Below are 144,179 nucleotides of genomic sequence, written 5' to 3' on the forward strand. Positions count from 1 at the left end.
TGCTGCCTGGGCTGTGAGTACTTTGCAAAGGAGAAATGTACAGAATGTGAGATTTAATGCAGATGCTATGTGTAAATCTGATGTAATTTATGTAAATATAAATAATATGTAAAAAGGTATAATGCACTTAGAGATATACATGCAATCATACTCTGCAGTGTGCCAGGTGAAGCTGCAGAGCAACAGCATGTGGTGGTGTTGATGGAGTCCAGGGAGCACTGGGCAGGGAGTCAGACGGCTCCATCTTTACGTCTTTTTTTGTCACTGTCAACACAGATATTATCTCTTTTATCCTCAAACATGTGATATAGAAATTATCGTCTCCATTCACTAGAGGAGAAATTTGATGTTTGAACAGATTCAACTGATGTTGCAGATTACATGGGTTAGGATTACTGAAGATATTTCAGATGCCCTTAGTATCAAATACCATGATTTATTTTAAACCAAACTTGTACTTTTAATAAAACCTTACCTATTCCTTTATCTTACATTTGCACAATTATTATTCTGACATAAATATTGAGCCCAGTTTTTATTACCGTTAAAAATCATCTTGCTAGGTGTGAGGTGCACATGCTTGACTAAGGCAGGAGGATTGCAAATTTGAAGCCAGTCTCAACAACTTATTGAAACCCTATGAAAAGCAAAAATGATCAGTGATCTAGCTCAGTGGTAAAGTACCCCTGAGTTCAATTTCCAAATCCCTTGTCCCCCCAAAATCATCTCATCAGGGTCAGCTACTTTTTTCATCCATTTAAGGAATTGTTGTTTTTTGTTTTTTCCTTTTATTGATGCACTGAAATTATACATAAGAGTGGGATTTGTTGTTACATATTTGTATTCACACACATTACTACTGTATATTTATTTTTTTTTTTACTGGGGACTGAGCCCAAGACACTTTACCACTGAACTGCATTCACGGTCCTTTTTTATGTTGAGACAGGAACTAGCTAAGCTGCTGAGGGTCTTGCTAACATGCTGAGACTGGCTTTGAACTTGACCATATTCCTCCCTCTGCCTCTCAAGTTGCAGGGATTACAGGTGTGCCCTACTGCACCCAGCTAAGGGGATTCTTAATTATTTTTGCATTATGTTTTTTCATTGCTGCAACTCAATAAAATCTTCAGATTGTGTAATTGTCCTGTATTTCTACACCCAAATCAGTGGGCAAGGCCTTGGGGTGAGCACCTTCCTTCTCATTAGACAGGTCACTGTTTTATCCAGGTTCTAATTCAATGAATTCTCAAATGCATGCAGAATTTTCCCAAAATCTTTTTTTCCCAATTCAGCAGCATTAAAGAGGCAACATCAGTTTTGGAGACCAGTAGACTTGGGTTCAAATATCAGCTTCATCAATTAGTAAGTTATTTGATGATGGGAATAATATGTATCCTTATAAGTAATATTCACAACATGTGAATATTATCATCTATTATTACCTTGCAAGGATCAGGTAGTCCAATCATTAAAGAAAGAAATGATATTTTCTCCTGACTGACCAGTCCTTCTTAACCATCCCCACTATGCCTCTCTCATGAATGCATGCTTCCTGATGCCAACAAATCTCCTCCTCCCTCCTCACCCTTCTCCTCCTCCTTCTTCATTGTCTTAAATTTTATTGTGGTAAGAACATTTAACATCATATCTACCCTGTTAACATGTTTTTAAGTGTGTAATACACCTCGTTGTTACCATCCATATGATGTTACACAGCAGATCTATAGAATTTATTCATCTTGTTTGATTGAAATTTTATGCCTATTGATTCTCCTAATCATTTCCCCCTTCGCTCAGCCTCTAGCAACCATTATTTCATTCTTTAATTCTATGAATTTGACTATTTTGTATTCCTCATATAAGTGGAAATATGGATTTTTTTCTTCTGTGTCTAGCTTATTTCACTGAATTTATTATTAAATTTTCATGTACCTAAAAAAACTTTTCTTCTGGATGAGTAACCTTACCTTATCTCTGTCCCTTCTCCTTAAAAAACGAGTCTCTGTTGACCAGAAAGGCAGGTGTGGGGTAGTTCTGTTTGTCTGTTCCCACTCTCCACCGTAACTATGTGGTGGAGACCCCCATGTTTTCTTTCACAGGTCAGCAGACTCAGTCATGCCCATCTCTATTCTCTGCCAAGTAGTCTTACATAGTATTTTTGGCTCTCATAGTTATCTGGTTATATCCTCTTTTGCTCCATCTTCAAGAGCACTTAAATTCTGGTCACTTTAAATTTGGGTTTGAGATATTTTGTGAAAGCACATTAGTTTATTTAGGGAACTCACTCATTTCTTCCTGTCAGAATAATTTTTAATTTTCCAATTTTTCATATTTTTTTGAAAGATTTCTGACTCTTGAATTATCTCTGCTTCCAGCATCATTTTCTTTTTTTTTTCTGAGAAACAATGACATTTTCCCTTCCCTTAGATGTTTTTGCATCTGTTCTTCTATATTCAAGAATCCATATGCAATCATAACCAAATTGTTTTCATGAACAGGCCATCATCTTTGCACTGACGTTCATGCAAGAACAGTTTAAGGTCTTTGACTGTTTAGTAATATTGCTGAGAATTCAATCATCTTTTAGAGATGGAGTTAGTAATATTACCCTGAGTCCAAGATTCTTTCCTCTGGATCTTTTCATCTAAAGCTTCTGCATTTTTCTTTGGAAAGCATTTAATAAATATCTCTCATAGACTTACTGTTGGCTAAACTCTCTAGTCTTCAAGGATCTTGCCAAGAAAATGTTTGTCTTAACTTCATACATAGAGTGGCCTGCATTTCCTAGCTATATGTAGGAAATCTGTGTTGAAAGGGCCACCCCCTCAGGAGCATTTCCAAATAAAACCATGTGAGAACAGAAATAAGGATAAACTGTTGTCCATTTTTGTGAAATCCTATCTTATTTCTCTTCTTTTTATTTGTTTGTTCTGTGTGCCAAATGGATGAGAATCAAAAGGCAGAATGTTATGTAGCATCTTTTCACTTTGTGTGTGTGTATGGGGGTGGGGGGGGAAAGACTGGGAATGGATTGATTAATTAAATGTTCATAGCTTGTCCCCTCGTTCAATGGCCCCTTCATTCAAGTCCTTGCCCAAGACCTGTGGCATCTCCAGTCCAGGGCACAACTGTGGAAGAGATAAGCAATTTCAGTGGTAAATAACTATTTGAAAAACCTTGTGATTTATCCATAGTGGATGCATATTTTGTATCTGGTAGTATATTTTTCACATTAGCTGTTTCTTAGGATTAGCAAACCAGTGCAAATCTTGTTTCATCCCTCCCTGGGTATTTAGTGTCGCGCCAAGCAAAGCACAGATTAACATATGCTTACTTAGGATTAAGGATGATTTTTTTCAAAAAAATATCTTCTGATAGACAGTAAAATAGAATACACACAGTTCAAGGGATTCCACGGATGGGCTGTTTATGTTAGTGCCAATAGCTAACCCTAAACCTCCAGTCCCAACTTTCCAAAGGCTTTGGGTAAAGCCAAATTCCTAATACCAGCAAATGCTCTTTTACCATGTTCTTAATTTGCCCCACTCACTACAGTGTTGCATATGATTGCTCCATGGCGAAGAAGAGAAGGGCTGAAGAGCAGGCTTTGGGTGTCCCAGTCAACAAAAGGAAATCCCTGCTAATGAAGCCCCGACACTACAGCCCAAACATGGACTGCAAAGGGGACCGAGACGACAGGACCGAGGATGATGGCCTCTCTGAAACAAACGATCGCGCTGCTGCAGGTAGCGAGGGACAGTGGCCCTGATTTTATCTACTCCTTGGCGTCAAAGATTCAGTCTTAATTTATGTAGAAATTATGGTTGGTATGATGTAAAAAAATATACTTGGCATTTGGAAGAAAAACCAAACATTGATTTCATTCACTACTCACCTCTTGAGGATCCATTTTTTAATTAGTATCTATAGGGAGGGTCTGTAGATAAACAGCATAGTCCTTGCCCTGAGTTCCTTCAAAGGCACTGGATTGGGCTATGACACTTTTTGAAGAAAATAAAAGCCTTAAAGGTGAAGAGTATTTTATGTATGTAATATTGTAAGTATCTAATTGCTGAAAGACTCCTTCAAATTACAGAGCTTATTTAAGCCTTAAAATACCTTTCAATGCTCAAATTCTCTATAATGTTCATTGTTGATTATCATTAATGATTATTGTGTGTGTATGTATATACACACATATATATAGCTGAACATTTATTTTTATTTATTTATCAACATATATAGTCACGTATAGTATTATTTAGAGCCCAAAATATAATTGGTAGTTGGCAACAACAACATAGACCAAGGCAGATGGTTTGTGACCTTAATATTTTTCATATTTTTGAATAAATATTTATAGCAATGGACTGTAGAAATAACCTGAAGTTATCTCCTAGAGGCTCCTTCAATAGTAAAATTATATAGAAAATGTATCACCATGTCCATTATTTCCAAAATAAATCATTTAAATTTACCTTTAGGTACACATTATAATTCATGAATTTGATTCTTAACTCTCCTTAAACACCCTTTGCATGCTAAGTGAAATGAGGTTATTTTGAAGCTTTAGAATTTCTTTCTCCCCAGTTCATAGCTATTCTCACTGGTCTCGTGAGCTCACATGCCTATAGGAGTTGGAAAATCACTGATGGCTTTGTGCATGAGACTGAAACTGAGGACATGCAGAAGTCCCAAAAAATTATGAAAAAGCAAATTCAGAGCTAAGGCTTCACTTAGTAAGAGATGAAATGAGGTATATGCATGTTCTAATAATTCTGAACATGACTTTTATGGAATCAAAATATACTAAATAATTTGTTATTTGAAAAGAAATTATTATACAAACAAAAGGGCTTACTATTCTTAGATCATAATTATTTATTATAAATAGAGTTATAGGTATTAATTTAAAAGATATAAAAGTATATTGACTGAACACAAATCTCAGGTCAGATTTATCCTATCTTGACTATCTTAGCTTAGAAGCAGTTGAAGATGCTGTGTTTAAAACAAAGTTGATTCTGGTGCAATAAATCGTCTAGCTTTTCTGTATTTGGTAGATGGTATATATGTATGTATGTATGTATTTATTGGATACTGAGGACTGAACACAGGATCACTGTAACACTGAGTTACATCCCTAGCCCTTTCTACATTTTAAGACCGGACCTCACTAAATTTCCAAGGTTAGCCTTAAAAAGGTTGATCCTCCTGCCTCAACCTCCCAAGTTTCTGGGATTGCAGATGTCCAATATAGTTTAAATACTCAGGGCTCATCTACAAATTATAATCATTCTCCACATTTTTTTAAATTTTCTTGAGATGGTCAGTTTTACTTGTTGATTCATGAAAATTACAGGTTGGGTCTAGTTTTAGGGAAAGTCATTGAATCACTGCAAATAGAGTTGAGGTTCAACTCACCTAGCTGGCATTAATTAGCCAAATATTTAAGAAAATGAGTCTGATTTTGCATCAAATACCCTTATAAGTCAATGAGCCAAAGACTGTGTCTAGCTTGCTGTCTTCTCACCTTCTACTATAGCTGTTGATAATCATAGATACTTAATGTTAGCCAAGTGAATATATTGCTCAAATGTATTTAGTTAAGCATTCAGTTATATGCATTGCAGAACATCTTTCTGCAGGTTTACAAATGCTAAGTATTTTTATACTTAATATTAAAACTACTTCTGATGATAATGAATATACTGAAATTGCAGCATTAGTGACCATTATTTTTTAGTTTTTCATATATTCCAGGCATACAAATTATATCACTTAATCCATACTACAGTGCCACAAAGATACATAATTATGGTCACAGTTTTACAGTTGAGATCATTGGGAATCAAAGAGATTCAATGCTGAAGGTAACACAGCTTATAGGTATTATAAATAAAATAATTAGGAAACAATTGGAAGGACAAGCAAAATAATTATTTTCCAGTTAACCATGCTCTGTAATCCAATTCTCCCTTTCCTCTCATACCTTCAGAATGCTGACCAGGCAAAGTTTTACCATGTCAAATCATTAAGTCTCAATTTCTAGAAATGGCAGGTCATAGTTGTTCCTATCCCTGGTAAACAGAGCAAAGATTCTAAGTTGCTTCAACCCTCTTCAACCCTCTGCACAAGTTACCCCTACCCCCCAGAAGAAACCAGAAGGAACCAGAGCTAAGCTAGTGCCCAATCCAGCAGAAATGCTTTCCATCTAGCTTCTCATTTACTCTGGGTACTCCAGTGCCTTTACCTGGCCAGATGTGTGCCAAATTTTATCTTCAGCTGGGACATTCAGATAATAAGGGTATACAGTGCTCATGAAGGCTAAGGTCATTTATAAACATCTGCTTCCATTTTATGGCACAAACTACATTCCATATTCTCAACTAGCTGTCTCAAAGAGATGCAGGTGGGCATTTAAAGGGACTGAAAAGAGTGTGGACAAAACCATACAAATATCCCTTCTTCACTGGGAATTTGAGCTTGCAAGCACTATCCAGAAGCAGGACAAGAACAGACTTTCCCAATGCAGACAGGGAGAATGAGAATCAGCTCAAAATGGAATTAACCAAGAAAGTGCATAGAGTTCCCAGTAATGTGACCACATGCTCATGATTTGAGGAAATCTATCCCACTCATAGAAGTATTAGGGGTTGGAATGATATTTTTAACAGATCACCTCTCAATGAATAGCAAATAAGGAATAAATCACTGCAATCTCAGAATTTTGAATGATGAATTAATTTTTCTGGAGCTTTTTTATTCCTGGTAAAATCTGCAACTTCAAGAGGCCTTGAAAACTAAGTTGCCTATAAAAGTAAACTTGATAGTTAAAGAAACAGAACTAAAATACAGTGATAATAATATCCCATGACACAGAAGAAGTCTATTCAAAACATGTTGTGATTTTCAGAGGATTTTTTAAGTTGTTTTCAAAGTAGAATAGCCAATGTGTATGTAAGAATTCATCAGTGTATTGCTATAGGATTACCAAAGTATAGACCTTGGTTTAATGTAAACAAACAGGTGTGAACTTCTATATATGAGGAAAAAGCATTTTTAAAAATCTGTATACAAGGAAAGCCTCCCAGTCCCACTTCCTTCCACCCCCATACTTTGAGATGCACACAGAACAGATAAAGGCCTGCACTGTTCACAGTGACCCAACTACTTGGCTGTGTCCCCAAGGACACAGGAATTTTCCCACCTATCATGTTTATAGTACTAGCAAAGTCAAGGTTGGTTTGCTTGTTAGTTTTTGTGTTGTTGTGTTATTTGTTTTGTGTGTTTTTTATCTGTAGGATACGGATTATCTTTTTCCATATTGCATATTAACAATGGTATTCCTAGTTCCTTTGTGTAAATTCACTCTTTTTTAAAATTTTTTTCCACATTTTTATTGGTACATTATAGTTGTATATAATGATGGGATGTTGCTACATATTTATACATGCACACAATATAATAATATAATTTGGCTAAATTAACTCTTGAAAATACTCAAACTTAGGAAAAGAATTGGCTGTGAGTAATGTTAGCAGTTTTTCCTGGGAGTGGCTATGTTTGGTAAACATCATGGCACTGGTATTCTTAGGCTTTAGGTTGTAGAGTAGCATGTCATAGAGGGAGGACATAGAATTGAAGCCAGGTGGCCATGAGTCTAGGGCCCAACCCTCTGCTAAGTAGCTATGTGGTTTTGAGCAAGCCCTTAGCTCCCTAGAACTGTGGCTTCCTGTCTATAAAATGGACTAGAAAGGACCTTTCTCATAGTTATTGTGAAGATTAATTGAAATAACAAATGGAATACCTTGCCAGGGACGTATCAATTTATTGTCCTAAAAAGGGTCGTTGAGTCATCCAGTCATTAGGTGATTGAATCATCCTTATTTTGAAGACGAGGAGTCTATACTGGGGAGACCAGGGACCTGGTCAGTGTCTTACAGGCGAGCAGCACTGTATGACACTGCTTGAACCCGGGCTCTGGACTTCACACCCCATGGATTTGTGCATCGTGCACTGGCTGCCAGTTTTCAAAGACAACTGCTGAACCATTCCAGAGTCTGCATATGTGGTGAATCCACTAAACCTTCTCATCCTGTGGACCTTGCTTTCCTTAGGCATTAGTTTTCCTGGTCATTCTAAAAGAAGAACAGTCCCACCCTTCCACATGCCCACTGCCATTACTACTGTTTTCGAAAATAATATCCAGGAAGGGGAAGAAGAGCCATCATTTACAGAATGCCTATTAGGTGTTCCCATGTGACTTCACAGAATGCACACAGGGTGACACTGCTGTCCTCGGGGTTTGAATAGAGACACCAGGCTTAGATGAGCTGAGCTACCTGTCCAGTGGTCACAGAGAGGAACACCAGCATTAGAGCTTGACCCTTGCTCTGTGGGCTCTATAGACATGGCTACTTTAGTTATTTCAGTGGCAAAAGCTCAAAATACATCACGGTCCCACCCAGGAAAATAAAAAATAGCCTTTAAAAAAAAAAGGCAAGTGGCCCATCACAAAATGAGAGAAACCCGCATGTGCTCACTGATCTGTCAAATTCAAAAGCAAACTCAGATTTTTCCTTATGACCATAGTGAAAGCCAGGTAGGTGTTTGGGAACAGGGAAAGTTGGTTTGCAGCTTGAAGAACATCCCCAGAAACCAGCGCATGAAATGCACGTAGGCACCTCTGTCGGCGGGCTCCTCTTTTTCTGAAGAATAATTAATAAATATTTTCTTTTAGCATATAACAAACAGTTGAACCAAACAATTATGTAAACTGGAAATGACCCAAAATGCTAGCAGTTGGCAGCCGCACAGTGAAGTGCATTGTCGTGCACATGTGCATGTTTGTCACACCCGCCTCTCTGGTGATCTGCACTTAATAGGAATATTTTAAACTATGTAGCTAAGCAACAGAGGTAATTGTTGCTTTCTAGAGCTTTTGTTAGCACTCTAACACAGCCCAAATATGCATAATTAGGTATAATGTCTATAAATCATTATTGTACACATGTGGGTAGTTAAGTGGAGTGAGAGAATAGTTCAATGAATTGAGCATATTCACTGAAAATGCTTTTTATTTGTTTTCTGTAGTTCATAATACTTTAAAATTATCATAACCCTTTACACTTTCTCTTAATAGCCAACCGTGATATTGAGAAAAACTTCATTTGCATTTTAGACTATGTTTAATATATTATTTAAACCTGGAGTTCCTCTGATATGAATTCAGGAGAGGATAGGCCCATCCTATCAAATATTGTGTGCCTGTTTATCCAGCCTCTTTTCTAGGAACTAAAATGTTAAATTTTTCAGTTTACGTTGAATAGATCCCAACAAAAGACTGCACCCTATAATCAGCATTATTTACAGGGGCCAGTGTTGTGACTGAATTCTTCCCTTCATCCAAAAATGCTTTTAGTTACTATGGCAATATTTACTTGATCCTGGCAGTCCAGTGTTGATTTAGGAAGATAATTACCAGAAAGGAAGATGATGGAGATGTATTTTTGAGTGTCCTTGTCAGAGACAATGTTTATAAAAAATTAAATGAGACAGAAAAGGCACATTGTCTTCCACACAGACACCCTCTTCCACAGCCCTCGCACCAATAGCTGTTCTTTTCTTCCTCCAAAGATGTTTATTAATACAGAATACACTTCACTTGGTGTCTTTAACAGTCTTAAAAGGGGCTTATTATTTTGTATTTCCCATCCCCCTGTCCTGCCTTTCAGATACAGAAACAGTTCATCTTTTTCCTCTTTGTGTGTGTGTGTGTTGTTTTATTTGTCCTAGTGGGTGTCAGAGAACCATCCTTGAGGTATTTGGTGCATTCCATAACCTGTTGTTTGCTGGGCACCACTCCACATGCTTTGGGTTGGGATTGGTGTCCCTAGACAGTCCATACCATCAGTTGGTGCATATGCACTGGGGTAGGATTGAGTAAGCTCACCACTCTATATCTAAACTGTCACCCTCAATCAGTGAAGGGATGACTCTGACAGCTATCTTAGGATGGCAGCCATTTCTCTGACTGTGTTGGGCAGACTGGCTTTTGGGGCCTGCTCCAGGTCACAGGATACCTTGACTTTCAGAACCTAAGATGGTTCTGTACAGAGGACAACTAGCTTGTCTCCAGCCTCTCCAATCAACCCCTCCCCTCATCTCATTTTCTTTTTACACACATGCACGCAAGTATCAAACCAGGAAATGTGTTACTATTTAAGCTACTATCTGATAATCCTTATTATTCCTGTTTGTGTTTTCCTCAATATGGAATTTTAGTGTGACAGTTGCAAAGTAAACAAGAAACCTGAAAGCTTCAGAGTTCCTTCAATTATCATCTCTATGTAGATGTATTTTGTATCTTAATTAATATTCCATAAAATCTGAGAGTACATCTGAGAAAAATGGAGAACATCAACCAAATAAGCTTTGAAAATATAATCCCATGCTAACACAGTGATCTGATGAATATTTTATTTACAATATATAGTATTATGTATATTCAATTTTTCTCATGGGCTAAGATGTGGGAATTCATATAATAGGTACAATGGCAATCATTTTACATCTACAACTCTACTGTTGTTAAATATCATCTTTTTGTCTTGGTCAGTACCCCAGAAGCACTTAGCTCTTAATGTATGAAAATTATATTAGTTAATTGATTTAAAGACAATTTCCGAATATTAAGCTTTAAGTTTTATTTTAAGAGCATATATATTTTTCTAATGTTTATAAAATTAATAGCGACCACATGTTACACATATTAATTATGTATTTGTGTGTATACATATGCATGTGCATGCACATACATATGCATGGGGCTATATATTTGTGTATGTGTGTGTGTGTGTGTGTGTAATATTTTTTATTCTTGATTTCCAAATATTGATGTTCTTTTTCTACAGAAGAAATCATGATAAAACCTGCGGATGAGAATCTTCATTCAACTGCACAAGAAAACTCCCCTCGGAAAGAAGACCAGTATACTTGTTATCAAGAGCTGGTAGTCAAATCTCTAATGCACTTGGGGAAATTTGAAAAAAATATGTCTGTCCAGACTATAAGTGAAAACCTCAATGACAGTGGCATCCAATCTTTAAAAGCAGAGAGTGATGAAACAGACGAGTGTTTTATGATTCATTCTGATGATGGAAGAGACAAAGTGGATGATTCCCAGCCTCCATTCTGCTCTTCTGATGACAGTGAAAGTAACTCTGAAAGTGCAGAGAATGGGTGGGACAGTGGCTCCAACTTGTCAGAAGACACCAAACCTCAGAGAGGCCCAAAGTACATGTTAGCAGATAAGAAAAAAGATCTACTGGAAATTCCTGAAATAAAAACAGAAGGTGACAAATTTATCCCTTGTGAGAACAGGTGTGATCCTGATGCAGACCTGAGAGAACCGCAGAATGTTCATGTGGAGCCCTTGGATGGCAAAGCCCAATCTGCCTTCCCTGAGACTGAGGAAGAAGACAGGGAGAGCCTGGCCACAATGACAGAAGAATCCAGTGATCTGGAGAAAGCCAAGGGGAACCTGAGTTTGCTGGAGCAGGCCATTGCTCTGCAGGCTGAGCGAGGCTGCGTTTTCCACAGTACTTACAAAGAGCTGGACAGATTTCTGCTAGAACACCTGACGGGGGAAAGGCGGCAAACCAAAGTTATTGACATGGGTGGAAGACAAATTTTTAACAACAAACGTAAGAAAACATTTTTTTTCATTCATTTTAGGATAAAATTACCTTAGGATTAAGAGATTAAATTTTGTTATTTCTTCCAGAAAGTTTTTGACTGCTGAATGCTCTTTTAAAGTCCCAGTTCATAACTGGGAAATAAATAATTTCTTATTTTTACCTCTACTCTATAGATTATTACTGAATCAAACTTGATTCGTTTTGCAGGAACTTCACACCAAAAAATATTCATTGCATGTATTTTTAAAATGTAATTGCTTTTTTTTAAATTTTATTTTTTATTCTAGCAAACTAGACACAACAGCATTTACCATGTAATTGCTTTTTAAAACAAATCATACCTTTAAAAACTACTTTATTGGATATTGTTAGTAGTAGCACTTGTTGCATTTCAAATCATTTTAATTATCAAATCAATTCCAGAAATTTAATTTTTCTTTCCTACTCTCCTTCAAAATCATCTGGCCGCTTTTGAGCTTCAAAATGATATTAAGTTACTTGTAAGCCAGGCAGGGTGCTCTGATCCTTCTTGGGATAAAACTGGGTTTAAAATGTGTTTGTAGTCTTACCAGCTTTCTGATGCAGGGCCATAAATATCTGGGTCAAACTCGAATTGACAGAGTGAACATACTTTGAGGATACTTTAAAATTGCTCCTCAATCTTTAACAAAATTATGTCTCCTTTTCCCCATGGAGTATTCTGCCCATTTTTCCACCAGTTCTCGCACCAGATAGGTCCAGTGGATTCCAACAGTTATGTGGAATTTTCTAGTTGTCTCGCAGGGCCTGGAAGTCCCATTTAAGATGGTTATTTCCAGGAGCCAGATTCAGAGCTCCATAGTTTTCATTTTTTTTCAATAGTTCTTAGGTGATTCTCAGACTTAGGGGAAGAATATCTTAGAGAAAATCAAGATCATAGATCTAAAGGGCTTATAGGAATGTTATGTTGATATGGTTTAGAAGTTCTGATTATCTAGAAATGAATTGTAAATTTTGTCATTTAATTCCATTTGCGTACTCACCTGCAATCTTGACAAATAATGTCTTTCATCTCAGAGCTGAGAAAACAGAAAAGACTAAAATAATGTCATGTAGTAAGGAGCATGATCATAATGCGATGCAAACATCCTACAAGGGTTGGAATAGGGACAGAATACTAATGACTAATGTGTGGTTCAGGACAGGGCATTGTATTTAGCTCTGTGCATTCCCACTAATATACAGTTTTTTTTTAAATTTGCCTGTTTTCTTTTAATGAACTACAAATCTGACAAAAAGATGAAATTTATTCCAAATTTTGCAAATCTGTAACTTCGTGTGTGTGTGTGTGTGTGTGTGTGTGTGTGTGTGTTGCCGGGGATTGAACCCGGGACCTTGTAAATGTGAGGCAAGTACGCTACCAACTATATCCCCAGTCCAAATCTGTAATTTTTAATATACCATGTTTCATTGATTCTAAGATATATAATTTCCCGTTCTAATGACTCTGAAATCAGAAAGGTACACACTAGTTTCTTAACTGCATACAAAGTGATCTTTCGTCTTATGATTGATATCTTACAACCAATGAAATCCAGTGTTTGTAGAAACTTTTTGAGCCATAGCTTAAAATACTTGATGATCTTCTGGCTTTTTTTTTTGTAATAAAGCTTTTTAAACTTTTTTTGTTTTCGAAAACTAACACAGCAGTAGAATCTGTATTTGTAAATGGTGGGTCACTTGGAGACATGACTCTAGGAGTCAATAAGATGTCCTGTGGCATAGGGTCTGCTCCTGCTTTAGGGTGTGTAAGCCTCTGCAAGATCAGGGCCAGGCTCCTATGAAACAGGTAAAAAAAAAAAAAAGTGAAACCCATATTGCAGGGGAACTATAGGTTTACATAAGGATGCTTGTGAATTTAAATTAAGTATTCACATTTCTGTTCCTTATTCCTGGTGAAGTACAAGAGGGATTTTTCTTCTCTAACATGCACTCCATATTAAGTGAGCATCCATCCCGACTGATAGCCATCTTCTTCAAACAATTCTGACTTTGTGTACACCTTGGACATACAACTCCACTGTTAAGAACACTAGAATTTTAAAATATCATTTTACCCAAGCCTTCAGATGAGTCATTGATTCTACAACAGATTTCAGCATACTATAGCTACTAAGCATTTAGAGACCAGAGGTCTCAGTGTAAGTAGAGTCATCATGTAGTTTATTGCCCAACTGTGATACTTTTTAAGTAAAGGGGGACAATAGGAACAATTATGCAAGTCTACCAGTTACGAAGACAGTCCCAGGAAAACTAGGATCTAACATCACTAGAGTATAAGGTCACCCTCATTGTGCAACACTGTGCAAAGAAAATAAAAGAAGAATCAGCTTGAGAGTTGCCCCGAGCTCATGCTCTGGCTTCTTATCATGCGAACAGGTTCTGCCCTCCAGAGCATTTCAAATCTGCATCTTTGTTTTGCCCAGCCAAGAAAAGGCTTGAAGACAAAGGTGCATGGTGGACTGTCAGTGGCCCCACCTGGGCAGGTGCCAGCCTGTGTTATCTCCAACACCCTCTCTGGCTTCATGCAGACAAACAGCGTGGCAAGGACGGGAAATGCTCAGCGCCAAACCTTTCAATGCGGTTTAGAAATGTGGCCTCGCCTGGAGGAGATCCAAGAGAGGAAGGGCATCAAAATACACATTGTTGCTCTTCTGCGTCCTGTGAGCAGCTCTCTGTTATGGTGTCAGCCCCTCTCCGTTCACTTTAATCAAACTTCAAGGTTTTTGACTAGTGGTCTACAGATTTTACATACCTAAATCAACTTGAAATTTGGCACCAAATTTAGAGTAAATGGAAACAGACATGCACAAAGTCACAGAACATCACAAACTCTTAATATGCTTTTTTTGGTCCTTTATAAAATAAAAAGACGGTAGTCTCAACATCAGTCATTGCTTTTGAATCCTATCTGTGGTTACTATAAATACCTGCTACTGAATGCGTCCCTATCTTTGGCTGCTCACTGCTCATTTACAACTCAAGCTTTCTGTGTCCTGACCCTTCCTCTATGGGTAGTGCAGGCGGCAACTTGAAGGATCCTTGCTCCTCCCTCTTTCACTGAAACCATGCCCCCATGTAATTGCATTACATACAACCTGCTGTGTCCCATCTGCCCAGGACTGTTTGTAATCCAACAACTGGGGTGACATGGTATCACAGAAGCTTGCCTACTTGCCATATACTGCCCCAGTGATGTTGTTCACATCCTGCAAGAGTAGCCTGTTCTGGGTGCCCCACTTGGAGCCAGGAGCATGCGAGGGATCCACATCCTTGAGCAGCAGGGCCCTTTCTCATACTCTGTCACCAGCAGCTTCTTGGGCAGAATCATCTGGATTTTTTATTTTTGCTGTCAGCATCAAGCATTATGCTTGTTGCTTGGCTTTCTGAGAATCCTGAAGCCTTCCTGCAGTCCCCTTTTCCCTCTCTCCCATGGCTCACAGTCTTCTCATCCTTCTTCCAAACACCCTGAATGCTGATGAGGAATAGAATTCTCCATGATTGCTATCATTCCAAGCATGAATTAGGGGCAATTTGGGCTATAAGATAGTATTTCTGTTTAAGTTTATCAATCATCTCAATCACAAATATATACATTTGTAACTAAGGCCTCCCCTGCATTAGCTCTGACCTCATCAGTATTCCTGTTCCATACTCATTTATGTTAAGTATTTATATAACCTTTTATCTAGACCTCCACACTGTGATGCCAGAAAAATTATAAAACTCCTGAGCGTGTCTTTGGCCCTCTTCTCTCCAGGCTCTTTTCCCATAGCAGGCTGACAAAATATGTTACAAGGTAGCCCTTTCCATGCCTAGCTGCACCTGAGAACCACACCACACCCGGCTGCACAGTAGCACTCTCCACACCACCAGGAAGGCAGCCCCTACCCTGTTTTCTGAAAGTCCCCAGCAAGATCATTGCTTTTCTAAGTCTCAGTTCTCAGTTCCTGCAGTCAGTAAAATCAACAGCTTTTCACCACAGTCACTGTGCGTGGAACCTAAGTAACAACCCGTTGGGGTTTGGGAATCTCAGGATTTTGCAGTACTACTGGTTAGGCAGAACACAAGTCTTATCCAGACTCTCATCAGTTGCTCTGAAGGAAGCTACCTCTGCTTGTTCCTGAGCTTCTGGTTGGCCCTCAACCCCAGGGCCACCTGCTGCTAGTGACACATGGGGACAAAGCCAGAGAATCCTTTCTCAGATATGGTAGTTTGTTTTGTAATTTTGAATCTGGCTTTTTCCAGACTCTTTCAATAGGAGATGGTTTGGGATTAAATAAATATTTTTCTTCTTTCTCACTTTTCTTTTTCTTTCTTTCTTTTTCCTTTTCAGGAGCTTGTTCACCCTCTGGCATAGGGGTGATTTTTCATAATGAGGCTTTAACTATAATACGTGACATGACAACTTGAGACCATCTTTGTATTTTAGCAGCCCCTTGCCCTGTGTCAGCCTTTGCTTAGGAAACCAAGAAAATTGAAAACATGTTTTATGTTTCCACAGGTCTTAGTTGAGGGTCTTATTCAAGGCAATGTGAGAAGAATGTTTATGATGGTAAAACTGAATGAAGTGAGAATGTCACCCTGCAAGGCCACTATTGAATAGGAAAAGAAAGAAGAATAGCCAAATGAATTTCTCAATTTAATTTCTCTGTAGATTCACCGAGGCCTGAAAAGAGGGAGACCAAGTGCCCTATCCCCGGGTGTGATGGCACAGGACATGTGACCGGGCTCTATCCCCACCACCGCAGCCTTTCAGGATGCCCCCACAAAGTGCGGGTTCCCCTGGAAAGTGAGTACTGCCTATTCCTAAAGATGTCAGTGCTTTCTTAAAAGTACCAGAACATCACAATATTGGTTGCTTTCTCTCCCAATTTGGAATTCACAATGGAAACAAAGTTTTCTCTGTGTCAAGCAGTTTCCATCTAGCTGTATGTTTTAAAATGGAGTGTATTGGTAGAAAATTTGAGGGACAATAAGTCCAGCAGATAAAGAGAAAATTGCATTGAGAAGATAGCTTGCTACCCATATTTCCTAAGAGAGGGGGTCTCATCATGCCACTGGGGTCATATGCAGAATCCCCAGGTTGTGTCAGGAGGCAAGGGCAGGAGGAACTTTAGGCCAGAAGCCTTTAATTTCTATGTAAAGGAACATACAGGGAAGGGTAAGTGGACTAAGGGTTGTTGGTTCCTCTAGCTCTGGGGTATAAGATTTGTCCCTAGTTCTTTAGTCCATGACCCTAGGATAATTAGGGTAAAGGACTTTGACCTAGAATATTAGAACCAAATGAGCTCCTTGGATGTAGGCACCAGAGTTTAAGAGTGTTCTCAGCTGGTCAATTGTGTGCCTTCTTTAGGAGCTGGCTAACTCTGGGAGGGGCAGTTCCTCCTGGGTCAGCAAGTCCCAGGTGTCAAAGCATCACAACTACAAAAAATAAGCCATATTGCCCTGCGTGACTGCACAGTTCTTTCTCAGCCTGAGGTCTGACCTCCAATATATCCAGGGTCAAGCTTAGCCTCAGGACATCACAGGGAGGTCTCTGCATCCTCCTGGTCTCCTCACATTGTGAGAACACGTACTCTTTAGTGTTGTCTTGGGACATCCTGTCACAGCTAAGAGCCCTGAGCAAAGGCAATCCTCAGTACATCACCCCATCCCTGTCCTACTATGAACCAGGTCTCTACAGGTAAATAAAGGGCTGCCACCTTCCAAGCTACAAAGATGTAACATACTGTTTGAATCTATTGAGACACCTCTTAGGCCATACAAACTGGAAGAATAGGGACACCTTAGCATTCCCTCCCTTAATATTAAGAGTTAGCAAGTCACTAATCTAACCAAATTAGTCCTGTGCTGCTGAGTTAGCAATTCCTTAGACTAATTCTCTGATAGTTCAGTCATCCATACTCCTCTCCCTCCTGCCCTCCCTGGTACTAGGCGTTGAACCCAGGGACACTCTACCACTGGGCTACATCCCCAGCCCTTTTATTATTAATTTCTTTATGTTGAAACAGGGTCTCACTAAGTTCTTAGGGCGGGTCTCAAACTTAGGTTCCTCCTGCCTTAGCTTCCCTAGTAACTGGGGTTACAGGCAGGTGCCACTCAGCAATACTTTCTCCAATACCACATGGCAGTGGATGGTGGTTGGAGAAAGAATCAATATAGCATCACTTAGGAACTAAAAAAGACTACAGGCAGAACTTCAAATGGGGGAAAAGGTGGAAAGAGCTATTTGGCAAATACTGTTCTCCAAACACTCCTCCAGGGGAAGCACTTGAATGTGGAAGGAAGGTGATGAACTTTTCAGTTTAAATTAAATATGAGCTGAATAGAGTCGTTTAAGTCTATGGTTAAATATAACTTGGAGTTCAGAGCAGTTGACATGATAAATCTTGCTAGATTTAATTTTTGAAGTTCTGGTGTTCTTATTTTTTTTTCAACTAAATATATCTGGGGAGGGAGCATAGTGGATTATGTAACAAGTCATTTAATTGCAAAATTAAGAAATGAACATGTTGATTTTTTATATGTTTATGGTAAATTATTCTTCTCTTTAATGTGCTATTTTGTGATTAGTTCTTGCCATGCATGAAAATGTGCTCAAGTGTCCCACCCCTGGATGCACAGGAAGGGGTCATGTGAACAGTAATCGCAACACTCACAGGAGGTAATTCTGATGATTTGCTAATGATTTTACATTTTAAAAAATTGAAGCTTTCCACCAATCAAATTATGGGCTGTGTGTTATGAAAATCACTGCATCACTATCAAATATGTTGCCGCTTGAAATAGATAAGGAATAGTCTCAACTTTTGCAGAGTCAAAAAGAAAGAAAAATCACCTCATTATTTCCTTACATAGAAGTTTTTATATTAGCAGCCAATTTCAAAAATGAAAAACTGTTAAATTTGAAGATGCTGGGGTTACATGTTCATTTAGTCAGACAAATAGAATATATTCTCTTCTACGCTGGAAGCCCATCATTATAGTGTTGGTACTGAAAAGAGTTGCTTATGGGTTATCTTGGATCCCACCCCCTAGGCATTAAGAAAGAATCAAAAGGGCTTCCACATACAGTGGTTTGACTGTTAACCAGGCAATGAGGTAACATACTTCCATTGAGACTGCAACTAAAATAGAACATTTATGTGCATTTATATACAAATGCATTATGTGTGTGTATATATGTGTATATATTTGCATATGAAAATGTGGATTGTTTTGTGTGTGCATTTTATGTGTGGACTGTGATTATGAGGTACTATTTGAATTATAAGCACATGGCCAAGAAAACTTCAATTTAAACTATAAGATTCAATCCCTCAAATTTGCTGAATATCCTAAGATAAATTATAGAGTTACCATGCTAATATCTATAGTTAGACCCATTGCATTTGGAATGAGCACAGACTGCTGAAAATATTAAAAGTTTCAGAATAATTTAATTATTGTTCCCTTATGTAATATTTTGATTTTTTAAAATGAGCTTGTTACCTTGCATCACTGAGATGGGGTTGGGGGACAAGTATTGACAAGGTAGTTTGAAAACCGCTTTGGGATCTTTTCATATGAGAATAGTGCTAAGTGAACTATTAATATGACTTAACATTTAGTGTGTGCCAAGTATGCTGCGAGGCACATGCCAAAGCAAATCATATTATCATTTTAACTCACATCCTCCCGCTTTTCTTTTTTGAAACAGTCTTTCTGGTTGTCCAATTGCTGCAGCTGAAAAATTGGCAATGTCCCAGGATAAAAATCAGCTTGATTCTTCCCAAACTGGGCCGTGTTCTGACCAGGCACACAGGTAAGAGCTCCCAGGAAGTTCCTGATGTTCTCTTCATGCCAGGATCCAGCTCAACAGGACCTCATGTCCCTTATGTGTCACTTTCATTGTGGCCTGACCCTCATTTTCAGCCACCAGTGGACCTGTGTGGGCAGCTCATTGGAAAGGCTGGTCTAGAGAATGATACTTGCTCTCTTAAGTGAGCTAAGAGACCCTCCAGAAGTTTAACTTGAAATTGGTCTCTTTGCTAAGGCAACACAATACGGGCAGAGTCTAAAAGGAATAAAGCCTTCAATAATATACAATGATCAAAATTCTGATTCATTAATGTAACACATCTCTCAAGTCAGGTAAGCTTCCCTTTGTGATTGACTTCACCTTCTCTGCCTGGAGAAAATACATCATAAACTTCTAATACCCCCTCAAAATATGTGATATTATATTTTATCCTTGAGCTCCCCATATACATGTAGTTTTTAGAGCAAAATTTTATTCTATGATGGATAGCTATTAATAAAATATCTTCCATTTGTCCTTGTAGCTCCCATATTCTTTGTATCTATTAGTTTGGAAGATCTTATACCTAAATAATAAAGTATGTACGTTGAAGTTTAATGTGACAGTGTATGTCTATTCTACAAAAATCAGACATGTAGGAAAAACGATTTCAGGATTGAGAGAAATGATCAGATAACGGTTGTTAATGAGGTGCTAAAATGTCAAAACAGCTCTTATGCATTTCAGTATTTTCAGGGCATAGCTTCCCTTAATATTTTGTTTCTATAGATTTAATTAAAAGAGTAAAAATTGGCATTCGAATCACATGAATAAAAACATATGTCAAGTGACAATCATGAATTACTGCTTAAGGAGCAATTAGAAATCTTAAAATGGGATTCTAGGTTAGTATTACTGTATGTTTTACTTTCTCCCTAAGTAGATTATTTATCAAATAGAGAAATAACAAAAAGTAAACTTTGCTCATTTCATAAAGGATTGATGTTATTTTAGATTAGAACATTTATGCAACTTTAGGGCTATAAACCAAATTACATATACAATAATAAAATTCACTAATCCTGCAATTATGTGTATGTAGAAGCTAAAATTTCCTTTATCTAATCCAAAACCCATCAATGAAACTAAAGCCTCAAAATTTTTTTGGAACTCAAAATTTGGGAATCAAGTCTTCTGGTGTCTACACTGTCCCATAGGCAGCAGGCATGAACATAACAATTAAATAATTAAAATTGTTAATTATTAGCAATGAATGATCATAACTATTTATTGTCATAACTATTCATTGCTAATAATTAACAATTTTAATAAGCAAAATGCATATACCAGTGCCTTAACACATACTTTAGTTATGCAGTCACATGTCACTTTTCTCTGCAGAACTTAAAGTGCCGACAACATGTTACTCACGACATCTTCATGAGGTAAATGGAGACTGCATATTCTTATCTTGCCAGTGGAAGACTGGGACAGTAAATATGTAGTAGAAATCATAACCAGGCAGAGTCCAGAACATCCCTCCATCTCTTGCTCTGTGTCCAGAGTACTCTGCCTTCTTGTGTTGTGACCACTTTCTTGTTATTGTGCAGTGTCTCTGTGGGTACCTACGGGCAATGACACTTCTATCTTGGAAATTTTGACACTCATACACTCGTGATGATCTCATTTTATTTTGAACTACTTCCCCACTCTCTTCAGGACAAGCTTGGTGAAGCAAATTGAGTTCAATTTCCGATCACAAGCCATCACTTCTCCCAGAGCCACAGTATCGAAAGAACAAGAGAAGTTTGGAAAAGTACCATTTGATTATGCCAGTTTTGATGCCCAAGTCTTCGGTAAACGTCCCCTTGTACAAACAGGGCAAGGACGAAAAACTCCACCATTTCCTGAATGTAAGCTTCAAATTTAAATTCTTATTCCCCTCAAATGCATCTTGTGTAAATGTGTGATGTTGAGGGAGGCTACTCAAGTATATACTATACTACTTAAAGCTGACAGGAAAAAAATAGATTGTGCAGCAAAATAAAATAATTGATCAGTGTTACTGCTTTTATCCTGAAGTTACACTGAATGTAGTGAATAGTTAATGAGTTAATTATTCTACAACTACTCAGCCATTGTTGCATCCAAATACGGTAATTTTAAAGAAACATTTAATTCACATTTAGGATTAGGATTAAAATATATTTAAAAATGCAATGGCTATTGTGATACATTATTTTTATTCACATTGAAATGATGGAAATTATCAGATAAAATATTGAAATGCTACTCAATATATTACTTAGGTCAGCAAAAGCATTCAGGCTGAAGATGGGGTTGGGAAAGGTGAAAGATCTAAGAAGAAATTCAATTCAGGAATCAGGATTTTTACCAGGAAAAAAATGTGTGTGGCTCTCATGGCATGTACTCACAAATTTAAGAATTAATATACAAATATTTAAAATAAACTAATACTCTACTTCTGCCAGGTTCATATGGAAGATATAATGTATAAAACTTGGTGGTTTGGGGGTTTTTTGTTTGTGTTTTGGGTATCAGGGATTGAATTCAGGGGCACTCAACCACTGAGTCACATCCCAGCCCTATTTTGTATTTTAGAGAAGGGTCTCACTGAGTTACTTAGCGCCTCGCCACTGCTGAGGCTGGCTTTGAACTCTCAATCCTCCTAGCTAAGCCTCCCAAGCCACTGAGATTACGTGTGCCACCATCCCCGGCAAAAACTTGATGTTTTTACTTACCTATTTCTTCAGGTTCTTTGGAGTACCTAAATATTCTGATAAAAAGGTGAGAAAATAAATATTGGGAACAAATACAGAAAATGATTCCTGCATTAGGTAGCTTAACTTCCATTAAGGAAGAAGCTTGATTTTTTACAGCAATACAAACCCCTGAAATCCTTTAGATCTTGCACCTAGACTGAGTGTAAAACCAACAGTAAGGCTAGAGATGCAATTTGGAGGTAAAACCCTTGTCTAGCATGTTCAAAGTTCTTTGTCTGATGCCAGCACCGTAAATAATAAAACCTAGCAGTATATAAACAGATTTGAAAGGACTTTACCCATTGATTAAAAAGTACACTTTATTCCAAAAAGATATTTTGCCTATTCTTACCAAAAAATAGGTCCCAGCAAACTTAAATAACCAATGACAACTTGTTAGATTCAGGGGGAAAAAATGTTATACACACAAACAATGTTTTATATCTATCTGTACAGTTTTACAGATATATAATTTTATTTTTATGCACTTCATATATACACAAAAACATATGTTTAATGCACATACAGCCATTTAATAAGAACATTCTATACACTCACATAATATGGATATTGATTTTTAAAATGGCAAAGCATTCAAAGACATTTTTATATTCTTGTAATTATAGGAATAACATTTGGTAATATTTTAAATTGGGTCTTATGAAAAACAATCAAATTTTTAAAATAATAAATACTTAATGAAAAATAAACAGGTGAACACTTTTGTATCAGCTCTCATTAAATCTTGGGTGTTTCTCCCATTACCTTGAGTAATATTTACAGACACCCCACAGTGAAGAGAAATATGTGTAATTCTATCTCTCAGTAATGCCTTGCTACTCCGAACAGAAAAATAAAATAGAAACTCGGTCTTGATAACTAAATTGCCTTTCTGTTCACCTTGAGAACATTTCCTCCCTGTCCTTTGCTTATCTCGCTCTCCCTGAATATGCAAAATGCCAGCTCATTAAAGACTCCACCATCTATTTAGTTTCTTCTATTTGGATGAAGAACACTTTCTACTAGTTCAAGTATAGAACAAACCTTTGTGTCAACAAATAAAAATACAATTACGTGTCTAAGTATAAATTGTCATTGTGAAAACAAATATTGAAAGGATGTATTTTTTCTGTACTGGAATTATGGGCCCTATACATACATAATTTTTAGATATACATGCCGTAAGCTCTCTGTAGTCCCTGATAGGTTTTGCTTATAGGGTTTTGAGCTTCATTTTTTGCCACAAATGTTGCCAGTGCACCTGCCCCATAACATTAGTCATAGAGTTTTTGTCATAAGAAGTGTCAATACAAAAAATATTAAGAGAATAGGCATTCTCTCCCAGCAATCACATCATTTGATCTGTGAACCTCCATGAAAACCCATCTGAATAACCTTCATTTAACATACCAATGGATAATGGCTCATGCGTTAATTTATTCTTCACATATTTTAATGCAAGAAGTTATATCTTTAAAAAACAAATCTATTTAATGACTAAAACCACGTACATGCAATTGCTAATCAAATCTCTCTTCAACAGCAAAGCATTTTTCAAATCCAGTCAAATTTCCTAATCGACTGCCTAGTGCAGGCGCCCACACACAGAGCGCGAGCCGTGCCAGCTCTTATAGCTACGGTCAATGTAGTGAAGACACCCACATAGCAGCAGCTGCTGCTATCCTGAACCTTTCCACCCGCTGCAGGGAAGCCGCAGACATCCTCTCCAACAAACCACAGAGTCTGCATGCCAAGGTAGGCCAGTCCAAGAGCCCGGAGGGTGGGCCAGCGACAGAACCGTGAGAATAAACTGCCTTTCATGTTCCTAACCACATTTGCCACCACTCGGCTCCTCCACCCTAAAGCCATCCCCTCCCTGTCTTAGGAAGAGGAACATTAACAGTGGATGAAGTTGGTGGGTCCAAAGAAAGAAAGTGTGCATCCCTTGGCTGGTGGCTCTTCTGGAAAATGGGGTACCATAGTTTAGGGAGAAGTGAGTTATGGAGACTGGTCAGGGAGAATTTACAGATTTCAAAGCTATTTTTGTTAAGGGGATTTGATCGAATAAGAAAAGAGGATTGATATTAAAATAAATCTTGATCATAGAAGCTTTTGCTGCCTGCAAATCAAAGATGATAAGAAATGTTTGATTAAACAGCAACTGGCAAAACATTTGCAAAACTGACCCATGAAATTTTATTATTGCACATGTTACTGTCTCATAACATAATATAGTCTAGGTTGCCGGAGCATTCTTAGAAGACACATGGGAACTCCTGGGTATATTAAATCAGCAGGGAGGTTTGAGAACTTGTAACACTCTAATCCAAAATCGAATATTGTGATCTTTATGAAAACACTACATTTCTGAAGCCCATGAAATATGAATCACATTTTTTTCTACAGCTTCTCCTTTCTACATATGAGAAGTACATGGGTATGCTCATGGTAACCTGACTAATACATACACAGAGCCTTCATGCTTGGCCTTTTGCCAGTGAGGGACTTTGCAAGTGCCCCAGTGATCCACAAGAGGAGGTTGTAGGGGCTCAAGCCACTTCCTCCCACTGAAGCCAGTAACTCCTATTTACACAAAGCACTTCAATTAAAAGAAATTATTTCCCTACCTAGAAGGCTGAAGCCAGCTGAAATAAAGTGCCCAGGCTTACTTGATAACAGCTTTTACCTTTGCTGTAAGTGGAAGATTCCCTAGGTTAAACTGAAACCCTGAAACCCAGACAATTAAAGCCTGTACCCTTTTTTTCCCCTTTAAGAACAGCCTCTCCGGAATGGTCAGCTGCTCGCCTGTGCCGTGCCAGGCCTTCAGGAGAGCAGGTAGTACAGTGCCACCAAGCATTTGACAGAAGAATCAGAATTAGCTTCTGGACAAAACTGAGCCAAGTAAACCCCAGGAAGAGCTGGTGGCCAAAAAGCACTCAAAAACAATTTTTAAACAAATGAGGTTCTTAAACAAAGAAAATCACATTCTCTAAAAATATAAAGAAAATACCTGACTGTCTGAATTCAAAGGAATCCCAGCCACAAACTATTGCCATAGGCAAATGATTTGGAGGATTTTAAAATGCAACTTTATTTTTAAATCCACATTTTAAATTTGAGTAAATTTCTTTTTAAAGGTATATTCTAATAGAGATCTGGTTGCAGAAATACTAACATAGCTTCCTTGCTAGTACTTTATTTCTTGATGGTTTAAGCTGGCCTGTGAAAATAAGACTACTGGTATTATAATTATTAGTGTCACTTAAAGTACTCAAGTAATGGTGCTAAGATGCATGCTTTCCCTCTGCACATGTAAATGTTTTTATGCTCCTCAGAATTCTGTCTTTCACCTTAAGATTCTTAGTGTTCCATTAAATTGCTCACATCAAACAATGTAACAAAATGGCAAACATTTGAGTGTTTTTTTCCTTATTAGTGTATATCCTCTTTTAAAAACACATTTCTGATCAGAAGACTGACTTTAATTGGCACAGTTTAAATAGTCTATTTCAAATGTATATTCTTCTACCCCTTGTGCCAAGGCAGTTCTGTGGAGTGGATTGGGCTTGCCTGGGGTAATTGGGACTCCACTGTAGGACTCAGCCTCCTGCTACCAACTCAGCCAAGTCTGCAGAGACCAAACCATTGATGTGACGCCGAGGAGGGAAGAAACAGAAAGTGCTGAAAGATGTTTTAAAGGAGTTGATCTGTCAGGAGTTTTAAAAGCCATTTTCTTATGAACATTATCTCCTTGGACATAGTGATTGTTAAAATAGAATAAATATGGCACCCTGCAACGTCACTGTGCAGAATCCTGCCAACATGTACATTCACACACAACTCTAACAATTTGTAGAATCCTGCCCTTGTTGGATCCTATTTTCTGAATACAGAAGAATATCTCACCAATTCCTGAAACAACAAAAAAATTTTTCTTCTCATGAAAGTGAGAAAAAGCGGGATTCCACCTCTTGGGTCCCCTTCTTCCTCCCAGAGAAGTCTTTTCTGCTGTCCTTTAATAAACTTCTAATTTCTACTCTGAAAAAAAAAAAGAAAGTGAGAAAAAGCCAAGGCAATTAACTCTGAAAAATGGCCTCTGAGCAAACAGTGCCTACGTGGGTCCTTTCTGTTGTTAGTGTCACACTTTACTCTGAGCCTTCTCCTAAAGCAGGGTTGAGTATAGTCTTCCTCTCCACATTGAATGCTAGCCTGATTCTCCTTCTATTAGATTTGATTTTTCCTCCATGGCAGATTGCTAGTATGTTTATCTCTGATAGCCCAGATAAACATATCTCTTGATCTCTTATTTCTTACTTAACAGTGAGAATGTAGAAATATACAGCTTTTCCTTATACTTCTGTAATGGAGCATTCTTGGTATATTAGAGAGACATCCTGGCAGAGAACCCATAGCTATACTCTCCAGAAGGTCTCTAAGTGCTAGACTGCCCTAGTCAAAGGGTAGATTGAGCCACAGACCTTACCTTCAAGGAACTTATAGACAAGCAGGATAAAAGAAATGACCCTCTGGACCTGGGCATGTACCTTAGTGGTAGAGCACTTGCCTAGCATATAAAAGCCCCTGGGTTCAATTCCCAGTACCCCCCCAACACACCCTTCAGAAAAAGTGACCTTCTTGTTATGGTACCTGACTTGCATTGTTTTAGATAAAGCATAGAGTTTGAAGAGATGAGATCAATTATGAATTTGATCATAACTTGGATGATAACTGATTTCTTATTTTCCCTTTGTTCCCATTTGTTCCTTACTTTTATGCAATGAATATCTCTCTTTGGTTGTTTAACACACCCAATAGGAGAATGAATTAAAGATCAGACTGTCACTTATTGGCACAACCTTTTAAAATCAAGTCAGATGCCACTAACTTAAAATATGCCTGCATGCCCACTTGGTGGGGCTAATACAGATTTTTTTTTTCATGTCCTATGTGAGCACACAACTGACTCCCAAGGTATAGTGGGAGATCTGAATCAGTAATTTGCAAAATCCCCACCCTTAAAGAAAATCAAGGGAACACAGGTTGTTTTCAGAGGAACAATAAAACTTTAGAGTTCCTGCATAGCCTAAAAATAATGAAAGATGATACAGTAAACTAAAATACACTTTTCCTCAGATATTTTCTTAGCCTCATACACTAAGACACTTTGCTTCTCTGTCCCTTCCCAGCACTGAAGGCACATACTTGTGTATGCTGTTGTTCATTCACCCAGCTAGTCTCCACCAGGCTCAGGCGCCCATTATGCTCAATGTGGAGAACACCAATGCTTGTCAGTCATTGCTGGTCACTGCCCAAACAGAACCCTTTGCCTCCTAAAAGTAGAAGATTTTTAAGGGAATTATTTATCTGTTAAAATACCATCTGGCCTATGCATAATACATTGGCACCACCAAAATTGCCTGCGTATGGTTTAAGTATCTTTTTAAGGAATCGGGTCAATAGAAAACAATTAGTACTTTCCAGTCTTAGAGGAATATCATAAAGGTTAAAGGTAATTCTGTGTGACATATAGTACTCTCATTGGTTCTAAGATGTCTATCATGTTCCACATTTTAATTTGGAATTAATATGAGTCATGAAACATAAATGAGCCATGGCTTCCAACACCTCCCCTTGGTCTTGATACTGTGACTCCTGGCAAGAGCAGAGCACCTGGTACCTACAGGCAGGGAGTGAGCCTCATGGGTTTGCTGAGTAGTTTCCTCCAGTGCCCCATGAGAGCCGTGCCAGCCTGAGTCAAATCCGCTCCCCATTTTCCTTCCTTCCTCCCACCCTGATCGACAGAGGTAGGAACACGCTTCACAGTCTATCTTTATCCTCATCTGCTGCTTGCCAAGCATTCTGTTGTTTGTTTTGGTGTTTTCCCCACCTGTTTAGACAAAATGACATATGCACAGTGTGCCTTAAAAGAAAACAAAAAATTGACACTTGCTTGAAATGTTTAAAGTTCAAAGTCTGTTTTGTGCTTGAACAAGGCCTCGAAACGACATGATGTCGCAGCACCATTCCTGCTGCCTCTTAACAGGAATAGCCTGGTGGCCCTGGATGATTACAATCCAAACACAGTCTTCTCCAGTAACTTGAACATCAGGACAGATTGAACCATACGTCGTGAGTGAAATGTGATAAGAGTCTTGGCCCAGGAAGCAAAAGGACTATTCCTATAAGTGCAGGAAAACTAGATACTTAATAACCTAGGGGTATGTCTCTTTTGATGTTCAAAAACCCTTATTAGCATCATTTATGGAACACCTACTATATGCCAGGCACTATACATAAACACTTTGCCCATATGAATCCATTTTAATCCTAATATTCTAGAAGTGAAGTAGCTAATATTCTCCAACTTTGAAGAGGAAGAAACAGTACTGTAAAGATACTAGATGATTTTCTCTGACTGGCACAGCTACAATTGTTGGAATTAAAATTTGAATTCTTATCCATGTCTTTTTTTAAAAGACCTTATGTTATATAGACTGTCGGTCCCCCAAGAGTTTAATACCATGATTTCAAATGCCAGACAAAGATTTTGGGGAAGTGGCTGTAAATTTTATTTAAATTTTACACTATACATTAGTCATTTCTTCTCTGCACCCCATCATTCTGTTTCATTAAATATATTTCACAAGCTTATAAGCTCAGAGTCTTACGGCTTGATTGCCATTGAGTAAGAATAAAATATTTCCATTTCATTCACTTATTAATAACCTATCTACTTCAAAAACATACTGAAGATAGCTTTCAATACAGAGAGCGTACTCCTCAGATAAAAAGAACAGAAGCAAGAATGAAAGAACAGAGGCTGTGAGAGAAGGCCAGGGGTGAATTGCAGCAGAAACCTAAGTGGAATGACACTTAGGTTGCACTTCCTTCCTGCGAAGTCAAAAGATGGCAGGTGATCTCTCCTGGGTTAATAGAGAGTTTGAAAAAGAAGGAAAGCAATACGTCTTATTTTATCAATGTTGTGAAAATTAGGAATTTTCATAATCAGAATATTTAGGTAAAATGATAATGTTGTTTTCACATCAGCAACATATTTAAATGTATGAATTTTTTATTCTAATTAGTTCTACATGACAATAGAATGCATTTTGACACACCATGCATAAGAGGAGCATAACTTCTCATTCGTCTGGGTACATGATATAGAATCACACAGGTCATGAAATCATATATGTACATAGGATAATAACATCCAATTCATTCTATTCTCATTCCTACCCCCATTAAATGAATAATTTTTTAAATTGTCAAAACAAGATAATATTATCATTTGCTTGGAAAATAATGAAGGAAAACAGCTGTAAGCCTATTCTCTAAATACAAGTATGGTAATTTATGTGTTTTCCCTCTTAGTCTTCAAAAACAAATTGTCTCTTTCCCCTAGTTGTAAGCATAGCAGGAATGTCATGCTCTTTCTTATTTCCAATGATACGAAGATTTTCCATATCACTTGTTACTCAGACATCATAATTAACATTTTACTGACCATATAATGCGTACCATTTCATTAACAGTTTTTCTGTTGTTGGATAGTGATGTCAGTGCTTATTTTGTGGTACAAATAAAGATTATAATCATTAATTCTTTCAACTTTCAATTTAATAATAATAATATATACATATAATTATCAAATTATCTTTCACTAGAAATCTATAGGCACAAAATAAGCCCCTTCAAGGGAGGAACAATCTATTTCTCAAGTTTATTTTTTCTCCAAAATATAGTATCTTAAACACATTAAAATGCTTTCTCAGTAATTTATTGAATACATAAAAGGTAGGTAGTATCACTCAAAAATGGCTGAAATAGATGGACCTTGATGATTTTCCCAGGATGGAAAGTATACCCTAGCCTCAAAAAAACTTAAAACATACATGTAAATACTTAATATAAGAATCCCAAATATCACTTTGAAGAATCAGAATGTCAGAAGGGGTGGGAGGGACAGGACCATATGAGCTGTGACTGTAGCCTCTTCCTTCCACTGGCCTCTCCCACCTTCCCCCCCCCCTTTTGTGTTGCCATTTAGAGTTTCAAGCCCAGAGAAGTGATGCCTATTGATATTGCTCTGAATAAAAAACTATGCTATAAATGTGCGATCTCCCATCTATGGGCAGAAAGGGACCCTTAGCTGTTACTGTGTGTAATTGTTGAATGCATCTGTGTGCTTACTTAGAGCCCATCTGTACCCGGCTCCCCAACATACAGCTCACTCTCTGAGTCAAGTCAGGTGCTCAGAGCAGCCGGCTGGGGCATGGGTCTACAAAAGCACCTCTTTTAAACATTAGGAGGGATTTTATTTTTCACTCAAGCCCTGATTACTCAAGATGTATAATCATAACAACTCCTAGAATTTCTCATACTTTAAAAAAATACTATTTGGAATTCTTTTTCTGTAAAAACTAAAATATATATGAGTGTTGTCTTGGAATAGTTGTATTTTTCAGAGAGATTGAATCTGCACTATTTATGGGTTTTGCACTATAAAACTCTGCAGCCCAGTCACATGGCTTCTTTTTCCTAAGCCATCTGTCACAGAGGTCTGGAATTTTATGTGAATGTTGGTTGTGCAGTCTTAACCCAAGTTTTTTTTTTAATTTTTTTATGAAAAATGTCAGCAACTACAATATTTAGCATTTTACTTTACGTTGGCCATTAAACTTGATTACTATAGCTCTCTTTCATTGCTATAGTTACATATCAGCTATAAAGCCAAAAATTGTTTTGATGCGTTTCTGGCAGAATACATTGTGAGATCATGGAAGGGAGAGAGTACATGGCACTGATATGGTTAATATCTTGGATTTTTGTAACTAAGGTTTATTAATGCTGGTATAAAAACGTATTTGATATTATACAGATGGCATAAGATGTTGTGGTTACTACGTTATTATCCAGGATAAGCTGTACTGTCAAATTCAGGGCTTAAAACTATCACAGGAGATTAAACTGTTTACTAAAAATGGACAGAAAGATATAGCCAAAGCATCTTAGTACAACATATTAGAAGTGTATTTACCTCCTACAAATAGAATGCACCATATCTAGCTAGTAAAATGAAAGATTGAAAATATGAACTTTGTGCATAAAACAAGCAAATAGAAGAGGTGCTTTTATTTTTTTTAATCAGGCATAAATGACAAGTCAGACTAAGTGCTGCCCAGGACTCAGTGGCAAATGGTCAGAGGACAGAGGGTAGAAGTAGGGAGAAATTAAAATGCAACCCCAGGAAAGTAACTGTTGACCGTGAGCATTAGGGATCTTGCTAATATATTCAGGACTTTTGCTTTACCAACCAAAAGGAAAGAGTAAAGAAACTGTCAAGAAGTTAATTGTGAATTGATAGATGATGTTGAATGTACCAGAAAGGTGTTATTTGACCTATTTGGAAAAATGACAAGCATGTTCTTCCAGCTTTGTGGAGTTACTGCATGGCAATGTTTGCAATTTCTGACTCTATACAAGCCACCCTGTGGTGTGAATCTTGAAGCAGATCCAGAACACATGAGCAGTTTATTGGGACTTCAGCCAAATACAGAATGCAATACTGTTTCTTAAAAAATTAAAAATTGAAAAAGTTTGGCAAAAGGTATCACAAGGAGCAACATTAGTTTTAAGTCTCATGCTAAGCATCTGCAAAATAAATATCTTTTTCCTGAAGTTATCATTATTAAACCCCAAATAGTCACACCATGAGCTGCTACCTGAGGGCCCCTGAGTGTGAAGTCTGGTTGCACTGTCTGCCTCTCTTTTCTCACCCACCATGATTTAACAAAGCTTTCCAGTTCAAATAACCTAGGGTGAAACATTGCTTTCATATTTATATGATATTCCAATAAAGATTCTCTTCCAGCTGGTTATGTTTTCATATTTCTCATGTTACTTTAATATTGTGATGGGGAGTTGGGGAGTTATATGTGCCTTTTGATGAACACAAATGTTAATGCTTTAAATGATGAATTTGGAATAATAATTCTATAAAGTAGAAAAGAAGATTTACAGCTAAACTTTAAAAATGTGTACATACACAAAACAATTTTAGCCAATATTCTTAGTATTTGGAACATCTTATTATTTATATTAAGCTTACTTTATTTAAACCCAGAAACATGAAGCTCACTAATGGAGCTGTTCTTAAAAGTCTGCCTAAGAAATGAACATTACCCAATGCAAATCAGAAAGCTTGATTTAAAAGCAGATATACTTCCATAAAAGCTTACATTTAAAATTATCCCTTAAAAGCCCCACATGGCTCAGCTATAACTGCAAACTGCTTAAATGTTTTTCTGTTTCCTGTTGTGTATCAGGGAGCCGAGATAGAAGTGGATGAAAATGGGACATTGGACTTAAGCATGAAAAAAAATCGAATCCTGGACAAGGCTGCACCCCTAACTTCCTCTAATACTACCATTCCAACACCTTCATCTTCCCCATTCAAAACAAGCAGCATTCTGGTCAATGCAGCATTCTATCAGGCTCTCTGTGACCAAGAGGGCTGGGACACTCCTATCAACTATAGCAAAACTCATGGGAAGACAGAGGAGGAGAAAGAGGTATTGTTTCAATGTGTCATTCAATAAGCTGGAGATAGATCATGACTGCAGAGTATTACTAGCTTTTTTCTCCTACATGATATTTCACATTCCTTTTTTATAGTATGAAATCCTATACCTTGTTTTAGATTGTGATTAAGTGATGACTTTAAATTTCACATGAAATTTCACTTGCCTAAAATAATATTCATTATAGTAGTAGCTCTTATCCCCATGATGGTGACAATTTCTGCACTGCAAGATTGATTTTATTATCTGTCCCATCATAAAGGGGCAATGCCAGTTCACTAATTCTTTTTGAACCAGAAGGTTGAAGATGAAATCCAATCAGAAACAGTTTTGGAACCATGTCAAATCTGCTTCTTTGGTTTCATGAAGGAACTGTGTTGGCATGTCTATGTTTAGAGTCGTTGTTTGAAGTACTGGATCATAAATGTTGGATGTCTAAATTGTATCAATCCCAAAGTTGAGGAGACTTATTTGTGCATTTGGTGATCTCAGAGGTGGTTTTATCCTCAAAGCCAGAAGTTGTTACCTGGCAGAGCCAATTTAACCTTTACCTCTATAGACTGAATTGCTTAACTTGGCCTGATTCACCATGAACTACTTAGTGTCACTTAAAAGTTTGGACAGTTAGAACTCCCATTGTTTAAGCTGTCTATAATGGCAGGTGTGTACATAATGATTCCAATGAGTGATCCTATTTTGCTTTTTGTCAGAAAAGTCATTGATGGGATTGTCACTTGATACATTTAAAGGACTGAAATAGCCATTCTCTGCAGAAGTATATACCTTCTTTTTCAGCTTTCTGAGTTCACAGACTTGCGGGAGGTGGGGATCTAATATGATTTTGGCTTTAACATCTCAGAGTGTGAGTCAATATACACAGTAGTGATCACAAGATTGGGCTGTTTCCAAATCCTCCTTCCTTTCCTTCCTTCCTCCCTCCCGCCTTCCCTTCTTTCTCTCCACACACTTTCACTGGCATCTCCAAGTCCAAACAGTGAGTTGCAGCAACAGATAGACCCACTTCCATGATGCATGTGCATCTCAGTCACACCTGTGCTCAGAATTCAATAGGAGGACTGACCCATATCCAAAAGCACTGGTAAACAGAGTAGCACAGGCAGACACCCAATATGGAGAGGACGGAACAGCTAACCCTGCATGGGGTTGTCAGAGATGGGTACCCAGAAGAAGCCCCACCATCCCTGTTATCACGTGGAAAGATGAAGGGAGTCATACCACAGTGGATTCAACTTAGAATGTGCCCTACTGACTTTCTTCACTTTATTTTGCTGGGCTTTTAAAACTTCACCTAAAGTCTGGAATCAATCGGTCACAATACAGCAAGTTGAGTACCCCTTATCTGAATTGCTTGGGACAAGAAGTGTTTCAGATTTTGGAGGTTTTCAGACTTTGGAATATTTGCATAGACTATTGGTTGAACTTCCCTAACCCAAAATTTTGAAATTCAAAATGCTACAAATTGAAAGAAAATTTTTAAGTATCACGTTGGCATTTTGGATTTGGATTTTCAGAATAGGGTTTCTCAAGCTGTATTTTAGGAAATACTTTTATTTAAATAATGTGTGATGATTCTAAAAGGTGCATCTCTTCTGTCCACCATAATAATCCACTGTCGTTCAGGCTTGTGCAAAAAAAAACAACAACAAAAAAAAAAAAACCTTACACTGAACTTGCATCTGTTTATAAAATCTAGAAATCTATCCCCATTCACATTACTTGGTCATGCTGCACCACTTGTCTGAAATGGAAGTCTGAAGCATGCTAGAAAGTGGGCAGGTTGCTTGGAGGTAAAGTCCTCACAGGTCAAGATTGTTGATTTAATCCCACTACATACAAGTGTGCTTTAGCAAAGGGAGACACTCTTCAATTCACAAGACTGCTTAATCTCCAGCCAGTCAATTGCCAGTTAATCATGGCATATGGCACACACTCCCTTAAAGGCATACCTAACACTAAGCACAGGATCTGTGGATGTTGGTTGAATAGAAGTCATTATTATCCATGAAGGATAATACTTTACAAGGTAACTGTAACTGCCTCCCTGTTCTTGCATGAATTGTACAGGGTCAAAATCCCAGGGTGTTCTAATCTCTGGGATCATCTCAATGCCATGTGCAAAGTGGCACCTAGGATTTCTGTCCTTATCCATGTGACTGTGTTGTCAAGGGACCTTGGTCAGTGCATTCAGCAGAAAGCTTCTGCAGTATTCAAACTCATGTCAGACAGAGATATCCAGTCCTGAGTAGTAATAAAGCAAATTTTCTTCAAGTAGATTCTCACTTTTGTGTAGAGTATCTTGTATTGTTTGGCATTGATTATAATTGTGTGCCCTTAGCCTTAGTGTCAACATTGCACCCCTTATATTCTGAATACCCCCCTTCATTATCTCCTTGGCTATCTTTCCCATTACCCAGAAAGGCAAAAAATGAGTCTCATAACAAATATTTTATATTTACTTTCTGTGTTTTTTTGCATAATTTTAAAAAACACTTTGATTCATCTTGACAACTTTAAAGATTCAACTGGAGAATGTTTATCTAATGCATATAGATTTGTGACAGTATTTCATATCCCTGCAAATACACAAATATTTGAAGGAGGGTTTTTTTTAAGGTTTTTTTTTTTTTTTTTTTTTTTTGAGAATGACAGATTGACTTCAGGTTTCACAGCTGAGTCTTCTAATGCTGCAATTTTCAACCTGAGTATTCTGAAATCTGGAATTTAGAACCTATGTCAAAATTCAGGGCCACTGACAGTGACAAGGAGAACACCACAGATTCTCATTTTTGGACTCAAAGTGCTTGCCCTACGTTTGAGTTGGCAAAATATGTTTTTAGGCTGAAAGCTTATTGTCCCAGCTGTCTGCACAGGGTGAGTCATTGCTTGAGAAGCTATAGTTGATGGGGACACACACAAAGTGCTCCTGAATCATTGTTAACTCCCCAGTACAATTTCTCACCCTTGTACTTTGTTCTTTTATGTGTGCCAGGGTGATCTACTAACAGAGTATTTATCACATCCTGTTCTGAATCTTGAAAATAAAATGTGAGGCTTGATAGGTATTATTTTGAAAAAGTAGTTTGTATTCAGTGTCATCACGGAGAGGGTATCAGAAGGATACTATGTGCAACAAGAGTAAAGACAAAGAATGTTTCTGTATAGTGTCTCATTATCCCAAAAATCCTGCAAGGCAGGATTGGCATCACATTTTTTTAGAGGAGAAAAGTGATGCTTGGGGAGTTATAGTTGTTGGACCTTGTTATACAGAATTTAAGTATTAGGTTCAGAGGGGAAAATGGAGAGAAGGGGGGAGCCATAATGCACCGAGACACAGAGAGGGTGGGGGAGAGAAATTAAAGTTTAGAAATAATGAAGAGATGGTGTGTGGCAAAGTGTGATGGAAGCCCATTGTCACTGGTATTTTTGAGGATGCAAAACCAAAGTCCTCTGACCTAGGCAGGTCTCCATATGTGTACACAGAAACCAGTTACAGCACTGGGTCTGTCTTGTCACTTCCCAGTGAGCTCTCTTGAATTGCTGCACATGGCTCCGACAATACATCAAGAATGTTTGAACACCAGAATGTGGTGTGTCCTGCTCCTGCCCGTCCTTCCCTTTGCCACTTTGCCACCTCCTCCTTGCCACATACAATATACACACAACATTCACATGACCAGAAATCGAGTGATTATTTCTAATTCATTGTTATCTAGTTCATATGCACAACAGTTGCTTAATTTTGGTGGTAATTTTCAGAAAATATTGTCTGTCTCTCTCAGTGAAATAGCCTGTCCAGATGCCCCCTTAAAAAAAAATCCTGAATTTGGAAAAAAATCAAAATATCTCGAAAGGAAAGTACTGAGAAATAACTAGGGCTGTCAGTTTCATTCAACTGTCAGTTCTCCAAAGATTTCAGGGCTTAAAATGTTAAAAGTGCCAGATGCCATTATCTGTTATTCATGTTATCATTATGTTCTGGTCTTTACTGAAATCAATATAAACTTCCATCTGTGCATTAAAGAATTTCATTGCACACACATACTTCAAACACACATGTACATACCATGTTCTCTCTTACACATCTTGCATGGAATAAAATTATTATTTCCAAAGTGATACTTTAAATTTTGGTTTAAAAAAAATCTCATAAATGCTATCAATGATTTTACACTGGGTGATCTTTAGGAATCCATCCAGTATAAAGTGTTTCTGTAACAGAACTAATCTAAGAATTCTTTTAGTGATGGCCACATGTATTTGAATTATATACTCTCTGCAAGTTTCCAGTGGTAGAATGTTAAGAAAAGTAAAAAAGACGGTTATTTTACAAATCAGTTGCATACATGAGAAACTAGAGGGTTTTTTTAAGTGATGTAATATTTAAAAGGTCATCACCAATAAAAAATATATTTTTAAAACATTGTCACATATTATTATATCAGATTAAATACCATTCATGATAGTCAGGCACAGTAGCACATGTCTGTGATCCCAGCTACTCAGGAGACTGAGGCAGTTTGTGAGTTTGAGACCAGTCTGGGCAACTTAGTGATACCCTGTCCCAAAATAAAAAATAAAAATCGTTGGTGATATAGCTCAGTGGTAGAACTGCCCTGGATTCAATCCCCAGTACTGGGGCAGGGGTGTGGGGGATATATATGTGTGTGTGTTTGCATATGTGTGTGTGTGTGTGTGTGTGTGTGTGAATGCCTTTTAGTCAAATATAATTCACACACTTTTGTAATTTATCATTTCTTTCAAAATCCTCCCCATTCTCTTGCCTTCCATAATGTACAAATTCAGCCATCAAACAACAATGGAAACATTCATATGTTCCTGTGTAAATGTACAAGGCTCCTCAGACTTTGTTCTGAACTCTATCATAAAGAAAATAATGAAATGATACTTTTTACTTAGTGCCATTTTTGTGAAAACGTCAGCATCTAAACAGAAAAACAAAGGTTCTTCCACACTGAGACAATATTGACCTTAGCTTTAGCTTTTGCCTCTACTTTCAGAAAGCCAAGGCATTTCTAAATTAGAGTGGAAATTACTACCCAAACTGAATCAGATTGTCCCAAATGGAGTGGATGGGGGTGGGGGGAGGCTGATCAGGTTTAGCCTTTAAAATTAAGAATTGCTTTACTTTAGTCTTTTACACTGTAAAACTTTAAAAAGATGATCTTCAATCATGTGTCTTGCTGAGAATTCCATGGAGGTGACTTTAAAATAGCACTTGTCTTTACAGCCAAATAGATAACTATTTTGAAACATACACTTCCTTTGACTTTTGAATGTATATTTCCATCAGCTAGAATGTTTTTTAATTGTGAGACAAAAAAATTATTTTAAATCTTTTTTTTAATTTTTTTTTTAGTTGTAGACAGAGACAATACCTTTATTTTATTTATTTTTTTTCTTCATGTGGTTCCGGGGATTGAAATCAGTGCCTCATGCAAGTTAGGCAAGCGCTCTACCACTAAGCCATAACCCTGGTCCTATTTTAAATCTTTAGAAAATATTATTTTTATTTTTAAATACCCTCTCATTATTTTAAAATTATTTCTTCCTAATAAATCTTCACTTTTTATCAATATTCTGTGTTTTTCCAGTGACTAAATGTTTCAGGGGGAAAATGGTAGAAATTTTCTTAAATACCTGGGGAAAAAGCTAAAGTAATAAAATACACAGAACATGCTAAAGATAAAACAGTGATATTGTCTGTTAATAGTATAATTGTACATGGTATCCAATGGATAGTGAGCACTTACAGTACTTCATTTGTTACCATTCCATACATTTGTAGTCTATTGGTCCAGTTAGTTCTTTTCATCTGCAGTTTCTTCTTTCAATGTGTAATTTGGACATAAACTTTACAAAATCAGTTAGTATTTTATTTTTCAGTAAATTAGCATGTAAATGACAGAAATTGAACCAAACCAAGTTCTTTTAATTTGATCTAATAATAATATCACTTGAAATAGTTACCAGTGTATTTACTACAGCATACTCGTATGTAAAATAATTGAACTGTTGTTACAAGTAAAGAATGAAGAATTTACATTTGCCTTGATAATGATATCAGTGCTCAGAATTTTTCGTTGGCTTAAAAAATTCAGGAATTTTTGTTTTTCCATTGCTTTTGAATGTAGATTCAGAATCATTAAAATTATATTATGCTGCAGCATTTTTATATCCATTTAAATTAAATGAAATTTAGTTTAAAAATTCCAAAATAGTTTACTCACCCTAAATAGATCAATACTTTCAAGATTTGGAATATGTTTTTCTATATTAGTTAACATGATTTTAATTTTAAATCCAGAAAGTATTATGTTTACTGGATATGAGCTTAATGATAAAAGTAAGCTAATTATGTGATTGAGGAAAACTGTCAGGAGTTTTCTGTGAGATAGTATACCACTTGGTAAATGAATGATTTGGAAAGATTAGTGACTCTTATGGGATCAAGATCAATATTAAGCTTTAAAAAAAACATGAAAATCAATAATATCCAATAAGAAATGCCATCCAATGATTAAAAGCATTACAAGATACTAAGTTAGCAAAAAAGAAAAGAAAAACAAGAAAGTGTTGTGAAAATAAAAGCAATTATCCAGAAAAAATGAAATTAAAAGGCTAAATACCATGGCCTCAGCTATTACAGATTTAAACACATAATTTAGATGTTAATTATTTGTATATTGGAATGAACATTCTGTTAACCTAGACTTGTATGTTTAAAACTCTGTGATTCATTTTTGCAATATTCCTTTCATCTTACTGCTGTTGTGTCTGCTGTAAAGAATTGTGCCTGTGTTCTCTAGAACTACTTATTGCACAGAAAAAAAAATTGAAACATACTAACATATTCTCTCAATTACAAGAAATGTCTCTATAATTGTATTTGCTAAGAACTTTTCAAAGGTATTCCCCAACAATTATAATTTCTCATTCTTCGCTTAGGGTAAAGGTCCCTAACAATCCAACGTATCCTTTTATTCATTATCTTATTTATTTCTTATGCAAATTCTTTGTAGTATTTCAGCTAAATCTTTTAAGTCAAAACTTAAACCCGACTCCAATCACTTCAAATTGAGTTGTCATTTCAGGGTTCCCTAATGGCTTCGGTCTTTTTTTTTTTTTCCTCCAGAAAGACCCAGTGAACTCTCTGGAAAATTTAGAGGAAAAAAAATTTCCTGGAGAGGTCTCTATACCAAGTCCTAAACCCAAGCTCCATGCAAGAGATCTCAAAAAAGAACTAATCACGTAAGTGGTATCCAGTGCTGTACCCTGTAAGATCCTGGAGTCGAGAGACTCTAGTTCATGATTTTGGGTAATAATATCTGGCTTGTCCATTTGACTTTAGGACTCTTAGGGCAGTTGCAACTAGTCGATAGTTAAATGTTCAACCTATGCATTGAAATAAGTATACTACAAAAATGTACATGATGTGGTCCTATGCTAAGAGAACTGAAAATCTGCTGATTAAAAAATGAAATAATCTATGGGCTGGGGTTGTGTCTCAGCGGTAGAGTGCTTGCCTAGCACATGAGAGGCCCTGGGTTTGATCCTCAGCACCACATAAAAATAAATAAATAAAATAAAGATGATATTGTGTCCAACTAAAAAATAAATGTCTAAAAAAATGAAATAATCTAGAACAAGTAGAAATGCAGATATTTCGGTCTGAAGTTCCCAACTTGAGGTCCATTGACTCCAGAATGTCTAGACTTGGCTTAGGAAATGTGCTAAGCTTGTAACATTTGAATCAAATGTTACTTGGGTAAAGGACTGAATGATTTTCCTTGCATACTCTGAGGAGTGTTTTGACTTAAAAAAAAAAAAAAAGGATTTCAAGATTAATTACCCTGATTTGATCATTATACAATGTAATACATGTATCCAAGCACACATCATACCCTCTAAATATGTACCATTTCCAAGTATCAATTAAAAATAAACATAAAAGAAATACAGACAGAGGTACCAAAAGCAGTAAATGAATGAAACGCAGGAAACTATTTTTCATATATAAATGATTAAATACTAATCAACTATGCTCGTACATAAATACATTTATAGCTGCCAGTTAATGAGAGTTTCCAGAGAACAGTAACTTTTCCACTTAGGCACCAATTGCTTATAATCCCTGCTCTGTATCTCTCTGTATAAAATACTTAAATTTGTCCATTAAAAGTAAATTTAAAAACTTCTGACCCAGGAGACGCTACACCTGGGTGCTCTCTCTTTTTTCTTTTACAGCTGAACTCAAGAAAGTTGTCAATAGTGTGTGACTCAGTTTCCCTCTTGAATCTTTTCCAGACAGGCTTTTATTTCATTGTTCCTGTAAAGCCACCATAAGGTCACCATTCTTGTTACATTCTGCAGGAAGCCCCTCCCATTTGGATGTCTTGATTCTCCTATTCTACCATCTCTAACTGTGACTTCCTGATTCACATCCTGCAGCAGGGAGCTCTGGTCTTCTCCCTTCCCCTCCCGCTTCCCTCCAGCACACCAAGACAGAACCTGCCCCAGGTCCTTGCAGTTGCTGTTCCTTTTCCCAGAACTCTGTCCCCAGGGCTTCTGAAGGGCTTAACCTGTGCTCCCTCAGAGGTCTTTTTGCTACGGCAGTTCCTCACCTTCCAGTCTTGACATGCCTGCCCAGTTTTCTAGATCTTTTCTTTATCAGCAGCATTTCTCACCATCTGACATATGCATTTCCTTTCACCTCTGCTCTCTAGTGTCTGTCTCCTCACCAAGAATAAGGCCCGGAGGGCACAGGTGCTATTCCTCAAGTTTTTGTTCCCCGCTTGGAATCATAACTGTGCATAATATATACTTTGCTGCCTCTTATTCCCCAGCTACATGCACAGTGACCTGGGAACACATCTCAAATGTTGGTGCCAAGTACAGAGACTTTGTACATACTAGGCATCCAATGGGATTACTCCCAGTCCAGCATCAGTTTGCTGTGTCAACATGTGAATGGCTTTTACATAAGTTCAGAATGTGCATTATTTAAGGATTTCATAGGCTCAAATATTATGTTCTTGTATGAGCTCAATATTCACCTGAGACTTGGGGGTAGACACATAATGGATGGTATCAAACATATAGTAACTTAGATTCCATCAAACACTGTTTCTTTCCAAGAGCCCACTTGGGTGAGCCGTCCACTTATTCCCACATGGACCTACCTATTTGAGCTTGCTTATCTTTGGATGGATTTTCTTTCTACACAGTATTTTTTAATATCTTCAAAAATGGCAAATTTTTATTTTTTGAGGATGGATTGTTGGAAATTGCTGGAAGTCATTGCAAATTTAATGTCATGCAAAATATTTTTTGTAATCTTTACTACTCAAGACACACATATATAAACAAAGCTAAATAAAAAACAGGAAACATCCCAAAGATTTTGAACAAGTTTTGAATGAACTTTTTGGCATATTCATGAATTCCTAGGAAATTAACTCTCTCAGAGACCATACAGGACACCTATTTTACAGGCAGGAAGAGTGTTTTGAAGGATGTTTCATATATATATGTGTGTGTGTGTGTGTGTATGTGTGTGTGTGTGTGTATATATATATATATATATATATATACACACACACACACACACACATGTGTGTATATATGTATTACTATGTTTTATGAAAATCTTGCTACTTACAGTGTCACCCTAGTTATCTGCCTTTAATTTTGATATTTTCATGTGCAGACCTTCCCAGAATATATCATCCAGTGGTTATTGGCATATGTTATCATGTAAGATTTTTCATCATAGAGTTGGAATTAAATCTAGCTATCAAAATCCTAAACAGAAACATTTTCCACTATAATGTTGCCACTTATAATTTCTTTATTTTTTGACATTTATGTACCACCAAACATTTTCTACAAAAATTATCAGTTAATTAAATGCATATCTTATTACTGTGTTTCATAGGTAATGTACATGTAATTTGTCTAAAAATAATTGTGACTTCTTCCCCTTTTTTTTTTTACTACTTTTTTTAGTTGTAGTTGGACACAACACCTTTATTTTATTTACTTATTTTTATGTGGTGCTGAGGATGAAACCCAGTGCTTTGTGCTAGGTGAGCACTCTACCTCTGAGCCACAACCCCAGCCCCTACCTCTTTGCCTTTTGGGCAATGTTAATGTAATTGAAAAAAATAAAATTAAAAATAAAATAAATGCAATGCTGCTGTGGAACACTAGGTGGCGATGAATTCTGAAGTGGAGAGTAAGCAAATGAAACAGATCTACCTTCTCAGGATTCCAGATGGATAATGCTCAGAAAAGAGTTGTGGATGAGATGAAGGGCACTAGCAAATAATAATAATAATAATAATAATAATAATAATAATAATAATAATAATAATATTCCTGTTAATTTATCTTTTACTTTTTTACATGTATTTATTTTAACTTTCTTATATCCTATCCAGGAAAAGGGTAGAGTTAGTTTACTCAGCTTGAATCAAGCTCTGAAAGCCAGACATCCCTTTGAGAGTTCTAATGATTGTAGAGTCTTTAGATTACCTGAAAATTATTGGAAAGTACCACTTGGGGGGGGGAATACTTAGAAAATAATAATTCAGAAAATATTGGAATGTTAAAATCAATCTATCCCAAAATGTGCCTTCAAAGATTAAATTCTTGGGCCTGGGGTTGTGACTCAGTGGTAGAGCGCTCATCTAGCACTTGTGAGGCCCTGGGTTTGATCCTCAGCACCACATAAAAATAAAATAAAAAAATAAAGTTTTTTTTTAAAAAAAAACTAAAATGGAAAAATAAAACTTAAAAAAAAAAGGTTAAATTCTTATTCAGAATGTATAGGTAAGACTTCACTCTGGGCAGGATGTCAGAGAAAATAAGATGTACAAATGATGTAATTGATTTTTTTCTTCTGATTCTTAACACTGCCACAAATAGTGCTAAGCAGATGGGGTCAATCTGCTTCCTCTGAACAAGTGGCTCTTCAGCAGCATCAGAGGAAATTAAATGACTGAAAAACCAAGGAACCTACTAATCGTGGAAGGAAAACTTCTAAAGATAACTAACTTCTTGCATTATTTTTTTAAACACACACAAAAATCCCAAGACACGATCTGAGTTAGTGAAGTATAGGGGCTTCCATTACAGTGCAGCACCTTTGGCAGATGTCCCGAGAGTATATTCTTGGGCTAGTCATGAATTAGGGATCGTCTTTATTGAGTTACAGCTTTGGGTGAAATTGCTTACAAGCTTTACCAACCAAACTGTTCCTGTACTGTCAGCAATTTCCCCATCTAAAATATCCACTTAATTTCCAGTGAAAGGTTTTCTTCTTTTGCTGTCAGTGTTTATGAAGTTATTAGGTTGCCTAGTTTTAAAAACTTACAAAAATTCCTTTCTGGAATCTATCATATAATTGGTGCCAGTATTCTTAAAATCTAGTCATAATAAAGCATGGATTTATAATGTTCATTTTTAGAGAATTTATATTTTCAAAGAAATAGAATACTAATTGTTGCTGACTTACAAAATCACCAAGATATACATGTTAGTGTCATGTTCTTACATCATTTGAATCAGAGAATTGAATATGATGTTGGACACTGACAATTAAAAAAGTAATTCAGCATGCTCTGTTTTTAGTGTGCTGGTTCTTATATAAAAGCCAGTATAAATCCTTATTTCACTATTTTCTGCTTGTGCCCTATACAATGTTAACTTATCTTGAAGGGAAAAACTGCTTGGTAATCTATCAGGTAGGGTAAATGACTCTGAAATGCACTTGACTCCAATGATGTGTTTTTCTGTTGACCCAGCTGTCCAACACCAGGATGTGATGGAAGTGGCCATGTCACAGGAAACTATGCGTCTCATCGCAGGTACCCAACAACCTCCGGCACAGTCAGGTTTTCCTCATCTTGCTCTGTTGCAATTACTTATCCTCGTCTGTTCTAGCAAGATATCATTTGGATCAGGAAGTGGAGACTGAGTTAGTTAGGTTTGGGTTTATTTTTGTTTTTCAGAAATAAAATTATGACATATAGGAATCATGATTCTCAGAAAAAAAAAATCTAGTGTAAGTGACAGAACCAGAGTTAGGGTTCATGTCCAGCTTTGGTCCTGTCTAAATCTAAGTGAAGGCAACAGAATGGCTGGAGTGGATCTGCCGAAGCAGTACCTTTGATTCTGGGCAGATAATAACTCAGGACCATGGAGAGATTAACAGTGCAAAAAGCTTTGTTGGAACTTTCTGTTTACCTTCTTACTGACATGATTTGCTTTCTTTTTGAGCACTAGTTTAAAACTTCCAGTCATCATGACTTGGTGCTGCAATAAGAAAGAACTTTGTAATCATTGTACCATGGAATTCCAGAACTGGGGAGTCTCATTGGATTAAAGCCCTTCATTTGATAAATAGCAAATCTGAGTTTATGAGAAAACAATTGAAATGCCAACAAACCCAGACTCTAATAGCAAAGCCAGATTCAAAGTTTTGTTTGTTTGTTTTCCCAATCTTTAGTCACCAGTAATTTAACATATGTTACAAACCCAGGATGCTCTTTGAGTCAGGTTTGTGTATATCAGTGTTGTGTATAAATATATATATTTTTTTTTTCTTTCTCCTCTGTAGTGTTTCTGGATGTCCGTTAGCAGATAAGACTCTTAAGTCCCTCATGGCTGCCAACTCTCAGGAGCTTAAGTAAGTGTCAGGAGACATGACCTCTTTGCCCATTGGCTCTCCTCATTCTCTGTCAGTGTAACCAATAAGGAGTAAATTTTACCTAACTTTTTTTTTTTTTTTTTTTTTTAATTTTTTATTGTGGGTTGTTCAAAACATTACAAATTTCTTGACATATCATATTCCACACTTTGATTCAAGTGGGTTATGAACTCCCACCTTCACCCCATACACAGATTGCAGAATCACATCAGTTACTCATCCATTGATTTACAAATTGCCATACTAGTGTCTGTTGTGCTCCACTGCCTTTCCCATCCTCCACCCTCCCCCCTCCCCACCTCTCCCCTCCCCTCCCCTCCTCTCTCTCTACCTCCTCCACTGTATAACCCTGAGGGTCTCCTTCCATTACCATGCAATTTCCCTTCTCTCTCCCTTTCCCTCCCACCTCTCATCCCTGTTAAATGTTAATCTTCTTCTCCTGTTCTTCGTCCCTACACTGTTCTTAGTTACTCTCCTTATATCAAAGAAGACATTTGGCATTTGTTTTTTAGGGATTGGCTAGCTTCACTTAGCATAATCTGCTCTAATGCCATCCATTTCCCTGTAAATTCTATGATATTGTCATTTTTTAATGCAGAGTAATACTCCATTGTGTATAAATGCCACATTTTTTTTATCCATTCGTCTATTGAAGGGCATCTAGGTTGGTTCCACAGTCTTGCTATTGTGAACTGTGCTGCTATGAACATCGATGTAGCAGTGTCCCTGTAGCATGCTCTTTATAGGTCTTTAGGGAATAGACCAAGAAGGGGAATAGCTGGGTCAAATGGTGGCTCCATTCCCAGCTTTCCAAGAAATCTCCATACTGCTTTCCAAATTGGCTGCACCAATCTGCAGTCCCACCAGCAATGTACAAGTGTACCCTTTTCCCCACATCCTCGCCAGCACTTGTTGTTGTTTGACTTCCTAATGGCTGACAATCTTACTGGAGTGAGATGGTATCTTAGGGTGGTTTTGATTTGCATTTCTCTGACAGCTAGAGATGTTGAGCATTTTTTCATGTACTTGTTGATTGACTGTATGTCCTCCTCTGAGAAGTGTCTGTTCAGGTCCTTGGCCCATTTGTTGATTGGGTTGTTTGTTTTCTTATTGTCTAATTTTTTGAGTTCTTTGTATACTCTGGATATTAGGGCTCTATCTGAAGTGTGAGGAGTAAAGATTTGTTCCCAGGGTGTAGGCTCCCTATTTACCTCTCTTATTGTTTCTTTTGCTGAGAAAAAACTTTTTAGTTTGAGTAAGTCCCATTTGTTGATTCTAGTTATTAACTTTTGTGCTATGGGTGTCCTAATGAGGAATTTGGAGCCCGACCCCACCGACTGTAGATCGTAGCCAACTTTTTCTTCTATCAGACAGCGCGTCTCTGATTTGATATCAAGCTCCTTGATCCATTTTGAATTCACTTTTGTGCATGGCGAGAGAAAGGGATTCAGTTTCATTTTGTTGCATATGGATTTCCAGTTTTCCCAGCACCATTTGTTGAAGATGCTATCCTTCCTCCATTGCATGCTTTTAGCCCCTTTATCAAATATAAGATAGTTGTAGTTTTGTGGATTGGTTTCTGTGTCCTCTATTCTGTACCATTGGTCCACCCGCCTGTTTTGGTACCAGTACCATGCTGTTTTTGTTACTATTGCTCTGTAGTATAGTTTGAAGTCTGGTATCGCTATACCGCCTGATTCACACTTCCTGCTTAGCATTGTTTTTGCTATTCTGGGTCTTTTATTTTTCCATATGAATTTCATGATTGCTTTCTCTATTTCTACAAGAAATGCCGTTGGGATTTTGATTGGCATTGCATTAAACCTATAGAGAACTTTTGGTAATATCGCCATTTTGATAATGTTAGTTCTGCCTATCCATGAACAGGGTATATTTTTCCATCTTCTAAGATCTTCTTCTATTTCTCTCTTTAGGGTTCTGTAGTTTTCATTGTATAAGTCTTTCACCTCTTTTGTTAGGTTGATTCCCAAGTATTTTATTTTTTTTGAAGATATTTTGAATGGAGTGGTTGTCCTCATTTCCAATTCAGAGGATTTGTCGCTGATATACAGGAATGCCTTTGATTTATGTGTGTTGATTTTATATCCTGCCACTTTGCTGAATTCATTTATTAGCTCTAATAGTTTCTTTGTAGAGCCTTTTGGGTCTGCTAGGTATAGAATCATATCATCTGCAAATAGTGATAATTTAAGTTCTTCTTTTCCTATTTTGATGCCTTTAATTTCTTTCGTCTGTCTAATTGCTCTGGCCAGTGTTTCGAGAACTATGTTGAACAGAAGTGGAGAGAGAGGGCATCCCTGTCTAGTTCCAGATTTTAGAGGGAATGCCTTCAGTTTTTCTCCATTCAGAATGATGCTAGCCTGAGGCTTAGCATAGATTGCTTTTACAATATTGAGGTATGTTCCTGTTATCCCTAGTTTTTCTAGAGTTTTGAACATAAAGGGATGCTGTACTTTGTCAAATGCTTTTTCCGCATCTATAGAGATGATCATATGGTTCTTATTTTTAAGTCTATTGATGTGGTGAATAACATTTATTGATTTCCGTATATTGAACCAGCCTTGCATCCCAGGGATGAATCCTACTTGATCATGGTGTACAATTTTTTTGATATGTTTTTGTATCCGATTTGCCAGAATTTTATTGAGGATTTTTGCATCTAGGTTCATTAGAGATATTGGTCTGTAGTTTTCTTTCTTTGAAGTGTCTTTGTCTGGTTTAGGTATCAGGGTGATGTTGGCCTCATAGAATGAATTTGGAAGTTCTCCCTCCTTTTCTATTTCCTGAAGTAGCTTGAAAAGTATTGGTATTATTTCTTCTTTAAAGGTTTTGTAAAATTCTGCTGTATACCCATCTGGACCCGGGCTTTTCTTAGTTGGTAGTCTTTTTATGGTTTCTTCTATTTCCTCAATTGATATTGGTCTGTTTAGGTTTTCTATATCCTCCTGACTCAATCTGGGCAGATCATATGACTTAAGAAATTTATCTATGCCTTCACTATCTTCTAATTTATTGGAGTATAAGGATTCAAAATAGTTTTTGATTATCTTCTGTATTTCTGAAGTGTCTGTTGTGATATTGCCTTTTTCATCCCGTATGCTAGTAATTTGAGTTCTCTCTCTTCTTCTCTTCGCTAGCATCGCTAAGGGTCTGTCGATTTTGTTTATTTTTTCAAAGAACCAACTTTTAGTTTTGTCAATTTTTTCAATTGTTTCTTTTGTTTCGATTTCATTAATTTCAGCTCTGATTTTAATTATTTCTTGCCTTCTACTTCTTTTGCTGTTGTTTTGCTCTTCATTTTCAAGGATTTTGAGATGAAGTATGAGATCATTTATTTGTTGGTTTTTTCTTTTTTTAAGGAATGAACTCCAAGCAATGAATTTTCCTCTTAGAACTGCTTTCAATGTGTCCCATAGATTCCGATATGTTGTGTCTGTGTTTTCATTTATCTCTAAGAATTTTTTGATTTCCTTCTTGATGTCTTCTATAACCCATTGATCATTCAGTAACCTATTGTTCATTCTCCAAGTGATGTATGCTTTTTCCTTCCTTCTTTTATCATTGATTTTCAGTTTCATTCCATTATGATCAGATAAGATGCATGGTATTATCTCTACTCCTTTATATTGTCTAAGAGTTGCCCTGTGACATAATATATGATCTATTTTTGAGAAGGATCCATGTGCTGCTGAGAAAAAAGTGTAACTGCTTGATGTTGGGTGGTATATTCTATATATGTCAATTAGGTCTAGGTTATTAATAGTGTTATTGAGTTCTATAGTTTCCTTATTCAACTTTTGTTTGGAAGATCTGTCCAGTGGCGAGAGAGGTGTGTTGAAGTCTCCCATGATTATGGTATGGTGGTCTATTAGACTCTTGAACTTGAGAAGAGTTTGTTTGACGAATGTAGCTGCACCATTGTTTGGGGCATAAATATTTATGATTGTTATGTCTTGTTGGTGTATGGTTCCCTTAAGCAGTATGTAGTGTCCCTCTTTATCTCTTTTGATTAACTTTGGCTTGAAATCTATTTTATTTGATATGAGTATGGACACTCCTGCTTGTTTCCGAAGTCCATATGAGTGATATGATTTTTCCCAACCTTTCACCTTCAGCCTATGTATGTCCTTTCCTATCAAATGCGTCTCCTGTAGGCAGCATATTGTTGGGTCTTGTTTTGTGATCCATTCTACTAGCCTGTGTCTCTTAATTGGTGAGTTTAAGCCATTAACATTTAGGGTTATTATTGAGATATGGGTTGTTCTTCCAGCCATATTTGTTTATTTCTGTTACTAAACATGGTTTGTTTTCCTCTTTGATTATCCCCCCCCCCCTTTACTGTCCTACCTCCCACTGTTGGTTTTCATTGTTATTTTCCATTTCCTCTTCCTGTAATGCTTTGGCGAGGATGTTTTGAAGAGATGGTTTTCTAGCTGCGAATTCTTTAAACTTTTGTTTATCGTGGAAGGTTTTAATTTCATCCTCCATCCTGAAGCTTAATTTCGCTGGATACACAATTCTTGGTTGGAACCCATTTTCTTTCAGTGTTTGAAATATGTTATTCCAGGATCGTCTAGCTTTCAGAGTCTGTGTTGACAGATCAGCTGTTATCCTGATTGGCTTACCCCTAAATGTAATCTGCTTCCTTTCTCTTGTAGCTTTTAAAATTCTCTCCTTATTCTGTATGTTGGGCATCTTCATTATAATGTGTCTAGGTGTGGATCTCTTATGATTTTGCACATTCGGCGTCCTGTAGGCTTCTAGGATTTGGGATTCTGTCTCATTCTTCAAGTCTGGGAAGTTTTCTTGTATTATTTCATTGAATAGACTTCTCATTCCTTTGGTTTGGAGCTCTGTACCTTCCTGTATCCCAATGACTCTTAAGTTTGGTCTCTTAATGTTATCCCATATTTCTTGGATGTTCTGCTCATGGTTTCTTAACAGTCTTGCTGAGCTGTCTATGTTCTTTTCCAGTTGAAATACTTTGTCTTCATTGTCTGATGTTCTATCTTCTAAGTGTTCTACTCTGCTGGTAGTATTCTCCATTGAGTTTTTAAGTTGGTTTATTGCTTCCTGCATTTCTAGGATTTCTGTTTGTTTGTTTTTTATAACCTCTATCTCCCTGTATAGTTGATCCTTTGCTTCCTGGATTTGTTTGCGTAATTCGTTGTCGAAGTGATCTTTCATTGTCTGATTTTGCTGTTTAATGTCTTCCTTGATACTCCAGATCATCTGAAGCATGTATATCCTGAATTCTTTATCTGACATTCCATCTGCTGCAGCTGTTACCTCTTCTAAAGTTGCGTTGACCTGCATTGCTTGTGGTCCTTTCTTTCCTTGTCTTTTCATACTGCTTGCGTATCTTTCCTGCAGGTGCAGGCGGCGGCTCTGCTCTCTCCTTATTCCAATTGGGGTGTCGTGGCTACCACGCGGGCAGGTCACTGGGCCTGTTCTGGGAGCTGGCGGCGGCTCTGTTCTGCCCCTACTCCAATTGGGGTGACGAGTGTACCACGCCGGCAGGCCACTGGGTCTGATCCGCCGGTTGGTTGCAGGTTTGCCTACCCTGCAGGCGCGGGCGGCGGCTCTACTCTGCCCCTACTGCAAATGGGGTGACGTGTCTGTCGTACCGGCAGGCCACTGGGCCTGTCCCGCTGGTCGGTCGCAGATCTGCCCACCTTTCGGGCACGGGTGGAGGCTCTGCTCTGCCCCTACTCCAATTGGGGTGTCGTGACTACCCCGCCTGCAGGACACTGGGCCTGTTCCTGGCACGGGCGGCGACTCTGCTCTGCCACTACTCCAATTAGGGTGGTGTTTGTGCCATGCCGGCAGGCTCCTGGGCCTGATCCGCAGGTCTGTTGTAGGTCTGCCTACCTTGGAGGCGCGGGCGGCGGATCTGCCCTGCCCCTCCTACCACGCCTGCGGACCCCTGGGCCTGATCTACAGGTTGATCACTGGTCTGCTCACCCTGCGGGCACGGGTGGCGGTTCTGCTCCGCCCCCGATTGGGGTCACGTGACCACCACACCGGCAGGGCCTGATCCGGGCGTGGGAGAAGGATCTGCTCTGCCCCTACTCCAGTTGGGGTGACGTGTGTACCACACTGGCAGGCCACTGGGCCTGACCCGCCAGGCTGTCACAGGTCTGTTTACCTTGCACGCTCATTCGTCACAGCGCGAACCGCGGCTCTGCCCTGCCCCTCCTACCACGCCCATGTACCACTGGGTCGCGGGTCTGCCCACCTTGCGGTTGCGGGTGGCGGCTCCGCTCCGCCCCCTCTCCAATTGGGGTCACGCAGTCACCACGCTGGCGAGCCGCTGGGCCTGCTCCGGGCGCTGGCGGCGGCCCGGCTCCTTCCCTCTGGCTCGACGACAAATTGAGGAGACTCGGGTGACTGTGCCTCACCCCCCCTACCAGGAGACCAACTGCTTATGTCACCACTGGTATTGATGAAGTTCCCTCCTCCGCCGCTTTCTGCAGACATCAGATCTCTGCCATGTTGGTATCCTATGCGAATGGCAGCATTTCGTTCCCCTTGCCGGGCAACCAAAGCACCGGGTGAGTCCTGACCGGCCCTCAGCAGGACCCGGACCGAGAAGCAGTTTCTGCGGGCTCCTAGCCCCGGGCCAGGGAAGTTCCGGGAGCCGGAACTCGGCCACTCCGTGCTCGGTGTAAGCTCCTATAAATGTAAGCTCCAAGAAGCAGTCCCCGCGGGCTCAGTTCCGGGAGCCGTAATTCGGCTGCTTAGTGCTTGTTGTATGCTCTGGTAGGCGCAGGGTCCAAGAAGCAGCCTCCGCGGGCTCAGCAGCCCTGGGCCAGGGCGGTTCCGGGAGCCGGAACTCGGCCGCCCCGTAAGAAGCACCCAGGCGCTGAGCCCTAGCAATCTATCTGCAAGCCGCAGGCGAATTGCAGCCTGAAATTACCTGTTCTATGGCTGAATGAGCTGCGGTCAGTCGAAAACAGCGGTGGTGACGTCAGTTTACCAACATGGTGGCTGCTGGCCTCCTCTGTGGTCTGACCGGTGTGGAGAACCGAGATGGACCGCTTCCTTCCCCCATCTCGAACCCAGAATTCAGCCCTGAGTACGGTGCTTGCGCGGCTGGCAGAAACTACCTAACTTAATAATTAAAAAAAAAACACTTTTTCACCAAAAAAGTTGAAATAATATTAAAAAGTTACTATCATTTAATTTGCTTGCTTTGAGGGCATTTTATTTTATAATAGCTTTTAAAGGAATGATGTAATTATTAAACACAATACTTCTTTTTGTTTTCTTTTGTCTTTATTCTTTTCTTTTTCAGTACTGGGGATTGAACCCAGGAGTGCTCTACCACTGACTTACATCTCCAATGTTTTTTATTTTTTATTTTGAGCAGAGGTTGGTCTTGAACTTGCAAACCACCTGCCTCAGTCTCCTGAATTACTGGGATTACAGGTGTGCACCACCATGCCCAGAAAACTCTAGTTGTTAATTTCAGAATTTATTAAGTCAGACTTATGAAGGTGTGGCAAAGCATTTATATCATCTAATTTTAAGAAAATTACACATTTTACCTTTTGGTCATTTAAAATCATGCAACAGCCTTTCATTTTTGGTTGATAAACACATTTTTGGCTGATTTCTACGTCATCTTTAAGATCTCAAAGTCACTTGTGTATTTATATTTACTTATTGATTTTATTCTTTCTATTTTTATCTTCTTTATTCAAAATTTCTCATTTGTCTATTTTTATATTGTTTTATTACATATGTAATAATAAAAAAGTATAGTTCATCTTATGTCCTTGATAATGAACCTGTATAAAAATTTGAAGTTTTATTAACAGAAATAGTAAAGAAAACTATGAAGTATACAACATTTCTCATTTTCAAAGTGTTAAGAACAATTTGTTGTGCCAGGACAGATTCTAGAAATCATTTTATTGACTTCGTTTTTCTAGACTAAACTAGAAGAATGTTCAGCAGAGATTCATAACAGATTGAAAAGTAAGATGCACTAGAATATTTTAATCACTTCTACATTTTCCACATCTTAATTATTGCTATCAGTTCTCTTAAGTATTTTCTCTAAACGGTATTTCAAAAACACGTTGGTTATACATTGAACGCATGTAGATTGAGAGATCCCATGGCACTGTGCAGTATTTTCATTTTTTATGCAGGCATCTAATAAATACTATGAATGGTTTTTCCATATAAGATATTTCATTGACCTCTTGTTTAGATATTCAAGGAAAAGCTCCCCAAAAAGATTATTTGGCACTGGTATTTTCATAATTGCTCTATGCTAATAAAGCAATATTTCACAAAAATGTTAATAGAAAAAGTTAAGCATGCAAACCTTTTTTACAATAGAGAGTACATATTATCTCTTTGAGTGGTTAATTAAAGACTTGTGCAGGTGTTTCCCGTTAGCTGGAAGAGATGTGTGTTGATATTTTAAAATTTCATTGCAAAATAAAAAAGTATTTATTCCCTATTTAGAAATTAATATGTTTCATGAAAGTTCATTGGGATACAATTTAAGAAAAGAAATAGTATTCACAGGTTTCTTTGGATTACCACTTTTTCTCAAATGGAACTCTTGTTTGGGTGGAGATCTGAACCATAGGGACCAAAAATGTGAAATAATACATAAAGATAATCTGTATAAAAACTTTCAGAAAAGCAAATATTTTGTGATGGTCTGTTTTCATTTCTATTGGGGATTTTTTTTAAAAGCAACATAAAGATGAAAATCTGTATTTATTCTAGTGTATTTTGAAACTGATTCCTAATCAGCGTTTCAAGTAGAAATAGATTCCCTTTCCTCTTTTACCCTTCTCCTTCCTCAGTGGTTGATTGCTGATAATAGATAATAGTGAACTTGGGTGAGGCAAGACGGAGCAGCAGGTGCAGGTTATGTACATTCTCTGGTGATAATATTAATGCTCTAAGTCTCTGGAGTTCACATATAGCACTGTTGTTCATGTGGAATTAGTGGGTTATCATGGCAGGACAGGATGTCAGAGAAAATAAATTATTCATAAAACCAATCTGGAAAATTGTTCTTCTTACATGAAAGATGAGAACTTTGCATGGTGTAGACAGAAGCCCAGCAGTAAGTTATGGGCTCACATTCAAGTTCTTCTCAATATAAGGTTTAAAAAAAGAAAACCAAATGTATAATAACTAACAGCTAATGCCATTGTCTGCCCTGCATCATTCAGTAGTTACGTCTTAACTTTTTCTTTAAAAATGAATCCTTAGCCAAAAGCTAATTATATTTAAGCAAAAAGAATCCCACCAAAAGCAGCTCTTTATATTCAATTCTATTGAATGTGTCACAATCCTCCTCCCACCCCTAATCTGAGGATCATGCTCTACTCCTGTGTTTCCAGGTGTCCAACTCCAGGCTGCGATGGGTCTGGGCATGTGACTGGAAACTATGCTTCCCACAGAAGGTAGGACTGATTCCTTTCTGAGAGGGGGGCACAGGTGTCCACAGTAGTACTGAGACCACTTATTTGTGTGTTGTTCTTTGTTGGTTGTGTATTGTAGTTTGTCCGGCTGTCCTCGTGCAAGAAAAGGGGGCGTCAAAATGACTCCTACCAAGGAAGAAAAAGAAGACCCTGAACTTAAGTAAGTGCAATGGTGGCAGCACTGGGGTCAGCTGTGTCTTGTTGACCAAATTGGAGGAGCCTTGGTTGGGATGCAGTTGAGCGAGCACCAGGACTACTGAAGCAAGAGTCAGATTGTTTGGAGGTTTGAGAACATTTTCCCATTCAGAACTAAATTTCCATATTTCTTTGAAATGCAAAAGAAAAGATGGGAGATTTGTACTTTTCCCAGTTGTTCTAAAGGAAAGCTGCATTGTGGAAGTTCTCTAGAATGACAAATCCAGCCATATTTTCTCCTGAGATTTCTGTTTTGCATAAGGCGAAATTATATCTAAGTTGAATTTTCTCCTCTAAGAAATATGCTAGTAGGTCTTGGGCAATACAGTGTAGTTATAGACATTTAAATCGCTTTCTCTACAAGAGTTCTAAATACAATATTTAAACATTTGCAAATCAAAATTCCAGTGTCAGGAGCAATGTGCTATGTATCATTATCAAAGCAGTAAACACTTTATACCCTTGATCTTTGTTCAGAAGCCATATAACTTAGTGCTTATGTGGTTAGCTCTAGTGCTAAAAAGTACAGGCTTGAACTTGGCTCCATTTCTTCTAAAATAGGTGAAGAGTCAGCTAAGTTCTATAAGCCTCATTTTCCCCACCGACAAAATGGGATAATAACACTCTCTATCCTGTGGGTTTGCAGTGAATATTAAAAGAGATAATGCATGGAAATTGCTTAGAACAGAGCCTGCGGACTATTACTACTAATATGATGCTGTTTGCTACTGGTGGTGGCCTTTTTTAAAGGTCTGTAATTTCATGAATTTCCTCCAGGATGGTATGGAACTGTTTCTGCCTTTTCCCCAGCTGGTAATGTCTCTCTTGTGTCTCTCTAGATGTCCTGTAATAGGGTGTGACGGCCAAGGTCACATATCAGGTAAATACACATCACACCGCACAGCTTCTGGCTGTCCCCTGGCTGCCAAGAGACAGAAGGAGAATCCTCTCAACGGGGCCCCTCTCTCCTGGAAACTGAACAAGCAAGAGCTGCCCCATTGTCCCCTGCCAGGTTGCAATGGGCTGGGCCATGTAAATAATGTTTTTGTCACCCACAGAAGGTAACATTTGTTTTCTGCCTTTTTGTTTTGTTGTTACTGTGATTGGTTGTCATCTGGGTTGCTGGGGAGGGGGGCGGGCAGCTTCCCTTCTAAATGTCATTAATTACAGCACTTTAGATATCATAACATTATCATGCTAAATAAATATTTGACTAGTCTGAAGAATAAAAAATGTCATTTTCTATATTTCTGAAAATTCACTATAGTTTTTGAGTGCCCTAGAAACTGTGCACTTGTGTTTTTTTTTTTTTTTGTATTCTAAAATATCACATATGCTGCTATTTTAAAATCGTTCAGTCTTTTAATGGTTCACTTCAGTTCCAAGTGGTGATATCTACTCTATTATGTTATATAATTGTAAACTTTCACTTTACATATTTACACCGTTCCCTCCCTCTCATGCATTGGCTCAATTTCAGACCAAAATTGTAGTTATTTTGCTGCTAGGAAGATGTGACTCATCTACAGCAGCCAGAAAGAAAATGGCTTAGCAACTGCTAAGTGTACAACAGGATGAAGGGAGATTTAGAAAACCCTTTTATAGTTTCACAATGACTTAATTCCTTTATCACCAAGTGTCGTGTATTTCGACTGAGCCCTTTGTTGGACAAGAACTATCTTAGTCCAGCTTTTGGTTTGCTTTCTACTTAAAGAAAAAAAGCTAGAAGATTTATGATCTATTTCTCCAATCAATGAGTAATGAGTTCCCTTTCTAGTCTTGCAGACCACTGTGCACAATGCTGACTTCAAAACCAGTGAAGGTTCAGGAAATCTTTGATGCTTTGTTTATAAGCAGTGTACAAATTGAGCAAAGTTGGAGCATCTTGACCCTGCTCAGTTTTGGGGATGTAGATCAAAGGCATCAGAAAATGAAGCCTTCCAGGAAGTACTTATTTCAAGGTTGTCATTGAAACTTGCTTACTGAGAAAACTTGAATTTCTGTGGGATTTTTGTTTCTTGTTTTGTTGATATCTTTCAAATGCAGACTAAAATCTTCCATATCTCACCTTGTTTTATTCTGAGTTTAGATCATTGTTGTAGTCAGGAACAAGTGTAACAAATCAAGTGTGCCAGTAATTGTGTCACCTTCCATTTTGCTTTAAGAAGGTAGATGAAGATAAAGCTTATGTTGCCTTAATATGCCTTCATAGAATTTCAAATTAGGCCAAAGCTATATAAGCCCATTTTTTTTCCCTGCCTTTCCAATATGGAGTTCCAAACTCTGAAAGTTATAACACAGACCTGCCAAACTCCATCTTCAAAAGATAAAGAACTTATAAAATATTTTTTCTGCCCAATTCTTTAAAATATTTTCACTATCTCAGAAGATACAGAATAAATATCAAGTGGCATTTTTTAAACCTAAGCCTCACTTCCATAACTACATGATTTGGTTCTGAGTCATGTAATAATGGATGGACACTTCATTAACATTTTTACAACACTGTATCACACCCTGGAAATTTACTACAAGTTATCTAAACAAAACTGATCCTTTAGGGGAGAATGTCAGAGGACCTCAAAGGACATGTTACTATCCATTATGTTACAAACAGATGTACTACAAGCACCTCTAATTATGCAGTCTACCAACTAAATAGTCATCCCTTTCATGATCATTTTCTCAGAACACAACATGTAACAATAAAAACAAGACAAACTTGCATAACTCTCCAGAAAAAGAAATAATAAGAAAGTGTATATATCAGTCATGATTGACAGAGAGAAGCTTCCGGAATGGAAATTTGTGGTTCTGCATTCAGTTTGTGTCTCTCATTCTTATCCCCTGTCAAACAATTTATCTTTTATCAAATTTGAGCAAACCACATAACCCTCACTTTATATATGATGTCACCGGTACTATTTATTATTATATTTTCATATATCAATATTTTTCATATTTCATAGAATCTTAATGTAGAATAATTTGCTATTCTTTAAAAATATAAGTGATTTACATTTATGAAGAGCTTTGCCCCAGAAATATTTTCTTCTGCTTTTCATAGTGTTGCAAATTTTAGTTCAAAAATAATTGTTTTATAGATGAATTGTAAACTTCATTTCTGTGGATGAAAAATATTTTAAATGACTGGTTAGAATCATTTTTATTTTGATCTAAAAACTGTACAAAGACACAACAAAACTGGAAAAGAATTAATGGCTGCTTGGAACAATGAAATTATCTGATCAGAAACGATGGCAACAGGTTTTGTTTAACGTTGTCATTATCATATTGGTGCAATTTAAATAAAACAGGTAACATTAAAGGAAAGGAGTGTCACCGAGGAGTGTGACTGTTCAATGGGAAGGGTCATACACACTGCCACAGAAAAACAGACCACCCAGCCAGGACTGCATCTGAATACACTTGCCGCGGCTCCCTTTATTCTCCTTTCAGGGTAGAGACTTTTAAAATGAAAAAATAATGTTGTAACAGTTAAAGGGAAAAAAATCAGAAACTTTCCCACAACCAGATTGAATCTGCGTTAGGAAAAGTGGAAAGTTATGTTTGACTTTTGTTCATTTGAGTCATTCTGTAAAGATCAGACTGTACTTCCTATAAAAACAAGAACTAGATTCTGCTTTAGTTTTCATGGAATTTTGATCAGTTAGAAACCATCATCATTCATAATCCATACATACAATTTTCTGTTTATGGAAAATAAAGTAGCTACCACTACATCAGGGCACTCACATGAGTGCAGCACAGAACATAATGAATTAAATCACTATTATGTAGCAGCAATGACTATTTTTACTTTGATTTAAAGGGAAAAAAACCCAATACATTTTTCAGGTCTGGGGGTAAATCTCCAGAGGTAGGGTGCTTGCCTGGTTTGCAGGAAGCCCTAGGACCCATCCCTGGCACTGCCAAAGAAAAAGGGGAAAAAAAGCCACTCTTGAAGGCCTTTTGCCTTTGCTCTAATAGATATTTATTGGTTACTTTGTACAAAGAGACTGTGAGCTGTGATATAATTAGTGGGCAGGCCAAAACATCAATAGTAAAAAAATTAATGATTTAAGTAAATCAAACATCAATAGTGGGTATGAATAAACTCTTTAATTTTTATAAGAATTAATATGTCTTTCATACATTAGTATAAATTCTGTTTTCTCAGCTTATCTGGATGTCCTCTCAATGCACAAGCTATCAAAAAGGGCAAGGTCTCTGAAGAACTAATGACCATCAAACTCAAAGCCACCGGGGGTAAGTCACCATCTCCACTAAGGTCTAAATTATAGCCCTCAAGAGGTTCAGCATGTTGAAGTGTGTGCAGTATGCAAAGTATAATTTTAAAACATGAAAAGTATGGTCGAATTTGGGTAAAATATAACTGAGCAACAATTCCTTAGCTTCTCCCTTACTTCATTTACTTATTAATTTACCTTTTCCTGGGCTGGGATGGAATCTGGGGCCTCACACCTGCTGGGCAAGTGCTCTCTCACTGAGCCACACACCTGCCTCTCTTTTACTTTCTAAAAAAGATCTACAACAGAGAAAGTCAGGAAATGGTATCCAGTGAATGGACAGGCACACATAGAAGTTGTGACCTTCAGTCTTCATAATGAGGTGCCTCTCTCCCTCGCTCTTTGTGTGTGTGTGTGTGTGTGTGTGTGTGTGTGTGTTTTCCTGCTTGTCTCCTTGTGTGTGTGTATGTTTTCCTGCTTGTCTCCTGTCAATTTTCAGGAAACACAATGTCTAGAGTCTGTATTTGAACACTTAAATGTTGTTCTTCTATACTCAAAAATTTTTTACAGTGATTCTGGATGACTTAGACTTCACATCTATATCTCTATTTCCATTTCCCTACATATTTCCCGAGTGTCAATCACTCATCAAAATTAAAATATGTAGTTCCTTAGTTCTAATTTGGATCTTCCCCTTTTTCTCTGGTCCTTGAGCACTTTTCTAAGATTTCTAATCAGCACTATCTCAGGTCTGCAGTACTTTCCATCATAGATCTTTCTAAGGCATCTGAGGAATGATGGCAAGGCAATTATTTTGCTTCAGAGATTTTATTTGTAGTGTCTTTGGCATGTGATTAGAAATGAGCTGGAGACTTTTCTGTGTGTGTGTGTGTGTGTGTGTGTGTGTGTGTGTGTGTGTGTGTGTTTGACGGGAATTGAACCTAGGGCTTCTAATATGTTGAACACAGGCTCTCCCTCTGAGCTACACCTCCAGCTCAAGCTGAAGACTTTTAACTTTTGCCATTCTGTTTCCCTCCCTGCTCACAGTTTTTAATGTGAACATGAGGGTTTACCCAGAAGGTATGCAAGATCCATGGGAGGAGAGCTTCCCTTTTGTAAGGACTCTGGAGCTTCCACTGTTTCCCTTCCCAGTGAGACCTTCATCTGCTTTATTTAAAGTGGACCCTTAGGGGCTGGGATTGTGGCTCAGCGGTAGAGTGCTTGCCTAGCACCGGTGGGACCTGGGTTCCATCCTCAGCACCACATGAAAATAAAGGCATTGTGTTGAGTCCATCTACACCTAAGAAATAAATATTTAAAAAATAAATAAGTAAATTAAGTGGACCCTTAGGAGACCATGCAACACTCACTAGAGCTCAAATGAATGCCCTAGATTTTAGTGGGGGCTTGAGTCCCCCACTATTTTCAACATCCAGAAAGTTAGTAGGGGAGCTTTCCTCAATGCTTTGGGTTTCCCTAGGAAATACTCCCCACTCTCAAACACCTGTATGTCTTCAAAATTGGGACAATTTAGTGTGTACTTATTTATATAGCACCTTAATTCGATTAGTATTTAAAGGCTAAGTAGAACAAAGCTACAGGGGAAAAAAAAGTGACTTAAAAATTAATTGAAACTATGGGACAAAGGAAAATCAAAGATAAGAAGGCAAGATAGAGAAAGCCCAAGGATAAAAAAAAAAAAAAAATGTGCTACCCAAGCCATTTCACACTCAGTAAATAAGGATCTCAAATCTGACTCCACTTTTTAGAAGCAAAAGGAGAATATAATCACTAGAAGAACCACACTATAGTAAGTTAATTCAGAGCAAATCTCTTTCTAGAACTGAATGCATGAAGCAGTATTTCCTATGAGTCCTTATTGTGAGAACATAACAGCACCTATTGCCTAAATAGAAATCACAGTGCTGCTCCTAATAAAGATAAAACCAGAACATTAAGCCTGTGGCATTACACCAAATTATGATGAAGCCATAAAAAATAAAAAGAAAAATCAAATTGCAGTAAAATATAAGGTGCGTATGAGTTTAACCTTGCCTACGGTGTTAAACTAAACTAGGTAAAAGTCATTCATTCTATTAGTTGAGTTAGATAATGTTTCAGGAGAATATTGCCAGTTCTCACATGGAAAGCCTATGCCAAAAAGTGTTAACATTTATTTTAAAAGAATTAATTGGTCTTTGGTTCTCCATCCATGCCATAATTATTGTCACACTACTTTTTTAAAGGACCATTATCAGTCCTTGATCGTCAAATTTAGTCATCTGCACAAGAAAGAACACTTGCGCTTGGGCACAAATGAAGTAAAAATTAGGATAGTTGAACCATGTACATATTCTCACACTGAATAGATCCTTCTGGCTCTTCCCATTGTTCCTTTGTGGATATTAAATCTCCTCAGATCTTTAATGACAAATGTGGTAAAATTTACACTTAACTCATTTTTCCCTGAATAGAAAAAGAAGCCAAATTTTAGTCTGTAAAACCAATATAAAAATAAAGTTTGACTCAAGAAATATATTAGAATTTGTTTGAAATATAATTGATTTATTTTGTTTATATATTATGAAAAAATAACCACTAATCCCCCTTGTAAATCATGTACACCTGCTACATATAGGTGTTTGCATCACTCATTAATTACACGTAACACAAAGAACATGTTATTATAAATTACATAATCACTGACTCTGCAAATTAGGAACAGGTTACTACCAAGTAAAATAAGAATTATTGAGTGAAAAAAAAGCAGATTTTTTGCTCTTTCATAGATGGACTGTATATTAACAGCAGGATCATTCAGTAGTCACGTAAAATATTTAGGGGAGAGTTAATATGGTTTTCTTGGTCAGCAGCAGTACCTAGCTAGTCTAACATTTGCCTCTGCTTATAAAGGAACATTAGTGCATAATTTTTATTTGTATTTGCAAAACAAGTTACATATCTGTGAGTAAAGATAACATCACAATAGTGCCTCCTTTATCTTCAGAGGATATGTCCCAAGACCCCTGTGGATCCCTAAAAGTGAGAATAGCATCAAACCCTATATATACACTATTTTTTTCCTACATATACAGTATCTATGATAAACTTTAACTTATAATTAGGCATGGTAAAAGATAAGCAACTAACAATAAAATAGAGCAATTAAAACAATGTATTTTAATAAAAGCTACTTAAAACTTATGAATTATTTCTAGAACCTTCCTTTAATATTTTCAGACTGCAGTTGACCACCAGTAACTGAAGCATCAGAAGTAAAACTGAAAACTTGGGGGGACTACTGTGATTGTGTGTGTGTGTGTGTGTGTGTGTGTGTGATGTCCCATCCCATCATGATACCTATCCCAGAAGCTCCAGATACTTTTTGTTAATAGACATCATCCTAGTATTACCATCTTTATTAAAAGACTTCATAATAGTTTTTCCATTACTATAACAAAATGCCTAAGATAAACAACTAAAAAAAAAGATTTATTTTGGCCCACAGTTTTGGAGGTTCTAGTTCATAGTAAGTTGGCCTATTGCTTTGAGCCTGTGGTAAGGGAGCACATCATGGTGGCACATGTAGAAGAGCAAAAGTACACACCTAATGGCCAGGAAGAAAGGAGAGAAAGAGAAAGGAGCTGGGGTCCCATAATCCCCTTTGAGGGCACACCGCCAGTAACCTAAAGGCTTCCCACAAGGCCCCACCTTGTAAAGTCTTACAGCCTCCCATTAGCATTACCCTGGGGATTAAGCCTTTAACACATGGGTTTTTAGGGGACATTCGAAATCCAAATTATAGCAGTTGTCATTATTAAGATCAGACATCAATAAAACAAAAAGAACCAACAGTCCAAGCTCTCACTTAAATACTATTCATGAAAGCACCCATAACTTAGCCAGTAAACCTTTAATTGTGCTACTGGAAGTTATTGCCCAATACCACTTGCTCCAGCCAAAACAAGCAGACATTATAGATTCTCCCCATCTCTCGCCCCAAACCTCCAACCTCTAATCCATTATGAATCTTGCAAATTCCTACAGATGATACATCCATCTTTGTTCCTGCTCCCCGGCCATGGGACACAGGGCCGTGAGCCTCAGCCAGGACCACAGCAGTAATCTCCTGCTGGCTTCCACTCTGTCCCCCCTCAATCCATTCTCTACTCAAAAACCCAAGTTATGTTCTCCAAGTCAGTCAGATCACACCAACTCCCCTACTTAAAATCTTTCACTAGTCCCATTGCTCCTGGGATAAATCCAAGCTCCTTGGGAGGTCCTCTGTGGGTGGCCCCTCCACTACCTTCACCCTCTTGCAGTCTGGGAGCATCCCCTTCCTGCCCAGGACAACTGTGCACTTCCTGCTGCTTCAGTGCGATGCTCACCTCACAGCTCACTTCTCATTTCCCTGCCTCCCCCTTAGCTCTCAAGTCTCAGATGAGAGAGTCTCCTCCAGTGAGGGTCCTCAGCACACCACCTGCTTCCTTCAGAGCTCCTGCTTTTTGTCTGCCTTACCAGATGTTATATAAGAAATGCCAGTCCCTGAAGTGGAATTTTATTGAAAAAAAAAGACAGAAAGGAAAAACAATATATCAAAGAAATACAGCAATAGAAGTTTTTGTTTGCTCAGATCAGAAAAATTTAAAGTGCCTGTAGCACTCCAAATACCGATTTCATTGAGAATCCACATATTTCAATCCTACCTTCCTTATTCTTACCTGTCACTTGACTGAGAGATGATCTTCTACCAGTGTCCTAGACAGTTCAAGATGGTGCTCAAAAATGAAATAGAGTTCTCCAGATACAGCCTGTCAGCACAGAATAAATCCCATGTCCAGGATACTATAGTGTGGGCCTGGGTAACTCTATTCATTGTTTTGTTTTGGGTTTTTTTGTTTTTGTTTTTGTTTTTATTGTGCAGTTCTGAGGATTGAAATCAGGGCATCATGCTTACTGGGCAAGTGCTTTACCACGGAACTACATTCTCAGCCGTCATTGTTTTCTTAGTAGCTGTGTTAGGCTATTGATTCATTTTCAGATTGATCCAGGTACTAAGATACATGCATCTTAGATGTTGGGTTGTTTGTTTTTTGTTGTTGTTTTTTATTGAATCTCAGAGCCTAGAGTGAGACTAGTCTTGGAACATACTCTTTTCATTGGCCCATTCATCCCCCATTTTTATTTAGGTAGTTAATTTTAATAAAGCACTAATGACCTACAAAAGAGCCACCTGTTTTATCACATTGTATGTTAATGTTTAGGGTTTGCTTTTTTTCTCTTTGCATTATATTATAAAGAGTTATCCACATTGTTTTGGTGGAGGCATACAGCTTGTTTCTAGGTTAGAGTTTTGTGAACAGTACTGCTGTGCATTTCTTGAGCATGCATCCTATTGTGTATGTCCACCTGTCTGTCTTGAGTGCATACCTAGGAATGGAATTGCTGGGTCATGGAGAATATGAACCTTCACCTTTTAAGGTGAGGATTAAGGATTTTACTCCCTTTTCTGTTGCTATAACAAAATACGTGAGACTGGGAAATTTACAAAGAATAGAAGTCTGTTTGCTTCATGGTTCTGGAGACTGAGAAGTTCAAGAGCAGGGCACTGGCACCTCCACAGCATCTGGTGAAAACCTTCATGCTTCATCATAACATAGAAGAGGGCATCACATGGCAAAAAGAACAAGAGCGCTATCATGGGTCTCTTTTTCTCTTCTTACAAAGACACTAATCCTATCCTCATGACTTCATCTATTCCTAATTACCTCCCACAGGTCCCATCTCTAAAAACCATTAAATATGACTTTGGACATTAAGTTTCCAACACAGGAACTTTTAGGGGCACATTGAAGCCATAGCAGTAAGTTATAGACTATCTTCCAAAGTATTCACCCAGGAAGTATAAGAGTCTGGATTTCCACCAAACAAATTGTCAAGCTAAGCCCCATGCATGTAGCCTGCTCTCATGAAACTTCTTATTAAATCTAACTGCCAATGTTTACATTTATCCCTCTTCATTGTCAACACTAATTTAAACTCATTCTTCTGCCCTGGGAAATTACCTTTAATCCTATTGGTGGCATTCATAATATCAACTACCATTCCCCACTTCCCCAATTCATGCTCCTGTGAAATGTTGATGAGAGCCAGGCTGGTGGTGAACACCTGTAAACTCAGTGACCTCCCAGCGACTTATAGGCTGAAGCAGGAGTATCATAAGTTGGAGGACAGCCTGAGCAACTTAACAAGACTGTACCTCAAAATAAAACAATCAAACAAAAAAAGCTGGGTGTGGATCCCAATGGGAGAGCACTTGCCTAACATGTGCAGGGTCCTAGGTTCAGTCCCTAGCACCCCAGCAAAGACAGACAACAAAAAAAAAAGCAATGATGGAGATAATGCCTATCCAGTCAGAGTCTACTCTGATTCAGGGCTTTGCATTTTACTGCTTTCATTCTCACTGCATAATACTCTGCCTGTTTTTCAGAAGAGGAAATAGAAACAAAAAGAAGTTAAATAAGTTGCCCAAATTCAAGGAGAAGAGAACTCACAGGAGTTGGAGGTTAGACCAGCTCCATCTCGGAATTTAAACTTGATGTTATTTAACTTCTGTCAGTGATTACTGAGGTCTCCTTTCACTGTTCTGAAGCCCTGAGTCTTTATATATGAAAAGTGGATGATGCGACATGCCCCACAGTGGGCAGAGAAGTGTAGATGCTAATGTAACTGAGCTGACAGTCTACTTTTCTATTTCCTCTTTTCTTCCTTGCAAAGAATTAAATCCCACGACTCCTCTTAACCACTTTTTCAAAATCCTTCATATGCAGGTTGCGATGAAAATGCTCACACTAAAGTCTCAAGTTTCAATGATCAAATGGCAAATTAGATGTAAAATGATTCACAATTGCCACTACTGCATATTTTCATTTTGAACTAAGTCTGAATTCTTCCCAGGTATAGAAGGTGATGAAGAAATTAGGCATTTGGATGAAGAAATAAAGGAACTAAATGAATCTAACCTTAAAATTGAAGCAGATATGATGAAACTTCAGACTCAGGTAAAAATAAAACAAATTAGTTATCTTTAAAATAATTATAATATTTAGTGGAAGCAAAACATTGATCTTTCTAAGCCTAGAAATATCCTGACATCTTATAGGGAATACGCCGAGACTTTCTTGATTACAGTTATTGTAAAATCCTGAACAGGTGGATCATCCCAGAGCACCATTGATTTGTAACTTTAGGCAAAGTTACACTTTTGCCCCAGTTAAATCAATGCCTTCATAAACAAATAAAGTAGCAGATCATTCTGTAAAGAGTCCTGTAGAGCATGTGGTGCTTCAGAAAAAATCATGAGGGTTAAGTGTCCTTAGGTTTATTTAAAATTAAAATGAAACATCACAACTGCTTAATTTTTCTAGAATATCTCTACATATATAAGTGTCTGTTAGAAACAGGTCTTCCTGAACAAATGCTTTATCCAAAAATCTAAGCAGTTTATCAACTTTTCATTCTCCATAATGCCTGCCCCTGATTAAATTTTTGCAAATGGAAATCAAAAGTTAAGACCAAGATTTTTTAAATATAATAAGTGATGGAATAATAATAATTATTATTATTATATAATTCCCAGAATTCTGTCTTCAGCCTGGCCTTCTCCACAACTTCTCCAGACATCTTCATACTAACTAATAACTGTTACAAGTCAGAAGAAAAAACAATGAGCCCAAGCAGAGGTGGAAAGGTCCTTCCCCCTTCCCTTCTTTCCTCTCCTTTCCTGAAATGCAGGGTTTTATGCCACCATGGTTACAGAGTCTCCCAGTATTCCTCAGCCTAGGTGGCTTAAGACTATCATAATTCATCTGAAATGCCATTTTGGTGTTTTTATGCACTGTGAACACTGCAACAATCTCCCATGATGGCAGTCAGGTCCACAAAAAGCTTAATGCTTTGGTTTGGAAATCACGGGAGCTTCTCATGGGAACCATTAACAAGAAATGCAAAGGCCTCTGTCCTCATGGAGACTGAAATTTAGAAGGGGAAGATAGAAAGTAACAAAAAAAATCATACATGATAAAGTCTGCTGGAAGGAGGGAGGAATGGGTTAAGTGTCTGGATTTCAATATTAAATAGGACAACCAGACCCAGATGGGCCAGATGAGATATGAAGGAATTAACCAAATAGTTATGGAAGAGAATATTTCAGACAGAAAGAAACACCAAGTACCAAGGGCTGGAGATTTGAGAAATAGCAAAGAGGAAATGTGTCTGCAGGTGAGTGAACTGAGCAGACCGAGGGCCACTCACATGGGGCATCATAGGCCATCTTAATGACTTTCTTTATTTTTCTGAATGACTGCAGAACCATTGCAGGTTTTGAGCTAAGGAGTAGCACGGTCTTACTTGGCTTAGATTCTAACTTGCATTTGAAGAGGTTTGTTCTGGTGGCTATGCTGAAAAAGGATCAAGAAGAGACTACATGAGGCTCTAGGCAGACATAGGACCACCCATGAAAAAACCATGCAGTCTGCACAGGTGACAGCAGCATGGCAACAGCCACATGGGTGGGGACAGTGGTCCCATTCTGTAGTCTTAAAGGAGATGCCCAATGGATTCAAGGTTTGAAAGAGAGTCCTGGGGACACCTTGAAGTCTGAGCATCACTGGGATTCCCACCAACTAGAAAGGAGAAGACTAGATAGAGCAGGTTTGGAGGAAATAGCAAATATTTGCTTTGAGGAAAATTGAGTTTGAGATATTTAACATAAAGTCATTAGGAGACACTGGATCTGCAATCCACAGAGAAATCTAGGCTGAAGATATAAGTCTGGGAATTATATTATTATATAATAATTAATATAATTACTTAAGTTATTTATTATGATTAAATATTTATGTGATAATTAATTATTAGTATGATTAAATAATTACTATATGATAATTATACAATTGTTAAGTATTATCATTATAATTATTATTATTCCAACATTTAGAGCAATATGATGGGAATGCAATTTGGAGCACTGCGGTAGTGGCATATGCATTCCTATATTCGGCCGTGCATTTTCCTTCAGAGACAGACCTTTTGTACTCCTCCCAAACTCTACTTCTCGTGTTCCTATATTATTTCCATTTAGATCACATCAATGGAGACCAACTTGAAGACAATAGAGGAAGAGAACAAACTCATAGAACAGAATAATGAAAGTCTGCTAAAGGAACTGGCAGGTCTGAGTCAAGCTCTCATTTCAAGCCTTGCTGACATCCAGCTTCCACAAATGGTAAGTTGAAGACCAAGACTTTGCTGCTCCATTGCAGGTATTGCAGGGACATCATGCAGTTATTCATGGGGCTGCCAGTTAGCAAAGAGATCTGTTAGCAGTCACAGAGATCTCCTGATTACATCAAGGTCTTACTCCCAGTAATCTCCCGTGATGGAAAGATGGTAGATAGGTACATTTAAATTATAGGAAGGCTAAGGATATTCTTAAAGACCAAGTTCATCTAAAGATGAAGGTTTATTCAAAGCTTGTTTTATAATATAATATGAAAGTTAGAGAACAAAACATCTTCACTGAAATATATTTCCAAGTGTAAAATTTCATATCTTACAAAGTCTGAGACCCAGACTTTGCATTATCTGCCCAACTCAAGAATTATTTTAAAAAGTTAAGTTCCCAATAAACTTGTTTCATACGTAAGTATGCAGAACATAATTCAGTTCTCAGACAGCATAAAAACAGAAGTAAGAAAGCATTCTTACTTCCAAAATCTAAACATGTATTTTTAAGTATGCAACTATTTAGAATTCATTAAAAAAAGTTTATTTTACATTTTTATAAATATAAATAAATATTTGGAGGAGATGTATTATTGAATATTTTTAATTTCTTCCAAACTTACATTCCTAGAATAAGTTTTCTAAAATTTCCAATTTTGTATATAAAATGGTTTAAAGATGCAGCAATATAATTAAGAAATATAGTTGGTTTTGCTTAAAATAAAACAAATACCTCAATTTACTCAGCTTTCTAGAATGGAGCCTTCATTTTAATTCCAATGTGTTTCTTGACCTAAAAAATCAATAATACAGTAGTCCAAAGGAAATTTTTTTTTTATTTTTATGGCTACTATTCATATAATTACTGGATATCATTTTAATGTTATTCATCAACATTTATCAACTTCATACTTTAAATTTTAGAATGGCAAAATTTTGCCCTTCTAAAATTTAAATTTTTTTTCTTCAGCCCATGCCATAAAAAAGATAGACATCATACAAGATAACTGATACCTTTGATAATCGCTATACAAAGTACTCCACTGGTAATTCTTTAATATGATCACATCCCTAAGGACTGCCATTGACATTCCCTTTCTGTAGTTGAGGGACTCTTCCATTATTTGATCAAGGTTCCAAAGCCAGCATGAGTCAGGTGGGTCTGGCTTCATGCTAGAACCTTTATCTGCTCTGCCACCCAGAACCTTTTGTTAAGAGAATGGCACAGAAAAGGCAGAAACTAAGAGAGAGCCAAAAATTATGACTAGACAGTATTAATAATCTAGAGCAGTACTTTGCTGAATATGAACAAATACTCTTCAAATTTAGAAAGCTTGCCTTCTAAATAGCAACAACAACAACAATATCATACATCTATAGTACTTAGTCCTTTAAGAGTACTTTCTTCCAAGCACCTTCTGAAGTAAGGTGTATGTCATGCATGGGTCTTTCAAAAGGGGGAAATGGAGGCACCAGCAGTGGCTGAGTTGGATTCCCTTTGTGCCATGAACCTCCTGTCACTCATGCATGCCATTTAGATCTAGTCAGTGTGTACTCTTTGAAGCTTCACATTGGACAAAGGAGACAACAAATAGGATAAAGGTGAATGAATTTCAACTTTGTGAAACTGGTATTCTACCTGAAGAGACAGAGAGATAATAAAATATATTGCAATGTTGCGGCAAAAGAAAAATGGACACAAAGGCATCTGAGGAGAAAGTAGAAATATTTTCCATCCCAACTGGTTGGTAAGCAGTTTGCTCAGATCTTAATTTCTGAAACCCTGGCCCATCACTGTTAAAAGAGCCTACTGGCGCAAGCAAACCTGCCCTCCCAACCTCAAACATCCACCTCCCTCAAGGAGAAGCGTTTTGTGCTGCACAAGTTCCATTGAGGCCACGGCTCCTCCCTAAAGAAATAACCCAGTTTTGAGTTCAGCTCAGCAGTGCACCTTATTTGGCTCCAAACTGACCTGCAATAATGTTTCAAACAATCACATTTCTATAATCCCATAAAGAGGAAACAAATAAGTCCCAATACACACTCAGATCTCTCCATTTTCCCAAACTCCAGTAACTAGGTGAATCCTTGCCTTCCCTCCCAGATCCTGAGTCACTCACCTTCTTTCTTGTTACTTGATCTTCCTTTTGCCTCACAGTGATTGGTTCAATGTGTTTGTCTCCACTTAGGGACCTATCAGTGAGCAGAATTTTGAAGCATATGTAAATACACTCACAGACATGTACAGCAATCTGGAGCGGGACTATTCCCCGGAATGCAAAGCTCTCCTGGAAAGTATCAAACAGGCAGTGAAGGGTATCCATGTGTAGGATCACAGTGCTGCCGGGCAACAGAGATCACCAACAGCAGTCAACTCCAGATGGACCTGTGAAGGGGTTCATGTACTGCTAAGGCTTGGAGGTTGCCATATGCATTTACAACTGCAACATTGCACTAATTTTTCCCCAGCTGACATAAAAAGGAAAGAAAAACTATGATAGACTCTTTGGATTAAAAGCAATGCAGTCAGTGATTAGATCTTATTTATTTTCATATGTTTTTCTTTTATTTCTTCATTGCACTCTTTCTTTTGTAAAGTATATGTAAAATAAATGTGACATTTTTATATTTTATTTATTACTAATCAAAGAGTTTTTTATCTTTTAACTGCATTTTGAAGTCTGCCATATTTTTACAAGTGTGTTTATTAATTTATTTTCTAATAGGACTTAAATAGAAATGCTATTCTCAAATCATCTATCTTGCTGGGTTAAAATGAGAAAACAAAAAAAGTGTGAAAGAAATCCTTGTCTAAGGACTGCACTATGGTTCGAGTTTGATTTTTATTGCACACTTCTTTTTCCCCCTCTTCCACTGGTTTTTGTATTTATAATTGAATTTGCAGTAAGGTGAGCTGCGTGGAAGGAATAAGAAGATAAATGGCGCCCACTGGTGGGGAATCCGCACTCACAGAAGCACAGACACTGGAAAACAGCCTGCTCAGAATTTGTTAGCAATAATTAAATATAGCAATCAGCAAAGTATTCAGCTTGGCTGTGTGGTTTTAGTTCCTATGAATTATTTATTTGAAATGTCTTAAAGAAACATAAGCATTTTTTAGTGATGCAGATTTGTCTGTTTTTCAAGTCATATCACATAGTTGGCAACTCTTATCCTAAGACGAGAAATAATCACTTGATGTGACCAGCCAGGCTTTCCTGCCATATGTTGGTACAATATACAAGTGACAACATTGGTGTAGATTTGTACTTAGCAAATGCAAACACATCCAAATGGAAAATTTTGTAGATACCATATCCCCTGAAATAGCATTTATCTTACTGGGTTTGACTGGAAAGGAATGGAAAATAGAGTAAAATGTGAAAAAAAAATATTACTCCAATCTGAATGATTACTTTGAACACTGGCAACATTGGTACCACCATCCTTAGGAGATAGGATTCGATTTGATAAAAACCTTGCCATTGATACAAAGCATCCACATGCTTTCACACACACAAACACACAGGCAGACTCACACACACAGGCACGCACGCACACACACACTCTCACAGACACCCATCCACACATAAAATTGAGCCCGCGATCTTGAATTTCTGAATGGGTCAGAGTTTAGTAGTTGCTATAGTAAAGGCAATGTCTATTTCAGGGACTGTAAAGTAGTTAAGCATTGTTTCAAAAGTTTTTTTATATTTATTTTTTTTAAGGAAAAGGTATAGACAACCAGCTAAACTGCCTTTTTGATGTGCACACACATTTCATGTGCAGACGTGCCTCAGTGTAAATGTACACATGAACTTAGTGTGGGCTTAATTTTCTGTGCTATAACAAAAGTGTTTACTTTTGATTAGCCTCATGGATATTTAGATTGAATGTGATGGCATTCACAGGCTTGATATATTCCACTCTTGCTAAAGTTACCTGCACAAAAACACGAAAAGTGATATTCCACAGTAATTCCACCTCCATGAAATTGTGGTCATTGTTATGCATCAAGTGGGGCTTCTCTTTGGTTTGGGGTTCATTTGAACTCTTGAATCTTAGTTTAGTGAAGATGAAATGTCTGTTCTTAGGTAGGAAAGGTGTTTATTTAAAAATCAATTTTAAAGAAAAAGCTACCATATGTGCTGTCTATTATAAATGGGACACCAAACAAAATTTTCTATTAAAGTTATGTACTTGCAAACATTTTGCTATACAGTACTTCATAGATGCATACAAATGAGTTCACTTATTACAAAGACAAAAGTTTAATTTGCTAAATATTTTAACAAGTTTGTTATATATTTTATTTAATTTAAAAAGAAATCTCTTACCAACCTATGTATTTATTACTATAATTTACTATGACTTCAGGTTAATTTATTTGTGTTTGCATAGATTGAACAGGATGTTTTTGTGAAGTATGTTGGTATTTATTTGCCTCCTTTGTACTTGATGTGTTTTGTAATGTGCACTGATTTTTTTCTTTTCAACTATGTTAATGATCGATACTGTAAATTGGGTCTTTTGTAAACAACAAAATGGCAATGATGTATGCATTTTTTTTAATTTGAGGTAGTTTGTTTGTATCCTGTTTCTCCAAACAATTAATATTTCTTACATCAAAGCAACAAAATTGTGTTCAGTGCTGTACATTTGGTGTATGGTAGGAAATAAAAATTGATAATGAGTTTGGCTGTGATCATTTTCAGGCTACTATATGGCTACTACATAGAGACCTATGTTAACCTCCCACAAAGCCCTCAGTTCCAGAAGGAGCCCTAATGAGGTAGATGTGCCCCCGTCTGTGAGTAGTTCAACTGTACTTTTGTTCTGACAGCTGGTCTGCTTGGCTTAGGTTTTTACCCCAAGTAAGGAGGACTTTTGGCCAGTGGGCGACTTGTCACCATCTTGGTGTGGCATGTTCTCCAGAACAGAGATGCCTTGGACACAATGACACCTTCACTAGCATGAGTTCACCCAGATTCAGTGAGCACAAAGATACAAGCTCCACCCTTCTGATCCCTTTTTATTTTTTGTTTTGAAACGGGGTTTCACTAAGTTGCTTAGGCCTCACTAAATTGCTGAAGCTGACCTTGAAGTAGAGATCCTCCTGCCTCAGCCTCCTGAGTCCCTGGGATTACAGGTGTATACCACTGTACCTGGAGAGCTGGTTGAACTATTAAAGAAAAGTGATAATTCTTGACAACCCCTATTTTCTTGTGTGTTTTTTCTCACCTAATGTCAAACAGCCAACCTAACTTAATTTTCTAGTTTCTGCCCAGATATACACCTCTCTGGGACTAGTTATCACTTATATGCAAAATGGTTTAGGTCCCCACAGGAAAGCCAGGGCTGTATTGGGTAGACCTTTATATAACAAGGGTTGGCACATGACAGTTAATAAACAGCATAGCTTTCTTTTAGTCACCAAGTTAACTTGTACAAGATATGCAAGTGATATAGCCTTTGAAAATGAACCACAAGATGAAAATCTGCTCAGCCAGGTTCTTAGCTTCCCCTTTGCTGAGTTACATTTTTACATCTCACCCTGAGTATGATTTTTTTTTTAATGTTTATTTATTTAGTTCTCGGTGGACACAACATCTTTGTTTGTATGTGGTGCTGAGGATCGAACCCGGGCCGCACGCATGACAGGCGAGCGCGCTATCGCTTGAGCCACATCCCCAGCCCAGCCACATCCCCAGCCCCTGAGTATGATTTTATATCAGTGAGTAGTGCTGGCAACATTTCATAAGAGGAGTGCCCTTGCTATGGGAAATAAGGAAGGCATGATGAGTAGGATTCACCCAATCACACAACAGATGTTCAATGAGATGCACGCTGATGCCAGGCCTACTTCCTGACTTCCCTGTGATTTCAGCCTAAGGGGTAGGGAACGAGGAGATAAGCAAAAGGCATTATGATTGTGATATACGTGAGCTCCTATGGAAGTAGTGCAAGGGTTTCCTAGCACTGTGATTTCCTGAGAAAAGTCCTGGTTCCAGATTAGTAGGGAACATTTGAGAAAAGTCATTGTAGAAAGCAGGAACCTCATGCACCAAAACAAAGCAGTGTGATAAAACATGGAAGGAGCTGCTGAACATATTTAAAATAGCAAAGGGAAAAAAAAAAGGGAGGGTTAGAAATGAGAAGAAAGGTAGCAAAAAGCCCAGGTAAGTGGGAGAGGGGGTTGTATAAACTGCCTGGCTTCAGAGTTCAAATATCTGCAAACAGATGTCAGCATGCTAAAGAAAGCCTTAAGATCAGGTCTGGGAGGTAGCTCCGTGGTAGAGCACTGCCTAATGTGTGTGAGACCTGGGGTTCGCCTTCCAATACCTCTCTCATCACCTCCCCCTAAAAAAATAGAAGAGTTAAAATCAGAGAATGTTAGGATTCGTATGTCTGTTATAGACAATTTGGTCCATGAATTCAAACCATTAACATTCCTAAAGTTGTGTTCAGTGCTGTATATTTGGGGCATAATAAGAATAACAATTTTTTTCTTAATCATTTTGAAATGATATGAAAATCCTGGGGTCTTCAGACATAGGACTAAAATGCTCCTATTGGAATCAAAAATCCTGAATGAAAAGAAAGGGGTGAATGATTCCTTGATCTACCCCATTAGAAAAAGTTTTAATTAACTTGTTCTGGTCCATAAATATTTTATTAATATTCATAAAAACTAATGTTTTCCTATGTCTCTTTCCACACATTACATCCATTTGATGGTAGTCTGGGAGCAGTACCCTGCTATTTCCTCTCATTATTCAGCAGATAATTATAAAGTAAGCAGATTTAATTGGCTAATAACTATCTACACTGTCAGACACAATCAATGATGCTTTGTAGACTTCATCTCACAAAATCCTCAAATTTGTGGAGTTGATATTACTACACTCAATTAACTGATGAGGAAACTGTTAGAAAAAAAAAGTTAGCAACTTGCCCCAGACTATAAAACTAGAAAAACGTGCAGACAAAATTCGACCTCATGTTCATTCAATTGAAAAGCAAACCACAGCTTCTTTCCCCTGCTTTTAGGAAAACTGTAGTACTGCGTATAGTTTTACTATGGTCAGGATAATGGCAGAACTCATCTGGCCTGCATTTTCAGAAATGAGCGAGTAGACTTCTGGACCTAGTGGCTTTAGGTTCTGTGCCAGATATTGTCTCATCTGGAGAAAGAAAGAATTTGGTGAGATTAAGTGGTGTGCTAGGACCCTCATATATCCCAGTGAATCTATGCCTATCTGCTAATATTAAGTTCCTGCCTAAATTCTCTCTTCTAGGCTTCATAGCTTCATTGCAATGGAATTATTATGATCAGTGTTAAACTGATAGAAACTGAAGCTTAAGAAGAACAAAGAATTTGCTTTATGCCCTAGAAAAATAAGTACCAAGAGCAAAATTCTGCTTAATTCTTACCCAAAGATGAGCTCCTGTCCTTCAGACTCTATTCCTGCCTCCAGCCAACTCCTCTCAGGCTGACCGATGTCCCAGCCTGCCTTGTTAATCATGGAGTCATTGGGCAGGAGATGGTCTTTCCATCAACACTTCAGAAAAAGTTGTTCAAAGAAGTATCATTTTCACATTTAGACCACGCTATCTTAAATGTATTTTTCTTGTAAAGACGTATCATAAAAATGTGATGCCTTCATAATTTATTTGATGAATTGGGATTGAATATTTTAATATGCATTGCAAAATGGCCCAAAATAAGAAAAATGTAAATAATTCATTTTTCAGGTTCTTTCTAGAGCAAAACAACATAATTATTTTGTTCTGTCATTAGCTGCTTTGTGTATGACAGTTTGGGATTGCCCCCAAAAAATTAAAGGACACTTTCCAGTGACCTTTACCAGCTATTAAATATTTTAAGACATAAAGAGAATGTAAAGATCCCTGCTCTTAAGAAATAGCAGCTGTTTTAGTAGAGTTTTCCACTCAGATATGTATTATCATATGTAAAAGTAGTCATTTTCTTTCTGAGTGATTGCCTTTTTCAGTTTTAAATGAAATCCTTTGGATTTATAGGCTAGCTATTTTAAAGTACAAATGGGATATGTCACTCTAATAATGCTTTTAAAGAATCAAACTTTCAACTCTTAAAAAATCCTTGTAAATAGACTAATGCACTTGAATTTCAAAAACATGGAAGAGAACTTTCGCATCTGGTGCCTCATCAAAGACCTCAGGACCAGAATCATCCACATCCACACACCTGTCTGTGTACATGGGCCATGGTTGACTGTCTCTGGGCAAACAGTGACTATTGGATTGGCTCTATCAACATGAGCTCACTATTCCAGGAAATTCTTGTCCAGGAAGGAAAATTGAAAATACCTTCATTATATTTGTTCCAGGAACTTCCTAACAATCCACTTATCTGAACTAGATAGAACTGAAACTACTAGTCCCAAATAAATACATTGGGAGAGCAGACAGCATTAAATAATTGTTTTCTCTTGAAGACTTACTTTGTCTTTTTTTTTTTCTTTTGTCCTGAGGATTGAACCCAAGGGCATTCTACCACTGAGCTACATCCGCAGCCCTTTTTAGTTTTTGTTTTGAGACAGATCTTGCTAAGTCACCAAGGCTGACCTCAAACTTATAATCCTCAAATTTATAATGCCCCTGCTTCAGCATTCCTAGCCTCTAGATTTACAGATATGCACCACCACATCCACACCCCTACCTTTTAGTTTTGAGGTGGTATATCCCAAATTAGAAAACATCTAATTGTCTAATCTGGGAATTATAAGGGTTTTTTCAGTCATACTATAGATTCATGAATGTATCACATGTGCCAGCACAACTTAAAAATCTTCTCATTTTTGCATTTTTTATAATTACCCATCTACATAACCAAGTTTGAGTGTAAAAGATCACTGTAGTGAAGCTGGTTGCTGTGATGCATTCCTATAATCCCAGAAATTCAGGAGGCTGAGGCAGGAGGATTGTAAATTCAAAGTCAGCCCTAGCAATTTAGGCCCTAAGCAAGACCCTATCTCAAAATCAAAAGGGCTGGGAATGTGGCTCAGTGGTTAAGTGCCTCTGGATTCACCTCCTATACCAAAAACAAAACAACAACAAAAAGATCACTATAGTGAGATCCTGTCTCAAAATAAAAAGGGCTGGGGATGTAGCTCAGTAATACAATGGTAGAGTGTCCCCAAGTTCGATCCCCAGTATTAAAAAAAAAAAATCACTCTAATATTGGAATGATTTTTTTTTAGCATGAATTTCTGTGCAATACTGAATGAGAAAAACCTATTTGAAATTGGAAAACTGAAAGAATATTTTAAGGAAAGAGCCAAATGAAGGTAACACAGGTTTATTTGGGATAAACCTTTAGAGTGAGGCCCAGTGAAGCCTGACACAGACTGGGATCAGTACAGGGGAATGAGGAAGGGGGAATTTTTTTGGTTAGGCCTTTGTTAGGGAATTGTCAGAGAAGAGTCTTCATAGTGTCACCTTCATAAGAAACCAGGTGTCTTTCAGGATTGCAGCCCCAGATAACAATTTCCTTTCTCATGATGATTGAGTATTGGTTAGGGTTAGGTCAGGCTGGAAGGTGACTCTTAGACTAAGGATATATTTCAAAATGGCCTTGCCTGTGTCAAGTTCTTCCTAACAATTATCAGGAGAGTCCCTTCCCTTTAAGCAACAGCAATCTTCTGTTAAGGAAAGTGAGTCTATGTCTGCTGCAGTAACGCATGCACAATCCTGACAATCTTAGAAGCTTCTAGAAGGGGAAGACAAACCTGGGATATTTACAGTTTGAAGGTTTTATTTTCTGACAAGCCTTTCAATGGCAAGACTAGGCAAGGTTTGTTTTGTTTATTCATTTGTTCACTTGTTTGTTGAGAAAAAAATAAAAAGAAGTTTAATTGCTTTGCTAGCAAAGGAGAAGCCCAGGGGACTCCTGTCCCAGAGGCTGTGATTGTGCCCCTTAAGGAGAACAGGTTTTTCTAAAGAGGTGATTCAAAGGCTGTTACATTCCAGGTGTCCCTGTCCACAGTTGTAATTCACTTGTTAATTTGGGAGATAGATAGCCATTTCTGCCACTCTTGGTGGTGCACGCCTGTCATCTTGACAACTTAGCAAGGCCCCAAGCAATTTCATGAGATCCTGTCTCAAAATAAATAATAAAAAGGGCTGGGGATGTGGCTTGGGTGAGACTGGTCTTGAAAATCAGGATCAGGTCTTCATTTTCCCAGTGTTGAAGACTGAACACCCCAGAAACGCTGAGGCAAGAGGAAAATTTTATTTAAAGGATAGAAGTGGGGCCGGGGGTGTGGGGGGGGTCTCCTCTGGAGAGGAGGGTCAGGAGCTGGTGACAGCGAAAATGGCAGTGTCTTGCCCCTTTTATAGATTTCAGGTTTCCTTTCTTCTCAGGTCTCCTCCTCCTCTTATCCTGCCTACATGACCAAAAGTGACTAAAAGGGCAGGAAGAGAGCCATCCAGGGGGTGATGGCTTGTGCTGGGAAATGTGATCTTCCCCCTCCTCTGGAGGTTGCTAGCCACAGGTTGGTAGGGAGTGCTATCTACCCATTTCCTTTTCTGTGATAATCAGCTACCTATCCTTTTCCCTGGGTTCAATTCATGGGTTCAATCCCTGGTACAAAAAATAGAGAAGCATTTCTTAGATCTCCCAGTGGTATCCCGCAAGTCTGAATTACGTCTTTCCTGTGTTGGGTGTGTGCTCAAGGACAGGATAACTCTGCCTAGGGTGGGGAAGAAAGGAAATCCTGCCTGCTCCCCGAACCTCCCAAGATTAGGGAGGGGAAGATTAGGAAGAGGGAGACAGAGAAGAAGAGAAAGAAACATATCCATTTTTAAAATAAGTCACAGTGGCAGAGCAGCTACTATATCCAAAGCATGAGGTGGACCATTGTTACTTTTCCCTGTTGTCAATTTCTACATTCCATTTCTATGGAAAACTGGATGAGGACATCTCCAAGCGGTTACCTACAGAGAGAGGACAAAGTTGAAAGAAGTTACCCAAAGTCCTTGTTCTCTATCAGGTGGGGCATGGAGATAAGGGTATTCAGCATCAGGGCAGGTCGGGGTAGAGAAGGTTTATGATGAAGTCATTTACAACTGCTTGTCACAGGTTCAAAGGTGATCTCTGAAGGAAGCTTTAGAAAGTAAACAGCTATTTGATACTTTCTACTGGAAGCTGAAGGGTCTGAGGTCCATGTTAGTGGATTTTCAGGAAGCTCCTGAAATGATCAATAAATTTCTTTTCAGGTTGTATCTTCCTGGAAAGAATTATCTGGAATAGTAAGTCCTGTAGATCAAGACAATGCATAGTGAAGTCATGTTGATTTGTACTGTAAACTATGTAGGGTAGAGGGTTTCCTACCTCCATAGTAAATTTGCATATTTTTTCCTTTAGAGTCAAGGAAACCTGAGCCTTGGGAAAGGTGTGGGGCCAAGTCAGCAGGAGTTCCTTCCTTGCCCTTGCCCTTAATAGGTAGACCTATAAGCTTTGAGTACAACAGGTTCAACCAGCAGAGGACTGTGGTACATGGAGAAGAAATGTCTCATGCAAACCAAAGGTTTGTAATCTTAGAAAGTCTCCCCACTGGGGCAGGTATTTGTGTCCTTATTTTATTTATGCCTTCCGTGAGGCTCAACAAAGATGAGGAACTTGTCCAAGTTGGCAAATAGAAGAGCTAGGATTCAAACTCTGGTCTGTCTGACTCTGGATATAATGGTTCTCCCACCACATTACGTTGAATTGAATCCTTCATTGAGAAAAAGACAAGTCAAGCCTGCTAATCTGAAAATCCAAGTCTGAAATGCACTAAAATCCAAAACTTTTTAAGCCTGGACATGACACCACAAGTGGAAAATCCCATTTCATGAAACTGAGTCATGGGTATAATTATTTTAAATATGGCATAAAGTTGTCCTTGGGCTAAGTGTGTAAGGAATATATGAAACATGACTGAACTTTGTGTTGAGACTTGGATGCTATCCCCCAGATATTTTATTATGTGTATACAAATATTTCAAAATCCAAAAAAACTGAAATCTGAAATACTTCCAATTCCAAGCACTTTGGATAGGGGAAACTCAACCTCTACCAGCATTGTATGGGGTTGAAGAGGACAGTGGAGAGTGAGTTGGGAAGATCACTGGGGACCTAGCTGCAAAGGTTGAAAGAACAGGACACCCTAAGCAAAGGAGAAGCATCGGACCTGCAGAGGAGGCCAAGTTCTAAGAGATGTTTTGAAAATAGAATTATTATGACTTTTACATGAGTCAAGAAAATTGACACCTGTGTCTCATTTGGTTTCCTTATTGCTTAGGATATATTTTATTAATTTCAGATGAATAAAAATACTGATCCTCCAACGCTAGGTCTTCCAAAGTGTGAGGGACTGGCCACAATAAACTTGAGGGGCCTGCCCCATCGATAGGAGGGGTGACAGTTTTTGCTGAACGAAGAGGAAATATACTTGACAAACTGAAAATGAAATCTAAGTTACTATCTTCACAGAAATTCTACTTACCATTAGGTTCTTGAGGACTGCAGATGAGCTATGGGATAACCTGGCTTCATGTCCACTGGCCAGCATTCCATTGATAGGGTGAGGTTCATCTCAACACATGTATTTTCACATTATTTGGATGATATTGTGCAAGTTGATTAGTTTCCTTGTCTTGTTTTTTTGTATTCTGATACACAAAAGTGAATCGAGAGCTCACAATTGATTCATTGATGTGGAAATCTACAGGTTCCTATGAAGCAGATACTAACATTCTCCCTTATGCTAAATGGGGAAACTGAGGCACTTTTTTAGTTCATTTGGGGTTGCTATAACACTGCCATGGACTTATAAACAACAAATTTATTCTTCACAGTATGGAGGCTGGGGAATTCAAGATGGAGGCACCAGCAGATTTGGTGCCTGGTAAACACCTGCTTCCCTTAAGATGGTCATCTTCTTGCTTCAAGTGACAGATGAGGACAAGGCAGCTCTCTGTGGCCTCTTTTATAAGGGCACTAATCCCATCTATGAGGACTTCACCGTCATGAGTTAATCACCTCCCCCAACCCCCACCTTCTAACACCATCACCTTGGGAGGTAAAAACTTCAACATCTGACTTTTCGGGTCCAAGCAAACATTGGATCTACATCTGGGACACTGAGCTTTCTTAGGAGCAGAGCTTGGGTTTGAACCATGGTGGATTTGGAGCCCACAGGCGTAAGCACTCTAGAGAGAGGCTTGTGTTGTTATCACCTAGGACCCTTGATATGTTTTTGCTGAATTTATGACTATTTTTGATCCATTATTTACACCTAGTATCTGTACTCACAGAGCACCTGCTAAGTGTGAGAAAAAAGTAGCGTGTTAGCACTAGAATAAAACTGGTGAAACTCGAATGCCAACCCACAAACAACTTCATTTACAGAGAGCAGCTGGCATTGCAATATGCCTCCAGATCTTAATGGAAATTTTAAAAATTATCTTTGGACACTGAATGCATATTTTTGTGTGCTTTGTGAAGAACTAGCAAGTGAGTTGGAAGGGTTCTCTCTAATAAAGGGGGAGATGGAGGAACTGCTTGAGAGTTTTTTAAATGAAGAGATAAAGACATTTGTTAATCAGGGTTAATTAAAGCCATTTTTAAAACTTCATAAGGCTGGGGTTTTTTTTTTTTTTTCTTTTTTAATGGAGCTTTACCAACTTCTCATGTCAAAGATATTCAGTGTCTTGCTTTTACTGAACCTGTAACTTGAAAGCTGAAGTGTCATAATTTCTAACATTGAGGATAAGGTAGCAGAATTTCCTGAATAAAACCAACTATGGGTCCAGCGTTCCTAACTCCTGAAGTCAAATCCTTCACAATACTTGGTTATTTCTTTTATTCACTGAATAAAGAAATTAGTGGCCCATTATTTTTGCATTTAGAAACCAAGATGAATACTTCCCCCCAAAGCTTTCAGAAACTTATGCAATGAAGAAACACACTAGGAATCCATTTCCAGCTACTATTCAAGTTAAATTTAATCTCTTGGTGCTTGAACATTAGGTATTTGCCAATTTCAGATCTTTGAAGCACTTAAATTAGTAAGGAGTGAGAAATCTCACATTATTTCTGGGTCCAGATTGAATGCAAATATCCAGAACTTCCTGCCAGAGTCACCAAACAATAGTTTCCATCTTAATAACTTACAGTTATGTTAGGATTTCCTACTTTACTAGAAATAAAGAATACATAATTGTATTAGACAGAGTTGGTTCATCTGAACATAACATAAAGCTGTATTAAGGTAGAAAATTATCTCTCTCTACCCTCCTCCAACAAGGGATGTTAGGCAATTCCAGGTGGATCCAGTTTCATCTCTTCTAATATCCCATCACCCTATCACTAAATTGTATCCTCAAAGTTATCACATCACCCACTTGTATTCCAGACTGGGAGTAAAAGGGGATCCCCAGAGGGCTGGGGTTGTAGCTCAGTGATACAGTGTTTGCCTTGCATATGTGAGGCACTGGGTTTGATCCTCAGCACCACATAAACATAAGTAAACAAAATAAAGGTATTGTGTCCATCTACAACTAAAACAAATTCTTTTTTAAAAAGTGCGTGGGGGGGATCCCTAGAGCTTAGCCAAGTCCCTTTAAACAACCATCCCAGATACCACATGTAGCACCTGTACTTCCTTTTTGACAGCTGGAATTAGTCACCTGGCCTAACCTAACTCTAGAGGAAGTCTTTTCTCCTAGGTGATAACCGAGCTCTAGCTAAGAACTGAGAATAAGTTCTTTTCTTCATCAGGAAAAAAATGCAGATATGTCGCCTGAGCCCACCCAATGTGGAGCATGAAACTGTGGCTTGTTTATCCTGGGTAGAATGGGGTGAAATTCTTCAAATAGCAGCAGCACCCATTTCACTGTAATTATTTTTTAAAGCTCACTATTTAATATATATTAAATTATATAATATAAATTTATATAATATATACATATTCTGCTTGTTCAATTATTTTTTTTAATTGTCATTGATCTTGTTTCTTCCTCAAAGGATAGTTGAAATTATTGGACACACTAAATGGATGGCATATGCCCAAATTTTGATACGCATTTATCTATCTGATTCTATTGGAAGAGGCTTAAAAACCCAGTTTACGTGGAGGCCAATACCATGGGTCATGAACTCCCCACCAGCGGACAAGCATGTGGTTTGAAATATCAGACACTTGTCATTGGTTTATGACTGTTTACTCAACTGTGAGCCGAAGGGGGCCAGATCTCTACCATGGTCACCATGGTTTCTCAGAAGAATGGAGAGTCACCAGCACAGTTTGAATAATTGTGTGAATGAAGAAAGAACGGACTGAGAGAGTGACACCTAAAACATCACCGAGAGGTTGGGGTTGTAGCTCATTGGTAGAGCCCTGCCCCAATGTGCACATGGCCCTGCGTTCTATCCCCGCACCAATATAAATAAAAAATAATAATAGTAACCAAGTAAAATGTCACTAGATCTTGGCTATGTCCAGTTTTCCCAGTATAAAATAAGATATAACCCAGTTCTCCTCAGGTTCTTGAATGATCACAGTTGTGAGAGAACATAGGAATATTTTTAAAAACAGAGCTATCTCAATATTACTTTTCATATCGGTTGTGATTATTAAGAATCTTCCACATAATAATGCTGTGTAGTTTTAGAAATGGCTGAGGTATCCTGAAAAATTATCAAACACACTGGAGACAATCCAACGCAACATAAATTCTAGACTTTCTTTTCATTTCTACCATCTTTGTGATTGTTCAGAAAAACACTGAATTTCTCTAGTTCATAGTTTGCCCCTTTTACTATGAAATGGGGAAGTGACACATTTTAAAGTTCTAGAAAAAGTGGAGACCGAGGTCATCAGGAAGGGTCTAGCAAAAAGTACAGGGTTTGAGCCCCAGCTCTCCATGTACCAACCGTGTGTCCTGTGAAAGTGGGGACAAGAGAGATGCCCCTTGGCTCTCCTGGGGCCTGGACACACAATGCAGGTGACTGACCTCATCACCTCATTACCTCCCCATGACACATGCCACCAGGGGTCACACATTGGCCAGGGCTTTGTGAGCCAGCCTCCTCTGACAGGCTCCAGGACTCTCCACCAGTCAGGGAATCTTCTAGAACTCCATTACAACCTATGCGCCTTTCACCAGCCTCTTCCATCTCAGGAGAGGCTCAGTCCAGACACAAGACTCTGCTGCCTTCAAGGGCAGGCAACCCCTTTACCCAGCTGTATCTTGGCAGCTATATCTCAGCAACCTGAATGAACAGATTTAGTCTCTGCTTCTGTTATGGAGTGAGATCATCTGTGGTAGTTTTAAAGAAGACAGGAATGAGTGGTGTAGCTCAGTGGTAGAGCACTTTTTTTAGCATGCACAGTGCCCTGGGTTTAATCCCCAACACAGCAAAAGAAAGGGGGGTGGCAATGCCAAGGACATTGGTGAGATGACAATAGGACAAATACCTTGTCTTGCACACTACAGAGCAAAGTCCCCAAGGGCTCCCCACCCCTCTGTACCTACTGATTGTAATCGTGGCTAGGCTTGTCTCCACCACCCGAATACACACTCTTTCTAAATCTACATGTGGTGGCCAGGACAGGAAGTCAGAGAGGATGGAGACTCAGGAGCCCACGCAGAACATCAGGGATCAGAAGAGGAATGAGGTGGCAAGGCTTTGAGTGCTGCCCAGGGTCTGGAACTTGGAGTCAGAAGCCCCAGTCCCAGCAGAGGCGGCGTGGAGTCATGGGAGGCCTTGAGGAACTGGCCCACCCTTCTGTGGAGTGCTCCTGCTATGGTATTTGCCAGGAGCAGTGCCTAGGAATATGCTTCCCTTCCTCTGGGACTGCCCTGGACAGTTGCAGGTCAGCTCTCTCCTCCCTGATCCACGCTGTCCTCAGAGCTAGCCAGAGTTCTCCTCCACGGGCCTGTTCCATGGACTTACCCTGACATCACTGCCTAGCTTGCCCTGGGAATAATTCTTATCACCTTTACAGGAATCCTTGTAACAGGGACTTCTGGAGGAGACAGCTAAGACCCCACAGGGACAAGTGGGAACAGCACAGTGGGTAGAGGAATGACAAGGCCAAACATAAGCAGTATCCACTTCACAGTGGCCGTTTAACCCATCAAGTTCCAGATTTTTAAATCTGTGAATATTTCCATGAAATTGATAGATGTACATCAAAAAATAGGATTGGAAATAAAAATCAACAGCTCACATACTGTTATATAAATTAATGTTGTTATTAATAAGTATCATATCATATACTATTGCTATAAAATCATATTTATACAGTATATACTATCTGCAAGGTTTAGAGGTATTTGATATCTGGGACCAGGGGGAAAATGGGTTAATTCTGATATCTTAATCTGGGAGATCAGAGGCACAGGCAGGCACACACAGCCCCGAGAAAAGACTACTAATTTCAGCCTTCCACCTCACAAAATACTACTTGATAGATAGGTGATCAGTTTTCTCCACTCAAAACTTGTACAAAACTAACACACGTTAACAAAAACTGTACCATTCTTCAGTGAAATATTTGTTGTCTTAGAGTTAAGAAACATCTGCATCTGTATGACCATGGTTTTATTTTTTTACTTTTTAGCTCAAGGGTTTTGGCACTAAGTGGCAGAGCCTGAAAAATATTACAGCCTGACTCATGTTAGCTAATGTTATATAGATTTAGAAAAACAAATTGGCCAAGACACAGTTTTTCAAAACTGCTATGCAATAATCTAATGCTAATTTCTCTACTGCAATTACATTTGGATCTGGCACCAAACAATGAGTAAATCAACTTTTCAATAGCCTTTTTTAGCCTGTTCCTATCACTGAATTATACACATCTCCCACGATGCTCTTAATTTCAAAACTCATTTCCTACTATAGTGGATATCATTTTTCTGAATGTCCCTTCATAATTTTGAGACTTGTTTCTATATTTGATTCCTCAAACACCTGATTTTGTTAGGACACACTCTGAAAGGAAAGCTTGTGTCAATATAGGTATATATTTTTACTCTTTAGTGAAAGGGTTGGTTTACGTGATCTATGGATAGGGTCTCATTAAAATGGAAAGGGGGAATTTACATGCATTTCATAGACGGTAACAATGACCTACTTTCAACACCTTCCAACAAATCATTTTAATTTGTCTTCTATCTCTTTTGCTCCAATAATTGTCTTTCACTCAAGCCTATATAATATTCTATTTGAAAACTAATCCAATTTATTCTATAATTTAATTTATTAAAAGCCCACATTAGTAGATTTAAAGTCAATTGATATCTATTTAGTCGACTCAAAACAATTTCCCTTGATAATGTCCTTTGTCTATTTATTTATTTATTTATTTATTTATTTATGTGTGTGTGTGTGTGTGCGCGCGCGTGCTCATGCATGCATGCGTGTCACTGTGGATTGAACCCAGGGCCACACTACCATTGAGTTACATCCCCAAGCCCTTCTTATTTTATGTTTTAAATTTGAGACAGAATCTCCCTAAGCTGCTCCAACTGCCCTCAAACTTGCAATCCTGCCTCAACCTCCTGAGTCACTAGAATTACAACTGTGTGCCAACACACCTGGTTTCCTTTAATTTTCTCTAAAGTGTTTGTGGCTTTTTCTAAAAATGTCCATAATAAGGTTTACCTTTATTAGCTTCTGGAAATCCAAACAAACAATCGGACAAAGTACAACATACAGCCATAGTGTGGCATGTCCCAAGAATTGCCAAGCAGACATCATACCGTGCACAACTTCCTGGGAGTACCCCCCTGCAGGGCATCCTCCCAAGATAGAAGGGTCCTCTTCTCTGTTGTCTCCCTCCTAGACCCACAAAACGCATCTATCCAATACAGCACAGGAAGCTGTCAAGATGATGCCGTGTCCTCCCTTGGGGACACCACTAGGCCTTCTCAGAGAGAAAATGGAAACAGGGAGTTCTCTGAGGCTACTCTGGTGGCATATATGCCTCATGCTTAAGTCACGGAATGACAGTTCAGGCTGTCATAGCAAAAGAAACAAAAATGTCCAACGTCACTAATCACCCAAGAAATGCAAATTAAAAATCACAAGGAGATATAACCTTGTATCTGGCGACTTCAACAGCTGAAATGTTATTTCCTCTCAGTTTGGGAGTGTGGAAGTCCAAGACCAAGTTGTCAGCAGGTTGGGTTTCTCCTGAGGACTCTCCTTGGCCTGAGTTGGGGGAAGGCCCAATTTGGCCCCTCACATTCACTTTGGGTGTGTTGTATGTACCATGCTCTTGTGGTGACTTTGGCAGGTCCACCAGTGACTCTAACCATAGGTTTAGAGTTTGCTACCATTGAATGTGTCCCCTGCAAAATTCGGGTCTTGGCCATGTGATAGTTTAGCAGGTGGTACACTTAAGAGGTGACTGGGTTGTGAGGGCTCCTTCCTCATTCATGGGATTAGTACCCTTTATAATTTAGCCAGTTTGCTCTTCTTCCATGTGAGGCTAGAAAAGAGTAGCCTTGACCAGGCAACCAGATATGCTGACCCTTTGCACTTGGACTTTTCAGCCTCTAGAATGATGAGAAAATACAGTTTTATTCTTTATAAATAACCCAATCTCAGTTATTCTCTTATAGCAGCACAAATGGACTAAGACAGATTTGTAAAATCTGGAGACTGCTAAATCAACTCTGTATTTCTCTCAACATCTCAGCCCTTCACTCCTAGGCAAGGAGGCCTGAAACTTCAGGTGAAGCCCCAAATGAACAGAGGGAGCGTGTTTTCTCTGGGGACACTGAGGTGCTCTTAGTCTATACCTGTGGCAATCGACTATGGGTACGTAGCCAAAGTGGATCATGACTTTAAATCAAAGGAAATTCTCAAAAACACAGGTGGAGAGGGTCCAGGATTCAGAGAGACAATGAATGTTTAGATTTCTGTTTAGCAGAAAAGTTGGGCCTGAAACATGAAGATCAATGTGGAGCTAAAATAGATTTTCTTTTTTTAAAAAAAAATAATAATAATTTTCTTCTGAGAAGTATCAGATGTCCAGATCTTTTGCCCATTTTTTTTCCTTTGCCCAGTTTTATACTTGGTTATTTGTTTCCTTGCTCTTGAGTTGAGTTCCTTATATATGTTGAATATTAGTCCCTTATTAGGTGTATAATCACAAATACTTTCTCCTAATCTGTGGATTATCTTTTTACTCCGTTGTTTCCTTTGCAATGCAAAGGTTACTCAGTTGGATGCAACACCGTTTGTCCAGTTTTGCTTTTGCTACCTATGCATTGGGAGTCCACATCAATATCAGGGAACATTTCCTTTACATTTTCTTCCAGTTGCTTTGCAGTTTTAGGTCTTCTGTTTTAGCCTTTTGGCCATTTTGAGTTGATTTTTGTAAGTGGTATGAGATAAGCATTCAATTTCCTTCCTCTGCATGTGGATATCCAGACTTCCCAGCATCGTTTATTAAGGAGATTGTCCTTTGCTCAGATACCAATGGCCAAAAGATATATGAAAATGCTCAATGTCACTAATCAACGAAGAAATGCAAATTAAAAACCACAAGGAGATATAACCTTATATCTGTCAGAATGGTTACTATCAAAAAGATGAATGATTTGTGTTACTGAATATGTGGAGAAAAAGGAGCCCTTGTACATTGTTGGTGGGAATATAAATTAGTACAGTCACTTTGGAAAACAGTGTGGCAGTTTCTCAAAAAAATAAAAATAAAAATAGAATTACTATAAGTTCCAGCAACCCTACCTCTGGATATATATAAAAGGAATTGGCATCAGTATGTCAAAGAGCTATTTTTATACACTCTGATATTCATTTAAGAATTATTTACAATAGCCAAAATATGGAAGCAAACTAAGTACCCATCAACAGATGACCAGATAAATAAAATGTGTATGTACACTAGTGGAACACTATTCACCCTTTAAAAAGAAGAAAATTCTGCCATTTACTACAACATGGATTGAGGTTGAGGACATTACTAAGCAAAATAAGTTGGGCACAGTAAAATCTCACATATCTGTGCAATGTAAAAAAAAAAAAGTGGATCTTGTATAAATGTAGACTAAAAAGGTAATTACCAGCTGGACACAGTGGGGCACATCTATAATCCAAGTGGCTTGGGAGGCTGAGGCAAGAGGATCGTGAGTTCAAAGCCAGCCTAAGCAATTTAGTGAGGCCCTAAAGAACTTAGCAAAACCATATCTCTAAATAAAATATTTTTCAAAGGGGGCTGGGGATGTGGCTAAGTGATTTAATGCTCATGGGTTCAATCCCTGGTACAGAAAAAAAAAGTAGTTATTAAAAACTAGGGAAAGGGGAGAGAGAGAACCAAAGGAATATGTTAATTAAAGGATACAAAGTTTCAGTTAGATTGGAGGATTAAATATAAATGACCCATTGCACTGCATGGTGACCATAATTAATAATAATATTGTAAGTTTCAAAACTTCCCATTGCACCCCATAAATAACACACAATTATTATTTGTTAATGATAAAATAAATTTTTAAAAATCATTTTCTACAATGATCCAATTGAAATCAAGACTTTTAAAGACTCAAATTCACAGGCTCCTCATGAGATCCATGGGAAGTTATCTTTTAAAAAGATCCTTTAATGAGCAAAGAACCAGGTTGCAAACCTAGCTGATACCTACTGGCCACATGCTGTTGGATGAGTTTCTTACCTTTTCTTAAACTCAGTGTCTACTGTTGTATAAAGTATAGGTTTAATTTTTAGTTCTATGTTCATTGCATTTCCACCTAGGAATAAAAATCCCAGTTTCCATCAAACAACTCTAAGTCTCTCTACAATGAGAGTAAAATCTAGACTGGATCCCTTTATAAATGTGGAGCGGGACCAAGAACCTCTGTTCCGTCCACTGCACAAACATCCAGCTAGGAAGAGGGGAGGTCACGGGAAGGAGACGCTGAGGTGAAATGTGCATAGACACCATTTAATGGGGAGTGTCCTTGGGGTCAAATCCTCTAGGTGACACAGAAGCAGGATGGGGCAGATGGACCAGTTGAACTGTGATGCTGTCACCACGAAGCCCAAGGGAGCTCTTAGAGATTGGAGATCCCTGCAGAGCTATTCCACTTTGAGGCAAGGGTGCCTGGCAGTAGATGTGACCTTAGATCCCAGCAGCCCTGTGGAGGGGGCATGACTTAGCCATGGCCACTCACTCCTGGAGAAGACCCAGCTACCAGCTGATGGTGACCTACAATCCCAGTGGCTGGTGGAGGGGAGGGGAGAGGGTTAGTACTTTAGTCTGATAGTGAGGAGCTTGAGCACCCATATTCCAGGAAGCCCTCTTCCTAAATGTCTTTACTGCAAAACAAGACATACCAAGTGCTATGAAAGAGGGGGAAAAATAGCAACCAAATCACCTGCTCTGACGGCGAACAATAACTCTCATGCTGCCAAAGAAATTTCATGGAAGAAGTAATATTTCAGCTGGGATTTGATGACTGTATAGAATTTTGGAAAAGGGGAGATAGATGGGTCTCCTAAGTAAAGGAAATAGCATGAAAAGAAGAATAAAAAATGTAATGTGACAGATAACAGGGCTTTTTTTTTTTCCATTTTGGGCAAATATAAGGTGGTACAAATTGGGTAGAGTAAAAGATCATAAAGGGAAAGGAACTCGAGGGAGACCCTGTCTCGAAGATGTGTATGAATGAGAAGAGGCCAAATGTGGGCAATGGAAGGAGGAGGCAGAGGAGAAGTTTCTGGTGTCCGTGATGTGTCACCATGACACCCCCAAAACACTCAGGAACAAGGTCCAATAGCTAAAAATAAGGTTGACATTCAACCAATAAAGATTGCTTTGCTATTTTACCTTCTATGGGCATCCTTGTTTATAATATTATGGACTTTCTCAAGGTCTAGCTTCTGAAGCATCCAGTTATTAAAAGAACCAGTGTCTTTAGTCTCTACTCATCTCCTATGGTCATTCCAGCACTTTCTCTGATACAGACTAGGATTCTCAGAGGGACTGTGTGTTCCTGGTCATCAATCACTCAGAATTCTCACTTGCCCAAATTTCTGGTCACCCCTTGTGCAATGACAGTGCTAGCCTTCATCCATGTGGCTTGTTCCCCTCATGAACACAAGCAGTGTTCTGAAGAGCAGGGAACAAGACAGCCGGCGTTTACACAGCCTTAAGAGGCTGATCTGGAACCAAAGTCGGGCCTTGGAGACCCCAAGCTCATCTATTCCATCTTTACATTAGTAGATTCAAAGAGGGGAACAAAACTAAATTCTAAGGACCATGGGCAGATTTTACTGAGTTTTAATGTCTAATATGCTCTCGTGGAGGGCGGGTACTGGGGATTGAACCCAGGGGTGCTCTACCACTGAACTACATCCCTCGCCATTTTTTATTTTAATTTTGAGACGGGGTCTCCCTAAGTTGCCCAGGCTTTGATTCTCCTGCTTCAGCCTCCCTAGTCACTGGGATAACCAGCGTGCATCACCACAATCAGCATTCACTACTAAGGTGCATGTCACAGTCTAGTTATTGTATAAGAATCATGAGCATATTCCTCTCATCACATCTCCTGCCTCTTTAAAAAGATATGAGACTTTATATATCTTTATAAGAGTTACTTTAGCAACAATTGGGTAAATTACATACCATGATAAAAGCTTCCAATTTTGTTACAAACTCATGAACTATTCATTTTATTTAAAAAGTCAAGGTAATGAATTGATGCAATTTTAACTATGTAATTTACAGTAATAGGTTTATCCTTTTTTGGACCATGGAAAATCAAAGAAATACAAACATGCCACTGCATTTCGTATACACCAGAAATAGTTCTTTATTATATTTCATGAAGAACACAGGAAAATTTTTTTTCTGCCATGTATTTATTTTACCTGACCTCTGGCAAAAAAAAAATAGCAATTATGTTTTTATTATTTAATATGTTCACATTTTTTTCTTACGAATTCTTTTATACAAGCCCATTAGCAAGTAAGTAGATGAAAAACGTGTATGGACAATCAAGAAATATAAATATGACAAACAAATTTTTTTTCTGGATATTGAACCCAGAGGCACTCTACCACTAAGCTATACCCCCAACCCTTTCTTTTATTTTGAGACAGAGTCTTGCTAAAATGCAGAGATTGACCTCAAACTTGCCATCCTCTTGCCTCAGCCTCCTGAGTTTCTGGAAGTACAGACGTGCACCACCATGCCTGGTGAAACAGATTTTAAAAACATTATTCTCTTAACATGTATACATTATTTATCAGCAACTATTGCCTGTTTTAGCAATTTCCTTGTCCTCATCTTTTCCAATATTCCCTCAATAATTTTCTTAATACAATTTTTATAAATTTTTTTTCACTAGACAGGTAAGTTGAAAAAAATTCTATTAAAAATAAACCTTCTCTGAAAATACTGAAAAAAATCTGTAATTTTCTCCAGATAACATATTGCTAGTTGCTTTTGTGCATCCTGCATTCTCAGAAAACATGAGAGTTGTATGTGAATATTGCTTAAATTAAATATGCCAATCTCATTTCAGAGAAGAATGCAGGGGTGCTTAGCTGAGCAAAGTTGCACATGTCTATAATTTGAGTTCTTTGGAGTCTGAGGCAGGAGAATCACCATTTCCAGGCCAACCTGGGAAACTTAGTGAGACTCTGTCTCAAAAAAAATTTTTTTAAAGGACTGGAGTTGTAGCTGAAGTGTAAAGCACATCTGGGTTATATCCCCAGTACCATCAAAAATAAAATCTAAAATACGCAAATAACCTATAATAGTAGAAAACAGATCAGTGGTGTCAACAATAAATTGTACCAGACAATTAAATGCATGATTTTATTCAGCCTATTGAAATTTGAGTTGGTTTCTATAAGAATACAATTGTTTAACAACATTACAATATTTGCTGTTAAATTTTCTCAATTTCTAGGAAATTTAGGAATATTCAGTTTATGTAAGCCCTTATTTATCTCCAATACCTTGTAATGTTCCTCTACTTAATAGATTATACAATCTAATTCATTAATACCATCTGGAGGTAGGAAAATGTTATATACTCACAGAATCAGAGGTAAAGGTTTTTCTGAATTATAGACATAGTAACAGAACACACAGAGAAAAAGCTTATAGCTACAATTTAAAATTTCAGCATGGGTCAGAGGTAAACACAGAATTATGGAACTCACTGGTCCGTATCAGCAAGCTGTTCTCTTTCCAGAGAATATGAATGCTTAATTGATTTGAGTTCAAAATAGGCAATCAGAAAAGACTAACAAACCAGAATCTCTGTCATCTTGTTCTCAACAGACTCAAGTTCGTTTACAGAGAAGAGCAAATAGTTAAACCATCTATCCAAAAGAAGCTGGCGCCAGAAACCAAATGAGTAATCAAAAAGTGGTGTAATCAAAACCTTCAAACACTCCCAGAAGAGTATTTTGAGAAGTCGCAGTCCTGGACCAAATATCGGACACACTGTTGGGTCTCAGGATGTGGAACTGAGCCCTTTGAAAACCTGAGTGGGAAAAAAAAAAAAAAGAAAACCTGAGTGGAATAAACAGATTCAAAGTGAGATCCAATCCTGTCAAGTCAGAGTATCATGCCCTTGAATCCAAAATGCATACATAGTTTTATTCAGGCTACAGCAATAGGGAGAATGCTCATTTCTAAGACACACCTCACAGAAAAGAAAGGGGGTGGGGTTTGTAAAGGCAGGTAGAGCTGGATTCGTCCAGAGTCCTACGGGAGTCAAGAGAAAAGATGAGATGGGTCTTATCTCAGAAGAAGTGAGGACTAGCCATCCTTTATGGTTAGTTCCCACCCCCCATCTCTTAAATGTAAAAATGGTGGGAAAATACATTCTCAGTAAACAAAAGATGTGGGAGGAATTCCTTAATCTTTGCAGTTTTTTTCAGGAGTCCAGGGCTCAGTTGAAGTACTGTCATCAGTTGCCTTGAATTAGGGAAAAGGTTTGGGAGGAAAGGACTGGCACAAGGAAATTTGGGGTACAAGGAGTACCTTCATTATTTTGACTGAGATGATGGTTTCCCACATGTGGATGTGAAAAGTTATTGGACATTTCTGATGCATAGTTTGTTATGTATCAAATCATGCTTCAAGAAAAATATCGCACAAATCTGATTGACAGATTTGCCTGACAAACGCCTTTCTTCCCATGTGACAATTTTGTGAATTACTGTCTTAAGTTCAAAATTTTGGAAATCCAACTACTATTTAAAAGATATGTGGCATGTGTTCAAAAAATGAGACCTTGTATCAAACTCTTCTCAATATTTAGAAAATAATAATCATTTCAAGAGATATAATTATACTATATCATAAATTTCTATCATCATTAAGAATTCTTAACATTCAAGCGCTTGACTTTGAATTATTTTCTCAAAGTAGCCATTGCCATTATATTATGAATCACCAGCTTTTTTGTCTTTTTTAATCCTACTCTGCCTTAATGTAATAGAAGCAGTTTCAAAAATTTATGGCTAAGTATAACTTTTGTCAATTAACTATATTTAAAATCAATAAAATAATTCAGTATTCATTTTTATTCACCTCATCACAAATTAGGTGAATAAAATGAATAATAATTTTTTAATTATTAATAATAATTTAGCATCTTCTTTATTTCTTTTTCTTAGGATCAAGAAAAAGGATGGAGGACCATATGCAAAGGTACATGTTGCTAGGAGAATCATGCATTTTTTGTGCCAACTGATAGGTAAAGGTGTGTTTTTAAGTTGCTAGAATAGGATTCTTCATTGCTTCCTTGGGTGAGAGGTCAAGATGCGAACTAAGATGGGGAAGAGAGATCAAAAAGATACAGATTATATACTAGTGTGGCATAATAAAATATAGTGTGGGAAGAAATGTCTTTAGAATGACTGTGGGCATCTGTTTTGTATTACTGAAGGGAGGCTGAGCTATATGAGGAGAGCCCATGTGGTGGAACATGGCTTGGGATGCAGTTTGATGTCCTCATGGATCATGCGGGAAGTGGGATATGATCGTATGTTTTATAAAGGGGATGTACACATCAGCAGAGCACTCCATCAGGCCAATAGGATTGAAAACCATTTGAGCAAAAACCATTTGTATGTACTTCAAGTGGAAAGACATTAGCGTTATTGAATTATCTAAGACACTTGCACAGTCAATCTGCTATTTGGTTTAAGTTCTTTTTTTTTTTTTTGCAGTACTGCAGGTCAAACTCAGGGGCACTTTCCTGTTAAGGTACATCCCCAGTCTTTTAGATATGTTTTTGTTTTGCAATAGAGTTTCACTAAGTTACTGAGGCTGGCCTTGAACTCTGCCTCGGCCTCCCAAGTAGCTGAGATTACTGGTATCACCAACACACCATTATTATGTGTAACTTTTTAATCATCGACATATAACCAGATTATGTCAGCAGTATTCTTTTTTTCATGCAATCCAAATACTATCAAATTGGGACCTGGTATTGCCTATATATTATAATTTTGTTGACATTGTCTTTGACTTTCCATATATAAATTACTTATAGCAAATACTTTGTGTTATGGGTTGAGTCATGTCCCCCCAAATTCATACGTTGGATTCCTATTCCCTAGTACCTGAGAATGTGGCTATATTTGAAGATAGGGTCTTGAAAGGTGTATTTGAACTAGAATACTGTATTGGACTGGGCCCATCATCAGAGTGGGCCCTAGTCCAATATGACTTGTGCCCTTATAGGAAAATGAGATTAGGACATAGACACATGCATATACATCTGTCTCTTGATATTCAGGGAAGACTAGTTCCACAACACCCCTCAGATACCAAAATTTCTAGAAGGTCAATTCCTTATATGATAATGGTATAGTATTTACAGCCAACCTACACACATCCTCCAGTATAATTTAAATCCTCTCTAGATTTATTTATGCTACCGAATACAATGTAAATTCTATGCAAATAGTTGTTATAAAATATTGTTTAGGAATAATGACAAGACAAAAATCTTCATGTTCAGAGACACTAATTATTTTTCTGAGTACTTTCTATGCTGTCTAGAAGCTGCAGCTCCAAGCCAGGTGGATGTGAAGGGCTGACCATGCCAGGAGAGTGCTCTGAGAAAGTGAAGATGAACATCTATACACCAAGGACAGAGGCCAAGAACAGGTCCTCGTCGCTCAGGATGAACCAACCCTACCAACATCTTTAGCTCAGACTTCTTGCCAAAACAAAACAAACAAACAAACAAACAAACAAAAAACTGAGAAAATAAATATCTGCTGTTCAAGCCACCTAGTCTGCCATACTTTGGTGTGGCACTTCTGGAAAACTAACATAACACCCCATATGCTTTTAAGATATGTAACTGAGTCTGTTTATACCATATTGTAATGAGATTTAAACTTCAGGCCAGACCTAAGGTTGACTGTCATCTAAAGTCAGATATAGCAGCAAGTAGGCAAACTAACTGCTATGTTAAGTGGAGAGCAGAAGACCAAGAAAAAGAAGGATGGAGGAGACAGAGGAAAAGAAGGGAGAGGAGAAAGGAGAGGAGGAAAAGAATAATGAGGAGGAAGAAGAGGAAAAGGAGAAGATGGAGGAAGAGGAGGAGAAAAGAGGAAGAGAAGGAAGAGGAGGAGGAGTTGGGGGATGTCTAAGAGAAGAACATTATGCCCTGCTCACAGGTAACTGCTGTTTCACCCACAAGCCACCTGTGGTTGCCCTGGGAAACAGCCCCACCTGGATACCGATACTATGTACATTTCAGCCCCAAAGCAGCCAGGCATCATGTGCTGTTTACTTTCCCAGTCTGAATGTACAATTCTGAAACTAATATACAAATAAATAAAGAAATAAAGTTTTCTTATCCAAAATAAAAGAGCTTTTATTCAGTTCGAATAAGCTTGGGGAAAATACCTGATCTAGAAGACACATTTTTGGATAAGAAAAAAAAAAAAAGTTTGTCAACTTGCTGCTCTTTCTCAGTCAGGGTAACTTTGAATGACAGTCAATTTTAGGACAGGCCTGAAAGTTAATTAAAAAAAAATCCCAATATGGTATAAACAGTTACACATTCCAAAATCATAGGGGGATTGTATTTGATAAACTTGTTTAAAACTAGTGGGAGAAATAAGGATAAGATAACTTATAAGGATAATAAGGATGATAATAACTTTTGAATTTTCAAAATTTTGTCCTAGCATAAAACTATCATTAGCTAAAATGTGAAATAGAGAGGGTTCTGTCATTTGTGATTCATTATTCTCTTCTATTCTCAAGGTGATAAATTTTAATAAATACTTGAATACCCAATAAAGAATTGGAGTTTTAGGATTTTACAAATTCCCTTTCCCTAGACATTGGTTAGGAGAGAAATTCATTCTCTAGGTGCATAAATTGACAAAACTCCTGGGAGAATTTGGGAATAAATTTTTAAACGATGAAAATAATATCCTCAGGAGGCTGAGGTAGTAGGATCACAAGTTCAAAGTCAACTTCAGCAACTTCGTGATATCTTGTGCCAAAATAAAAAAAATGAAAAGGTCCTGAGATGTAGCTTAGTAGTAAAACACCCCTGGGTTTAATCCCTAGTATAAAAATAATAATAACAACAACACAATAAATGTGAGTGGTCACCTCTTCTTGCTATTAAAAGTATACAATTCTTCACGATAAGTAGACATGCCATGTGTAAAACACTTCTTCAGAAAGATTAGAGTACCACCAGTAATTCAAAGAGTTGCATTTTCCTGTTGATTGTTGGTGTATCATACTCCTAAAACTTTAGATTCTAGTGTTATACATTTTTCAAAATTTCACTATATTCATATTTCTATTAAGCAGTCAATCTCAACACTTTTTCCCCTTATGTGTATGTATAGCTTTTCTCTCCCCCACTATATAACATTCTCTTCTTGCCTCCTTTTTTTCTACCCCCATCTTTCTATTTAAGACATTTGCTTAGTATTACCATTAAGTCATTTGATTAGAAATCAGGGATCAACTTGTATTAGTTAGGTTGCATTGGACTGAACATAACATATCCTGGCTACAGCTAGATGAAACAAGGACATGCAGCATCTTATATAACAGATTTCTAGAGATATCATGAACTTCAGGGTTGATTGACTAATTGGCTTGATGTTTTCAACCAGAATCCAGGTTCCTCTCATCTCTGTGCTCTTTATTCCTGACAATTCCAGGCTGGTGTCCAGAGGACAAAGACAGTCTGTTCCTTCCTACACCACTCCTTAGCAAGGAGGATTTTTTTTTTCCCTTGAATGCCTGCTACAGACTTCTCCTGTCTCTTCTTCAGCCCTTCCTTGAATCAGCTGCTGGTGAAGGAATGAGAGATGAGTTGGGTTCCTGCTCTATCTTTTCTGTCCTTTGTCACTGCACACTTTTGCTATGCAAAGTGCCATGATCCTCTTTGTGCTCCCAGTACCCAGGCTTTTTGCTCTTTGGTTTCCCTGCATTTACCCAGCCTCAAAGATTCAGCCCACTAATCTGGACCTATCTCACCGGACTGATGTTGATCTCACCTCTAGCCACAGATCATGACCTCCAAGATCTGCCTATATCTCTTGTCCTCCAACCACTATCACTAAGCTGCCTGGTGGTTGATGACCTGGTCTGTCACCCTACAGTTAACCAGGAACATTCATCAAAACCCAAGAGCTCGGGGCTGGGGATGTGGCTCAAGCGGTAGCGCGCTCGCCTGGCATGCGTGCGGCCCGGGTTCGATCCTCAGCACCACATACAAACAAAGATGTTGTGTCCGCCGAAAACTAAAAAATATTAAAAAAAAAAAAAAAAATTCTCTCTCTCTCTCTCTCTCTCTCTCTCTCTCTCTCTCTCTCTCTCTTTAAAAAACAAACAAAAAACCCAAGAGCTCACCCAGCCTAGAGCTTTGCAGGACATAGCAGATCTGTAGAGATAACACAATTCAATGATAAAAGCAATGTTTCCAGAACCATCTCCCTAACAATTGAGCATCATTCTTATTTGAGCTCATTTGAATTGCAATTCTTTCTCTTCAACAGAGTTCTGTCTATTCAGTCACCCATTAGCTGAACCTCCCCAAGGCTTGGGTCCTTGCTGGATTTACCATCCAGGCAAGAGGAATCACAAGTTCAAAGCCAACTTCAGCAACTTCGTGATATCTGGTCCGAAAATTAAAAAATAAATAAATAAATAAAAAACATGAAAAGGTCCTGAGACCTGACCTGCCCAGTTCCTTGCAAAACAAGCCAAGAATTTCATGAAGCCAATACCAAAGCCTTAAGGAGCTTCAAGCAAGCCAGGAAGATCAAATGCTTAATATAAAGAGGTGTGAGTAGGGTCATCAAAAGACAATAGACAAGACTCAGAGGAGATGAGGTCAGAAGATAGAGAGTGAATGGAATGAGCAAGGAGGGCTCCCTAGATGGGTTCGGGAGATTGACACAGGAATCTGGGGAAAGATGCAGAGTGGATGCTCACATTCTTAAGGCAGGACAGAATAGTACTGACTTCTCAAGGTGAATGGGTGGGAGCTTGCAGAGTGCTAAGTGCCCCCTGTCTGGGCAAAGAGAACTTTTTCCTTCTCAGCTTTTGTCAGAGTGAATGAGATAATGTATACGTGGGTTGCAGAGGAACGACACGTCCTACATCTTGAATTTATCCACATTCCCCCTTCCTCCTCCCTGGTACTATGTGGAAACAGATGTTCTGCATTATCACTGATCTGAACCTTGCCAGTTAGATAGCCTCGCCCATCAGTCTCTCCTCACCTCTGTCAATGTCGTGGCTTTGACTCAGAATTTCAGAAGTAGCGTAGGCTCTGTTATCCCCAAATTAATTGATTGTGTAATTAAAACAGTGCTTGGCACATTGACTATTAATATTTTATTAATATTACTATTATTATCCTTAGGAACTAGATCTGAGAAGCAAATTCACTACCTACGATTTCTAAAATAAGAATATATATGACTAAACTTTTATGTAGGTCAGGAAAGACATATAGGCCAAATACAATTTTATGACTCTATCATTAGATTACTATAATCCAAATATTTTTGTGCCTCACTTTTGAAACATTTTCCCCACAAGTAGTTTATTCAGCTAGCCTTACCACACTAACCTAATTTCTTTGGAAGATTAGGTGATTTGACAATATATTACATTAACAGTAAATTAATTATCTGCCTTCTCTAGGTGCTAAAATATGTTCAAGTAGTTAATATGTAATTTTAATGATGAATTTTCAGAATAATTCAATTAAATTCCTTAATAAGCCATGTGTACATTATTTCAAATTCTTTATTTAAAGGAGCACAGTCACATAGTCTAGAGAAAATTGTTTCATACTTCCTTCTGCTGGTGAAGGAATGAGAGATGAGTTGGGTTCCTGCTCTATCTTTTCTGAGGTTTAGATAATTCAGGAAACTGTCCTCTAGAACACTATACACAAAAAAAAAATGCCATAATTTTTCCATTCAGTGTCCTAGATGGAAAGAGAAAGGACACTGAATTAAACTCAATTGATATATATTCTAGTCTTGGGCCTACAACTTACATCAGATAAACCATTTTCATTCTCTGGCTCAGCTTCCTACAATAATAAAGAAAGAGCTTGAATTAGACCATCTCTTAGGTATTTTCTTCTTCTGTGATCATATTATTAAAATCCTCCTAGTGAAATAATTTCAACCACTGCAGTTATCTTGTTTCTGTGCTATTTTCCCTATATCTCTCCCTCACACTCCTTTTTAACACTAGCACTGATGATAGAAGCTAATGTTCCTATAACAGAACGCATCTGGTCAAGGCTACAGTTTATAATGGATAAGTCAGAGCAAAACAAATTAAGAGGGTCGAGTTTGCTTTAAAAAAACATATTGGAACAAACAAAAGAAATTCTATGCCCATCAAGAGAATTATTCTGGAACTCGTAAACTCATTTAATCTAATAATTCCACATTAATATAATTTTCTATTTGAGGCTGAGCCACATGCAAGCTTATTTATGCATGAACAGAGCAAATCAACATCTTCATTCTAGATTTTTCAGCCACTTCTCCAAAATGACTTGAGGGAAGTTGTTCTACTGATGACAGATTAAATCCACAGTGGGAAAAGATTATACTGTATGTTGAACTTTCTTAAGGTGAGCTCTTTCTTACTTTGGACAGGATAACTTTAACCTATGGATAACTTCTTTTTATTTATACCATTAGTAAGAAAATTGGTCTGGTGATATTTTTCACAGAGGAAAAGTAATATTTGTTTTTTAATTCAACTAGCTTAGATATGGTTTTTCAAGATGCCTTTGATGTTCCTCAAAATTAATGATGTCTCCATTCTCTCAGATGAGCTTTTGGTTCTTTGAAAACAAACAGGGAGATGGTTATTCTGTGATGAGGGTGAGGCCATTCAAGGTTTCCTGTTACCCGTTTATCTTCCGTCCATGATTTTGTTAAATAAATAGACATTATTTACATTAGTTCCAATCTTCTGCTGGAATCATTTAAGCCATCTGCTAAAGAGATCTCTCCTTTTTCTTCCCCAAAAGTCCAAATCAGTCATCAGCCTCCCTTCTTTGGAAGGGCTGGTACAGAGGGCTTAACAGGTGATTCTCTGATGGTGTAGGTATAGCCAACACCCCATCTCTTCTCTCCTGAGGCAAAGATGATGAACATTGGACAACTAATGGTTCTGTCTTCCAGGAGTGTTCAATAGACCCTCTTTTAATCTAAGAAGGACACAAGAATTAAAAATATACACATTTAAAATATGCATGATAATATTTCAAAGGAAGGCATGAACAGATCCTGATTTAATTTAATTTTTTTTAATTTAAGGACAACCAGGTAACAACAGTCACAACCTGCCAACCCCACAGGGCTGTTTCCGTAAGAAAGGGAAAGCAATTGTGCTTTTAAAGGATCCCTACAAATACCTGGTAATACACATGGTACCAGCGTTGTTGCTGTTGGTGGACAGGGATGATAAAGGGGAATACAGGGAAGGAAGAGAAGCTATTTTCCAGTCTTAAATAGAATTTTGTGCTTCCCACCTGCAAATCTGCCAGTGATCATCACTATCTCTTGGTTGGTTTTGTTTTGTCACTGGGCTGTCAGTAAGAAATCTGCCCAGAGGGAAATTATTTTCTTTCTCCAGGCTAGAGGCTGGTTTAGGAATAGTGAGAGCCCCTGTCCTGGAGCTATACGCTGAACACTCTGCAAGGCCTGGTATGGGTAGGGAAGGTGAACTTTTAATTCTGCTGATAGCCCACTGGTCTTCACCCTCATTGCTCAGCTTTTTTTTCTGTGCTATCTCAAGAGGGGCAGCCACTCTGTGTGTCTTCCCCATCATTCCTCCCTACTGAGCTCACGGGAGACCGTCACAGAAGTGTTCATCTTGGGTATATTATATGCAGACCTGTGTTAGTTTTTCTTCATTGTGACCAAATTTGCCTCCCAAGAACAACTTAGAGGAGGAAAAGATTGCTTTGGCTCATGGTTTCAGAGGTTCATTTCATGATCAGCTGGCTCCATTGCCCTGGGCCTGGGGCGATGGCAGAACATCATGGCAGAAGGGTGTGACAGAGGAGAGCTACTCAGCTCATCATAGACAGGAAACAGAAGGACCCATAGAAGTACCAGGGACAAAATACAATCTCCAAAGCCATGCCCTAGTGACCTGCCTATAGTTACCACCCAGAAGTCCTCTCAAATTGTTAATCCATTAAATGTATTAATCCACTGATTAGATTAACACTCTCCTAATCTGGTCACGTCACTTCTGAATCTCCTGCGTTGTCTCATACTTGAGCTCTCATATGAGGGAACACCTCATATCCAAACCATAACAAGACCCATATCGATGGCAATGTAAAATTTCTTATGTAATAGCTGTGAATGAGGGGCCCTGAGGATTGAACCCAGGGTGCTCAAGCATGGAGTTATACCCCCCACTTTTTTTAAATTTTATTTTGAGACAGGGTCTCACTAAGTTGCCCAGGCTGGACTCAAATGTATGATCCTCCTCCTTCAGTCTCCTATGCAGTTAGGATTACAGGTGTGCACCACCACGCCCAGTTTAAAAATTTGTTTTCCTTTTTATTGGCATATAATAGCATTTTTAAAAAATAAGCAAATAATAACACAATATCAGTGAGTCCTTTCTTGACAGATCTCTAGGGTTGAGGTCTATGAAGGAGATGGGAAGCCAATGGTTATGACTAGGAAAGGAGCCAAACCATGGTCTCCAGTTCACTTTTCTCTTTTAATTTCTGAGAGTTATTATTATACCAGTATAGGTAATCTCCTATAATAATCTCCCACTGAGGGTCTGAGCTGTGTCTCTACACCGACTCATTTTCATTCTACTTTCCCAGGCCTCTTCCTGACATTTCATCTTAGGCTTTACCTAAGATTCATCAATTCTCAAATTCCCCACTCCATAGGCCTGATGCCCATGAGAACCTCAGCTGAAGGACCTTCCCTGTCCTTTTATGAAATCCAAAGAAGTCTTACCATCTAGTCATTAATTTAACCCAGCATGCTCAGTGCTTTAAAAAAAAAGTGGATGTTTCATTTTCCCTGTTGTGTGCATAAAAAACTTCTTTAAAAATCCAAAGAATAACAACTTAAAATGTTGACATCCTAAAATTTAATTTTTAGGCTGGAGATGTGGCTCAGTGGTATAGGGCTTAGCTAGCATGCATGAGACCCTGAATTCAACCCACAATACTGTCAAAAAAAAGTTTAAAATTCAATTTTTAAATTAAAAATGAATTGCCCTATTCTTAAAATTGGTAAATTTGAGGAAAAAGAGAAAAAAACAGTATTGATAAGGGTCTTACAAAATAAACTTGCTATTATGCTGCTCTCAGAAACATAAATTGTTACATTTCTGGAGGAAGAATTGACAATATGTATCAAAACCTTAAAGATGTTTGTACCTTTGACCCAGTATTTTTTTCTAAAACTAAGACTTAATGAAATAGGATATGTGCAAAGGTGTCATTGTAGCATTGTTTAATAAGGAAAATATAGGACTATTTCAGGGACAAACAAGAAGATAGTTTAGTCATTCATAGCCCATTTATGCCATTTAATGGTATATGATGATTGAAAGGTGATATAGATATGTAAAATAATATAAAATTTCTTGATATATTCAGAAAAATGTAAAAAATGTCAAGTACAGATAACAAAATTATAAGAAAATATCATCAGTGGTTAGCTCTGGTTAATGAAATTATAAAAATTAAACTATTTTTATTTTATTTTTTATGTGGATATTTAAATTTTACTGCCATAAACTTATATTATTATATATTCCAATCTATTTTTGTTTTGTAATTTTGTATTTTTTGCTGTCCTGAGGATCATGCTGTACCACTGAGCTACATTCTCAGTCCTCAAACCTAATTTTTAAAATTTACATGTTGATTTCATTGTTTAAGGCATCAGGATTTTTAATATACCTAGTCCAAAATAATATTGAGACAAATTATTGAATGGCAGATACAGCTCTTCAGAAACAAAAAAGAAGGAGGAGAAGGAGGAGGAAGAGGAGTAGGAATCAAAGAAGGCATGAATAATTGAAAACTAGATAATTTAAACTGTATCTCCCTATCTTCTCTTTTTAACCAAACACAAAAAAGATTCCCAACTCTTGAGTTGAATTTCAGTAATTGCTTGTGTTCCTTGAAAAGGTTTTAGAAACATGAAATTTTCAAAATTAAGAGATTTTAGTGAAGGAAGTAGAGCAAAAAGTAGCATATATCCCCCCAAATAACCAACCAATCATGCACACATAGACCTATTGATTTGGTCAAGGTTGGCTATAAGCTCTTGATAATCCATATTCCTCTTAATGGAAAGAGATGTGGGGACCCAGGAATTTTGCTGGGGCTAAGACGGGAATAAGTTGCTAAGGAGTTAGGTATAGACCCCCTGGGTGTGTCTTGTCATGGCATTTGACCTTTATGATCATTCTATTTCCTGTTAGTCTCTAAACTCTTACCAGAAAGGACGCACCTCACCTGCTCACGCCTGTATTTCCATTTCCCTCAGTGTGCCCTTGAAAAACCTGTCCAAGGAAGGGGGCGTGACCCTTGTCCTTGGAAAGACCCACAGAGCACTCCTAGGCACATACCCACCCTGCTGAGTTGTTTATCTACAAATAAAAGGAGAGATCTGTGGCGCCAGGTGTCCCGACTCAGTTAGGCTAGGTGAGGACCCATAGCAACCCCCTAGCAACCACCAATCATCATGAGACAAGGAAAATACCTGGGATGCCAGATGACACACCCCACCCACCCCGGTAGTTTATGGTGGTTGATAACATGTTGGGAAACCATGTAGTTTAGCACGTACTCCCCTCGAGGCCTAAACCAACCAGTTCAAAGGAATCCCCCTCTTGTACTAACCAATCACCCCTACTCAACTTCTTCCCGCCAGTTGTAAGGGTCCCGCGAAACGTCGGAGAAAGAGACCACCAAGTGACCACTCATGCAATTGGCAGAAGGGGGGGTTTATTGAACCAGCATGCTGGGGCTCCGTGCCCACTCAAGAAGGGAAAGCAGCCCAGAGCCCCAAGCAGGGGCTGAGCACTTCTTAAGTACACTTTTTGGGGAGGGCGGAGGGCTTTGTATACATCAGAACAAATCATCATTAGGCGCGGGAAAATTCAACAACAACTCCTAAACCTGATTAGTTCATTCATTGGCGGGAACAGGTCAGGCTGGAGTGATAGGTCATTCCTAAGGAGGGGGTTACATTTAAACTGATTGGTCCAGGCCCTGCAATGCCTGCGTGCAACCACACAGACCCCTTCAGTTATTAAACAACCAGACAATCAGGGGAAATGTTTACTGGGCGGTTCTAAGCATTGTCTTAACAGCTAACTCAGACCTTGCAGCTTAGAAACTTTTACAACACCCGGTCTTTTACCCTTTAACTTTTACGCTTTAACTTCCATTTCTTTTACCCTTACACAGTGAATGTGCTAATCAATGTTAAGAGTTGTTGTTTGACTTTCCCGTGGTGTGGAATGATTTGCTGTGTGATGTTGTGATGCATAGAGTATCCCCAAAAAACCTATAAAATCTCACTGAACAAAGGACCAGGACTCACTCCCTGGGACCGCTGAGTCGGAACGGTTGTGAGTCCAGGCTCCAGCTTGCAATAAAGACTCTTGTGTGATTGCATCAGATTTGGCTCCTGGAGGTCTATTGGGGTCCCATGAATCTGGCATTACACCCTGTGGGGTGACATTGGAGGTGCAATGCGTTTGTGAGTGAAAAGAGCCATGAACCTTGTTACTGAAGCTCTTCTAAAAGCACATCCAAACCTCGGGTTTTTGCTGCTTCTTGCAGCCAGGTCCTGGAGGATCCCCTTCACCACATCTTGCTCAGCCTCAGTGTCTTCATCCAGCAAGAGCAATTTTATCTATTACAGGAAACGTCTTTAAAAAGAAGTAACCATGTGAGCTCCTTTAAGGCAGGAATAGAGATCCTTTGTACTTCCCCTGGAATCCTGAGGACTGCCCTTCCTGGCCTCTGACTTCCTTTTCTCCCCTCCCTTTCAGCTTCAAGTTTCAATGAGAATGCAGGGTAAACCTATTTGTAACAGAGAAGAAAAAGCAAGTTGCTCTACGGGCATTTTAATTCAATTCCACACATTTCTTAGTCCCAGAATGTCTCAAATGGGAAAATGTGGTCTGAAAGTCTTCCCTCAGCATTCTCCAAACTACCATTTGGCGCCTGGATAATGATTAACACCAATCTAATAATAAGAGGACAATCTATTTGTAGATGTTTTTCTGGCAGTGACTGTGATGGTTTTAGTGCACTTTGAATCGTTAAAAAAAAATCATCTTCTTATGTTATCCAACTGGTAATTTTTATAGTTTAAAAAAAATCTTTTTATATAAATAAAAAAATTAATTAATTAAGAAACCTTTCTATTTTACTATGGCAAGAACTTTGCCTTCTGCATTTCTTCTCCCAAGTAAATCCAAATTATTCATTAATAATAATGAATTACATATGTATCCATAGTTTCTATATATGCTTCTTTTTCTTTGGATTTTAGGGTTGGTATATGCACTTTTCCCACTTTCTAAAATGTTATTTTGTATGAAACAAATAACAAACATAAAATTGCACAGTAGCATACATCATAAAGGCATGCAATAGGACATATGTCATTTGGAAGTCAGAGGTTGCATGAGACTGTGGTTTATTAGTTTTTTTTTGTATTGGATATGATCTTTTTTTTTTTTTTTTTTGATACTAGGGATTGAACTCAGTGGCACTCAACAACTGGGCCTTATCCCCAATCTATTTTGTATTTTATTTAGAAAAAGGGTCTCACCAAGTTGCTTAGTGCCTGGCTTTTGCTAAGGTTGGCTTTGAGCTCTTGATCCTCCTGTCTCAGCCTCTCGAATCACTGGGATTACAGGTGTGCGCCACTGTGCCCAGCCTGAATATAATCCTTCTAACACTGTTCTTCCAGCTTTATGGCCTCACTCCTTCCTAGCTGTATCAGCTGTGAGCAGGATGTGAACATTTGTTAATGGTGCCGACCTACCGAACTCCACTCTCCTTCTCCCAACCTCCTATGATTCTGGCATTGCACTAAACTGCCTCAGAATTACAGTATCAAACACCCATAATGTTTCATGTAGAACCCGAAGGCATTGGGTACTGCCTTATGCTGACGACTCCTAAAAGTGTGCCTCCAATCAGATGGAACCCCAAATTCAGCATCAAATTCAGTTTTGTACCTCACACCAGCACTTGATCAACAGGCATTTCAAACTCAACCAGTCTCAACCACAATTCTTATCTATAAGTTCCTATATGTAATGTCTTTCTGGCTTCTAACCTAAAATTCTAGCAGCACCTTTCATACCATTACTAAGTCTTAAAACCAAGGGATGCTGTAAACTCCCCCTGTCACCCATTGCACAATTAATTTTCTTAAATAAATTTTATTTTCTTAAATAAATCTTGAACTAACCCATTTTTCTTCTTATCTGAACTACTAAGATGCTCCTGTATTTGACATTCTATTCGGCTCTTAGAAGCCTAAATGATCTTTATGGAGCATAAATCAGATCATTTCACCTCAAACCACACTTAAAGCCCTTGGGATTCCTCTCATTGGAGTTTGAGAAAACAAAACAGAAACAACAACAACAACAACAAAAAAAAAAAATCCTAAGTTGCCAATATGGCTTTTTCATGGGCTGAATAAATATGTATCTAACTGGACACAATAGTCAAGTCTGCAAAGGCTTCCTGTGTCCTTCCACTGTTCAGAGAAGGCAATGGTCCAATGGACTGCTGGCCCTGCAGACCTGGAGGCTGGAAGATTAACCCAAGCAGACCATGCTCATCGTATAGCTTTGTCACCTGGCATAATTCAGACCTGATGCATGTCCTCTGTAGGCTGGTAGATCCCCGATTCCTCCAGCAAAGAGAGAGCCAGAGGACGTATATTCTCCTGCTCTTATTCCCTGGCTCACAGTTTGGTGAACTCACTGGTCCCCTGGAATGGAAAGAAGCCAGGACACTCCTCTAATGGAGAGATCCCTCCATGGGGACTCAGCACTCCCCAGTACTCCCCCACTGCCATGGTCCTCCACCATACTCCACCCCTCGGGGTTTTCTCAGGTACCTCCTCTCTGTTCCTCGTATTTGTCAAGTTATTTTCTCTCCTATGTTTGCTTTTGTTCTTTCTCTGCCTGCAAAGGGCAAATCCCAAGCCAGATGCTTTTCATCCTTAGGGTCTCAGATCAAATGGCATATATTGGGGATGATAAACAGAACACAAACTAAATCTTTATGATGGTGCTAAAGCCATATGTATGCAGTGGATGGATACTTCAAATTCTGAGTTTTGAAAAATTTACATAGTTCTACAAAGAATGTGCCTATTTTCTACTCTGTGAATAGACAGACTTTCTTGTGTTGACTGTTTTTTAATTAATGTTAGAATAAATTCTTATTGTGTAAATTAACCAATAGGTGGCAGGACTTCAGAGAAAACTGACATTCTGCTGCCCCATTGCAAAACACTATCTGCATAAATCAAAAGATGATCAACAAAGATATAATAGTTCTAATTCAGGGTTTTTAATTCAAGCTTTGCTTACTTATATTTTAAATGTTAGGCTGCTTTCTTTCAGTCTAATAACAATTTTTCAATTTTGTGTAATTTTAATTCAAAAACATTCCATTAAAAACATTAAATATGATGATATGATGCAGTGTTAAGGAAACCACAATATTTAAAAAGTAAGGGAGACACATAATTTATTTTAGAATACATGGCTCTTAGTTTAGGGAGATACAATTTTTAGGGAAAAGGTAAAGCCCCCAGGGTACAATCTGGAAGGAGATGAAAAATAAAGAAAGCTGATTTTTGCAGCTTAATAGAATGATAGAGAGATTAGGACAGAGAAATTGAGAAGCTCAGGGAACCAAGAAAAAAGGCAGGCTTATGAAGACTCCATGAGAGAACTCTCTAGGCAACGTCCCTCCCCCCTTTCCCTATAGCCTCTTTTAAACTTCTCTGCAAAATCTGCAGTTTCCTGCAGGACCTTGTCCTGTTGAATAGTGTGTAATGTCTCCCTTGGGTCATGTGATCATGGGTGCTATAATGTACTATAAGCCCAGACTTTATTCTGATGTATATTTGGGTATTTTTGCAAATGTTTTATACATTTTGCAGAATCTGCCCTCAAATTTAAATCTACAAACAGCAGCTTGAGTTGAGTTTTGTAAATTAAAATAATTTTCAGGCACACTGGGACATTTGTAGCCTATGTTCTCCTGGCACTCCTGTCAGGAGCTCAACAGTAATGGCACACGGCATTAATATTAAATAAGCCCTTTAAACATGTTGTTCTGAAGGTGGTGATGCAATTTCAGTCACTTTTTTCTCCTTATGCATGTGTAAAAACCAAGTTGGTTTAGTAGAAAGGCACTAGGAGGAGACTTTGCCACAAGCTTTACATCTTATAATAATCCTTTGGTACACTACGTGGAAGCCCCCAGAACTATGGTGTTGAAACAAAAGACACAATTGTGCTGTTTAACGTCAATGCCATCAATGCTGATGTCAGTGCCAAGGACTGTTGATTTCAATCATGAACTTAAGGCAAGGAGGGTGTCACTGTTGCTATTCAGAAGTGTGTTCTCGTACAGTTGCACATTTTTTGAGGCCATGTTACTAAGTGGGATGGAGAGATCTTAGGACCTTTATACCAGGCCACTATCAGGAATAGAGAAGCTTAGTTTTAGGACTTGCTGGGTTTTCCTCAAGATAGAATCAAAGCCTCCTAAAACAGGTCTCAAGACTAGCCTAATTGAACCCCAAATTTGTGCAATCCTTCCTTTGTTTGAGAGACTCCTCTGAAGCAAGATGGCAGAATGAACCAAAAGTCCACATCTTATTTTCCGAAACCAAATAAAATAAGTAATAACAAAGCTTAAAATTAATTAAAACTATGTAGGAATCCCATACAAAAGAAAGAGAACAACTTCACGCCATCTGTTGCCTTTGAAAGGAAATATTAGATGAAGAAAACCAAGATACTAGGGGTCTTGAGTGGCTCATGCTTTCCCTCTCAACCTACAGAAGTATAATGTATACAGGGGAGATAGTGAGTTAACAAACCTCCACAATCTTTTATAGTTTGGAATTCTTTTCTGGTTTTAATTTTTTTATTGTCTATATTTTTATTGGTAGATTATAGTCGTACATATAATGGTGAGATCTGTTCTTACATATTCATGCATGCACACAATATAACAATATAATTTGGTCAATATCACTTTTCAGCCCTTCCCCTTTCCTCTCCCTTTTTGCTACGCTAATGAACTCTCGTCTATTTTCATCCCACCCACACACATCTTTCTTTTATTTTTTCCTTTCTAGCTTCCACAAATAAGAAATAACATGGCACTAGACTTTCTGAGTTTGGCTTATTTGACTTAAAATAATGGTCTCAAGTTCCATCCATTTTCCTGAAAATGACATAATTTCATTCTCTTTTATGATTGAATAAAACTCCACTGGGTATGTGTACTTTATCCATGCATCTGTTAATGGACACCAAGGGCTGGTTCCCTAGTTTGGCTATTGTGAATTATTCTGCATGTGTCACACAGTATGCTGACTTAAATTGTTTAGGATAAATACCAGGGAATGGTATAGCTGGGTCATATGATGATTCCATTATTAGTGTTTTGAACCCTCCACAATCTTAATAGCACAACCAAATTTGCAGAAAAGTGAGCTAATTTTGAGGATTACTACACACACACACACACACACACACACACGCCCCTGAAAGAAGAAATACCTTTTATGACTTCAAAGCTCACTGAGGTTTAAGGGGTAATGCCAGGACTTGTCTTAGTTTTGTTTTGCTTTTTGGGATAATGAGGAAGAGTGGGATGGTATTGGCCTAGTCTTGGAGAAACACATTAATGCAAAAAAGTAATATCACAGTGTTGCATTATTTTCCTCATGCTGACATGACAGAATACCAGAGACTGGGAGGCTTAAAAAACTGAAATTTATTTTCCCCCAATCCCAGAAGTTAGAAGTCCAAGATCAAGATATTGGCATGTTTGGGCTCTCCAGAAGAGTCTCTCCTAGACTTGTAGATGGCCACCTTTCCTCATGTCCTCATATGGCCTTTTCTCTGTGCAGACACATCCCTGTGTGTCTCTTCCTTTTCTTAAAAACACACAACTCATGTTTTTTTTTTTGTTTGTTTTTTAGTGTGTGTGTTTGGGGGGGGGGGGGGTACCAGGATTGAACTCAGGGGCCACAATGAACCACTGAGTCACATCCCCAGGCCTATTTTGTATTTTATTTAGAGACAGGGTCTCACTGAGTTGCTTAGTGCCTCACTTTTGCTGAGGCTGGTTTTGAACTCATGATCCTCCTGCCTCAGCATCCTAAGTCACTGGGATTATAGGTGTGCATCACTGTGCCCAGCTAAGGCTCATGTTAATGACCTCATTTAACTTAATCACTTGTTTAAAGGCCCTATCTCAAATAGTCAAGACCTAAGGTACTGTTTGGACTTCAGCATTTGACTGAAGTGGAGCACAGTTTATTCCACAATAGTTATTGAAAATGAATTTGAATCTTTCAGTAAGTAGAGCTTCAGTTAAAAAAAACTGAAGACTTAAGAGAATAGGCATTTCAGTTTTGGCAAAAATAAAAAGTGATATAGAGGGATCACTTTACAGTGGTATTAGTAAAAAATTTTTCGAAATCAACTATTTAAAATGGTCCTAAAGGTAAGCAGCAAATGAAGAAACATTCATTCACTAAAACTCCATGAGAACAGCAAGAATCTATGGCATTTGAACCATGACCAACTTTGTCTCCTTCCACTGTAATGGAAACTCTACTCCAGGAAGCTGTAGCCAAGAACACAGAGCCCACTCTCCCTCTATCATATGTTAAAGGGCAGAAGTATTCCCTTGGGAAAGGGCAAGATGCCAGCATTTCTTATCCTGCCTCTAGCAACCTATGGTAGAGGCTAAGTTCTGAAAGGAGACATCTAAGAGATGAGGGCTTTGTTCTTCCACCTGGCCCCAACTTATGGGGCTCTATTTTGAGAGGGACATACTGAGAATACTGGGGCCCAGATTGCCCCCAGCCTATCTCCATGCACAAAGCAGAGATTCCATACATGGATAAAAAAAACTGAAAAGATACAAAGTCACTATCTCCCTTGCCAAGCTCTAGCTTCTAAGGCAGAAATGTCATTTCCAGAACCATGGCTCAGAGGCTTTTTCCAGAATAAGAGGCAAGCTAGAGATCTTCTCAAAGGAATTGACTTTATTTACAAAAGTGTGTAAGGAGTTTCAAGTCTACTGGTGCTCTTCAAACCAAGGGAGGTCACCAAGAAAACAAGCAAGGAAACCAGTAGATTCATTAGTAATACAATTGTCCCTTGCTCTCCATGGACAATCCCAGGAGCCCCTTCTGAAATCAAAACCTGCAAAGGCTCAAGTTCCTTGTATAAAATGATATAGTATTTGCATATAACCTACATACATCCTCATCTTTAACTTATCTCTAGATTACTTATAATAGCTAATATGATGTATATGCCATGTAAATTGTTGTTATATTGTATTGTTTATGGAATAATGATAAGAAAACAGTATTTGTGTATGTTCAGTAGAGATACAATTTTTCCAAATATTTTTGATTTGTAGTTGGTGGAATTAACAGGTGCAGAACCTGTGAACAGGAAGAGCCAGCTGTAAATGCTACACCAAAGGCTATCTAGTTTACCAGAGATAACCAAGGGAAAAGACTGGTAAAGTTGTCCTGGGATCAGAACAAATCTCAAATGTTGATCTTCAGAAATCAACATTTGATTGGTTTGGTGTGTGGAGCAGCTTATTTCAAAGAGCATTGTTGAAGCCAATAGGGCAGTCAGCTGGCAATTAGGAGAGCTTAACATCTGGATATGGTCGGAGCAGACAAAGAAAGCCTGCCCAAAGCACTGTCATCTCACAGTGATGTGGGCATACCCAGGTTGGCACCCCTGATGAGCAATATCCCAGGCTTCATACTGTGAGGAATACCTGCTAGACTGACCTCAAATAATCCAGCCAGTCACTAAATAAATAAATGAGCAATGTCTGTAATACACACCAGATTGAGGAGGAACCAGTAAGAAGCAGAGTTGCTACAACATATTACCCAAATATCTAGTTTCCAGGATAAATATTATGAGACATGTAAAGAAACCAAATCTCTGGTTCATACACATTTAAAAAGAAAAAAAAATACAGCCTGCCTGTGAGAGTGTCCAGATGTGAGATCTAACAGAGAGAGACTTCAAAGAACCCATTGTAAATATGTTAGAATAACTAAAGGAAAGCATGACTGAAGAGAGTATGTTGGTAATGCCTCATCAAACAGAGACTATCAATAAATAGATAGGAGTCTCAACAGTGAACAAAATGAAAATGCTAGAGCTGAAAAGAATAATAACAGAAATGAAAATTTAACTAGAGGGCTCAACAATAGATATGGGCAAGGAGAAGAAAGAATAAGCAAATTTGAAGGTAGATCAATAAAGATTATGTAAGCCAAAGAACAGAAAAAAGAAAGAATTTAAGAAAGTGAACAAAGCCTCAGAGATATATGGAATGCATTAAACACATTGACATACATGCAATGGTAATGGCAGAGGAGAAGACAGAAAAATATGGAAAGTAGTGATGGCTGAAAACTCTCCAAAGAAAAAACATTAACCTACACATTCAAGAAGCTCAGATGCTTCAAGGAGAGTAAATACAAAGAGAACAACCACAACAGACACGTTTTTAATAAAATGCTGAAATCCAAGAACAAGGAGGAAATGTTGAAACCATACCTGGAAAAGGACCCATACAAGATTATAGCAGAATTCTCATAAAAAATGATCTAGTATGCATGCATAGTATACATAATACCCTAAAAATGAAGGAAATGCTGTCATCTACTACAACACAGATCAAAATGGAGAGTCAAATGAAATAAACCAGGCACAGGAAGTCAAATATATAATCTCACTTATACGTGGAATTGAACAATCTACTGAAATTGAACTCATAGAATTAAAGAGTTGAAGGGTGGTTCAGGAGCTTGGGACACTGGAGGGGGACTTGGGGAGATGTTGAAGAACACAAACCTTCAGTTAGGAGGAATCAATTGAAGAGAACTATTTACAATATGATGACTACAGATAACATGAATGTACTGTATTCTTACAAGTTCCTTTTAAAAGCAGATTTTAAGCATTCTCACCATTAAAAAAAATGTAAGCCTATGAGGTAATGCATGTCCTAATTAGTTTAATTTTCCAATTCCACAGAGCATACATGTTGCACAACATAGATATACACTATTTTGTCAATCAAAACATAAATTTGAAAAAGAAGCCAAAAGAAATGGGGGAGGGAGAATAAGAATCTTATCCTCAACAAAGCAAAACCAAGCCATTCTCTTACAAAAACTTAGAAAACACATTGCTAGCAGACCTACTTTACAAGAAATACTTAAGACCTCAAGCTGAAAGCAAGGCACCATCATTCTAATACACACAAAAAAACCTAAGGGCTAAAAACTAATTACTTTTTTTATTGTTAGCTAAGATTCATCTGATTTTATTTATTTATTTATTTATTTATTTATTTATTCATTCATTCATTTCTTACATACATCACAATAGAGGAGTGCATTACATTCATAATTTTTTTTTTTGCATTGCAATTCTTAGTGGAAGCTCGGTCATCATTATACAAAATTCATGTATGAAGATGTGAATTTGGTGTCAACATACCTTATATACAAACAGAGATTTGCTAAATTGTGGTATAAAGGTGTATTAAAAACTAATTACTAAACATCCCTATGGGGCTCGAGCCCCCCCTGGCGCCCGGGACGCGCGCAGCGCTCCCCGCCCTCCCGCCCTCCTCTGCCCACCGGCCCTGCTCGCTCGCGCTCCCTGCCGGCCGCTCTCCGTTATTACGCTGTTGCCTCCGGAGCTACCCGCCTTCAGTCTCTGGCTGGGCGACTCTCCTCCGACAGGCGATCTCGGCGGCTGCACAGAGTCCTCTGAACGTTTCATCAGGAAAGTTCAAGGTACTTTGTACAACTTCTGTCACACAGGCCGTGCACTTTGCAGCACGTTTGTAAAAAAAAAAAAAAAAAAAAAAAAGCATTCCTGAGAATTTGAACTGGACGCATGATGATGGGGATGCAAAGAGGATAAGTGGCCAAGACCCAGGAAGGTCGTCCAACTCCCCCAGACCCCGAAATGGAGAACAACAGAAGCAAGAGAGTCCTTTAACACCCCGGGTTCCCCCCAGGACCATGGCTGCCCTCAGGAAGAAGCTGGTGATCGTTGGGGATGGAGCATGTGGCAAGACATGCTTGCTCATAGTGTTCAGCAAGGACCAGTTCCCAGAAGCCTATATGCCCACGGTGTTTGAGAACTATGTGGCGGACATCGAAGTGGACGGGAAGCAGGTGGAGTTGGCTCTGTGGGACACGGCGGGGCAGGAAGACTACGACCGCCTGAGGCCCCTCTCCTACCCGGACACCGACGTTATCCTGATGTGTTTCGCCATCGACAGCCCTGAGAGTCTGGAAAACATCTCAGAAAAATGGACCCCAGAAGTCAAGCACTTCTGCCCCAGCGTACCCATTATCTTGATTGGGAATAAGAAGGATCTTCGCAAGGATGAGCACACGCGGAGGGAGTTGGCCAAGATGAAGCAGGAGCCCGTGAAACCCGAAGAAGGCAGAGACATGGCCAACAGGATCCGCGCCTTCGGGTACCTGGAGTGTTCCGCAAAGACCAAAGACGGAGTGAGGGAGGTTTTTGTGATGGCCACCAGAGCTGCTCTGCAAGTCCGACGCGGGAAGAAAAAATCTGGGTGCCTTGTCTTGTGAAGTCTCGCTGCATCGCTGCAAGCACGCCCTCAGGCGGTTGATTTCCCAGTGCTGTTTATTCATCTTCATGCATGATTCCTGACCTTTTCCATTTATCTCTAATTTACCTCGGATTACAAATCAGTATTTAGAAGCCAACCGTGATTATTAAGGATATCCAACCTAACGTCTGACCTGCCAGGGTCCTTCTAACCGCTGCTCTAACCGCCCTCTCTGCACTCCACCTGACACACCAGGCACTAATTCAAGGAATTTCTTAAAGGTCTTGCTTCTTTCTAGAAAGAAGAACTGGCAACTTTTGTGACTGTAACTACTTTACAACTCACATGTCTTGCCTATCACCTGTCCCCTGTGAAGAACTCTGGTGACTCATTCCCTTTGGAGGTTTCTCTCCTCAGCAGATTTCATTGGCCTATGTCTGGGGTGGGCACCCAGTTTCTTGAAAATGTCCTCAGCCAGAAAGTCCCAAGTCCATGCAGCTGTGGCAGAGTTACAGTTCTGTGGTTTCATGTTAGTTACCTTATGGTTACTGTGTGATTAGTGCCACTTAATGTATGTTATCAAAAATAAATATATCTATCCCAGACTATGCGTAGTATTTTTTGTATAGTTGGATTTCCTGATACTGATATTTGTCATCTCACAGAAAAGTAAGAAAATGTATTTGGAAATAAAATCAGATGGAAAAAATTTTTTAATTATGTATTTATATGACAATATAAATGCATATTTATTCCCCTTTCCATTCACTTGTATAAAAATCAATTATAATAGATAATATTGTTAAAATCATATTGTTGGACTTATAAAAAATGTAATATCTTGGCTGATAACATCCCAAAGGATGTGGGTGAGAACAAAACTGTATTGGACTATGAAACTGACTCCAGATAGCTACTGAAAGTTACAGAGCAAATGAAAAGAACCAGCAATGATAAAAAAGTAAGATTAATATAAAAAAGTAAATACTTGTCCTCTTTTCCTCTCTCAGCTTCTTTAACGATATAATTATATAATTTTATAGTAATATATTGTTGAATTTGTACATTTATGGATAAAATATGTATCTTTATAGATATAATATCATACTACAGAAAGCAATAAAGGGGAATAGAGCTACATAGATATAACATTTCTAGATCTAATGGGATTTAATTAACACAAATATGAAGCTAATTCTCATAAGTCAAGATGTATATTGTAAGTCCTAGAGCAACCACCAAGGAAACAACCAAAAGAATGTAATCAGTCATTAATAAAATGGACTGCTGAGGGCGTAGCTCAGTGGTAGAGGATGTGCTTAGCATACATGAGACTCTAAATTCAATCCCAAAGCATGCCCAAAATAAAAAGAAGTAAAAAGGGTACATTATGGAGCTGGGGTTGTGACTCAGTGATAGAGCGCTTGCCCAGCATGTGCGAGGCACTGGGTTTGATCCTCAGCACCACATAAAATAAACAAAATAAAGGTATTGGACCCAGCTATAACTAAAAAAATATTTTTTTAATTAAAAAGGTACATTATGAAATATTTACTTAAATGAAAAAGCATGACAGAGGAATAAAAAGACATGAGACATAAAAGAAAAATGGCAGGTGTAATTTGGACTATAGTAATAATAATATTAAATGTTAATGGATTAAATAACCCCAACCAAAATGTAGAGATAATCAAACAATATTTTAAAAACCCAATTATATACTGTCAAGTGGGAAAACATTTTTGATTCAAAGATACAAAATGATAATCAAAAATGAAACAAGGACATTACTTCCAATCTTAGGAAAAAGGATTATAAAGGAATAGTTTAAGCAATTGTTTCAATAAATTAGATAAGTAAGATGAAATGGACAAATTCTTAAAGAAACACAAACTACTAAAATATATTCAAGAAGAAATAGAAAATCTGAATAGACCTATGATAAGAGACTTAATTAGTAATTAAAAAGTTACCTTCTGTGAAATGTCCAGGCACAGCTGTCTTCACTCGTGAATTCTATAAAATGTTTAGCAAAAAATTAACTCCAGTTTTTCGTAAACTATTCCCCTAAAAGGGAAGAGGAAGGAATACTTCTTAACTCTTCCTATGAGGCCGATAAAATCAAAGACATTATAAGAACACTATAAACCGGTATATCACATGAAATAGATGCAGAAATTCTCATCAAAATACCAGCAAGTTGAAAGTAGAAACATAAAAAGAATTATATGTGATGTTGAAACTGGAATTCATCCTAGTATTTCAAGGTTTGTTTACCATCTGAAGATATATTATCATAAAATATCATATAAACTGAATAAGCAAAAACTGCATGATGATCTTGAATAATGCAGAAAAAAAGCATTTGACAAAATTCATCATAAAAATACTCAATAGGCAGGGCTGGGTGGTGCACACCTGTAATACCAGCAGCTAGGGAGGCTGAAGCAGGAGGATTGAGAGTTCAAAGCCAGTCTCAGCAAAAACAAGGTGCTAAGCAACTCAGTGAGACCGTGTCTCTAAATAAAATACAAAATAGGGCTAGGGTTGTGGCTCAGTGGTTGAGTGTCCCTGAATTCAATCTCCGGTACAATAATAATATAATAATAATAATAATAATAATAAACTAGGAATTGAAAGGAACTTCATCAGACTGAGAAAAACATCTAAGAAAAACCAATTGCTAGCATCATATTCAATAGAAGACTGGATGCTTTCTCTTAAGATCAGGAATTAAAGAATATCTGTTCTTACCATTTCTATCCAACATGATACTGAAGATTCTAGCCATGACAATTATGTAATAAGATAAAATAAAAGGCATCCAGATTGGAAAGAAAGAGCTAAAAACTGTCTGTCTTTGCAGATAGTATCATATATTAATAGTATGAACCTTGAAAAAATCATAAAGATTAAATGGGTGGGCTGGGGATGTGGCTCAAGCAGGCATTTGCGGGGCGCTGGGTTCAATCCTCAGCACCACATAAAAATAAAATAAAGATGTTGTGTCCACTGAAAACTGAAAAGTAAATATTAAAAAATTCTCTCTTTCTTTCTCTCTCTTTAAAAAAAAAGAAAAGATTAAATGGGATGATTTTTTTCAAAAGGACCTGCATGGGACTCAATCAATGATAGCAAACGTTCTAGATTCCAGAGCAGGAATTAACAGAATCATCTAGATTAAATTGAAATTTAAGTTGACTTATGAGGACAGAAACTGGACAAGCAGAGATATATGCATGTACGAGACACATGGGGTTTTTTATTCTGTTTTTCCAGTATTAGGAATTGTAACCAGGGCCTTGCAGATGCAAGGCAAGTGTTCTACCACTGAGCTATATCCCCAGGCCACAGGTGTGAGACACAGGCAGACCACTTCCTGGCATTGCTATACATGATGAAAATAATCACTGCCTTTTCTAAGATTGTGCCCAACATCTTACTAAGCACATTACATCTAATACTTCTTTGAATTCCCCCTAGCTTTATAAAGTAAACAATATTATTATACTTACGTTATAAATGAGAAAACCAAGGCTTAAAGAGACGAAATAATTTTCTAAAAACCTTTCCCAATGTCATGCAATTAGAATTAATAATTAGTCAACTTTGATAAAGCATTTTAAAAGACTCTTTTTTAAATATTATTTTTTAGTTGTCAATGGGTCTTTATTTTATTTATTTATATGTGGTGCTGAGAATCAAACCTAGTGCCTCACACACGCTAGGCAAGCGCTCTACCACTGAGCCACAACCCCAGACCCTGATAAAGCATTTTTATAAGCTATTTTTTTTATTTTACTAATTTAATCCTTTTTGCAATCCTGTGAGTGAGTGCTATTATAATCCCCATTTGACAGAGGAAGATGAAACCATTGAATCACAGATTGGTGAGTGGCCAGCTCAGGGTCACAGAACACTTTGGGGCAATGGCCAGTCTCAGCTCCTCACCATTGTGCTGATCTACTCCTCAAGAACCAGGTGGGCTGAAATCAGAGTCTCCACTCTTGACAGACCACTGCTTCATGGTGGCTAATTTGGGGGGGGTTATTTGGGTTTGAGAGAAATGGGAGGAAGGGAGAAAAAAATGGACAACTCAAGTGGAAATCACTAGGCTCTTGCTTAGGCTGAAGAGGAAGGATCCCACTGCCACTTCATCTCCCACGTGTGAATGGAGTTTGAGTTTTCCTGACACTCGACAATTAAGGTCAATCACCATAGTGTCACATCTCAAGTCTAAGGTACATGCTTTTTCTTATGCTGAAATTAGTATGTGTTTTATGAATGTTTTTAATGAAGTCGTGCTTCCTTTTACCCCAAAAAAATTACCATTAAGTGAATAAAATAAAGCAAAATAAAAATTTTAACGGATGCATGAAATGGTATGAATTTATTGGGTTCCATGTAACGTTTGGATAAATGAACATAATGTATGATATTCGAGTCAAGGTAAACCCGTCTCCTCAAACATTTGTCAGTTGTGCAGAAAACATTAAAAAATTCTTTGGAGTTTTTTTTTTTTATTAAATATAGTACATTGTCACTGAGCAATAAAACGACAGAAGTTCTTTCTCGTACCTAACTATAACTGAGTACCCATAGGTCAACCTTTTCCAACCCTCCTTCCTTCTAACTGCCCACACCCAAAATGGTTCTCCAATCCCAGGGACACACACTGTACCCCGGGGTGGAGGTAATAGTAGTCAGAAGAGCCACAGAAGAAGGAAATAAATAAATGCTGGGAAGTCATGTCTTTTCATTTTATTTTTGTTATTTTGAGATATATCCAACATATCAGAAGGCATTGAAAATAATGTAAAACACTATGTACCCGGAATCCCGCTGGAGAACACAGACACTATAAGACACATTTTGTTCTTATGTGTTTTGACATTCACTTCATTTGTTCAGTGGCCTTTATCTTAATTACATGACAAAAAGTCTGAAGTGACACCTGGACAAGAATTAGAATCAAAAGATCACTTCCTTTGGCTGAAATTCAGATCAGCTGAAATCTTTTTTGTCATTCTTGCTACCAGCTATGACAGGTTTTTATTTTTACTAGCTCAGAAGCAAACAAAGAGTTGGAAAAGAGAGAGAGAGGAAGATTATTTTAAAATCAACATGCAAAACCTTCTAAAAAGCCTCTGACATTTGCCTATGAATATACATTCAAAGAAGTCATCACTATTAATTACCTTTTATTTTTAAAATAAGCTTTTTGTTATTCACTAGAGATATTCAGACAATCATTGACAGTAACATCTATTTTTTGTTTTGTTTTTGTGATACTAGGGTTGAATCAAGGGCCTCACACATGATAAGCTTTTATTCTATTTTGAGACAAGTTCTTGCTAAGTTGCTGAGGCTGACCTTGAACTTCTGATCCTCCTTCTTCAGCTTCCTGAGTTCCTGGGCTTACAGGTATGCACCATCATGCCCAGTTTAGGCTTTTTGAATCAAGAAGTACCCCCAAAGGACTGATAGGTCACTCAGACCTTGCAGCAGAGAGATGCATGAACTAGCAGCAGAGAGCATTGTTATTTTGCAAATTAAGAACTTCTCAACACTCCACCAGGAAGAATAAATTTTGAGATATAGCCAGTTCTCATTGCAACCTAGTCTGGAAGTTAAAATAATCTTTCAAGCATATGGTTAAAACTCTTATAAAATTATCCTTGTTAGAAACTACTGCAGATTTTGAGCAAAGCATTTGCATTCCAATTTATGAAGACTGGTTGATTTTATCTTGGTAAATATTTCACCAAGATTTTTAAAACAATTTTTCTGTTGAAGAGTGTTTTGCTTCAATAAAGTTGGATGGTTGTCCTTCCCAATGTAAAATTGTTTAACTCTCTAATTTAGTGGGGATATATATATCATGTTTACTTTTTTGAAAAATTATGGATTGGTCACAGTGAATTTTCTTTTAAACCTTTGAATTAGCCCAGAATTATGACTTATCCATTATTATTCTAACAAAATGTAACCTTGGGTATAAGAAAAGAATTTGGAAATAGAACTAACACAATTTCTCCTTAGTTTCCTGGGAAAAATGGAGATTGTGGGGGTTAAATCTTGGGTATATGATTCACTCTGTGTCATTCACTCAGAACAAAAGTGAAAAATGAAATGATATATGAGTTTGCTAGGGTTTCCATGACAGATTACCAGAGTCTGGGTTGCTTAAAAAGCAGAAATTATTTTCTTACAGTTCTGGAAGTACAAGATGAAGGGGTTGACAGATTTGTTTTGTCCTGTGGTTGCCTTCTCCATATTGTGTTCATGTCATTCTGTAAGGGTCCCGCGAAGTGTCGGAGAAAGAGACCACCAAGTGACCACTCATGCAATTGGCAGAAGGAGAATTATTGAACCAGCATGCTGGGGCTCCGTGCCCACTCAAGAAGGGAAAGCAGCCAGAGCCCCGAGCAGGGGCTGAGCACTGCTTAAGTACACTTTTTGGGGAGGGCGGAGGGCTTTGTATACATCAGAACAAATCATCATGAGGCACGGGAAAATTGAACAACAACTCCTAAACATGATTGGTTCATTCATTGGCGGGAACAGGTCAGGCTGGAGTGATAGGTCATTTCTAAACAGGGTACACATTCAAACTGATTGGTTTTAGGGCCTAAAGGACTACGTGACCAGTTACACAGAGTCCCTAGTTATTGGACAACCAGGGAGTCAGTGGGAATATTTACTGGGCAATTCCAGTATTGTCCTAACAGCTACAGGGATTTCAGGTTTTGCAGGTAACATAGAAACCTAACAATACCTAATCCTTTACATTTTAACTCAGACCTTGCAGCTTAGAAACTTTACAACACCCGGTCTTTTACCCTTTAACTTTTACGCTTTAACTTCAATTTCTTTTACCCTTACACTTCTTATGAGACATCAATCACAGTAGATTATAGCCTACCTTAATGACCTTATTCCACTTTAATTACTTCATAAAAGAACTTATCCCCAAACACAGCCACATCCTGTAGTGCTGAGATTGAGACTCCAACATATGAACTTGGAGACATAATTCAGTCCAAAACAATTAAACAAAAAGGACACTTCCAGAGAGAGCCCAGAGTTGAGGCCTCTCATAGCAGCAGGCAGAGGTAGGGCTCTCACACGTGGAGCCCCTATCCTGAAAGTAGCCCTGCTTTAGTTCAACACGATGACTTTTATCTTCATTTTCAATTCTGATTAAATGTGCTGCAGTCTGGCTGGGCACAAAATAACCGAGCCACCACAAAAGCCTTGTAGATTCAAACAGCAGCTCTTTATTCCCGAACTGTCACCCACACTCTACACACACGTTCTGGGAAAATACACTCCACCGGGCTCTGCATACCAAATACCCTCTGAATCCCGCAAGAACTCAACGGGAACTCAAGGATACGCCCTATTCCCAGCAGGATCCACCCTAAACCTGGAACCGCCCTGGTCCTTGAGCAGGGTCACCTTTCAACCAAAACTCTCAAACATTCATGCAATGTCACTGCAAATGACCTGGGTCCAAGGCAAGCCCATTTCCACAATGGAGAGTCCTTCCTCTAAGCAACATTGGGTAGGCTGACAAGGAAATTGCCATGCCTCATTCCTACTTGGCTATGGCTCTCAGCATGAATGTTCACTACTACAGCCCCACCAAAGAATCAATTAAATACTTACAAGAAGAGAAAAAAAAATGTGGATATTCAGCCAAAGAGAAAACATTCACTCTAATTTCTTAGGACTTCCAGGTTTAGTTTCTCTTATACCTTTATCATTTTTAAGGAGGCAGTGGCCTCTGCTGACTATGGAAGCTCTGCTCTGCTAGCAGAGATCAGTTTCAACAACCCCCACAGAAGTCTAAACAACTTCCAAACCACAAGGTGCAATTAGCACGGTGCATGTGACCCTGCGGTCTAGACTGTGTGTGCACATCACTCCAGAAACGAGCTGAGTCCTGCCCCTTGAGTGAAGAGGTGTGAGGCTCTGCTTTTTGCTTTCACACTCTTTTTTCCAGAAGTGCTCGAACTTCAATCAAACACTTCCAAGCATGGGCACCTCCTTACACATATAAAAATTATATATATATATATATATATATATATATATATATATATATATATATACTGTCATTTTTATTTTCATGTATGCAGATAATGGAATTGTAAACAATGCATTAAAGAAAATCATTTTAGAGCAGAGGATGTAGCTCAGTGGTACAGCACTTGCCCAGCATGCTTAAGGGTCTAGGTTCTGGGTTTGAACCCCAGCACCACAAAATAAATTAATTAATTAAATCTAAAAATACAAAAGATAATTTTATGCCTTGAGTATTCCTAACATTCCTAATCTCTATGACTTGACAAGTTATGACTATCAAGTTTCCATGGCTAAGGAATGTCTTGGACAATCTTCACTGTCACAACTGCACAAGCATTCAGTTCTAGGTCAAGTGTGGGAAAGGAGAAGCCCCAGGACAGGACCGTGCTGGGAGCAGTGCATGTGGCCACAGGAGTCAAGGAGCCATGGGATCCACAGAGAGACCCAAGAGCCACGGGAGCCTCTGGATGGAAGGAAAAAACAATAATATAAAAATAACAATAATGGACACCCGGTGAGCATAATACTAGTTTCCTTCCTTCCTCCCTTCCTTCTTCCCCTTATTCCTTCCTTCCTTCTTTTTTTTTTAATCCATTAGTGAGTTTCAGATGTTGTCTAGGAAGACTTGTTTTGTAGTATCTGAAGGATTCTGTGTTCCGGCTGCTTATTTCACTCTCCACCTGTTCTTCACACAGCATGCAATATTACCTGTAAGTTCAAGCCTGGTTATTAAAGAATCGTTAGATATTCTATGCCTGAGAACTTCAAAGAAAGAAGAGGGGAAGATCCTGAGGAAGAGGCTATGGCAAGGGAGGAGCCTCAGGGATCAGACTTCACCAGCACCAGCTCTGTCCCTTTATCCACCAACAGCGAATTTCCAGAGGAGAGCTCTTGCTGGGGGAGGTAGGCTGCAGAACCTCAAGCAATGCAACAGCCAGTGGCTGTTCAAGCCACCATCACCCCGCAGAGGACGCCACGCTGGAGAAGGTGTGGATGCTGTAGCACTGGACAGAGACTTGTCCACTGCTCAACCCTAGGAGGCCAGGGTTGCCAGTAAAAAAGGGTAAATAGAAATAGGGCTTTGATTATGCTGGATGGAAAGAAATGCACTTGATAAAACCGGCATCTGCAGCTAGTGAAAATGTCTAAATTTTGTAGGGAAATTTTCAAAATAATGAAAATAGACAATATGCGTCCATGAGCTTTTCTTCCAGCTGTGATGAGCTTGATGGGTAAGTTCTTTTTTTTTTTTTTTTTTTTTTTGGGGGGGTAAGTTCTTTATATTAAACAAAAGTCTATACAAAGAACAGCCTCATGGCTGACACTGGGGTGTGGCTGAAATAAAGATTGGCTAGACTTATTTCTTTCATCAGATGCCAATTTGTCTTAGCCACAATTGGTCTCAGGTTGCTACAACAGTGTGCTTGCAGATTGTATTAATTGTTGGGTCTTGTAGATTATATTAATTGCTGGATGTATTTTGTTCAGATTAACTGTGATACCAAGAGTGATTTCTTTTTATAAAGAAACAGAATCATTGCTGTTAAATATATATATATATATATATATATATATATATATATATATATATATATAGTGATTTACTTATGTATGTGTGTATTATACATGCATGAGCATGTGAATACATGTGTGGATTGCATGCATGTATGCAAATGTGTTTGCCTGCATTTGTAAATGAGTGTGTTCATTATGTAGGTGGGCATGTGGGCATGTCTATGTTTGGTGGGAGAGGGATGGTAGAATGGTGTATATTCTATTTTGGGGGGAGGTGGATGGATACTGGAGATTGAACCCAGGGGTATTTTACCACTGAGCTACATGCCCAGCCCTTTTACAACTTGTTCATTTTGAAAGTTTGAGGCTGGACTCAAACTTGCAATCCTCCTGCTTCAGCCTCTGGAATCTCTGGGATTACAGACAATGTGCCACCATGCTGGCTCTATTAGCTCTTGGGATTCTTTAGGAAGTGAAGCCATAAGTTACTTGGGCTGCCCTGAATCCGCTGGACTTCTAAGGTCCTGAAGGAAGCGTAGTCTGGCAGTCACAGCCTGGCCTGCGGTTACTACTGGAAACCACAGTGAGGACTTTTTGTCTGCTGAGAAGAATAAAAGCTGTTGAGAATCATTTACGGTCTCTACTTTCTCATTGGAATTTGTTAGCTTATAGGATTTAACAATGCTTCAAATTTGGAGCATTTTTGCTTTGCTAGTGGTGTGCAATGGGAATATTTTCATTTGGTCTTTCAGGTCCAGATGTTCAGTTTCAGATGTCTAGAACATCTATACTAGACATCTATACTGCTGGGCTGGACCAGGGCTGGAGAATAGAACAGAAAAGAAGCATCAGTCTTAAAATACCCCCTGGAGAAAAAAAAAAACACACACACACACACACACACAAAACACCATGATGAGCGAATGAGCAGGTGCAACTCACACGCATCCAGAGTGGGACAGGCCAACTGGGGTGCCAGGGCACCCACCTTGGAAAAATGGAGAATTGTTGACATTAAAACATTAAAGAGAAAACATTAAACAGCTGATTTCCTCCGACTACAGGCCTGTTTAAAAAAACAAAGACTCCAGGAATGTTCTTCATGCCTTGTTTCTGTGGGGCCTCCTAGAAGAATACACCTCTCACTGTGCCACTGCCCCACACTCACTGACTTCAAAAGAGATGTGACTTCCCTGGCTATTCTCAAGAGGAGGCATGGCTTCCCTAACAGTCCCAAAGGGAGCATGATTTCCTTGATTGTCCCCAAAGAAGGCAGGGATACTCTAGTTGGTGAATTCCTAGAGTGTCATTCACCCTTTCCTCTCTAGTGACAACTGCCTGTCTTCAAAACCTGTAACCCCTTCCTCTGCAATGGAGGCCTACGGCTTGGGCAGTCCAAACAGTTCAAGCAGGCAGGAAGGAGGTGGGAGGAGGAGGCCTGGGGTTACTGCAGAGCCCAGTTGTGGCCTGTATTCCCTATTTTAGGCTTATCAGCTGTAGATAGAATGTGACTTTGATCATGAGCCTGGTTTCTGCATCTAATTCTCCACTGGCCTGAAACTTGGAGAAGGAACCAAGGTGTTCAGGATTATTGGGAACAAGAGTTTCACTGGACATGGCTAGGATGGGAGCAACAGGAACACCAGCTTGTTCAATTGCATTCGATTTCTGCATCCCTGCATCTACCACCAGTCAAATACTTGCACATATGCTCCAGGGAGACATGATGTCTGTCCCTTCATAGATTTTTTTTTCTTTTTTTAATCACTGAAACTTAGCTAACAATATACCTGGTGGATAGTTGAGGGAAATAAAATCCACATCCGTGAATTTTTTTTCACTAGGGATTGAATACAGGGGTGCTCTACCACTGAGTTATACCCACAGCTTTTTTTCATTTTTAATATGAAACAGGGTCTCACTAAGTTGCTCAGGCTGCCCTCAAACTTGTGGTCTTCCTGCCTCAGCCTCTGGAATTGCTGAGATTATAAGCACCACCACCACTGATGAGTGCATAATTCTAAACTATGGTTTCAACTCCCTCCTCAATAACGTGTTTTTTGTTCTGTCACTGAGGATTGAACCCTGGGGACATTTTAAAATGGAGCTTCCTCCCCAGCCCTTTCTTTGGTTTTTAATTGTGAGACAGAGTCTCGCCAGGTTGCTTAGGCTTTCACGAAGTTGCTGAGGCTAGTGTTGAACTTACAATCCTCCTGCCTCAGCCTCCTGAGCCATTGGAATTACAGGTGTGTACCAATTGCACCCAGCCTCAATAACCTTTTGTGTGTGTGTGTGTGTGTGTGTGTGTGTGTGTGCCAGGGATTGAACACAGGGATACTTAACCACTGAGAAATATCCCCAGCCCTTTATTTTTTTTTTTTGTTTTGAGCCAGAGTCTTGCCAAATTGCATAGGGACTTGCTAAGTTGCTGAGGCTGGCTTTGAACTTACTGTTCTCCTGCCTCAGCCTCCTTGAGCCACTGGGATTGCAGGCATGCACTACCGTGCCCCGCTCTCAATAACCCTTTTAACTGCTAACAACAGCAACAACAATAACAACAACAAACTTTGTAACACAAATCCCACTTTCTGCATTAGTGTTCCCTTGGTGAACTCACAAGGTTATCCATGCTTCTGTAATGACTTTCACTGCATTCTAATGTATTGAAGTCTTGGTGGCTTGTCTGCTACTTGACTCTAAGCCACACAGGGGCAGAGGCATGATCCTGGTCTTTGCTTGCTTTTCAGATAGGGTCTTACAAAGAGCACCTGGTGCAAGTTTGTTCAATGAGAGGAGTTTTTACCTCCTGTCAAAGGTATTTAAAGAGCTTAGCATTACTGCTCTGTGCAATCATCCTATAGGGAAATATTCTTTACCACCCAGAAATTATGAATTGCATTTCAGATGAAAGCTTTTGATTAAAACAGGCCTGGCTGGCAAAGGCATCTCATGTCACTGGCTGCAAAGTGTTGCCAGGATGTGAAAATGAGCCAGGTCCCATCCGGCTTTCGGATTTCAATAAACATCAATACTCATATGTTTAAAACTGAAGCAAAATCCCTCAAAAGATCTTAAACTGTGTGGAAGTGAAGATGAAAGATACTGCTGATCTGAGAGTTGGCGGGGCACACAGAATTTCTGAACCCTTTGATCAAGGCGGAAATGGGCTGAGAGTCTCACAATGAAAAAAAAAATATCATTGTGTTGCTTATGCCGCCAAGATTCTACCTTTATGGATGAGGAAACTGAGGCCAGGGAGGATCTGTGATGGAATCAGTGACTTCACAGCTGACCAGTGGTTGAGTAGAGTCAGAACATAGGTTTCCCTGGCTCCAACTGAGACTGGGCTGAGGGGCCATGTCGATCTCTGCTGGGGACTGAGCCGTGGAGAGAAGCACAAACGGTTTTGAGCACAAGATGCCATGATCAAAATTGTACAAATAATGGTCTGGAGGTGATGCTTAAGATGAGGCCAAGGGTGGAGAAGCAGAGGAGACAGCTACACTACAGACACCTGGGCCAATAAGAGACCTGTGACCAGGTGACAGCCATTAGCAAATAGCACGGGATGTGTGGGACGGGTTGGCAAACGCAGTGTACCATTTTATAAGAACAACTTCTTTAATCAATTGCTTTCTAAATAAACAACAGATTACTAATGCTTATTCTGCTTTGTTAGCCTTATTTACCAGTGGCTCCTGCTATGTTTTCCTTATGAAAAAGAAATAAGATACGATGAAATAAGAGGGATTTTTTTCCAAAAAGGAAAATGTAACCTCTTATATCCACCTCAAAGAAAGAAGCCAAAGGTATATATTCATAAAACAGAGAGTATATATGCTTTGGAACACTAGGCTGTGTGGCTGTGGAAAGACAGAGCTTAGGCAGTGACAGTGGTACCATTCCAAGAGCACACTGTCATTCTATAAGTAGCACAAATCAGAACACTCATAGCAGCCTGTCCACTTAAAAAAACAGATCAGGCGATATTAGCGTACAGTGATATTTTATCTGCAGTTTCAGTTATTTGTGGTCAGTTGCAGTCTGAACATACTAATATTTGTCTTGACTCAAGAGAAAGAGATCATGTTCATGTGATTTTATTTTTAAACGGGTTTTTGGTATATTGTCCAGGCTGGTCTCAAACTTAATGGGCTCAAGAGATCCTCCTGCCTCAGCTTCCCAAGTAGCTGGGTCTACAGGCGTGCACTACCACATGCAGCCACACAATTTTTAATATACTACTGTAATTGTTCTATTTTCCTGTTCATTGTTATTTATAAATTAGGTTTTATCAACAGGATGTATGTATGGGGGAAGAGTACAATATATACGTGGTTTAGTGGCATCCTCTGTGTCAAGCACCATCGACTCAAACAGCACAGGAGAACTGTACTCAATACCCCTTGCATTCATAAACACACAGACAGATGCCCAGAATGTTCTAGAAAGGAAAAGTAAACAAGACTTCATTGATCTATATCCATCCACACTGTTGAAATTTTTGCCAAGAATATATTTATACGATATTTTTTGACAAAAATAAAAATAAATTTAAAAGCAAGTTACTAAACCAATTATTTTTTCATTAAAAACAAAATCTGTACTAAATTTTATCGGCAAAAGCTCTCATGAGCCAGGCAAAGTGATACACACCTATATTCCCAGTTATTCAGGGATCCTGAGGTGGGAAGATCATTTGAGTTTGAGACCAGCCTGGGCAACATAACAAGACCCCATCTCAAAGGAAAAAATAAACGCTATAATGATAATCTATGAAATATGTGGCTTGGAAAAGTTCAAGATGAACCAGTCCAAGAGACTGTAGCTGGGTGCCTGCTGGTATGGCATAGCACACACCTGTCTAGGAAACCTTTGGTTGTCAGCTCCTTGAGACAGCATGGCCTTACCAGCTAGCTTCAGAAAGGCCCCTGCTAGACCTGATACTGTACACCAGAGACTTGGAGATTCTAAGTTATGGGCTGGGGCTGAGGGTGTGGCTCAGTTGCAGAGCTTTGCACAGCATGCACAACCCCCCAGCCTTACAAAAACAAACAAAAATCAGTCATGAACCATAGAATTTATTACCCAACTTACCGTACAGTTTAAGCAATAATGTTTCTTTTCTTAACTTTATATAATAAAAGCTTTCTTTTTATTCAGTTGACCTTAGTACATCAAATAAAATAAGCTTTCCAAGGGCTAGGGGTGTAGCTCAGTGGCAGAGCGCTTGCCTAGCATGTGCAAGGCCCCAGGTTTGATCTCTAGTACTGGAAAAAAAATGAGAGAGAAAAAGAAAAATAAGCTTTCTATAGTAGGTGGGTTTTTCCAACTCAAAGAGCAGTTTAAATGATATTAAAATTTTTCATTGCTTTCCTTTCATTCCTTTATTTTCTTTCTTTCCTTATCAAGAGATCTGAGGTCTTACTGGTCTAATTCTATTTTATTTTTGCTTTGAAGATTACTTGGGCTCAAAAAAAAAAAAAGAGTGATCTGGAAATTAAGTAGTTGATTCTTTTCAAGATTAATTGAGGATTGCCGGGGGACTCTAATTTTATTGCAAATGTATTATCCCTTAAACTACAGAACAATCACCGACTTACTTGAAGCTGTGGGAATTTTGTTAATATAGATCCAAACTAACACCGAATGTGCCCCCTTTTAAAATGAGAAAATAACCTTCAGCTCCTCTAAAATGTAGAGTTTGGCATTTTACTAAATTTCATAGGGAGAAAATGTAATGAGTCAATAAACCCAATTTGGAGGCTGGTTATTGTCACATAAATTAATTTGCCTGCTAAATGATCGGATTCACATCCACCTTTTTCCCCACCATCTGCCTCACAACAAAGTTGGCATTGTACTCCTTTGAGGATGGACTGTAAAAATGTCATTATTTAAAGGCTTATTATTCACCAAGTCATGTTTAATTCCAATTTCCCTGTGCTTGCAGGCTGACCAGGTAAAGAGCATAATTTGAAATTTTCAAAAAATTTTTTTCCTATACCAGTGGTAGACATCAGGGCTTTTCTTTTACTGGGCTCTGGTCCAAAGAAGCAATGATGCCCCGTGACCTTGGACTCCCGCTAGCAGACCACTCCCGTTCAGTGGAACCACAGCAGCCACGTTTCCATGGCTGGGTTTTGACTTGTCTCTCCAAACACTTGTGATCTGTGAAATCTCTCCTGACTGTCACACTGAGTGATCCCATCCCATTTCGCTGCACAATCAGGCACCTGGCAGCTCTGCCAAACAGAATGCTGGTTAGGGAGGGGTGGGCAGCCGCCAAATCTCTGCCCTAGCCAAGTCCTAAATGTGACCCTAATGGAATCCAGGGGCCAAGATCATCCTGACCAGGATCTTCATACCAACCTTGTTGGATGGGAGAAGGAGCAATATGTTCAGTAGGGAAAACATGGTCGCTATAGAAGAACTATTTAATTTTTAAAGACTTTTAAAAAATCAGAAACTAAACCGAGAGTCATGAGTAACAATTGAAAAAAAAAAAAAGACTAAACTATAATGATGCAATTTTTTGTTTTTTTCTTTTTGTGGTTTCATTGGTTCCCCTCCAGCAGTCAGAAGGACATTTGAGACACCAACCCATGCTGCACTGTGTAACTTCGGCCATTTCTGCCCCAATGTAATAATAGGATGTAACTCAAATTTTCTTTTAAATATGTAAAAATGACTTTTACTTAAGATATAGATGATATATAATTGAAAGAAAGGATACTGGGAAATATAGTTGAATCACAGATTTTCACAACTTTATTCTTAATCCAACTGAAAGTTTTGAGGACTTACTGTACATTAAATATTCAAAAACAAATTAAAAGGAGAAAGTCCATTCCCACAAGACTCCCTGTCCAGACTCTTAGCAGCTGAGGCAAAAGGACCTATAAAGTTTGAGAACAATCTTGGCACCTTAGGGAGACCGTGTTTCAAAATTAAAAACATAAAAAGGGCTAAGGATGTAGCTCAGTGGTAAAGTGCCCTTGGGTCCAATCCCATTACTACTAATAATAATCCACCTCAGTATATATGAAAATATCATAGCCTGATGTGGTGGTACACACCTGTAATCCCAGCAACTCAGGAGGCTAAAACAGGAGGAGAGAACCTGTCCCAAAATAAAAATTGAAATTAAAAAGAGTTGGGGATATAGCTCAATGGTAAAAAGTACTCCTGGGTTAAATCCCCAGTACCAAAATAAAAAAGAAGATATCATGATAGGTCCACTGGGAGGACAGGTTAAAGGATCATACAGGGCCTCCCAGTGATAGAACAAGAGGTCCCAAACAGGAGGGTCCATAGGAGGAGTAGACATGTGACACTGAAGTCTGCAGCTAATTGCAAAGCGCTAGCCTGGGAGATGACTGGGGAGCATGCATGAAATAGGAGGAAATTGAATTTTTAAGCATTTTGAATGTCCTGTGCAAAAACTTTAGAATTTGTCTGGTTGTAAATCCTCAAAGTTTTTTTTTTCTTTTTGCTTTGTTTTGTTTTGCAGTACTGAGTATCAACCCCAGTACCTCATGTATGCTAAGCAGCTGTTTTACCACTGAGCAATATCCCCAGCCCACACTGAAGATTATTAAGCAGGAGAATAGCATGATTGGGTATATGTTTTTGAAAGCTCATTTATCCTTCCTGCATTATAGCAAATGTATTGTGACAGGGGGTTGATATTTGAGGTATGGTGACCAGAGACCAGACTGGAGGCTATTGTGAATAAATCCAAGCAGGAGATTAGGAGGATTGGAATTAGTCAGTGACAATGGGAAGGAAAAGAAGGGGTGAGATGATGATGATGGGTAGGAATGATCCACAGCCATTGGTGAAATTAGGATAAAAGTCTAGGGAAAGGAGATGTCAAAGATGACCCCCAAGTGACTGTAGATGACAATTCAATACAACACGTGGAGCGAATTTCCATTTCCAATGCAAGTTGCGAAAATGCAAAGCAGTGAGAGGCATTGATTTTTCTCTTTACTTGAAGGACAGTTAACTCTGCGGATGAGAAATAATGAGATTATATTCTCCCAACAGCATGGAGACGAAGCAGAAGGAAAATGACAGAAATCTAATCATCAAATATTATTTATTGCTCAGCCATCTGGAGAAGTATTTTGGGAAAGTGGAACCAAAAAAATGCCCAAAGGGTGAGGAGGACATAAAGCAAGTGAGTTTGGGTTTTAATTTTTGAATTTGGATTAGAAAGCAATGGAAGAGCGAATAAAACATTAAAGCATGCTGGATTACTCAATTTTCTGTTGCTGTGACAAAATACCTGAGATAATCAACTTAAAGGAGGAAAGGTTTATTTTTGCTCACACTTTCAGTGGCTCTACCACTTCCCAATACAGCCTGGAGACCAAACCTTTAATGCAGGGGGCCTTGGGGGTACATTTCAGCCCCAAATTATATCACAGGCTAATTCTGTCTCTCCTGGCTAGCAGTGGGAGGAATCTCAAGGTCAGTTAGGAAAGGGAAATGTTGCCTAGAGGGTCAGGGTCACCCACCTGTATGCGAAATACCTGTTACTCTGTGAGCTTCCTCTCTAAGATCCTGCAACATCTGGCTGCTCTGTGCCCTGGGTCACTGGAGAACAACTGAAAACATGGCACATGCTGAAAGAATACCAAGCCAAACTCCCAGTACTGAGAGTTGTGGGCTGGCGTGGAATTTGTGAGCTTAATTCAGATTGTGGAAACTAACTGTTGTGAGTTGATTTGTATTTCCTCAAACGTCACCTGTTCAAATCCTAACCCCCAGTACCTCGAAATGTGACTGCACTTGGCAATAGGGCCTTTCAAGAGGTAATTAAGTTAAAATGAGGTCATAGGAATGGGCCCTAATCCAATATGACTGATGTCCTTGTAAGAGGAATTTAGGACACAGACACCCACAGAGGAAAGACCATGTGGAGTCACAGGGAGAAGGAGGCCATCTGCAAGCCAAGGAGAGAGGTCTCAGAGGTCAATGCTGCCTACACCTTGATGTCAGACTTCCAGCTTCCAGAAGGAGAGAAAATGAGTATCTGTTGGTTAAGCCACCCAGATTGTAGTACTTTGTTCTGTCAGCCCTAGAAAACAAGCAAAGTAAATAAATAAATCACCCTATAGATTCTTACCTTGAGACATTACAATTTGAACCCACTGATTTTATTCATTCCAAACTGGATAATTTTCAGCTAGTACTTTCACCACTTAATACTGCATAGACTCAACTTTGGGGTTCATTTGCAGAAGGAATTTTGCAAATTACATCACAGCTTCATTGTAGTAGATTAAAGAGGTCCCTCCCAAGCACAAGGCAAAAAAAAAAACCTCATTCTCTACTGTGTTATTATGGAAACAATCCCAACATCCAAACACAGGTTGAGTAGATGGGGTGCTATTAGAAATGCAATGTATTATAGAGAAATTACACTTACAAACTATCTAATTTGCATACAGAAAACATAATGTCTATTGTAAAATTCTCTGTGAATGATTTACCTGATTGAGTCTACTTAAAAAGATTGCAGTGCTAACTCTAGCTTTGCATAACAGTTAAAAAACTTCTATCCTCTACTTTGTTAAAATATTTTGGATTATTTACATATTATGAATGTTAGTGACAATGGTGCAAATTCATCTGAGTTAGTTGCTACTTGATTTTTATTTTATTTACTCAATTTTCACTTTTGTAAAGATCAAAAATATTTGACTCAAAGCTGTCAGTTCAAGAATTCAGGAAACACTTCTAGAAGTTATCATTAAGTTGCACATTGGCTTCAATTAAAATTTGATTCTATTTTAAATGTGTGGGAAAATAAGCATTTTTTTCCTCTAAAAAAGAGTTCTGAATGTCAAAACATACTTTAGGAGTTTTTTTTTTTTAAGAGAGAGAGAGAGAGAGAGAATTTTTTATATTTATTTTTTAGTTTTCGGTGGACACAACATCTTTGTTTGTATGTGGTGCTGAGGATCGAACCCGGGCGCACGCGTGCCAGGCGAGCACGCTACCGCTTGAGCCACATCCCCAGCCCACACGTTAGGAGTTTTGGCTCACTTTTAATTTTGGAACAAGTCTAATAGTGACTATTTGGGGCTAACATAGAAAACAAATTTTTATTGTTCAGATTTTTTTATAGATCAAATCTTTATGTCTCTTAAGTTGTGTTTTCTTATAATTTCTGAATTCCTATCAAATATTTGCCCTATTTTCTTGTTCCAATTATTATTATTACACTTCATGTCAACCTGCTAATTTTCATTCTTCCCTATTTTTTCTATAGAGTAAAAATTATACATCTAACACACCCTTAAACATTATCCTATTATTTTGTAATAATAAAGCAAATGTTTACCACAAAAAAATGGTGATAGAGAATCAGCACCCAAATCCGTGAACATGTATATTTTTCTTCCTGAAAATTGTGATAAATCTGAATACGAGTCAACTCAGAGGAGCTTCCTATTGGAATAGGATTCGTAGTCTTTCAAACAAGATGAAAAAATAAAAGTGAAATGTCAGGGATTAATTTAACATCAGCTAACATGAGAGGATGTGCACATATATACAAATAACCACACATACACACTACACACACACATCACCTACATACCACATATCACATACACATAAACCAGACACTGCATGGAAACACACACATCACAAATACACACACCACATACATATAGCATATACCACATAAAACACCTTCAAACACACACCACACACATAGAGCACATACCACATAAAACACCTTCAAACACACACGCCTCATCTGTTTAACAGAAGTACATTTAGAAAGCTTCAAACAAATGGGTATTTGTCTTAGAGTCAGAGATGCCAGAAGATCTACAGCACATGGATCTCTAGTAGCAATTCTGAACCAGTGTCATTTAAATTGAATTCTCCTAACTCAATTTGATAATAGGATTATGTGGTTGAATACTGTTTGTCACCCAGAAGCAAGCACACTTTGCTATTCCCAGCTGTTCCAATTTGAAAAATACACAGTGTTTCCAAGACCCCTGGCCCTAACTATGTTTATTTTAAAGACTGTGGAAATATCTACTTTGCTATTCAAAATAAAAGAGATACTTGTTCTTTTGTTTGTTTGTTTGTTTGTTTTTGGTAGTACTGGTGATTGAACCCAGGAGCATTGGCATCCAATGGCCTTTTGCATATCCAGAATTCTATATCTGTCTCTGTTGGTTGTACCTTCCTGGGGGGGCTCTCTGGTCTAACTCCAGAATATGTGTTCAGTTGTACAAACTGAGAACTTCAAGCATCTCACCCACTAGGCTCACCCTTTGAGCAGTCAATTCCATTAACCCCAGATTTCTGGACTTACGTGTGTGCATCTATCCATTGTCCATTGATCTCATTGTGCCACTGAGATTCAGCCCCAGATCTTTTTATTTTTCATATGAGACAGGATCTCATTAAGTTGCCCTGGCTGATCTCAAACTTATGATCCTCCTGCCTCAGCCTCCTGAGTCACTGGGATTACAGGTGTGGGCCGCAGCTCCTGGAAAAGGAGCTGTATGTATTTGACATACAAATAGCATAAAAAGAACATCTAATGAAAAACAATTTTTAAGAGAATCTAAACCATATTGAAAAAATCAAAAAAAAAACTAAAGCCAATGATCAACTAAATGCAATATTTTGGTCTCCACCTTTTTATCACTACTTATGATAAACATATATCTCTATATATTTTTGTACTGAGGATTGAATCCGGAGGCACTTCACTACTGAGCTACATCTCTAGCCCCCCCCCTTTTTTTAATTTTGATACAGGGTCTCACTGAGTTGCTTAGAGCCTTGCTAAATTGCTGAGGCTGGCTTCGAACTTGGCAATCCTCCTGCTCAAGTCTCCCAAGCTGCTAGGATCACAGGTGTGCACAACAGCGTCCATAAACATAAATGAAAAGTGCAATCCACTTTTGGCCCCTTTTGAGCACACTTCAAATAGTATCTTAGTGTCTTATAGTCGAAAGATTATAATATTTTAATGCAGGATGATCATATATGCAAAATCCCAAAGCTATGTTTATAAATATGATAGTAGTCTTCAAAGAGGATGGGAGCATTTTTATCTTTATAGCCTCTCTCTCCCCAACTTCCCAGCACCTAGCATATAGCTGATGCTCAATAAATATTTGCTGACTGACAGGATGGAAAGTTTCTAACACAGTGTGATCAATGACCAGAAAGGCTTTAGACAACTAGAAGATGCCATGAACATACTGTGTCCCTTTCATTCTCTTTATTGGATTCTACTTCATACTTATGGGCAAAGCTAAATATACAGTGGAGGTGTTCTCTGACTTGAGCAGTTATACTCCTTGTCCCCACTGGCAGAATACAATGGAAGCAAAGAGACCGAGGAACAATGGATAGATGCACACACATCAGCACAGAATCCTGTGGTGGAGCTGACTGCTCAAAGCGTGAGTCTTTTGAGTAAGATGCTTGAAGATTCCCAGTTTGTGTGGCTGAACAGTGTGGTGCATTATGGAGAAGACCAGAGAGCCCCTCAGAAAGGCATAACCAATAGAAATAGGTATAGAACCCTGGAAATGTACAAGACCACTGGGTCCCAATGAGACCTACATGAGCAATGGATATTTTCTTTTCTTTTTTTTTTTTTTTTTTTGAGAGAGAGAATTTTAATACTTATTCTTTAGTTTTCGGTGGACACAACATCTTTGTTTGTATGTGGTGCTGAGGATCGAACCCGGGCCGCATGCATGCCAGGCGAGCGCGCTACCGCTTGAGCCACATCCCCAGCCCGGCAATGGATATTTTCAAGCCAGAAAAATCACACTTGGGTCCCTTGCCAGCTGGGCCCCCTAAAGCAACTTCTCCTCCTCCTCGTCCTCCCCCTCCCCCTCCCCCTCCCCCCCTCCCCCTCTCCCTCCCCCCCCCTCCTCCTCCTCCTCCCTCCCTCCTCCTTCTTTTTTTTCTGAATCTTCCAAAAATTGAGTTTACTTTCTTTCTTCTGTACATTTCCCTTCCCATAACACACTCCACCTCCCTTCTCTGAAGATTGGCTATGAGACATTTAATTTCTCCAGTTCCATTTCTCCTCACTGTCTCAGATAAGAGAAACATGGCTTTACATTGTTTTTTGTTTCGTTATATGTTTGTTTTTTTGTGGTTTTGGTACCGGGGATTGAACCCAGATGTGTTTAACCATTGAGCTACGTCCCCAGCCCTTTTTATTTTTTATTTTGAAACAGAGCCTTGCTCAATTGCTGAGGCTGCTTTTGAACTTGCTGGGATTGCAGGAGTGTGTCATCATGCCCAGCTGTATTGTTTTTTATTCTGCCAAAAGTTGACAAGAAAGTAGTAAGTGTGGAAGAAAGTTGCAAAGGCTCAGGAAACCTCCCTAAAATAACTGGCATAGTCCTTATGTGCGCTCAACACTGTTCTAAGCATTTTTTATGCATAGCCACATCGACCCACCCTCATAGAAACCCAATAAGAGGTAATATCACAATTTGTCCTTTTTTTAATAGGGAAAATAATGTTCACAGAGTAGTTATTCCATTACCTTTGATGTAGAAGAAGCCAGATCTTACTTCTCACATCAAACCCTTCTAAAACATCTGGGGATTTCTCTGCCTGGAAATTATTTCTCCTTTGATTCTTGGACTTCATCACCTACATTCATCACCCCCATCAAACATTCTTTTAGGATCTCGTACCCTCTCTGTGTGAAGTAAAGGGAGATGCACTTACGGAGGCATTGTAGGTGTTGTTGTTGTCACCCTATGTAACAATCAGAGAGAGATTCTGCAAAGAAAAATAGGATATTTGGGAATAACCAAGTATTGCTTTAGGAATGCACATGCCCTGGAGAACCATGAATTTTTTCACAGAGGTGGAGGCAAGGGGAAATGTTTAGAGGCAAAATGTTACAAATTCACTTAAGCTGTTTGGACGCCGAGTTCATTGGTTTTGGAGAACTGAGGCAGGAGTTGGTGTCAGTTCTCCGTTGGGTGCCATTACTGGGTAAGTGCTCTGTCTACCGTGTCTCGTCTGAATTGCTGCAGACTTAAGAATGCCGAAGGTAAACTGTGTTACAGAAATCTGTGCATACAGGCAAGACATGCAAGGCATGAGTTGTGTGTACTTTTTTTTTTTTTTTGAGTTGTGTGTACCTTGAGAAGAAATTTCTTTTAGATCTTTAGAAAGTCCTGGAGAAAGTACTTCTCTCAGACAGGCACGTGTGACTTTCTGGCTCTAATTTTGTCAGGGTCTGACAACAATGATTTCATCTTGGTATCATCAACTTTCATATTTTATGTACGCTTTCTTATTTAATTCTCACAGAAAATTTAGGAAATGTTTGCCCAAGTCACAGAAGAAGAATATGAGACTTACACAATTTTCCAATACCTGGAGCTGGCAGGTACCATGGGACTTGATTCTTTGCTATTGTATCATTCCATGCTACCTGTCATTTATCAGGCAAGTAGTGCATGATAAATGCTGCTGCTCACAACAAAAGATCTGAAGAGGTGAAGGCAAACAGCCTCTATAAATTCAGAAAATGAAGCCAGTTGCACAGGGGCCAACATCTAGAAGCTTGGGCTGGGCAGGAAGAGAAATAGAATCCAGGTGTGTACACAGATGTCAGAGTCCTGATTCCCACTGAGCACAGAGAGGGCTCCCTCCCAAATGTGGGAACTGAGTCGAACTGTGTAATGGTTGTGTACAGCTTCCTTTGTTCTCACACCTGCCTCACCGGTAACTTCAATGTGGCCCTCTAGAGGCACCTTTTCTGCATCCCAAGAGGCAAAGGAGGAGAACTAGAATGCAGCTAAGCTTTATCCCTGTGTCCCCCCAAATCCTGCCAGGGATTCCCTCACCCAGCTCTTCTTCATGCAGATGGCTGTATAAGCCCTTCCCTTCACTCTGAGTACACCTTGGTGGTTTCTTATATCCAGACCTCTTCTTTTGACGGAGCCTTTTAATGAATCTACCCTAAAGATCCTCATGATATCTTCTAATTCCCGCTGACCCTTAAGTAATACCCATGTACAACTACAAAACCAGTGTGAGGACTTTTTAAAAACTTTTATTTTTGCTGAGATGGGAATCCAACACAGGGCCTTGTACACACAAAGCGTATTCTCTACCACAAAGCGATAGTCACAGCCCCGGAACACTATTTTTATCATATTTTCTTGACTTAAGAAAATATAGGAAATTTTTAAAAAGAGAGAAAAATTATAGGAGAAGTATAAGTACTTTCCTATAATTATACCCATATCTATTTAAAATTAATCGTGGTGGGTCTGCAGGGTATCGCTCAGTGGTAGAGCCATGTTTAGCATACACAAAGTCCTGGATTCAATCCCCAGAATGAAAAGTAAGTTAATTAATTTAAACAATCAAATTAATTTTTGAATCATTGAAAGAATTCATTTACATGAAATTAAAAGGCCAATAGTTGTCAGGCATGGCTGCACAAGCCTGTAATCCTAGAAACTTGGGAGGAAGAGGCAGGAGAATCCAAGTTTGAATCCAGTATGAGTGGCCTAGCAAGACTGTCTCAACCTTAAAAGTTAAAAGGACTGGGGATGTAGCTCATTGGTGGAGAGCTCCTGGGTTTAATCCCCAGGATTGGTAAAAAAGAAAAGCCAATAGTTCACACCTGCCCTGCCCCTCCTGGGTATTTTCCCCAAAGTCTGCCATATTCAACCATTTAGCTGTTTTCCTCAGCATTTACCTTTATGTTTCCCGTTGTAGGCAGAGTCTGCAACGTGTTTGTTGATTTATTTAGACACATTCTACTGGTATCAAGTGTGAAGGACAGGGATTTGGGGCTCTATCCTGGCTGCCCTATTTTCTCCCACTTTTCTTCCCAATGGAATCATCTCTCTCTCTCTCTCTCTCTCTCTCTCTCTCTCTCTCTCTCTCACACACACACACACACACACACACACACACAGAAGCATCATATCACATTTCCTTATTAAATGTGAGGTGGAAATGCTATTGACAATCAGTAGTTTTTCCACCACAGAGCCAATCAGTGTACTATTTATAGTTGTCTTAGTATCCAAGGGGGTTGGTTCCAGGACCACCTGCAGATACCCAAAACCATGGTTGCCCAAGATCCTATGTATCTAATGCAGCATTTGCACGTGAACTTCATACTTCCTTCCATATACATCAAAGCATCTCTAGATGAACTACAATACCTAAGATGATGATGATACTATGTAAATAGTCGTTATGTTCAGTACAAATGCAATTTTTAATTTCTGAGCATTTTCAATCAAAAATTGTTTGAATCCCTGGATGCAGATCCATGGACACAGCGGACTGAATGTGTACATTTTCTTATCTGTACAGTTTTATTAATTGACTCATCTTTTTCAGTAGCTTTATTTTATATGTCCCTATCACTAGTTCTTCTTACCCTTCACACTGGTGTCACTTAAACACTTCTGAGTACAGTCTAACACACCGTCCACATGCAGTTTAGTTAGTTTCATATGTTTTCTCCTGGAAGAGCTAATGCTCAGTCTCCAGTGTAATACCTGGCACTGCCACAAGGCGGCCTCCTGGTACCCAGTGTCCCTCCTTCGGTATCACATGGCGCTGTGCTCTGGAACCGGCCTCTCACTGTATTCTGGCACCTGTGCTGGTATTGGAAGAACCACCCTCATTTCAACTGACTTGTGTCATAAGCTTTTGGATAGCTCCCTTGTAGGGAGTTGTCTTTGCTGAACCTTCCCAGGGTAGAATGAATTTTCCCTAGCATTTTGAAGGTATGTCTCCATTGTCTTTTTCAATCCCAGTGCTGATTTTGAGATACATCAGAGCACTCTGATCTTCCTCCCTTTGTCTTAAATATTCACTGTATAGTTTTGCAAACTTTCTAGGCTCTTTTCTTTATTGTTCCTTGTCTTTGGGAATCAAGATAGGAAAAGGAGAGGCATTTAACCCCCAAACCAATGTTCTTTGGATATGAAAAAACTACTTCTGCCAGGTGCCCGTGCATGCCTATAACCCCAGCAACTAGGGAGGCTGAGGCAGGAGAACTGCAAGTTCAACATCAGAGATCAGTCTCAGCAATTTGGCAAGAACCTGTCTCCAAAAAAATGCCGGGGATGTAGCTCAATGGTAGAGTGCCCATGGATTCAGTCTCCCAATACCAATTTTTTTTTAAATTTATAAAATCA

General features: G+C 38.4%; 2 protein-coding genes across 8 annotated transcripts; both read left to right on the forward strand.

Moving 5' to 3' along the window:
* The first annotated feature begins 3,562 nt into the window (after positions 1-3,562).
* On the forward strand, positions 3,563-71,183 carry St18 (ST18 C2H2C-type zinc finger transcription factor). 4 transcript variants are annotated; one of them, XM_027932852.2, is made up of 19 exons: positions 3,563-3,749; positions 10,920-11,301; positions 11,389-11,711; positions 16,402-16,536; positions 18,321-18,411; positions 19,447-19,551; positions 21,247-21,440; positions 23,854-24,065; positions 32,639-32,884; positions 40,068-40,183; positions 44,740-44,802; positions 45,555-45,623; positions 55,043-55,105; positions 55,203-55,283; positions 56,158-56,379; positions 59,499-59,587; positions 66,526-66,629; positions 68,711-68,854; positions 71,043-71,183. In XM_027932852.2, exons 1-19 carry the CDS (start codon positions 3,578-3,580, stop codon positions 71,181-71,183), a joined length of 2,952 nt encoding a protein of 983 aa, XP_027788653.1. In that variant the 5' UTR covers positions 3,563-3,577. The 4 variants fall into 4 exon arrangements, with proteins under 4 accessions (XP_027788653.1, XP_071458104.1, XP_027788654.1 ...); XM_071602003.1 differs by having other exon boundaries at positions 10,920-11,711; XM_027932853.2 differs by lacking the exon at positions 32,639-32,884 and having other exon boundaries at positions 10,920-11,711.
* A 45,620-nt stretch (positions 71,184-116,803) lies between these two features.
* LOC114090647 (transforming protein RhoA-like) lies at positions 116,804-117,385 on the forward strand. 4 transcript variants are annotated; one of them, XM_027932863.2, is made up of 2 exons: positions 116,804-116,959; positions 117,212-117,385. In XM_027932863.2, the coding sequence occupies exons 1-2, from the start codon at positions 116,804-116,806 to the stop codon at positions 117,383-117,385; spliced, it is 330 nt and encodes a 109-aa protein (XP_027788664.2). The 4 variants fall into 4 exon arrangements, with proteins under 4 accessions (XP_027788664.2, XP_027788663.2, XP_027788665.1 ...); XM_027932862.2 differs by having other exon boundaries at positions 116,804-116,932; positions 116,993-117,385; XM_027932864.2 differs by lacking the exon at positions 117,212-117,385 and adding an exon at positions 117,074-117,146 and having other exon boundaries at positions 116,804-116,964.
* Positions 117,386-144,179: the final 26,794 nt, after the last annotated feature.

Source organism: Marmota flaviventris, chromosome 15 (assembly GCF_047511675.1).
Source record: "Marmota flaviventris isolate mMarFla1 chromosome 15, mMarFla1.hap1, whole genome shotgun sequence".
Lineage (NCBI taxonomy): Eukaryota > Metazoa > Chordata > Mammalia > Rodentia > Sciuridae > Marmota > Marmota flaviventris.

Bases quoted from the DNA above. Each gene is read 5' to 3' on its own strand.
- St18 (XM_071602003.1), top strand. From the start codon at position 3,578: ATGGCGAAGAAGAGAAGGGCTGAAGAGCAGGCTTTGGGTGTCCCAGTC. The intron at 19,552-21,246 runs GTAAGAGCTCCC...CACTCTCTTCAG, and splicing joins TGTTCTGACCAGGCACACAG to GACAAGCTTGGTGAAGCAAA. The intron at 32,885-40,067 runs GTATTGTTTCAA...TTTTTCCTCCAG, and splicing joins AGACAGAGGAGGAGAAAGAG to AAAGACCCAGTGAACTCTCT.
- LOC114090647 (XM_027932860.2), top strand. From the start codon at position 116,804: ATGGCTGCCCTCAGGAAGAAGCTGGTGATCGTTGGGGATGGAGCATGT.